Genomic DNA, 144,179 nt, shown 5'->3' on the forward strand with positions numbered 1-144,179 from the left:
CTTACTTTGGGTGCGTGCCACTCATACACAGTAATTCGCTCCGCACGCCCGGAGTGGGGGGGGCCCTTTTTCCCCCTTGGGAGACGACTTCACTCACGCTAATTCCACTCGCTTCCCCCTGTTCCTGGCCGGTTTTCTCGCGAAAAGCCGGAAACGCAGTACTGAGGGGTCCCTCTCACTTCGAAGGTCCGGCTGCCGGCCCGCGTCTCACTCACACACACATGCGCACGTCTCCTGCTCCCGCCACCGGATTTCTCACCTGTCCGGTGCTCCGGTGCTCCTCTGCGTCCCTGTTCCTAAGCCGATCCCTCTGGTCCTGGTAGCCAGCTGTCCTCTGAAGATCCAAGATGGCCAGTCCTGAGTCTTCTTGCGGCGTGGCTATCCCGGACGAGCGCCCCCAGCTGAAATAAACAGGGCCAGGAGACTTCTCCTTTTTAATGCCTTTATTAAAAGTGATCAGCTCAGGATTGGGCGGCTCGACGGGTCTGCAGCATCCGTCGTCTCTCCCAAGGCAACTCAGAGGAGGAGGATATGCACAGCTTTGTCCACCAGGGGCAGAGCTGGGGATCAGATCCTCGTGGAAGCCTTTAGGGCCTGCTGATCCCTTTCAGATGGTGCCCCTCCCACTCAGTTGGCCTGGTCTCACCGCCGGGGTCGTCTCTCATGGTCAGGGCAAGAGGGTCCCAAGGTGTTCCGCATCTCTGCAGGCTTAGCACTCGGCTCCTAACGTCCAGACATCACTCCAGTCTCTCAACTCTTCGGTGGCTTGTTGTTTTTTGGGTTTCCCCGTGGGTTTGGAGTGGGGGGTCCCACAAAGCATTCTGGTCTTGGGAGTCACTTTGCATAACCCCCCCCCCACCCTCTCAGGTGTCTTCACTATTCTGGGAAGGTTCCCACCCTTCACTGTATCAGGAGAAGGGCCATTACCTCGCCCCAGCCAGGGCTTTTATTAATACAAAAACAACCATTAACAACAATGACCCGTAATTACCATAACACAGGCAGCAGCCCAGCAGTAGTGGTAACTTTTTTCTCACAGAAAAAAATCAACTGAATTTTTGTTCATAACAGGAGCTGCTGACCTAGCCGCCATGAACCATGTGTGAGCCATCCATGCGCCAGTTTGGTTTCCACCGGAAGACCCCCCTCCTTTGGCTGTTCTTGCAGCAGACCCTGCCTACGCCCTCTGCTTGGAGGACCAAGCCTTGGCGCAGATCAGTCCCCTCACTCCCCTTCCTTCGACACTTCCATCTTTCCCTGCCTTGGGTCCTATTCCCTTGGTAATGACAGCTCCTGCTGTTTAAGAAAACTTTCTCCCTGAAGAAGAAGCACCTTATCGAAACACAAGAAGCTCAGCCAAAAGACAGGCCTCCCCTGATTGTTCCTCAAAACAAGGGAGAAAGGTTAAAAAGGATAAAGAACAAAAAGAGTGGGATGAAGAGGTTAGTTTATTCCCACTACTAAAAGTTCAAATGGGAGGGGGAGGAATGGGGTTTGTAAATGCCCCTTTGACTTCTTCTGAAGTATTTTTTTTAAAGGGATATTAAAGGATTACAGGAAGATCCCATAGGCACAGCTGAGCAATCAGACCAATTCTTAGGTCCTATCATTTTTACTTGGGAAGAGATGCAATCTATAATAAAAATTGCTTTTCCTCAGGTTGAGAGGCAAATGATCAGGGCTGCTGGAATAAAAATTAGGGAAAGGGAAAACCAGCAGGGCCCCCAGAAGATCAGAAAATGCCAATAGCACCTCCTAATTTGGGTCAAAATGATGAGGAGGGGAGGAAACACATGAATGATTCTCGTAATTTGATAATCAAGGGAATAAAAGAGGTGCCCTCCCCAAAGGCAAAATGCTAAAAAGGCTTTTAAGTGACAGCAGGGGAAAGAAGAAACTCCAACTGAATGGTTAGACAGACTTAAGAGAAATATGAAACAATATTCCAGAATAGACCCTGAGACTATTATGGGACAAGCTCTGTTAAAGATGAATTTTGTCACAAATGCCTGGCCAGATATTAGAAAAAAACCTGAAGACTAGCATGATAGATCACTAGATGATTTATTAAAGGAGGCTCAAAAGATTTATGTCCAGAGAGATGAAGAAAAACCTGAAGTGAAAGCAAAAATTATGGTAACCACTATGTGAGAAAGTAATTTCCAGAGGAATCTAAAACCCCCCAGGCACCACTCCTAGACATGAAGTTCGTAGAGACAGGGGAAAGGAGAAGAACAGAACTCCAGTACAAACCAAATCTCAGGAGCATTCAAGAAATATCTGTTTTACTGCGGGGTCGAAGGACATTATAAAATAAATTGCCCTGATTGGATAAAAGACTTGAAAATCTTCCAAGAGATGGGCCTAGAGGAGGAATAGGGAAGTCATAGGCTCTATTTTCTGGAGGACAAATAGCATCTGGAGCCTGTGATAACTTAAAAAGTGGGTCCCCAAGAAGAAAAATTAGAATCTGTGGTAGAAACAGGGGCAGAAAGCACCTGCCTGTTAAATATTCAAAAAAGTTACAGTGTGAGTAAAGACACTGTAAAGGTAACAGGAGCAAAAAGAGAGAGTTTTACAGTTCCGGTCATTATAGATGTGCTAATTGAAATAAACAGGGCCAGGAGACTTCTTCTCCTTTTTAATGCCTTTATTAAAAGTGATCAGCTCAGGATTGGGCGGCTCGGCGGGTCTGCAGCGTCCCGTCATCTCCCAGGGCGACTCAGAGGAGGAGGATATGCGCAGCTCTGTCCACAAGGGGCAGAGCTGGGGGAATCCAGTCCTCGTGGGAGCCTTTTGGGTGTGGTATTCCCGGCCAGGTGGTTTCTACTTTTGCCGGCTGCCTTAGCAGGCCCTCATCTCCGGGGGCTACTCCCATGGTCAGGGCGAGAGGCTCCGAAGATGTTCCGCATCTCTGCAGGCCCGGCACTCGGCTCCTCACGTCCAGACATCACTCCAGTCTCTCAACTCTTAGGTGGCTCCTTGTTTTGGGGTTTTCTCCGTACAGCGGGGGACCCATGCTGCATTGTGGTCTTGGAGTCACTTTGCATAGCTCCCCTCACCTTCTCAGGTCTCTTCACCCTTCTGGGAAAAGAACACCTTAGCCTCGGGCGAGGCTCTGCTAATACAAAAGGAGCGATTAGCCTCAACGACCCGTGATTACAATAACAAAACATGAAGAACTTGGGCAGCTACAGTGCTCTGGCTGCCTTTTTGTAACTTTTTCTCACAAAAAAAATATTACCCGAATTTTGTTCATAACACTAATTGAGGGAAAAACTAGAATTTGGATGGGAGATGCCTTGTTGGTTCCTGGGGCAGGCATCAGCTTCTTGGGGAGGGACTTGCAGATGCAACTGGAAGTGGGGGTTGTACCAGAAGAGGAGAGAGCTGTGGACTTACTGTTAGAGATAAACTAGTTGTGTGTACACCTAGTGGGGTCCAAAGTGTGTTAAATCAGAGGGAAAAGAAAAAGAGGAAAGAAATAGGAAAAAAAAAAAAAGAAAAAAGAAGAAAAAGAGAGGTTGAAAAGAAGAAGGGTGTTTAACAGACTCTAGAATGTTGGAATGTGGGATAATGATATCTTGGTACTGGAGGAGGACAGGAGTTTGAATACAATTTTTGTATGAAGGGCAGGGAAGTGTCTTAAGACTTGGTTGTTTGGAGGTTGTTCAATGCCAAACTGGGATCCTGGAAGGTTTAGCAGAACAAGCTGTTATGAACAAAAATTCTGCTAATTTTTTTGTGAGAAAAGGTTACCACTGTTGCTGCTGGGGTGCTGCTTGTGTTATGGTAATTACGGGTCGTTGTTGTTAATAGTTGTTTTTGTATCAGTAAAAGCCCTAGCTGGGGCCGAGTTAATAGCCCTTCTCTGAGACAGTGAAGGGTGGAGACCTCCCGAACAGTGAGCAGAAGAGACTTGAGGGGAGGGATATGCAAAATAACTCCAAGGACCAGCATGCCATGAGAAGCTACTGCTTCTAGCTTGCTAAAAAAGACCCCAAAACAATGAGCCACCTAAGAGTTGAGAGATTGGAGTGATGTCTGGACATCAGGAACGGAGTGCTGAGCCTGCAGAGATGCGGAACACCTTCGGAGTCCCTCTCACCCTGAGCATGGGAGTCGTCCCGAAACCGGGAGCGGACGGGAAGGACCGGGGGATAAGGGGTCACCACGCCCTAAAGGCTCCCACAAGGACTGGACCCCCAGCTCTGCCCCTAGTGGACAAAGCTGCGAATATCCTCCTCCTCCTTGTCGCCCTGGGAGACACGACGGGATACTGCAGCCCTGCCGAGCTGCCCAATCCTGAGCTGATCACTTTTAATAAAGGCATTAAAAGGAGAAAAAGTCTTCTTGTCCTGGTTATTTCACAAGCCCTCCTTGAAGGGAAAAGAAAATATGTTGATGGCTTGTCCAGATGCTTACTAAAGAAAAAGAACGTCAGGAGCTCCTGGGTGTTATGAACAAAAATTCAGTTGATTTTTTCTGCGAGAAAAAAGTTACCACTACTGCTGGGCTGCTGCCTGTGTTATGGTAATTACGGGTCATTGTTGTTAATGGTTGTTTTTGTATTAGTAAAAGCCCTGGCTAGGGCGAGGTAATGGCCCTTCTCTGAGACAGTGAAGGGTGGGGACCTTCCCAAACAGTGAGGAGAAGAGACCTAGAGGGGAGGGGTTATGCAAAGTGACTCCAAGATCAGCATGCTTTGTGGGACCCCGACTCCAAACCCACGGAGAAAAACCCAAAAACAACGAGCCAAATAAGAGTTGAGAGACTGCAGTGATGTCTGGATGTGAGGAGCGGAGTACTGGGCCTGCAGAAATGCTGGAAACCTTCATTGTTCGTCACCCTGTCTTTGAGAGCCCCCGGGCCAGGCCTGGGAGGAAGCGAGACTTGGACCGAAGCAGGAAGACCTGTCGGGGACCACCACGCCCTAAAGGCTCCCACGAGGACTGGATCCCCCAGCTCTGCCCCTAGTGGACAGAGCTGTGCATATCCTCCTCCTCTGAGTCGCCCTGGGAGAGACGACGGACACTGCAGACCCGCCGAGCCGCCCAATCCTGAGCTGATCACTTTTAATAAAGGCATTAAAAAGGAGAAGAAGTCTCCTGGCCCTGTTTATTTCACTGGGGATGCCAGGTTAAAGGTTGTCAAGGTTCGGAGGTGTTTGGCTGCTCTCGTGTGAGCAGCAAGGTCTCGAGGGCTGCGGTAGGGGTTGCTGGGGGTTGGGGGCTGGCTCGGTTGTTCCAGGGTCCTGGAGGGCAAGGGATTGCCAGATGCACTTGCCAGCCCGGCGGCAATGCTGGGCGCGGATCGCGCAGGTTTGCTGCCAAGGAGCGGGCTGGCTCAGTGGCGGAGACGCCCGAGGAGGCTCCCAGCCTGCCGAGGTCCCGAGTCTGGAATGGCAGCCTCAGCTCCAGTAGGTGGGTGGAGATAGAGAGAGAGAAAGAGAGAGAGGGAGAGAGAGAGAGAGAGAGAGTGCAAAAGGGAGGTGAGGCACACCCCAAGGGTCCCCGTGCAGGTGGCTGTCTGCGAGTCTCCCCCACTCCCAGAGTGAGATGGGGCTGCTACGGTGCAGTGACGGCACCGGGGGAGGGGCAAGGGACAACGTTGAAAGCGCTGCTGTGAAAAAGGGGGAAAGGGGCCAGCGCTAGAGATAAGGAGGAGGCAGAGATTAAGGTTATCTCTTGCTAATTCGCCAAATCTCGCAAAGTTGGTTTATTTTAAGAGCAAGATTTCTTTTTTCTTTCTATTTGTTTCTTTTCTTTTTTCTTGCTGTTAGGATGGAGGCTTTTGTTCTGAGGAATGGGTCTGTGATGATAAAACAGTTAAATATTGCCCAGAGGGTAAAAAAACAATAGATTAATCTTGTGTTAAAATCGGCCTGGCCTTTCATGTTTAACTAATTGTGGCTCACAAAAAGAAGAATTTGCCTCTGCAGCTGTTAGCACAGCTGTATACAAGAAGAGGCGACTCTGGAAAAAAAGCTTTTTGCTAAACCCAGAAAGTTTTGGGGGATGCTGATGGCAAAAGCTGGTGTAATATTGTCTTCCATTCTTCACTGTCCCTGTGCTATTAAGAGGTCCTTTTCAGGTACTATTGAAGCAGCAATCCGAACCAGGGAAAGAGGGTGGATTCATGCCAGCAGAGTCAAAGGACTTGTGAGGGAACCTGAGGAATAGACTATCACATCTAAATCCAGTGATACCAAATTGACTTTCAAAAGGGGACTGGGTGGTAATGGTTTGGGAAAACACAAATGATCCAAGGAATGTACCAAAAATCACACCCAGTTAGGAAATAAGGCCAAGCTTACATCACTAGTTTCAAGTACTGCCTGAATAAGTCCTGAGATGCCTCTGACACCTCATTGGGGAGGAATACTTCCACTTCAAACATGAGAGATATCAGGAGTGTTTCGGTCAGACAGTTCTCATATTCTGGCCTTAGCCTGTGACTTATACAAAGAAGAGGGGGAATTACAATTTCCATCAGTGCCATACTCTGATTCATCCCAATACTCGACATGCTAGCTGGGTTAAATGTAAGTGTTTAAATTGAGGGAATAATTGGTATTGTAGTTCACAAAATTGATGCTCTCGTTGCAGGAAGTGTCGAGTACTAAATTCATCCCCTATCCAGTTCGAACTCAAAACTGAAATAGTAACTTTGTTTTGTGGATGGAAATTATTAGTGCCTGTTGAATGAGACATACCTGAGGAACCGTGGGAAACCACAGTTAAGGAGTGTCAAAAATGATTGGTCTGGAAATTAGTAAAGAGGAAGTGACAAGGGAAAAAGAGGGCAAGCCTGGATTAACCACTGTACTCGCCACCAAGAAGATCAAATACACCTGCTATGGGTTGCAACCCCATAGGCAGAGGAGGTGGGGATATAAGCCGTACCAGACCTCTGTTACTCCTTTTTCCTTCACTCATTTGTTGTCTTTTCCCTTTCGGGAAGATCATGTCACAAATGCTACAGAAAGGATCACATGGAAAGAAATCAAAGTTTCTCTTTTATTACACACACCCATGTCAACAGCCACTGTTATAACCCATGCAAATTAAGTACCTGTAGGTAAAGTGGGAAAAAATATTGGATTACAAGAAACTCAGGAAAAAGTGGTAATAGACAGGGAATTGAATATCCAAAACAAGAGAGATGGATTTGTTTTACATTTGGTCTTAGGGATATAGTCCAAGATTTGGTAAAAAACAACTAGTAAACAAAAGTTAAAACCAGCACAGCAATCTAACTTTGTATTTGTCATGATTTGATGCTGGCGCAATGTCAGTGCCCCCATGAAAATATAGTCTTCCCAGTGGCTGCTGTGAGATGTGACCAGAAATAGAGCAAAGCAGGCTCCAGCTTAGGAATAAAGGAAAAACTTTATTAGCTTACAATATGTAAAAAGGAACACACACAGAACTCAGAATGAAAACCTTCCAAAACATTCCTCCTCCTCCCCCAATTTCCACCACAGCACAATGCGATAAAACCTTGTATTATCAATCCAGTTACCACCCCTCAGATAATCAACTCTCAGTTCATCAAGGAGAGAGGAGTCCCTCTTGTACCATAGGCGTCCCCAGGAAACACAGCTGAAACCTCTTGTGTTTCCATGTCAAATGTGGCACCACCCAGAGAACATTTGCCCTCGTGATCTCTTCCTTCCATGTCCAGTGCTTTCACCACTGGGCATGGACCAGAACTGCTTCTAGGGTTCCCCTTTTAAGGATGTTTTGCCCAGTTCCAAAAAAGCAACAGTCTCTCACTTTTGGGAGACCAGTCCCCCCCAAATTCACCCCCTGAGGCTGAGGGGTCTCAAGAAGAGAGATCTTCACTGAAGATCAAGGGCACCACCACCCTCCTCACCCATCGTCTCTGTTCACGCCACTCCTTCACATAAGATCACTGCACTCTCTTGGCTCCAAGCCATTGCCTCCCCCTAAATGCAGTCTCTGTGTCACAGGGAAAAAAAATGGTTCTGTCCACGGCTATACAAGAAAAGAGTCCAGCCAAAGGCCACTCCATCATCTCCTCCCACCTAGGATTCTTCCCAACTCTTCTGACATCTTTCACTTGCTCAAACCTTCACCACACTTGCCCATTTCCTTCTATTTCATGTCTGTCTCTCTCCTAGGAGGGTTTAATGTTCCACAAAGTTTTCATTGTCCAAGAAAAGGGTTAAAATCTCGGGCTCTGCCTGCCCAGAACTCCCACGGTGGCCGGGCCCCTTCTCGCTGCACCCTCACCTTCTCCTTCTCAGCCGTGCTGCCAGCACATGGTATCAAATTTCAAGGTGGCACAAGCACAGGCACAGGCTCTCTCCATCTCTCTCTCTCTCTCCTGGGGATGGGGGAGGGCTGCCCGATGCCTCTCAGTGTTCCTCCACCCCTCTGTCCTGCAGGAGCTCCGGCCTACCTCAACCCAGGCCACATGGTTTCCCCTCCCCCACCCAGCCTGTGGCTCGGCAGGGGAGATCAGACCTCTTCAACCAACCGGAACCAAGAGAGAGTTTCCCTGGGAGTTCCCTGCTTTTTAACCCCCTGTGTTCTCAGAGGCATATCCATGTCTTCAGTGGCCACACCAGGTGCCAGTAGTCAAATCTGACCACTGATTGGTTTGACCACAAATTCCTGAAAAACTTACTTCCTTATCAACCCAGGACACTCAACCCAGACCCCAAATTATATGTTGAATCATATTATATGACTCCAAGCAGTTATAGAGATGATAACAAACAAAGCTTCTCAGGCACTGGAATTAATATCAAGTCAGCAAAACTAAACAAAAACTGTAGCGTATCAGAATAGGTTGACTTTAGACTATTTATTGGTTAAAGAAGGGGGTGTTTGTGGAAAGTTTAATATATCCGAATGTTGAAAATAGATGACAAGGGGGATGTCATCCTGGAAAAAGCAACAGATATCAGAAAATGACCCAGGTGCCACTCCAAAATTGGAAAACAATGTTAAAAGCTAGCTGGTGGGCGAATGTATTTGGGATAGGATGGTGGAAGAAATTAGGATTCTTCCTTTTATATGTTACAACTGTTTTGATATTTCTTCCTTATGTAATCTATTTTCTTTTATTACCAGCATAGTCCAAAGAATGCAAGTGGACAAGAAATATTATTCAAGCCAAAAGATTTATAAAGAATAAGAGGGGGGATTTTGGAAGATGCATATTATATGATTGGCCCTTCGCAAATATTAAAATGAATGCTGTATCTGTTATGTTGAAAAGTTATGCTGAATTAATCTCTTTTAAGTAGTGTGGTAAATATAGTTTTCAGGCTGTAGCATAATAATAAAATAGAAACTATGTGATGTAAGATACCTTTTGTAACTAATACATGAATGGAAAAGATAATCAAGAAATTCTTTGCATTATCCTACCTGGATAGAGATAACAGCAACAGACAACAAGATCTAAAGAGAAGAATTATTGCCTCTTTATCAGGAAAGCTCAGACTTCGAGGAACCAAGAAGATTGATTTACAAGATGAGGGGGGGAGCTAAAATTAAGCAGAAACACCCTTGTGTGAAAAGAATGTTTGAATCATGTATGAGATATATGAATATGCAATGGGCTATTGCTTTTAAGGGATAATCCTTTGTTAGCAAGGTGTGCTTTGTGGCAGAGTGCCAGGCACCCGGATGTCTGTAATTCTTTGCTTTTTATTGTCTCTTATTATCCTAATTTTTAAACTATTTTTATTACTATTTTCATTACTATTGAACATCTAAAATTTTAACAAAAATGAATGGCATTTTTCACAGGCCTATAAAAAGGAAGGCAAGACCTGTGCAAAAGTGTGGGTGGAAAAAAAGAAGGGCAAAATTTCTGGCCTTCACATTCTCCCTCGTCCCCCTTTCCCCCACCAGCTGTGAGATACCCTGAGGCCTCTGGGACCTGCTGCTGCCACCTTGGGGAAACTCCTCTCCCCTCCATCCCTATCCAGCATCCTTGGACCAAAGTCACGAGTGAGCTCTGGAGACCCCTTGCTGGAAGTGAAATATTATCATTTATGGCTTAAACATATTTATAAAACATTTTTGTCCATTAAAACTGTATAACAAAAGCTGCAGAGAAGACCACTGCACCCTTAATGGGCCTCCTGACTGAGGCCCTGGACTGTAAGTTGATTTGAGATAAGATAAAGTGGCACTATGGGTTTTGGCTAGTGGAGAAGAATGCTTCCACAGGAGTATTTAAACCCAGCAGCTTCCGGGTGGAGGCCATAGTCCCAGGCAACAGATACTGTTGCCAGGTTTGCTCACTCTCCCCCAACCCAGGGGGAAGGAGGAGAGGTTTTGGGTGTGTGGCATAGGCTCTGGTCAGAGGAAGTGAATGCCCATCCTCCCCTGGGCAGACCAGATCAGCTGTGGGCCCCCCCCACCCTGGGTAAGCCACATCTATGGGACATTCATGCAAGAGGAAGCAAAGGTGGCATCATGGCCCATCAAAGGCCCCCCCGAAGAGGTCCCAAGACCTCGCACCAGGGCACTGCACGTGATGCAAAATGATGCAACTGACCCGGAGCCTTTCAGAGACATTGTCAAAATTGCTGTCCTCAGACCTCCCTCCCCAAACCTGGTCCAATTGTATATTAATCCACTGGACTCTATACTTCATGGAGGGAACTCTCACCACCAGGAAAACTAGATGGAAGGGGAGCAATGAGACCTTGTTGGGATCCAAGGAGGGGTGATAGGTTTCTATTTAATCTGTCTCTGTCGCTCTTCCTGTTTCCCCCCTTGCCCCATCAGGAAAATGAATCCACAAACACCAGAGGTTTATGTCCAAAAAGAAGACAGAGGAGTTCTATAACTTTACTTGAATAAAGGGAGAGACCCATGGGGCATTTCCCATGGGGTCTCTCAAATTGCTAGAAGACTCAGCCTCCTTTTTATCCTAATTTCCTGGCCACATTTCCCTCTCTCTTTCCCCATATGAGAAACAACTGATCACTTTGAAAATTTAAAAAGGTTTATTAAACCTTAACAAAAATACAACAAAGGACTACATAAGGAAAAAGCTGCAGAGCTGGGAACTGCCCCTTGTGCATACCACATGGCCAGTTTGTCTTCAAGATGGATGCTCAGTCTTTTATACCCCTGGGGGTTGCATCAGCCAGCCCTGGCCCCTCCCAAAGTCTGTCAGTCAGCTCTTCTTTGCCATTTATCGGTGGAAACTGGTTTCTTGTAATTTGATTGGAGGTCAGGTGTTGCCATGCCGCACCCCCTAAGCAACAAGCTTTTTTATTCCCAACTGCCCCATGCAAGGGGCACATGTGCATGCCTTCTTTTTACTTGTCCTAGACAATCCCAGCTGTCTGATGGTCACAATACAGGGGGAGAAAAGGGAACTATGGGGAGAACAGAGGAAATCTAAACTACAATAACATAGCTATAAATCACTTAAGCTTTTCTTAATATTCACACAATAGTTATCTTTTAATTGCGAGACCAAATCATCTCATTATCCATCTATAACACACATAGGCTGAGGTACTTGTGAGGTACAGACTTCTCAAATCGCCTAGTACAGACCCCCTTCAAATGTGTAAACCCCCCCCCCCCCCCCCCGCTTTTTTTTTCTTTTTCCTTGTGTCTCTGTTCTTTTTCTCTAAGTCCAGGGATTTAACACAGTCTTGAGTGATTACCAGTCTGTGTCGATTAGTGGAATTGCTATAGGAAGTTATGGTTCCCTCCATTGCTTCTTTCACCTCTCTGTATCTGGTGTTATCTACCAGCAGGCTCACAGTTTGTAAAGACACTTCTTTCTCTTTCTTTCTCTTTCTCTCTTTCTCTTTCTCTTTCTCTTTCTTTCTTTCTTTCTTTCTTTCTTTCTTTCTTTCTTTCTTTCTTTCCTTCTTTCTTTCTTTCTTTCTTTCTTTCTCTTTCTCTCCTTCCTTCCTTCCTTCCTTCCTTCCTTCCTTCCTTCCTTCCTTCCTTCCTTCCTTCCTTCCTTCCTTCCTCTTTGCATCTTTGCCTCTTTTACTGTTAAATAAGACAGATCAATATTTTGGTATTGATATTTAACCTCATTTGGTTTTAATCTTGTTTCAGGGAATATTTTGAACCTCAGGATTTGTAATCCACAGACAGGTCACTTTGCTCCTCTGTGATTAAAGCAGGTCGTAACACTGCCTCCCCTCCCTCTCCCCATTCTGTGGCAGCGAGTGGACCAAGATTCGGCTGTGGGGATCGAGCACCGTGCCTGCATTTCAGAGGATGGGCAACTGCATTCCAGCCAAGCTGCTCCCAAGATTAGAAAAGGCAGAAAGGTGGCAAAGTGTGGTGGTGAACTATCCTATGCTTTTAAAGTAATCTTAGCTTTTTCCAACTTTTCTCTACTTTTCTCTTTCTTTCTCTTTTCCTCTTTTACTGCTAAATAAAATATATCAAATTTTTGGTATCAACATTTAACTTTGCTTAAGTTTTAATCTTGTTTTGGGGAATATTCAAACGTCAGGTTCTTTCCACAATTCATATTAAGTGGATCGTAACAGTAGTCCAACCCCCTTGCCATGAGCAAGGGTATCTTCCACTAGACCAGGTTGCTCAGGGCCCCATGCAACCTAATCTTGAATGTTTCTAGGGATGGGGCATTTACCACCTTATTGGGAAACATGTTCCAATGTCTTAACACTCTCACTGTAAAAATATCTTCCTTCTATCTAGTCGGAATTGACCTTCTTTCAGTTTAAAACCATCCCCCCTTGTCCTCTTACCCTGCTAGAAAGTTTGTCCCCATCTTTCTTATAGGCCCCCTTTAAGTATTGAAAGGCTGCAATAAGGTTTCCCTGGAGCCTTCTCTTTTCCAGGCTAAACAACCCCAACTCTATCAGCCTGTCTCCATAGGACAGGCGTTCCATAACTCTGATCATCTTCATGGCTGTTGGTTTAAGACAATTTGAAGGAGATACCCTCTGGATCGAGTTATTTCCTTTAGGATCCAAATAAACCCTTTGTGACAATAAGAAATGAATACTAATAGATGAAAATGGGAAAAAAATATACAATGGTTTATTAACAAACAGACAGGGGAAAAAAGTAGATAACAGCTAGATATTGAATTGCCAGCTCACCACCCCACTGGTACAAAGAGTCAATATGGCACCGGCTCCCTCTTGGGAGGGAAGGAGCTTTATGGTGTAGTTTCCAGCAGCAGACAAAAAAACCACTTGTGCAGTGTCAACCTCCTTCCCCCAGTAAGGCATAGCAGGCGAAAGCAGCTGGGCTGAGGTCACTCAGTGTCTTCCTCTCCCCGGCTCCAACTGATTAATGGTGGCTTGATCTGAGGACAGCTTTGCTGCAGCTTCTGCCTGCATGATGCCTCCAACTCTCCAAAGAGTGAGAAAGGGAGCCAGCCTGGGGCTGGAGCTGGCTTTTCTTTTTCAAAACCCGGCACGAAAGCCGACTTCCTCTCTTCCCCTCTACCCTTCCCTTAAAGATACAGTAACAAATTTTGGGCCTGGACAATTTGGGACACATTATTATTATAAATCACCCCAAGACAGTGGCCCTCCTCTGGATCTGTTCCAACAGGTCCATGCCTTTCCATGACCATATCAGTCATGAATGCACTCAGCTTTTTCTTCTCAGTCATTCACAGAAGATACCAGGAATTTCTAAACTTGTCTATCAGCACTGCTACTCCATTTCTGTTAATCCAGTTCTTAGGATCACCCAACTCCTCCCGCACAGTTTGTCAGTCCTCCCCAAAATGGTGTCTTTTGCATTCTCATAAAGCATTGTTAGAAAATGTCTACCTTTTGTCCCAAGGTATCACAGACATTTTAAATATGACTACTGAAAAAATGATCCCTGTGGAGGTCCACTAACAAACTATCTCCAGTCCAGCACTTCTTCTGCTACCATACCCTTATTTTTCCCTACAGGTAAACACCTTACAGTTTTCTTTCTAAGGTCTGGTTTCTCCAAACTCACTAATCCAGCTAATCCCTCTCTAAAGCAAGAATAAGGAACACCTATTTAATTCCCTTTTCTAAAAGTTAGGTCTCTTATCAAAGGAATATGCCAAAAATTAATGGCATTGTCTGTCTTTGAAAAACACAAGTTATATTTAAGATCCCAACACTACATCTGTAGCCATTCTTCCATCCAAATATTGTCCTGCTTTTGTCACTTTACTGAGGCTAAAGCACTTTTTCAACTTCAAAATTAAAGGCACAATTTGTTTTCTACCAGTTTAGATCTGGGATGGACTGCATTGACCTCTCATTTTCTTACATCTCAGAAGTGGTAATATCCATTTTTTTTCAGCTGCACACCCCTCCCTGTATGCTGAGCCAAGGTGTGTGGTTGGATGTTGAGAAGCAAAACCAGTGTTTTCCTGAGTCATCTAAGACATTTTTCTTTAAAAATGTCTCCACTGCCCTGCATCTTCCTGTGAGAAATAGCTACTCACTTTTAATAAATTTAGAAAGATTTATTAAACCTTATCAAAAATACAACAGAAGACTGAATAGAGAAAATGCTACGGTTCTGGGAGCAAAGGATTTTCCCCACCATGTGCTTGCCCACACAATGGAGGTTTTGCCTTTTAACCCTTTGCCCCTCCCAAAGTTCTGTCCATCGACTTCTTCTTCGCTGTCCAGTGGTGGAGTTTACTTCCTCAAATCCTGATTGGAGGTCAGATGTCGCCATAGCAACAAGTCGACCCTCCCAAATGTCCCAACCCCGGTGTCTTGGTTTGGAAAGACAGGTGTCTGCTAAGAAAGGCAGGAGCCTCCCCTGAAATGGAAAATCTAACCCTCTCCCTCCAAATTGCTATAAATTTTAAATTAAGGGGCTCTCAGGCAAAAAATATGGGAGCAGGAAACAACAGTTCTTTAACAGGGAGGAAAAAAAAAAAGAAAAAATAAACAATGCAGTAAACCAATACAACACTGACAGAATCAGAAGACAACCTGACGCCCTGTTGGTCAGAGTGCTGGTAGCAGTCCAATCGGAATTGTGGCTGCAGTCCTCCTGGAGTGTCAGGTGTGGTTCTGTTGGAGCAGGGATCCTGTAGAAGGGTGCAGTCTTCCTCTGAAGATCCAGTGGAAGACACAGCTGTTCCTCTGGGAAATCCAGTGGAGAAACTGTGCTGGCGTTCCAGAATCTCAAGATTATATCTGTGTACGAATGCCTGGCTTGTCCCTCTGGGCGGAGCATCTCACAATGGGATGCTAAAGTTCTTATCAGTCATGCAGTGACATTCAGTAGCCTCTTAGCAGATGTCTCCCAGGAGGGAGGAGTGGTTGTGGAAGAGATAAGGAAAACTACCCACTTAACAGAAGACAACTGCCATACATATGGCAAATAGAATACAATTTGCTTGACAATTCAGGACACGTGGCTGTCCCTTGATAACAACGCAAGGGGGTAAAACATAACTATAAATCTATAAAACTTTTCTTAACCTACATGAAATAAACAGGGCCAGGAGACTTCTTCTCCTTTTTAATGCCTTTATTAAAAGTGATCAGCTCAGGATTGGGCAGCTCGGCGGGGCTGCAGTCTCCCGTCGTGTCTCCCAGGGCGACTCAGAGGAGGAGGATATGCCCAGCTTTGTCCACGAGGGGCAAAGCTGGGGATCACGTCCTCGTGGGAGCCTTTAGGGCGTGGTGATCCCATCCGATGTTAGTTTTCCCGGCGCCGTCCTCCTCAGTCTCGGCGCTGGGGACGACTCCCATGATCAGGGCGAGAGGGACTCCGAAGGTGTTCCGAATCTCTGCAGGGTCAGCACTCGGCTCCTCACTTCCAGACATCACTCCAGTCTCTCAACTCTTATTTGGCTCGTTGTTTTTGGGGTTTTCTCAGTACATTTGGAGCCGTAGTCCCCCACAGCATGCTGGTCCTGGAGTTACTTTGCATAACCTCCCCCCCCAGGTCTCTTCTCCTCACTGTTCCGGAAGGTCCCCACCCATTACTGTCTGGGAGAAGGGCCATTACCTCACCCCAGCCAGGGCTTTTACTAATACAAAAACAACCATTAACAACAACGACCCGTAATTACCATAATACAGGCAGCAGCCCAGCAGTAGTGGTAACTTTTTTCTCACAGAAAAAAATCAACTGAATTTTTCTTCATAACACTACATACATGATATTTGTCTGTTAATTGTGAGTCAATCATCGCATTACTCATTTATCACAATCACCCCTTTTCCTTTTGTACAGATTATTTGGCTTAAACAATTCAAATCAATGAGTCATTCTAGCATCTGTTGATGTGGGCAAGGACAGAAGGAATCAAACAGAAAAGAAAAAAATTTCCCTAGACACTTATCCAGAATGAACAAAAGGACATTACAGAGGTCTGGTATGGCTTTTTTCCCCATCTACCTTGCCTATGGGGTTGCTACCCATGGGACGAGTCTCTTAGTAGTGAATACAGAGGCCAACTTGGTCTTTCCCTCCAGTCTCTTATGTATTCAAAGACTATTGGGGAATTACAGAGGTCTGGTATGGCCTTTTGTCCCTACTTTACTATGCCTACGGGGTTTCTACCCACAGCAAGGCTATGGAGTCTTCTTGGTAGCAAACAAAGGGGCCAACCCAGTCTTGCTCTCCTTCCTTTGTCTTATTTTCTTAAGGAAGCTGCCCCATCACCTTTTATGGTCCCTTGTGGACTTCCCTTCAACAAATGCTCGTAATTCTTTCTGATTAAAACATGAAAAAAAACCCAACAGTTCTTGGGCTGGCTGGTGGAAGCTTGACTCTACTTTTTGGTGTTTTTCTGGTTGTCTCTCAGTCTCTGCTTGAGATTCAATCTCTTTTCCCCTGGGCCTGGATGTTACAGTCCATTCTTTGGGTTCTTCTATTGTCACCGACATTTTTTCATAAAAATCCTCTCTTTAGGATTTTTCCTTTTCTGGGAAGCTGAGGCCCCAGAGAAAGAATGTAAACAATGGTTCTCTGCTGCTGTGGAATGCAACAGGTGCAGCTGTGATTGGTCTTCTGTGACTGTTTGGATCTGCTGACCACTCACAGGAGAGTTGTCCTTGTTTTTCTGCTTGGACACAGAACTTTGTTATTGATTCCTATTCTATTCTTAGCTTAGCAGCTTCTGAACTTTTATCTCTATTCCTTTTAGTATAGTCATAATGTATCATATATATCATAATTAATAAATCCAGCCTTCTGATCATGAAGCCAAGATTCTCGTCTATCTCTCTCACCCTGAGGAACCTTTGCAAAGCCATGTAACATTCTATTGGGCCTTTAATTCTGTTGGCATGAGTCCATCCCCGCTCTGTAGTTTGCACGGCCGATTTGGTGGTGAGTAGTACCTGAAAGGGACCTTCCCACTGAGGAGTTAGAGGCTGATCTCTCCATGACTTAATCATCTCTCAGTTCCTGGGATTAATATTATAGATTCTGAAATCCAGGGCTAAGTTATGTCTTAGCCCTTCTAAGGTTTGTGCTATAGACATAACATATTTCTTGGCACTGGTTTCCCCTTCCTCATAGCTGGCAGCCTTCTGGGGTGAGATCAGGAAGGGTAACTCAAGCATCATTTCATAGGGTGACACTCCCAGATCTGACCAGGGTTGGGTTCTAATTCTTAATAAGGCCAAAGGGAGACATTTTATCCATGACATTTGGGTTTCAATCATTAGCTTAACTAGAGCTCTTTTAAGAGTTTGATTCATTTTCTCAACTCGACTGGAACTCTGTGGATGTCGTGGAGTGTGTAACTCCCATTTCACTCTAAATTGAACATGTTATTGGTTCAAACAGTGTAGGTAACATAAATCAGTTAGTCAGAGGATCAGGCTTTTAGGTTGTCAGGAAAATCCCACAAATGACAGAGGTTTATGTCCAAAAAAGAGACAGAGGAGTCCTGCAACTTTATTTGAATAAAGGAAGAGAGTCCACTGGAGCACACTCCCACAGAGTTTTCTCTCTCGAGGTTTAAGAGGGCACAGCCTCCTTTTATCCTAAACTCCCAGCTGCATGCTGCCCTCTTCCTTTCCCCATTGGTTGAGGTACTAGGAAGGTACAGCCTTTCCGAATCGCCTACCACATTTTCCCCCTCAAACCTGTCATTTTACTCCAAAGTTCAGGAGTTCAAGCTTGTGCAGACCCTTGCCTGTTTCAGGAGCCAAGCTGTCTGGGCTCTGTAAAAAACCTGCTGCTTGAAGTTAGTAGAGACATTAAGACACATTTCAAAGATTCTAACACCCATAAGTTTACCCCTCAAATTGTTTGTAAAGACATTAGCTTTCTTCTCAAGGTGGATCTATCTGTTTATCTTCCACTCTGTCCATCTGCTCTCTATGTTAAACAGCCCCAGACAGGTGTGTGAGATCAAAGCTTTTACTGGGATGTGCCTCAGTATCCGCCTGTTTTGACAGGACAAAACCTCTCTGCAAGGATGGGTGCTCCTGCTGCATTGACTTTCTCTCCCCCTAAGAAACCCAAAATGTTATTATATTCCATATCTTTCTGTGCCCAAAATTGTTACTGTCTCTTCTAGGCCTGGTGCCACAGCCATGTTATAGATGAGTAATGTAATAGTTGGCTCTCATAATTGTGAAAAACACGTTCACTCTCCTGTGAAAATTTTAAAAGTTTAATAAAGGACAATAGGAGACAAGGACCATAGAGCAAAGGTTATTACGGCCAGGTGCATCTTGGAACTCAGCCAAGAGCACACTGTTACCTTCAGGGATACCCCTTAAATACCTTTTTCATTACATCAGCTCTTTGAATATTCATAGACCCTTATGCATATCCATAAACTAGTTTACATATTCCAGGAACAATTTTACATGGCCCCTCCTTGGGTTCACCTTTTTAGAGCATGCATGTTTCTTGGCTGTGGTTTTGGCTCCTTCTCTTTATTACTTCCAGTTTGGGCCTTGGTCCATATTTTCTTCAGACGGTGAGTGCTGATAGTTGGCATATCTGTAGCAGGTGTCCTCATCCTATGTTCATTGGATGTTATCCCATCCAACCAGGCATTTTAGCACAAGCATAGCTATTTCACTACCATGTCTAAGCTTAATTAACAGCAGAAATAAAAACTATATCTTTATAACAAAGTTACTTTAATATCACACATATAAAATCCATTTTAATATTTGCGAAAAGCCAATAATATAATTTGATTCTGTAACACAATTAAGAGATAGATATTATGTAGATGTATAGTAATGTTATGGTAATATGTCATCCCATAGTCCGCTCCTACCCCTCCTGTAATAGCTTTAGTAGTCAAGACATTTAGAGGAGGCCAGCTTGTTACCAGGAGGCAGGGCGTAACAACACCTGATCTCCAATCAAGGTGTAAGAAAGTAATCTCCACCAATAGATGGTAGAGAAAGAGTTGACTGACAAAACTTGGTGAGGGGCTAAGGATATAAAAGGCAGAGCAACCATTTTGTAGATGAGCACGTGGCTGATAGTCACAGGGTCTCCCAGTGCTGAAAACTTTTTCCTCATTCAGTCCTTTGTTATAATTTTTGTTAAGGTTTAATAAACCTTTGAAATTTTAAAAGTGAGCAGTAAGCAGTCATTTCTCACAGCTGGAAACAGGCTCAGGAGCTGCCCATGCTTTTTAAGTCGAAGCACGCAAGTATAGTGTTCTTTGTCCTCATGTTGTCTGACTGGGGCAGAGTCTGTCTCTGTTGCTTTTTGGTTTGCTCTCATGTCTCTTGCCTCGCTTGCCTCTTGGTTTTTGCTACAAAGCTGAGGCAGAGTGGGTGGAGGCTTCTCTTTTGGGTTCTCTATTTTTTTTCCTCTTTGGAGGAGATACGTTCAGTGGTCTTGGACTGCCTTGGGGAAAATTTTGGAAATGACTGCCCCCAGCTGCAGCACTGTACCGGGAAAGATCAGAGCAGCTTCACTGTGCAGGCCCCAGCCCGCCATCAACGCCTGGCCAAAGTGAGAAAGCACCGAGTTGCTGCAGCCAACTGCCTGCTGCTCCTGCCAAGGAAAAGGTGAAGTCCCTGCAACATATCATTAGCATACTCATATTTACATAAAGCTGTGTCACATTTATATAACAGTTTTTACCTTTTGTGCATGCCTCAGTTCCTTCTGTGTTCGTCGTCAGTCTTCTGGTGGTCTTTGATGAAGACTTTTGTAGTCTTCCTTGCATTTGAACTTTTTACCTTTGTCTTCAACACATGCTCCGTGCTCTTATTTTTCAGCCTGTTTTTATCTAACTTTGCAGTTTGCAAGTTCTGTTAAAACTTGCTATTTTGCTTTCTTTGCTTGCACATTTACAATATCTTGTTACAATATTACTTGTGGTTCACCTTTTGTTACAGGCTCATCACCTATGTTTCAAATCCTCCCTTTCTTTTTACTTTTGTTAATTCTTTCACATTTTATAATTGGTTCAGATTTTGAAAACATGTCCCTCTTTCCACTCGGTCTCTAAGATTATGATGTTTCCACTGTTCCTATGATGTAATGGTCCTACTACATCTTCAGTACAAACAAGTACTGCACAACACATTCCTATAAGTAAAAGCCCATTTCCTAAAACACTTACAAAAAGTTGTTTGAGCCAATTTAGATTCGGTAGCCAGGAGATTAACAAATTCCTCAATCCACTTTTATCATGTAGTTTTAGATGCAACACCAGGTGTTTCAAAGTAGTGATGCTTTTATGAACTGACTCAGAATGATCACTCAGATTCATGTAATACATACCCTCGAATTCTTCACATCCATGATCTTGAGCCAGTAACAAAAATTCAATAGCTAACCTATTCTGTAAGGTTGCATGTTTTATGGAGTCAGCATCAGTTAAGAGGGCAGAAAGAGTGGTGCCTGTAGCATTTGTCTCTTTCACCAGCCAGCAACCCAATCTGTTCAGTGATTGTAAAATATGGACAGTGTCTACTGGTATTACTATGCGACTAAAAATGCCTCCAGCTGTATTCCAATAATCAACATCTGAATTACAGTTTTCAATAAATTGTTGAACATTTCGTTTGACTTGATGTTTAATTGCAAGCATTGTACGGTTTGGGTAAAATAAGGTTAATTGTTGACTAACCGCTGTCCTGGATATTCCCTTCCAGGCACATTTTGTGCATGTAAGAAATAGATTGGAGGGGAGGCCTATAGGACTTGTACCTGGGGCATCTGGGTTTCTAAGGTCTGATTACACCATAAGGATGCATTGACAAAAATACTTTTAGGGGAGACATCTATTCCTGTATGATTTATATGATGTCCGTATATGAAATTCAAATGAAAGCATAGTGGGGCCTGCAAAATACCTAGTGCATCTAATTCTTGTGGTTCTATAGATAATTCAGGAAAGTTGTTCATGTCACTGAGGTTTGTATACCAAGACTCAGTTTTCCCTGCACTTTGTCACCATGAGCCATTGCACCACCATATGGGTGCCGTAATCCGTGGATCTCTGGGCTTTGTATGGGTCCAATCCGGCTAGCTCGAACCCTTGCCCACATGGACTTGCATGGACTGAAAGTAAGAGACGAGAAGCGCTCTTCTTCCACGTGGGGACGAGTGTCCAGTTTATTGGCTTGGGGTAGGACACTGCTGGCGCGGCAACCACCCAGGTAGAAAAAAGAGACCCACCCACACCTGCAGTAGGGTCTTATACCCGAGGGGATGGGGGGGGGGGGAAAGAGGACCGTGGCCAATGGGATACCATTGGGGAGGGGCGAGGGGAGGGGCCACCCGTGGGGCAGACCACCAGGGGATATGGAAAGGGATGCATGGGGGAGAGACCATGTGATGAGAAAGGGGGAATAATCTACATGACATACCATACTCAGTACAAACTTCCCATCACCCAGTGCAAACAACATCTAAATAAACTATTTAGCGCAATACAACATATGGGTTGGAATATTTGTGGGGCAGTGCAATTTTGCTGTACACTTTTATTATGCAAGGAACCAAAGCACTTCTGACTAATAGGTATTCCTACTAAACATGTACGAAAAGGGTCACTAGGGGTAGACATAGAGATGCACATAGTATCAGTGTGTGTTGCATTGGCAAGTGCAATCCAAATATTTGCCCAATTTAGTTTAAGAAAGGCAACAATGTTACAGCAAAGCAAGATAACTGCAAAGCAAATTGATATTCTCATATTTTATGTGTGAGCTGCAACTTAAGTCAGTTGGTTTATTCTGCCATGGCTGTCCACATTGTTATGGGTGATTTCTTCACTCAGGAATAGTGAATCCCTGTAGGTTTCTGCTTCACTTGGACTGCTGTGAATGTTGCCAACAACACTTGGAAAGGTCCGACCCACTTGTCTTGTAGAGGATGACCTGTAAAATTCTTAACACACACCAAATCACCAGGATCAATAGTATGCAATTTATGGTCAGGTTGCTTGGGTTGATTTTTTAAAACAGTGTTAAAATGGTGATGTATTTGCCTTTTAATTGCTTGTGCATAATTGTACACATATGGGGTGCCGACTTGGACTAAGTTCTCATCATGTGTAGCATTCAGCTCATAGGGTCTACCACAGAGGATTTCAAACAGACTAATTTTCTTTTTTGATCTGGGCTTTGTTCTGATTCGTTTCAAAGTGATAGGTAGGGCTTGATACCACTACAAATTTATCTCTTGACAAATTTTAGCTATCTGTTTTTTGATCATATTATTCCTTTTTTCTACGTGACCACTAGCTTGTGGCCTGTAGGGAGTATGAAGTTACCATTGGATTCCTAGGGCTTTGTTGATGGCTTGAAAAATTTGTGTGCAAAAATGTGTTCCTATATCAGAGTAAATTGTTGCAGACAGGTAGAGAAATTAGAAAAGAAAGGTCTCATAAAATCAGGTCTGCTCTGTTAAATCAATATCTAGCCTGTCATTTCTTTTAAGTGCAGCTAGTGCTTTGCAAGTTCCCATGCGAAAACAATCTTGGTGTGAATAGTTTGTTAACATAACAACCTATTCTTGGGTGAAAAATAAGTGCACCTGCACAGACATTACATCTGTTCCATGAGAACCCACAAAAAAAAAGTAACAACCTGAACCTTAGCACGTACACACAAATCACCTTCTGACCAATAAATGAAGTAGCAAGAAAGCTACCAGACAATAGATGTTGCACATGAGATCTGTGAAAACTCTATAAAATAAGTTATGTGAATAAAGATTTGGCTTTTCCCACATGAAGAAAATGGAGTCTTGCTTGATTTATTCCAATAGGAAATTTCCCTGGGTATAATAAAGCCTCGATTTTAGCCTTATTATTGAGCGATGCAAGGTAGTCCAGATAGCTCAATCCCTCTGGGAGACAGAGTGCCCGAATACCCAGTCAGCTCACAGCCGGCGCCGCAGGATACCAGTAGCGAGCTCAGTGATTGTCAGCTCTTAAGTGATTATAAGCTCTCTTAAGATTTCAGCTCTTTGCTTGCTCTCTAGGGCTCCTTTGGCTGAGGCAAAAGCAGACGCGAGAGAGGAGAAGAAGAGGTCCTGGCGGTTCCACAGCAATGGTTTATTGGGGAGTCTGTGAAGGGTACCAGCGACAGCTCTTCTTCTGTTGAATGGGCTAAACCAGCCCCTTTTTATAGGGTATAGGGGGATCTAAACTTGTCCAATAGTAAGGGTTAGGGAGAATGACCTCTGAGGTTACAAAGATAAGCTATTGGGGCGGGGACTCGGAGACAGGAGCTTGTTTTGCTGTCCCATCATGACTCAGCAGCTCCTACTGTTGAGTCTCAATCCTCCATGGAGCTCTGGCCAGATCCATGGGGTCTGCTACACTTGGGCACTCTGAACCTAGGGATAACTTCATTCAGGAATGCTTTTATCACTTCTCGAGCTTTGTTTGTCCTAAAAGGGAATGCCTCTGGTTGCCCAGAAAAAGTGTCAGTCAATACTAGTATCTGAAACCTTCCTTTCTTGGGAGTTGAGAAAAATCTATTTGCCACGCATTTCTGGGAAAGGTTCCCCTGCTAATAACTCCTTGTTTTAGCCTAACTGTTGCATTTGGATTATTCTTCAAACAAATGTCACATTGTGATGTTATTTCCTTAATAACCTCTGTATTGGTTTGGCACGGCCTGGTTTTTGGCAACAGGGGATCCACAAAGATGGCTCCTGTGAGAAGCTGCTGGAAGCTTCCCACCATGTCCAGCAGAGCCAATGGCTGATGGCTCTAAAGATGGACATGCTGCTGGTGAAAGCTGGGCTGATGAGAGAGGTTGGTAACACCTCTGTGATAATATATTTAAGAAGAAAATCAAAACAAAGTCACAAGGTTTTTGCTCCTAGTCAGAGAAGAGGAGGACATGAGAACATGTGAGGGAAAACAACATGGCGACACCAAGGTCAGTGGAGAAGGAGGGAGAGGAGGTGTTCCAGGTGCCAGAGCTGAGATGCCTCTACAGGCTGTGGTGCTGACCATGGTGAAGCAGACTGTCCCCTTGCAGCCCATGGATCCACAGGACATGCAGAGATCCACCCACAGCCCGTGGGGGAGGTGCCCATGCCAGAATGAGTGGGTCCCTGGAGGAGGCTGTGATCCAGTGTAAGACCTGGCGGAGAGAGGAGGTGCCTGCTTCCAGGCTACAGCAGCCTGTCCATGGAGGACTGCACCCTGTGGAAGGAGAGACCCACGTTGCAGTGGTTTTGAGAGGACCGTCTGCCCATGGGGGGAGTTCACACTGCAGCACGTGCAATATGACTGCTGGTCACGAGAGTGGACCCATGCCAGAAAAGTTCTTCTGTGGGTGGGATCCCATGGTCTCACAGGCAAAGGGCTCTTCTCCCATCCAAGTACTAACTAGGCCCGACCCTGCTTATCTTCTGAGATCAGATGAGATCGGGTGTTTTCAGGGTGATATGGCCAGTGTCAAACCACTACAACCTCAAATAAGTGTGGTCCGGCAACTCGTGCCTTAAGATATTGGTACAGGGGGGTCTAATCCTTATTGAGTTGTCTTATGTTCAGATTTTACATAGTGTCTTAAGGCCTTCTCAGGTATCAGTAAGTGACCTGCTTCTAAGTGTCCCCATCCATTTTCTAAAAGCTTTCCTTTTTTATTTTGAATCCATTTCTAATCTGATGGCTGGTATTCTGCTGGTGGGTTGATGGGCAACCCAGTGGATATCAAAGCAGACACAACTGACAGATTTCATTCAGCTGCCAACTTAGCTTCATAATTTGCAGATTTGTTACCTACCTCTGGGAGGGTGTTACCTCTGGAATGCCCATGACAATGTATAATAGTTACTTGCGGTGGGAGTTTTATTGCTTCAAGGTGTTGGATGACCTCAGCAGCATATTGGACAGTTTTCTTTTGTGCAGTCAGGAATACTCTTTCTTTCCATATAGTTCCATGGGCATGAACAATTCCAAAAGCATATTTAGAATCAGTCCAAATATTAATTTTCCTTCCTTTTGCCAGTTCTAATGCTTGAGTGAGAGATATCAGCTCAGCCTTTTGTGTGGAGGTTCCTGCTGGTAGTGGGTTTGACTTGATTACCTTGGAGACAGTAGTCACAGCATACCCTGCCATTCATTCTCCTTGTCTTACAAAGCTGCTACCATCAGTAAACCAATCCAATGCATCTGATAGGGGTTCTTCTTTTAGGTCAGGGTGGCTAGAGTACACAGCTTCAATGGTTTCTAAGCAATTGTGCACTACAGGCTCAGCCATGGACTTCCCTTGCAGGAAAGAAGCTGGGTTAACAATGTTGGTGACTTGAATTTCAATATAATCTGATTCAGCCAAAATTGTCTGATATTTTTAAAACCTTGAGGAAGAGACTCAGTCATTTCTGTTCTAGGACATTTGATACTGTGTGTGAAACTAGTACAGTCATTTTTTGTCCCAATGTAAATTTTCTGGCTTCTCCAATGTTGAGGATAACTGCTGTGACTGCTCTGAAGCAGGCAGGCTAGCCCTCATGCATGGTAAGCTGTTTAGAAAAATAATCTACCACTCTTTTATACAGGCCCAAATGCTGGGCCAGGACTCCCAACACTATCCCTTGTCGCTCATGAGAAAACAACCAAAAAGATTTACTCATGGTAGAGAGTCCTAGAGCTGGAACTCTCATTAGCTCACACTTCAGGTCCTTGAACACTGTCTCTGAATTAGGAGTCCATATCAGGGAACTACTTCTGTCAGTTGCAACCAGTTCATGTAAAGGTTTTACAATTAATTTATAGTTATAAATTCACAATCAGCACCAACCTTTCATCCCAAGTTCCCTTACAGTCTGTAGTTTAGGCGTCTGGCAAATTTCTTTGTGTGCTGTTCCTAGAGATTGCTGTCCTCTCGAGACTTCGTACCCGAGGTAGGTTACTTGTTGCACAAGTTGAGCTTTCTGTTGAGACACTTGATAACCATTTAATCCAAGAAAATTCAAAAGACTTACTGTCCATTTGAGACAAACTTCAGTAGTTTGGATGGCTATTTATAAATCATCTACTTACTGCAAAAGTATTCCTTCTCCAGGCAGAGACTGCCAGTGCTTCAGTTCTTTAGCCAATTGGTTTCCAAAGATTGTGGGGCTATTTTTAAATTATGGAGGCAACACTGTCCAGGTAAATTGGTTCCTTCTACCTGTACTAGGGTTTTCCCATTCAAAAGCACATATTCTCTGACTTTCTTCTGAAAGTGGTAGGCAGAAGAAGGTGTCCTTAAGATCTGTAACTGAAAATCATACTAATTATTCTCATAATTTTGTTAACAAAGTGTAGGGATTAACAACTACTGGGTGAATACTTTTAGTTATTGAATTAATAGCTGGTAAGTCCTCTACCAGCCTGTAGGTCCCATTAGGCTTTTTTGCTGGTAATATTGGAGTAATGAATTTGGATTCACGTTCCTTCAATCACTCTAAATTAAAAAATTTGTTAACAATGGGTTCTGTTCCCTTTTTGTCTTCTAATCTCAAAGGATATTTTTTCCTAACTACTGGTCTAACTCCTGTCTGTCGTTCCATTTTGATGGGTTCTGCTAACTTTGACCTTCCTGGGGTTTCAGTGTCCCACACTCCTGGGTATACTCAATTTAATATCAGCTCTAAGTGAATGTTACTGTCTGTTGGGGCTGATTCAACTCTTAATCCTAATGCTAAAATTAATTTTTCTTCAGGTACTTTGAATTTTACTTTTCCTTCTTTGAATTCAATGGTTGCTTCTAATTTTTCAATCAAGTCTCTTCCTAATAATGATTTGGGAGAGTTTGGCAAATACAGGAATTGGCAAATTGCCATACTTTTCCCAATTTTCTAATAAAGTGGTTTTAGGGAAAATGCATTTTCTGGTTGGCCTGTAGCTCCTGTTACTTGAATATGTTTTTCACTTCTCGGCATCAGTGTCTGATTCAAAACCAAAAATGTGGCCTCAGTATCAACTAAAAATTCTACTTTGCTGCCATCCCCTAGTTGTATGTTAACCAGCAGGTCCACTAGGTTAAGATCTGCTGGTCCCTGTAACTCACTGCTATCCACTGTGGCAACAACAGTTTCCTGTGTATTGTTCAGTAAATCAGGGCACTGGCATTTCCTATGCCTTTCTTTCTTACAGTAAGCACACTGATTTAGCCTTAGCCTCCCTTGGGATTAATTTGAGCCTTCTCTACTATTTCCACCTCTACCTCTGCCTCTGCCTTGTGCCCAACCACGTCCTCCTTCTTGATGTTGCTTTAATGATGCCACTATAGCCCCTGCGAGTTTTTTTTCTTCTCTTGCTTGTCTAGGTTGTTATATACCCTCCAGGCTTCTCCCATTAATGCCTCCAAGTTTCTATTATCTCTCTTTTAATTTCTGTAGTTTCTGTCTGATATCTGGGCTGGACTGTCTTAGCATCAAGGAGACTAACTGCTGCTTCCCCATTTCTGAAGCAGGAGCAAGGGCTGTAAACTTTCACATTGCCTCTTGGAGCCCATTTACTAAGTCACTAGGAGACTCCTGCTGTCCCTGTTTAACATTATACATTAACGCTCAATTTACTGCTTTCAGAATGGCATTCTCTAATCCAAATTTTGCTAACTCCCGGTATCTGGTTAGTGAGGCATATTCACTTGGATTTTTCGGATCCCACAGAGGATTTGTGGTAGGAAATAGCATGTCCACATTACCCTGTAGGGCTCCACTAGCAATTTGTCTCTGCATGTGAAATACACCAATCACTTGTTTTAATTTTTTAAAAGTTGAATAGCAATAAAATTTATAAAAATAGAGTAATAAGAATTTGGACAATCAGAGTTAGGACAATAAAAAACCCAAAGAAATACAGACAGTCCAGGTGCCTTTCCTAGGGCAAATATGCCCCGAAAAGCACACACCACACATGCTAACAAAGGATTAACTCTTAAAAGCAATAGCCTGTTGCATATTCATATATCTCATACATTATGCATAAATTCTTTTCAAACAAAGAATGTTCTCTGGTTATTGTCAACTTCCCCCCCTTAATTCTGGTGGCTCCTTAAAGACAGGAATGAGTTGAAGGAATGTTGGTCTTCTCCGATAATGAGGCAATATTTCTTCTCTTTGTGAGTTTAGATGTCTTGTTGATGTCATCTCTGTGCGAAGAATTTCTTAATTATCTCATAGCTAGTTAAAAAAGTATATTATGTTATAACCTAAAACTATATTTACCATACTACTTAAAAAAAGAATAATACAGTAATACTAATTAATACAACATAACACATATAATATTCCTGCAAAGAGGCAATCATGTACCATGTACTTTTCACACTGGACATGTGCTTTAACTGTTTTAATCACTAATTCTTTTTCAGTTTCTGTTAATTCCATCAGCAATAAATTGACATCACCCAGTCTGGGTCCTGGTTCTTGACTATCAAATCAAATAATTTTGCCACTTTACTGGGGTCTTCCTTGAAATGTTTAACCTCTTCTCTCCAACTATTCAGATCACTAGTGGAAAAAGGTACTGTTACTCTCATGGCATTTACCACAGGACCTACCACTTGTCTCAAAAGAGCAATAACTGGTAAAACCTTTATAGTCTTGCTTCTCGTGGGAGCTCTTACTGGAGTCCCTGAGCTTGTTCCCTCATCTGGGTCATCTGAGTCATGTCCTTTTTCACTTTCTAATCTACTACCACTAGGTGATAATTGAGGGGCCCTGGGGCTTATCTGATCTCCTGGGGAGATTAGATTGTGACTCTAAAAGATCAACTGCCACTATCTTCTTCTCTATCTCTCAGCTTAAGACATGTCTGACCTAAACTACATGAAGAACAACACCCAAGTTTTCTTTTACCTCCCGTCCTTTTCTAGGGCCAAAACTAAGGGATCTTGTGGGGGTAAATTAGTCCCACATCCTGTCTGCCACTCTGGTTTCTCTCGCAAGGAAAAATCATATCGGCATACATTACCTCATTCCATTTGCCCTCTCTTCTTAAAAATATTAGCTGCAACAAAGTATAATTCAGATTCCCATTTAGGAGCCATTTGTCTTCATCATCCAACCTGTAAAAGGGCCACTGTTGATTGCAATACTTCATCAAATCACTTTTCTTTAAATTGCCTCCAGGGATCCCTCCTAAATCCTTCCAATGAGCCAAAACCCACCCCAATGGACTCTTTTTGACAATCTCCTTACTGTCCGTCCTATCCATTCCTGGTGCTATCCAGATTCCCACACTTTACAGCAAATATTATCACTTGCCCTTCTTTCTTTACTCTTATTTCACAGATACTGCACCAACCACAAATTGGGAATTTTTGGTTTGATCTGCACCAGTATTTGCAGTTACAATGTTGACAAGCAATAAACATGACAGGATCACATGGTCCACTCCTGCACAATCTACACTGTCCTGGTCCACACAACAAACAAGGGAGTGGAGTATGACATGACATGAAATAACAGACAAAACACTTAAGCCAACACACTCCAAGCACCAAAATCAAGGGGACTCCATCCCCTTATGACCACACCAAGATTTCTTGTAACAATCAATCAGGGGACTCCAATCCCTGTGGGGATTCTGATCCCTTATGTATCAATGTCAAGAATTTCACCTGTGATACAGGGCCCTGCAGGGAACATCTCCCACATCTTACAGCTGTTACTTAACCAAGACCAGAAACAAAATTCAAAACAATCAACAAATACTTAAAATTTCCTGCAGCTCATCCTTGTCTACTCCTGCAGAGAGACGGTGAAGTGCAGACTCCCTTCAAGACAATCTCGGGGTGAATCTTGCAGCCAAGCAGAGAGTTCCATCCTGCCGCGGTCACCAAACTGATGCCCAAAACTAGGCAAGAAAATAAAATTCTATAGTCAGATGGCTATAGAGCAGGTATTTGTTTATTCAGTGCCGGAAGTGCAGGGGATCGCTCCACCACAAATACACTCACTCTTCTTTAGTTTACGGTTACATTTTAAAAGTCCTTCTGCACAATGCCACAATTAAAACATATCATTAGCATACTCATATTTGCATAAAGCTGTGTCATGGTTATATAACAGTTTGTTGCTTTTGTGCATGTGGCAGTTCCTTCTGTAGTAGTCGTCAGTCTTCTGGTGGCCCTTGGTAAAGACTTCTATAGTCTTCCTCACATTTGAACTTTTTACCTTTGTCTTCAACACATGCTCCATGCTCTTGTTTTTCAGTCTGTTTTTAGCTAACTTTGCAGTTTGCAAGTTCTGTTAAAACTTGCTATTTTGCTTTCTTTGCTTGCACATTTACAATATCTTGTTACAATATTACTTGTGGTTCACCTTTTGTTACAGGCTCATCACCTAGGTTTCAAAAGGGATTGGCCAAAACTGAAATAACATTTTAAAACCTAAGTAAACCAGAAACCTACACTCCCCAAAACCCGATGACCTTGCTACGAAACCAATAGAGCATTGCTTAGAAAGAAAAGGCTTAAATTATTTTTAACTAGAGATGAATGCAACATTTCACAGTAATATGACACCAGTAGATCAGCATGTACTGCACATGTGTAAGAGACTGCCAATGTGGAAAGTTCACCTAGAGGACAATTGATGAAGACTATGAGACACCCACCAGAGGAAGTAAAGGACCACCAAAAGGATTGTAATAACTGCTAAAGGACTTTAGATGGGAGCAAAGACCATGAAGTAAACTCAGTTTTATCTAGCTATTTTTAAAATAATATGCGTGCTTTATGTTACTGATTTTTGTCTATGTAAGCAATATGCAACAGCATTGTAAATATAACCTGCAAGAACTCATCCAGTAGTTGGAAGTCCTAATGGAAGGAAAATCCCCAGTGCTACTCCTGTGCCACTGATAAAGAATGCCTGCTTAACACTGATCAAATCTCAGTGTTGAGTAATTTCCTTATTTCAAAACAAAGAGGGAGAACTCATTTAAGTGTACCCCTTTGATTGTCTTAAAACAAGACAAATTAGGTGGCATGAGAGAGAAAGTAGAAAAAGAACAATTTTTTCTGGAACATTTGGTATAGAACTCACTGGTCAACATGATGAACAGACTAATCATGGGACTGTGGCACTTAGGGTTGTGTCTCTCTGTATATATGGTACAATTTGCCTGAGATAGGCCTCCTTTTTGGAGCAGGGACAAAACCCAGGATTGTTTTGTTGATAGACAATGCCATACCAATTTATATAAAATTAATAAAAGGATTAATCCAGAAGGTACAAACTTCAATGGATGCAAAAGTGATTTTTGCCTTTTGCTTTTATATATTCCTTATATTCTTCATATATATTTTTTTCTCTGTAGCTTATTATTGTATAACTACACAGATTCATAGCTAGCATTTTACCTATTCTCTTAGACAGACAAAACACCTTCCTAAAGGCCCCAAACCTAATCTTGCTTCCTTTGGGAACTGTTTTGCGGAGATAAACAAAACTCCACAACTTTGTGAAAGTTGTAAAGCCGGTATGTTTATTACAGTGCTGGACACATGTGGGGATCGTTCCCCTTAAAATGACATGTGCACCTCTGGGAACTCCAGATCCCTTTTTATCCCCCTCTCAAATCCATATGCATGCAATTTCACAATAGGTTCATACATATTCATTTTTACAAATTTCACGTGACATTTGCCGCTAATTCTTCTTTATCAGAAAGAATTCTTAGGTCAGGTTGACTTGCTCCCATAGCAGTTTCTCTGTCTCTCTGTCTCTCTGTCTCCCCTCCTTTATCTCTGTCCTTCACTGAGGCAGTTTCTCTGAGCCTAGGCTTTTTACGAGAACAGGCAGTCAGACTAAATAGCTATGTTATCAAACTACAGACTTAACTCAAACATGTACATTTCACCTAAATCAAAATGGATTTCTACTCTGGAAAATTTCTACTCTGTCTCAGAACCAAGGTTAAAAGCTGTCACAGGCATCTTTTCATAAAAATCCTTTCTTTAGGATTTTTCCCCCTTCTGAGAAGCTGAGGCCTCAGCAACAAAATGTAAACAATGGTTATCTGCTGCTGTGGAATGCAACAGGTGGATCCGTGATTGGTCTCGGGTGGATGTTTGGATTTACTGACCACTCATGGCAGAGCTGGGTCTCACTCTCTGCTGAGACACAGCCCTTTGTTATTCATTCCTTTTCTATTCTTAGCTTAGCAAGCTTCTGAGAACTTTTCCTTCTATTCCTTTTAGCATAGTAATAATGTAATATATATCATAAAATAATAAACCAAGCCTTCCGAACATGAGGTCAACATTCTCGCCTCTCTCTTCATCCTGCAACACTTGCAAGCCCTGTGACAAAAAACAGCTTCTTGAAACACTTTATCATAAACAAAGTTCAGCTAGGTCCCGGTTTAGGGCAAATTTGGGAGGAAATGTCCAAAGGGGTTCCTCTAGAAAGCAGACTCAAGTGGCCCCTCCCCCAACTAGTTGGGGAAAACATTCCCTTGGAGAAAAGTGGAGAAAACCTGTTTATTTAACAGGCACAGCATTCACCAGTCCTGTTTTAGCTACCCCAGTCCTTTCCCAGGTGTGGCAATACCTTCTCCCTTCCCCTCCCCTTGTCTCCTGCTAAGTGCTGTCCTTCAAGCTTAACATTCCAGCAAGGGCATCGTGTGATTGGCAGAAGTTCAAAAGATGCTTCTCAGCCCTAGGGTCATTGGCCTGTCTAGGTGTCATTGTCCCCTGAGACTCCTCCCCTCCCACCTGGTTGGTGGCACACCTATCCATTCCCTCCCCCTTCTCCCCGAGCTTAAAAGGACACTGAGACCATGCGGTCGGGATTCTGTTGTAGCTGTTACAAGATTCAGAGATCTATGACCCTGGAATAAAACTCTGGATTAAACCCTACGGAAGATTCCGTCTCCTTTTCCTCTTCACCTCGCCTAAGGCCTTTCCACCAGAGGTAAAACCTGAGTTCCTGCCTGCCTGGACTTGTTCCAAATGACTAGCTGCAATTTCCAGCCAGCCAAAGGTGTCTCTGAGGTGAAATACCACAGCTGCCGCCTTTGGTCCAGCAGCAAGGGTCAGACGAGCCCAGACACGTTCCATCCGGTAATATTGGGATCCTATTCCAATACACCAGCACAAAAAAATTAACAATATTAAACAACAAAACCTCTCGCTGTTCTGAAGAGATGGCAAACTTACAAAGTCCTCCTCGTGGGGGGTGGTTCGGCTTTCTCAGTCTCTTATCAGTTCCTCTGGTGCTGGAATGCAGTGTCCCAGGCCCTGGTGAACCACAGGTGTGAGCTCCTGGTGTTTTTCTGGGTTTTTAGCTGAGAGCAGGTTTGAACAGTACCAAGAAGAAGAAAAACTACTGTCCAGAGAACTCCTCTGCCTCAGCTAGCTAAAAACTAACTAAAAAGCAAAGGAGATCTCTCTCCCACATGTCCATGCTGCAGACAACATTGTCTGTGCGAAGGCTGCGGGGGAGTAAGTGCAGTTTCTGAAAACAAACTGTGCGCTTCTTCTCTCTCCCACTTGGCTCTTGGAACCAGTCTTAAAGGTGCAGAACTTAATATCCAGCATAAACAGAACAGACAATTGGGAATAGAGGCATCATAAAATCACCCCAGGACATACCTAAAGGGAGTGGGTGTCCAAAAAGGGTTAAGCCAGGGAGGAATTATCTTATCACCTGTGTTATGAACAAAACTTTGGTTAATATATTTTTGTGAGAAAAAGTTACAAAAAGGCAGCCAGATCACTGGCCCTCCCAAGTTCTGCGTGTTTTGTTATTGTAATCACGGGTCGTTGAGGCTAATTGCTCCTTTTGTATTAGCAGAGCCTTGCCCGAGGCTTAGTTGTACTTTTCCCAGAATAGTGAAGACACCTGAGAAGGTGGGGGGGGGTTATGCAAAGTGACTCCAAGACAAGCATTCTTTGTGGGACCCCGACTCAAAACCCACGGAGAAAACCCCAAAAACAACGAGCCAAATAAGAGTTGAGAGACTGGAGTGATGTCTGGATGTGAGGAGCGGAGTGCTGGGCCTGCAGACATGCTGGAAACCTTCATTGTTCCTCACCCTGTCTTTGAGAGCCCCCGGGCCAGGTCTGGGAGGACGCGAGACCCGGACCAAAGCAGGAAGATCTGACGGGGACCTGGACCAAAGCAGGAAGATCTGACGGGGACCTCACGCCCTAAAGGCTCCCACGAGGACTGGATCCCCCAGCTCTGTCCCTAGTGGACAGAGCTGTGCATATCCTCCTCCTCTGAGTCGCCCTGGGAGAGATGGTGGGAGACTGCAGCACTGCCGAGCCACCCAATCCTGAGCTGATAACTTTTAATAAAGGCATTAAAAAGGAGAAGAAGTCTCCTGGCCCTGTTTATTTCAGCTGGGGGCGCTCGTCCGGGATAGCCACGCCACAAGAGGACTCAGGACTGGCCATCTTGGATCTTCAGAGGACAGCTGGCTATCAGGACCAGAGGGATCGGCTCAGGAGCAGCGACGCAGAGGAGCACCGGAGCACCGGACTGGTGAGAAATCTGGTGGCGGGAGTGGGAGACGTGCGCATGTGTGTGTGAGCGAGACGAGGCCGGCAGCCGGACCCTCGACCTGAGAGTGGACCCCTTAGTACTGCATTTCCGGCTCTTCGCGAGAAACCTGGCCAGGAACAGGGGGCAGTGCTTGGAATTAGTGTGAGTGAGTCGTCTCCCAAGGGGGAATAAAGGGCCCCCCCCTCCGGGCGTGCGGAGGGAATATTTATATGAGTGGCAAGCACCCAAAGTAAGTCCTGACAGAGGGAAGTCAGGCACTTTTGTGAGTCACGAGAAGGATTCGAGTAAGATTTGTCAGTCCTGAGAAGGATTCCGGTAGCTCATAAGCCCTGCAGGCAAAGTAAGTCCTGACACAGGAGTCAGGCACAAACCCCAGCGAAGGAGGCTGTGGTTTGCTTTTAAGTCCTGATACCGTGAAGCCTAAAAATTGGCAGGTTAGGCAAACTAAAAATCAGGCAGTTGTTTTTCCTGACTGAGGGAGTCAGGCACGACCCGGTTTCTTAAGGCCGAGGCTTCGTGTGTTCAAGTCCCGATAGATGTAAGACCGGATGTTGGGAAGTTGGGCAATCAAGAGATCGGGCAGTTGTTTCAGTATAAAGTCCTGAGCATCAGGCAGAAATTTGAAGTTCGGTGGAGGAGGCTGAAGCTCCTCAAAGAAGGTTTTTTGGAAATTACCTGTCAGTAGAGGCACCTTTGGGACCTTTTTATTGAGACCTGGAAAATGGGAGGGTGTAATAGTAAAAAGACCGGCAAGAGACTGAGGTATATACATCCCAATAGTCCCTTAGGAGAACTGCTAGTAAAATGGGATTCTATAGAGGCCACGGAGGGATTAGATAAAGTGAAAAGGATCCATTATTGTATGGAAGTGTGGCCAGAATTAGAGTTGCAAGGAGGATGGCCTTGGTGTGGGACAAAGGATAAGTGGATGTGCCAACAATAAAATAATTATCTGACAGCTCGAGGCGATACTGATCCTGAGCAATTACTGTATGTATCTTGCTGGTTAAAGAGCGCTATTGGGGATGAAGGGCTGCGAATTTGTAAGGTACAGAAGAAGAAGAAGGAGGGAAATGAAGGAGGGGATGATGGAACTAGTAAAAGATGGGACCCCCTGGATTATTTGCCTCCTTCTGCCTCTCCACTTTATAATCCTCTTCTTCAAGCACCTCAAAGGGCAGGTCCGGTTCTTCCCCCGGATGCCATCTCATTACCACATGCTGCATTCTCCACCCCTTCTCCAGCTCCACTTAATATCCACTCAGGCTCTTCTCCCCCTCCTATTGCTGTCCCTTTACCTCCTCCTAGTTGGGACACAAATGCCTCCTCGCCCGATAAACAGCTATCAGCAAATACACCTGCTGATGGGCAGAAAGTTCAGGGTAACCCAGATATCCCGCAAAGGAGTTTGGCATCTGAAGATGGGCTGTACTGTAGCACCAGATCCAAGACCTCCAAGGCAGAGAGACTCTTTCCCCTCAGAGAGGTTCCTATGGGAGGAGTAGCGGGAGGTGTTGGCTTTGTGAATGCCCCCCTAACTGCTTCTGAGGTGAGAGGACTCAAGAAAGAGTTGGGGCATTTAGTTGAGGACCCAGTGGGCATAGCCAACCAAGTGGATCAATTTCTAGGTCCAAATATCTATACTTGGGGGGAGATGAATTCCATCCTCAGTATATTATTTTCCCCAGAAGAGGTCCAGATGATAAGGGCGGCTGGCATAAGAATTTGGGAGAAAGATAACAGTCCAGGACCCCAGGTGCCAACAGGTGAACAGAAATTGCCAATAACGGATCCCAGCTGGAACCCTAACCAGGAGGAGGGGAGGAAGGTCATGAGGGAATATAGATCTTTGATAATACGGGGGATCAAAGAGTCAGTTCCCAAAGGAACTAACACCCAATTGGCGTTTGAGGGTACACAGGAGAAAGATGAAGCTCCTGCTGCCTGGCTTAACCGCCTAAAGCGGAACTTCCAGTTGTACTCTAGAATAGACCCAGACACCCTAGAAGGTCAAATGCTACTAAAAGTCCAATTTGTTACCAAATCTTGCCCTGATATAAGGAGAAAATTGGAAAATATGGAAGATTGGCAAGAGAAGGACATTAATGAGTTATTAAGAGAGGCATTGACGGTGTATTTAAGGAGGGAGGAAGAAAAAGCAAAGGCCAAGGCTAAGATCATGGTTGCTGTAGCTAGAGAAAGTGCAGGGTGGGCAGGTCCACCACCAGGAGGAGGCAAGGATAGGCCAGTACTGTCAGTTACAAGAGGGATTGAGAGACCTCAAGTCCCTTTGAGAGAACGACATTGCTAGTACTGTGGAGAGCCAGGACACGTCAGGAGGTTTTGTAGAAAGCTCAGTCTCGATGCGGCAATAGCCAGGGAACCAGAGAGTTTAGGGAAGATCCTTAAAGGTGACAATTAGAGGGTCAGGGGCTTTACACTATAGGGGACCCGATGCAACATCTAGAAGAGCCCCTTGGTAAACTTTGAGGTGGGACCCCTAAATGAAGAATTTGAATTTTTGGGTAGATACAGGAGCAGATAAGTCCTGTCTCAACAAAGTACTAAAAAGTATAGTATAGTATTGTGAAAAAACATCTGAAGTTAGACAAAAACAGCTAGGTAGAAAGGATATCCAATAGCACCAAAACTGGCCAGTAAAACTAAACTTGTAATAAGTGATGTGAAAGTAAAAGGTAACTTTTTGTTGTCTTGTGTGTGTGAGAGTGAGTCACAAGCAAAGTCAGCCTCAACTTCCTGGGCAGGTGGGAAGGGGGCAGTGGAAGTGTGTGTGTGTGTGTGTGTGTGTGTGTGTGTGTGTGACCTGCAATACCAGGATACTGTTCCCTGGGCAGGTAGGGGCTGTGCCCAAAGAGTGTTTGTGACCTGCAAACTAGACTAGTGCTCCCCAGATGTGTGAGGGAGCCGTAGCTGTAAGAGCGTGAGTGACACGCAGACAGCCTCACAGGTGAATGTGCACCAGAGGCAACCAGAGCCAGGGCCCTTCCAAGAGGCCCAGAGATACTGAGACCTGTGGGCCAACCCCAAGGTGAGGGGAGCCACAGTGATAATCTAGGAATAATGATCCAGTTTGTGTCTTGAGGGTGTGAAGGATTGTGTGAGAGTGAATATAGACAAATTAGAATAGAGGTAATGTAGATTGTGCATTATAAGCTTTACCAAATCTCCTTAGAGGGAAGTGTATTGTGTAGAAGAATGGTGTAAGAAAAAAAAAATTAAGTGTAAGGGGTTGAAAGAAGTATTTAAGATCTAAGTGAAAGTAAGAAACAGAGGCAAGAGATAAATAGATAAGATCTTGAAAATTAAAACCAGTGAATTAAATACACAGAAAAATAGTGGAATAAAAATACTTTGGGAGTTAAAGTAGCTGAGAAATACAACTCCTTGCAAAATACAGAGTATGTAGAAGTTGATGAGAGAAACATGCAAGCTATGGAAAAAGAGAAATTAACCAATAACATTAAACAGAGAAACTGAGTTTTGATAAAATCATTAAATAGCAGACCATTAATGCCTGTGTTTGAAAGCCCGTTTCAGGTACTCTTCATTACTAATTCGACTGTGCAGACCAAAAGGAAAAGGTTGGACTCACATAACTCTCACCTCCTGGCATTGGACCAGGATTCAACATAGAGTTTTTTTTCCCTCTGGCATTCTGGCATTGGACCGGACTGCACCCCATTCTCATTCTGGCATTGGACCCGACTCCACCCCTTTCTCCTTCTGGCATTGGGCCAGACTCCCAGTTTTTCTTCTCTGGCATTGGGCCAGAGTCCACACCACTCTCATCTCTGGGCACTGGACAAGGATTCATCCACATCACAAGTTAATTCACCTGAGTATACTGTGATAAAAGGACCAAAGGATTTAAAGTTGACTCTCAGAAGGAAGAGTCAAAAAGACTGAACTTTGTGGGAAAAAATTGGTATCAGAGTTCTAATATTGCTTAAAATGTTTCAAGACTGTTCTGTGTAAACTATGTTGGTAAAAAGTTTTAAGACTGTAAATAAGTAATTCTGGTTTAAGTTCCCCAATTTAATTCTAAAGACTCCAGGTTAATCCTCTACAGGACACTCCCCTGGGGGGGAAACCAAAATTGTTAGGGAACAGACCAAGAGAGGTTTAACCAGAGAAGCGGGTAGAAGGGACTCTAAAGAGCTTGGAAGCTTCTTCTCAGTAAAAAATTCCCCTAGAGGCAAGGCCGGGTGGGCAGGCTGTGCAAGATGACCCATACCGGATTCTTGGGAAGGGTAGTACTGATGGCTCTGATTGCTGGTGGTGCTCTGGGAAGCCCAGCTGAGCCGTGCAGTGAATGCCACCAACCCCTCTATGAGGAGGAAGTGAGCTCCTGGTCTAGAGTCCACATCAGCTCTAACCCTGATTGTGTTAACCTCTCCCAATTGGTCCTTTATCAGAAAAATATGAGAGTGTATTGGATAGCACACAATACTGCCACTTTTAGGCAGCCACTCCTAGGAGAGTGCCCTATAGGGGAAGCCTGGTTGTGCTTTGAATGTGATGCTGCTGAAACAAGCTCAGAAGCAGATGTTCCCCAACTGGGGAGAGGAGGTACCCCCCACGAGGTGACCTGTGGTTCTTCCTGTGTTAGTAGGATGAAGGCATGAGAAGACTCTCATCTGAAGAGGAAGAAGAGCAAGTGACGTGCTGAGGAGGCCCCACTGTAGCAGACATAGGCCCTGCAAGGGCCTTGTGGTGAGCAGAGGCCTAAAGATAGGAAATGCCAAGTCATGGTGAATAGCTAGAAGCCCCTCTCTTCTGCCTTTGGACCCCTGCTTATCTCTCTGTAACCCTATAGGTCACTCTCCTTTAATTCCTGCTATTGGACAATTTCTGATCCCCTTGTATCCTATATAATGGGCTGTTTCAGTCTATTCTGATTTGAAGAGCTGTCACTGGAACCTTCACAGACCACCCAATAAAGACATTGCTGTGGAAAGCCAAACAACCTTCTCCTCTCTCCCCTGCGTCTGCCTGCCTGTGGCACCTAGCAAGCTAAGAGTTGAAATCACAATGAGCTGATGATCACTAAAGAGCTTATATCACTTAATCTTGCTAGGGTTGCCAGTGGCTGAGAACTGCTTGGGTATTTAGGCAGTCCGTCCTGTAAGAGGACTGAGCTATCTGGACCCATGCAGCCTGCTGGAGACACCCTGAACCCAGCAGGAGGCTGCATAACCCCACCATATAACCAACTACCAGAAAGTGAGAGGCAATATGCTCTCTTCATTGATGGATTTTCCCATTTTGTAGGGACCATCAGGAAATGGAAAGCGGCTGTATGGAGTCCTATGCTGCAAGTCGCAGAAGCCTTGGAATGACAGGGTGGATCAAGTCAAATTGCAGAGCTGAAAGAAAGGCAGCTGGCTTTAGACATTGTTGAGCAAGAGAAGTGGCCAACACTCTACACTGAATTGTGGATGATAACAAACACTCTGTGGAGGTGGCTGGAAAGACAAAAAAAGACCAATTGGCAGTGCAGGGGAAAACCCATCTGGGCTGCTGAAGAATGGCAGGACATCACTGCCCAGGTAGAGAAAGTAACCGTGAAAATCCATCGTGTGGATGCACATGTGCCTAAGAGCTGGGCTAATGAGGAGCACTGCAACAACTAACAGGTGGGTCGGGCTGCCAAAATCAAGGTTTCACAGGTAGATCTTGACTGGCAACATAAGGGTGAGTTATTTCTAGCTTGGTGGGCCCATGATGCCTCAGGTCATCAGGGAAGAGATGCAACATACTGATGGGCTTATGACTGAGGGGTGGACTTAACCACAGACACTATATCCCAGGTAATCTATGATTGTGAAATGTGTGCTGTAATCAAGCAGGCCAATCAGGTAAAGCCCCTGTGGTATGGGGGGCAGTTGTCTAAATGCAAGTATGGAGAGTCCTGGCAGATTGATTATATCACACTGCTGCAAACCTGCCAAGGTAAGCGCTACGTGTGCACAGTGGTAGAAGCAACCAATGGATGGATGGAGACATGTCCCGTGCCTCACACCACAGCCCAGAACATCCTCTTGGGCCTTGAAAAGCAAGTCCTGTGGCAACATGGCAGCCCTGAAAGAATTAAGTCATACAATGTGGCTCATTTCAAAAATAGCCTCCTAAACACCTGGCCTAGAGAACACAGTATTGAGTGGGTGTATCATATTCCCTATTGCACACTAGCTACTGGGAAAGTCGACTGGTACAATGGACTGTTAAAAGCCATAGTGAAGGCAATGCATGAAGGCACCTTCAAGCAAGGGGATCTGCATTTAGCAAAGGCTACCTGTTTAGTCAACACCAGAGTTTTCACTAACCGAACTGGCCCTGCCCAATCTGAACTACTGAGTACAGCAGATAAAGTTCCCACGGTGCATATGGGAGGTATGTTTGGAAAGACAGTTTGGATAAATCTTGCCTCAAACAAAGGCAAACCTATCCATGGGATTCTTTTTTGCTAAAGGACCTGGTTATACTTGGTGGGTAATGCAGAGGGATGGAAAAACGTGTGTACCTCAGGGGGTTTAAAAGAGCACTGAGCAGGTGAGTTCCTTGTTCTTGTTAGCCATGCAGGCACAGGGCCGGGCTTTCCTCCAGTAAGTGGAGGGGTGATTAAAAGAAGGCTCTAGGGAGCACAACTACCTGGAGCGGAGCGTGCAAACAGGGGTATGGCACAGCAGTTTGCATGGCAGTTCGCGCTGGCAGGGCAAGCAGGCAGGGTTGCGGGTTTTCTCCTGCTAGTGGGGTTTTAAGTTTGTTGTTTGTTGTGGTTTTGTTAGTTGGTTTTTGGGGTTTTTTTCTTAGTAATGGTTTTTACACAATCAAAAACTGCAGTTAGTAAAAGTGTATGTAGCCAAATAGAACCCTCCAAAAAGGATGCGTCTGTCCAGACCACTTCCTGTGAGGAGTGTTTGAGCTTATGAGTAGTACCAGGGAGAGTTGCAGAAGAATCCTGTCTGCAGTGTGAACAGGTGAATGATCTTTTGCAAGTGACTGAACTTAGGGAGGAAGTTAAAAGACTAAGGAGTACTGGGGAAAGTGAAAAGGAAATAGATTGATGGAGTTCTGTGTTGTTATAGAGCATGACACAGTACAAAGTAGCACTACTCCATCAGAAAGGTGCAAGAGAGATTTATTACAGCAACATGTTGCTTTTATACTTTTTCAAGTTATTTACATTCATCCAACATACACATTCACTGCCCATTGGTTATAGGAAAGAAACAAAGTTCTCTGTGGGTGACCAAGGAGCCACATCATTCTGTGAGCCAGCTAGAGTCTGTATCTCTTAACTTTCTCTTCTTCATCACGTCTCCATGGTGACAACCTTGGTATCTTCCTCAGGAGAGATATGGGGCTTTCCTTTATCTTCAGGAGGCCTTTTCTGGCTCACAAGAACAGCACAGAATGTCTCTCCTACAGTTCCACCCTTCCATCCTTGAGGGAGGCCCACCATGAGTCAGAGGACTCCCATGCCTTCCACCATCAAGCAATAGGAGGACACCTGGTGGATGAAGGGGAGTGGAAATGGGTTCCTGCTTGGGGAAGTAATAAAAATTCCTCCCAACCCCCCTCACCTACCCAGATGTCACTTCAGAATAGGTATGAGGCCCTGGATGAGGAGGGTCAGCCAGATGACATAGAAGAAAATTATCTGCCCAGCGAGCCTCCCAATTATGCTTCATCTGTCAGACAGATCACCACCTCTAACATTAAAAAGATAAGAAGGGTAGTGGTAGTAGGTGACTCCCTTCTGAGAAGAACAGAGAGCCCCATATGTCAACCAGACCCATCCCACAGGGAGGTCTGCTGCCTCTATGGGGTCCGGATGTGGGATACTACTGAGACACTCCCTGGGCTGATTTGGCCCTCTGATTATTACCCACTGCTGATACTCCAGGCTGGCAGTGATGAGACTGAAAAGAAGAGCATGAGGGCAATTAAAAGGGACTTTAAGGCACTGGGTCAAGTGGTTGATAGGGCAGGAGAAGAGGCAGTGTTCTGCTCAGTCCCTTTGGTGACAAAGAAAAACAATGAAAGGAATAGGAGAGCCCACATTATCAACAAGTGGCTCAAGGGTTGATGTCATCAGCAGAATTTTGGGTTCTTTGATCATGGAGCCACTTTTATGGCACCTGACCTGCTGGAATGAGGATGGGCTCCATCTCTCTGTTAAGGGCAGAAGGATTTTAGCTCATGAACTGGCAGAACTTGTTGAGAGGGCATTAAACTAGGTTTGAAGGGGGAAGGGGATGTATCTGGGCTCTCTGGAAGCGGGCCCAAGGGAGGTAAGCCTGAGTTAGGGGTGAAATCAGTAGCCCAGCTGAAGTGCGTGTATACCAATGCATGCAGCATGGGTAACAAACAAGAAGAGCTGGAAGCCATGGTGCAACAGGAAAGCTATGATGTAGTTGCCAGCACAGAAACGTGGTGGAACAACTCACATAGCTGGAGTGCTGCACTGGATGGCTACAAGCTCTTCAGAAGAGACAGGAAAGGGGACAGAGGTGGAGGGGTGGCCCTTTATATTAGGGAGGCTTTTGATACCATGAGTATTGAAACTAATGACGATGAAGTTGAATGCCTATGGGTAAGAATTGAAGGGAAGGCCAACAAGGCTGACATCCTACTGGGGGTCTGCTATTGTCCCCCTAACCAAGAAGAAGAGGTGGACAACTTATTCTATAAGCAACTGGAGAATGTTTCAGGATCACCAGCCCTTGTTCTTGTAGGTGACTTTAACCTACCAGACATCTGCTGGGAACTTAATACAAGAGATAAGAGACAGTCCAGGAGGTTCTTAGAGTGTGTGGAGGACAACTTTTTGTCCTAACTGTTGAGTGAGCCCACCAGGGGAGGGACTATGTTAGACCTGTTGTTTGCAAATCGAGATGGGCTGGTGGGAGATGTGGTGGTTGGAGGCTGCTTGGGGCATAGTGATCATGAAATTATAGAGTTCTCGATATTTGGTGAAATCAGGAGGAACATCAATAAGACTACATTAGATTTCCAGAGGGCAGACTTTGGCCTGTTTAGGAGACTTATTCAGAGGGTTCCTTGGGAAGCAGCCCTTAAAAGCAAAGGAGTCCAGGAAAGGTGGGCATGCTTCCAAACAGAGATCTTGAGGACACAGAAACAGACTGTCCCTGTGTGCTGAAAGATGAGCCGACGAGGCAAACATCCAGCTTGGATGGGCAAGGAGGTTTTGGAGGTTTTGGAGGAACTTAGGAATAAAAAGAGGATGTATCATCTTTGGAAGGAGGGTCAGGTCTCTCAGGAAGCATTTAAGAGGGTTGCTAGGGCATGGAGGAAAAAAATTAAAGATGCCAAAGGTCATTTCCAACTTAATTTGGTAACTTTTGTAAAGAATAATAAAAATGTTTTTACATACATATTAACAGCAAAAGGAAGGGTAAGGCCAACCTTTGTTCTCTACTGCATGCAGGAGGGAACTTAGTAACTGCAGATGAGGAGAAGGCAAAAGTGCTTAACACCTTCTTTGCCTCGGTCTTTAGTGAGAAGACGGCTTGTCCTCAGGACAACTGTCCTCCTGGCTTGGTAGATGGTGTCAGGAAGCAGAATGGTCTCCCTGTTATCCAGGAGGAGGCAGTCAGGGTGATGAGGGAGCTGACAGATGAGCTTGTGAAGCCGCTCTCCATCATTTACCAGCAGTCCTGGCTCACTGGTGAAGTTCCAGGTGACTGGAAGCTGGCGAATGTGACGCCCATTCACAAAAAGGGTAGGAAGGAAGATCCTGGTAATTATAGGCCAATTAATCTGGCCTCATTACCTGGTAAGGTTATGGAACAGTTTATATTGAGTGTTATCACACAGCACCTACAGGATGGCCAGGGTATCAGACCCAGCCAGCATGGGTTTAGGAGGGGTAGTTGTGTTTGACCAACATGGTCTCCTTTTATGACCAGGTGACCCACCTGGTAGATGTGGGAAAGGCTGTGAATGTTGTCTTTTTGGACTTCAGCAAGGCCTTTGACACTGTCTCCCACAGCATACTCCTGGAAAAGCTGGCAGGCAATGACTTGGACAGGAGCACTCTTTGCTGGGTTAAGAACTGGCTGAATGGCCGGGCCGAAAGAGTGGTGGTGAACAGTGCTGCATCCAGTTGGCGGCCAGTCACTAGTGGTGTTCCTCAGGGGTCTGTGCTGGGGCCAGTTCTGTTCAATATTTTTATTGATTACATGGATGAGGGTATTGAGTCTTTCATTAGTAAATTTGCAGACCACACTAAGCTGGGAGCGTGTGTCGATCTGTTGGAAGGAAGGAGGGCTTTGCAGAGACCTGGAATGGTTGGATGGATGGGCAGATTCCAATAAGATGAAGTTTAATGCATCCAAGTGTCGAATCTTGCATTTTGGCCACAATAATCCCCTGAAACATTATAGGCTGGGCGCAATATGGCTGGGCAGTGCCCAGGCAGAAAGGGACCTGGGAGTACTGGTCGACAGCTGATTGAACATGAGCCAGCAGTGTGCCCTGGTGGCTAAGAAGGCCAATGGCATCCTGGCCTGTGTCAGGAATAGTGTGGTCAGAGGGACCAAGGAAGTAATTCTTCCCCTGTACTTGGCATTGGTGTGGCCACACCTGGAATACTGTGTCCACTTCTGGACCCCTCAGTTTAGGAAGGACATTGAGAGGCTTGAGCGCATCCAGAGAAGGGCAACGAGGCTGGTGAGGAGCTTGGAACTCAAGCCCTATGAGGAACAACTGAGGGAGCTGGGGTTGTTTAGCCTGGAGAAGAGGAGATTCAGAGATGACCATATCACTCTGTACAACTTCCTGAAAGGTGGTTGTAGTCAGGTGGGGGTTGGTCTCTTTCTCCAGGCAACAACTGACAGAACAAGAGTGTCACAGACATATTTTATGAAAAATCCTTTTGTTAGGATCTTTTTCTCCTGAGAAGCTGAGAGCCCTCAGAAACGAAATGTAAACAATAATTATCTGCTGCTGTGGAATGCAACAGGTGCATCTTTGATTGGTGTCATGTGGTTGTTTTTAATTAATGGCCAATCACAGTCCAGCTGTCTTGGACCATCTAGTCAGTCACAAGATTTTGTTATCATTCCTTTCCTTTCTATTCCTTGCTAGCCTTCTGATGAAATTATTTCTTCTATTCTTTTAGTATAATTTTAATATACAATTTTCTTTTAATATAATATATATCATAAAATAATAAATCAGCCTTCTGAAACATGGAGTCAAGATTCTCGTCTCTTTCCTCATCCTGGGACCCCTGCGAACACCACCACACAAGAGGACACAGTCTTAAACTGTGCCAAGCGAAATATAGGTTGGATATGTGTGGAAACCCAGGGCACTTGGAATATTTGTCTGTCTGCTCTGGGGTGCCCTGACGCCCAGGGGAGCACTGACTTTGACCCTCATTCATGGAGAAAGTTTCCTAGACTTCAAGATAGACTAGAATCCACAAAAGTGTGAAATAGATTATAGAGAGTAGTGTAGGTGTATCATTTGGTGAGAAATTAAGGTTTTGGGATTTTTAGTATGTTGTGGATGGAAGCAAGATGGAGGGCACAGAGTGTCATCCTGGGTTTCTTCTTCATGCTTCTTCTTCCTTCTTCTTTATGGGTTTGGGTGGCATTTTGTAATTGGGCAGAAAAGTCCTCATTGGGGGCTCTTTGTGATCAGTTATTGGGTTAAAAGGGAAAATAATCTAGGGGTAAGTTCTTAATTGGATAGTTAAGTCTTAAAAGACCTTGTAACAAGAGATTGTTAGCCATTTTCTGCCTTCTAATGAAAAACTGCTGAACTCACAGTAGTGAGACTGTTTTACTGATAAGAAATAATAAACACCTGAGTCCGAACATGAATTACTGTCTGAAGTGCCTTCAATCCAGACACAGAGAAACTGACAACTGGTACTGCCACAGATATTAGCAAAAAGTTTTTTATGTGAAGAATGATAAAGTACTGCAATTGTCTGCCTGGGAAGGTGGTAGAGTCACCATCCCTGGATGTGTTTAAAAAAAGATTGGATATGGCACTTAGTGCTATGGTTTAGTTGAGGGGTTAGGGCATGGGTTGGACTGGATGATCCTGAAGGTCTCTTCCAACCTAGTGATTCTGTGATTCTGTGATTTGACTTCTGGTTAGAACAGCCTGTAATGTTGAATTGCATTTGTAACACTGGTTGCTAAATGTCATTGCCATTGCATATTGTAACTGTCATGAACAATGAGAATGTACTGCTCCAGTCGTATCAGTCATGGACCAGATGAACTCAGTCCATATCCTGGGGGATGGTCAATGGCTATTTAAATAATTTTATTTGTATATGTATATTTGTGTACAGCTGAAAGGTATTAATTTGGGTATGAGTCAAATGATATGGAATAAAGGGTGGGTAATGTCCTGGGTAACTGAAAATGTTATTGTATTTCCCATGTATCTGTGCCCAAAATTGTTACTGTCTCTTTAAGTTTCAGTGGCGTGGCTGGAAATGCAATCGCATGGCAGGCCAGGGGTGCTGGTCCCTTTTTTAAAGCCAGCTCCCTCAAACAGACCTCTCTGGCCACATGGCTTTTGCCCAAGGTAGAGGCTCCCTTTTTTTATGTTTTTGTTTCTCTCTTGCCTCTTTGGCTTTTGCTTTTCCCTGTCATTCTTGCCATGAGAGAGCTGAGGCAGAACAGGTGGAGGCTTTTGCTTTGTCTTTCTTTTGGTTTTTTTCTTTTTTTTTTCCCAAGAAGGTGCGTTTCTGAGTCTTGGACTGACTCTGGTCAAATTCTGGGAGTGCCTGTCTGCAGTTGAGCTACTGCACCGAGTGGAGCGGCCCCACTCCAGTCCAAGCTGCCCCAGCCCGTCAACAGCACCCGACCAAAACAAGAAGGCATGGAGTCATCCCAGGTAGATGCCTGCTGCTTCTCATGAGGAAAAGGCAAAGTCCCTTCATGAATTCTAGCCCTTGACTGAGTTCCAGGTGCCGGAGTGTTTCGGCCACCCTTCTCGACAGAGCTGCTGCTGCTGGAGAGATAAGAGGGGTGGAGGGCTGCCACCATCTTTTCCTTTTGTCTTCCCACATGCAGGTATCTGTGAAGGGTGCCATCTGTTACGGATCGAATGGGAGCTTCAGACAAGTCCTGCCTAAGCCTCAGATTTTTTGGCAACCGCCTAAATTTATGTGACCCACACCTAAAATCACTCCACCCCGCAAGTTCTAAGAATGGCAGATTAGGTCTATTATAAAATGAGTTATTTACTGAATAAACCGGAGGCAACAGAAAAAAAGGCTTTAAACAGAGTTACTTACTACACAGTGTGAAAAATGTTTTTATGATTCATGTAAATTGACAATGGAATCAGCAAATGCTTGTATCTGCTGTGTCGAAAATGGATGTGTTCCCTGGGATAACTACAAAGAACAGTTTTGAAACTTTCTGACCTAATAGCCAAATAAAGCATCAAATAGAAGTAGTATAGTAAAGAGATGAGGTAGCAAGATGACTGATGCTTAGAATAAAATAGAGGAAGTTTTGGTAAAGCTAAGGGATATTGCAACAAAGCGACTAAATGCTTATGTATAATAAAAAGCTTGATGCATTTGACAAAAATTATGTGTAAGGCCTCCCTCCAGACAACCACAAGGACAGGAAGCCAATGACCACCTGGAAAGATTATGAAATTGCTGATCCCAGCTTATTGATATTTGCTGATTCAGACTAACCAAGCACATTGGAAAATGCTTTGTAGGCTTAAAAATAGTATATATACTTTGCCGAACTTGTAAGTGGTGTGTGCCGTTAGTGGAGTGGTGACTCCCTGGCCATCCAGCACTGCTTGCTTGCTTTCTTTAAAACAAAAGATATAGAAATAAAATTCAGTTTAACTATTGAAATTTTATATCAACACTATGAACCAGAAAGAACTAGTAGCAGTTACATAAAACTGCACAATATCAAGGTACCTATATTAAAGCTACCAAAGAAATAGTGTTGATTAGGACCCAAATTAATTTACCACTGAATTGATGGTAGTGTACACAGAGTCCTTTCACTCAACTCACGAGAGAGAAACCACAAAGCAGGCATGCCAGCTTTGGGGAGGAAGCCCCACACATTCCCAGGGAATGTGCAGATTTCTGCTTTATGAATGTTTGGTGTTGCTTTTTGCAGCCCTAAACTGGGCAATAAAATAAAACTCTGTAGTCAGATGGCTACAGAGCAGGTATTTGTTTATTCAGCTCTGGGAGGGGGGGGGAATCTTTCTTCCAAAAACTCACTTGATCTTCTTTAGCCTGCAGTTACATTTTAAAAGTCCTTTTGCGCAACGTCACAATTACAACATATCATTAGCATACTCATATTTGCATAAAGCTCTGTCATGGTTTTCCAACTGTTGCTTTTGCGCATGTGTCAGTTCCTTCTGTAGTGGTCCTCAGCCTTCTGGTGGTCTTCTGATGAAGACTTCTGTAGTCTTCCTCACGTTTGAACTTTTTGCCTCTATCTTCAGTGCATGCCTGGTGCTTCTTGTTATTCAGTCTAACTTGGTTTTAGCTAATTTTGCAGTTTGCAAGTTCCATTGAAACTTGCTATCTTGCTCTTGATGGTACTTGTTATCTCACTGGCTTTGCTATCTTGCGCCCTCTGCTATCTTGCTTGCTTTACCTGTACATCTTGTTACAGTATTACTTGTAGTTAACCTTTTGTTACATACCACTTAGGATTCAATCCCTCCTTTCTTTTTGCTTCTGTGAATTCTTGAAAAAAATACCGTGTATTTATTCTCCAGAAATTTGTTCTTATTTCTACTCTATGTCTTAATTTATATCTTTTCCAATCATCATAAGACATTGTGGTTCGCAGACCGCACCACAAAAAACACTGGCTAAATATGCATGTACACAAATTGATTATTCCTAATAACAAGATTCCCATAAATAATTGTTTCAACGAATTTAGATTAGGGAGCCAACACGTCTCCCATAAGTGAATTGACCAAGATGTATCATCCTTTGCTACTTCATGGACTATCTTTGCATGTTGCCAGATTGTATGTATATCTGTTGTTAGTTGCCCTGATTGATCTATGCAAGTACAACAATTGGTATTTATCAATGTACAGACTCCTCCCATTTGTGCTGTGATCATATCTAATACCATATGGTTTTGAAATACTACTTCTTCTCTTAAAGAAATAATTTCTCTTTGCAACCATACAATGGCATCTGCCGTTAAGTTAGCAATTATTTCCATCTCTGCTGAGATGTTCACTATTGCTTTTTCTACTTAGAAAAATTCCTAAAGTTGGGAATAAAGCTCTGACAAAGCTTGGGCAGGCCTGTATTGTATCTAGTCAGAGGATTAGAAGTTATACTCGACTGAATTGGTTTCTTCAAATTCCTCTAGCGATTCTTGTAATTAAACTGGTGTGATTTATAACTTGTATAGGTGGGATGAGATACCCCATAATACACTGACCTGTCCTGTTGGAGAATGGCTTAAAGAAAAAGGCCATGAAGACATACAATTGAGAGAAAAGTAAAAGGTAAAAGTAAAGCAGTTCCTAAAGCAGTTCCCAGGCTCAATTTTATAAATAATAAGGTTCTCAGACAGTCTTCCCATAACAAGCAAAGCACTCTGTCTGGGAAAAGCTGGCTCCCTGGGAACAGATATGGAAGTTTTGGGAAACTCTCATATCACAATGGGAATGTTGGTTCTGTTTTTAATAAACAATTGTAGGTATTGTAAAACAAAAGGAGTGGTTAGAGTTTTCTCTGTTAACCTATCGTGAGCTCAGATTTTGCAATATGCATGAGGTTAATTAACACTGTTATATAAGGTGACTGATTGATCAATAAATTGGAGTTTGATGCATTACCAGGATGGTCGTTCTCCCTTCACTTCAGTACTGTCCAATTTTCAAGTAGTCGCTTAAAGGCTATTCTATTTTCACACAACTACCAAAAGCCATCTGGCAAATCACAGCTAGTTGTGATGCTCATGTTGGAATTGTTAGTATGCCTTGCAAACAAATAGTGAACCTATTTGTTTGCATTGTGTACTACTATTATACAAGGCTTATGGGCTTAATTCAGTCCAATATCTAGAGGGTACCCCTAACAATGGTAAGTGTAATTGTTGTACTTCACCACACAGCCAACAATCTCTTATTCCAGTATGATTAGCTATTGCCTCAAGCAAAGCTACATACTTATTTACATTAAAAGTTGCTACAATCTGCCAAAAAGCAACAAAGCGTTAAAAAGTATTCACAATTTATGTCTGAGTTTCAGCTTCAGTCTATTGTTATCAATGGTTGTTACTGTCCAAGGTGCAACAGGAGATTTCTTCACTCAGGTAATAGTGAATCCAAGTAGGTTTTTTTCTCACACGAATTGCAGTGAAGGTTGTCAGGAGGACTTGGAATTGTCTGTCCCACTTCTCCTGTAGAGGATCACCTGAAAAATTCTTAACATACATCCAGTCACCAGGATCAATTGTGTGCAATTTATGATCTGGTTGTGTAGGTCGGTTTTCAAATACAGTGTTATACTTCTGATGCTATTGAATGTTAATGGTTTTTAAGTATTCATAAATATATTGATTACCAACCTGGGCCAGGTTTTCATCATGAGTGGCATTTAACCCATAAGGTCAACCATACCAAATTCCAAATGGGCTAATCTTTTCTTTTGATCTTGGCTTTACCCTGAATTTGATGAGGGCAATGGGTAATGCCTGGTACCAGTACAAATTTGTCTCTTGACAGATCTTAGCTATTTGTTGTTTAAGCACGTGGTTCATTTTCTCTACTTGACCACTAGCTTGAGGCTTGTAAGGAATATGGAGTTGTCACTCAATTCCCAAGGCCTCGCTGACAGCTTGTACAATTTGTGCACAAAAATGTGATCATCTCTCAGAGGATATTTCCCTAGGTACACCAAAGTTAGGTATGATCTCATTCATCAGTATTTTTATTACTTCTCTAGCTTTATTTGTCCTACAAGGGAACTCTTCTGGCCACCCAGAGAAAATATCAGTAAGTACCAGCAAATATCGAAAAACCCCCCTTTCTTGGGAGTTCAGAAAAGTCTATCTGCCACGAGTCTCCAGGAAAAGCTCTTCTGCTAATAACCCCTTCTTCTAGTTTAACTGTTGTATTTGGATTATTTTTTAAACAAGTGACATTGTGATGTTACTTCACTAACAATGTCTTGCAAGCCTGCGCCTGCAATTCATTCCCTTAAGTATTGATGCAAAGGTTCTGTTCCCCAGTAGGTTTTATCATGTTTAGATTTTACATGATGTCACATTAACTTTTCTGGTATTATTAGTTTACACGTTTTTAATTGTCCTCAACCATTCTCTAAAAGTTTTCCTTTCGTTTCATTAATCCATTTATAATCAGAGGGTTGGTATTTTACAGGCTGCTTAGTTGATACTACAGTAGGTATTAAAGCTGCCACAATTGGTTAATTTCTTTTATCAGCAATTTTAGCTTCATAATCTGCAAATTTGTTACCTGCTTCCAGGAGGGTGTTACCTTTAGAGTGCCCTCAGCAATGTATAATTGTCACTTGCAATGGGAGTTTTATCACCTCGAGGAGCCTGAGGATTTTGGTTCCATATTTTGCAATCTTCTTTTGTGCAGTCAGGAGTTCTCGTTTTTTCTATATAGCCCATGGGCATGAAAAATTCCATAAGCATATTTGGAATCAGTCCAAATATTTGCTTTTTTTCCTTTTGCCGGTTCTAATGCTCGAGTGACAGCTATCAGCTAAGCCTTTTGTGCTGAGGTTCCTGCTGGTAATGATGCCTTGTGAAGGCTGACCTAGAACAGAGACTAGACAGAGCTAAAGAATAAAGTAGGTATTTATTAGAAGACCTCAATGGATACACCTTGGGCAGCACAAGACCCCAGCCAGGGCTACACCCAAGTTGAACCCAAAATAGTCACAAAATGGGCGACCAGTCACAGGGCCTCACACTTTTATAAGTTTTGGTTCATTAGTATATTGGAGTTAATGGCCCAATAATAGCTTTAGCTTACAAAGTCCCATCCTTCTTGTTTTTCTCTCTTCAGTCCACCATTGTTTATGCTCTTGGGTCTGAGATTTGGATTGGTTGTCTTTGCTTCCCAGCTAGAGAAGGAATTGTTTTGTCTACCTTCTCTGTGAAGACAGCTTACTATCCCCTAATATGCAGCAATGCAGCTCAGACCTACACACGAAAATAGTACAGAATCCAAAAAATATAAAACTAAAACCTGAGGCATAACTATTATTATAAAATTCTATTTTTCACACTGGCCATATTATAGCAGGAAAGGACTTTTTTGATTGCTTGATTGCTTGCCTTTTTTTTTTTTTTTTTTTCCCCTCCTGCTTGTGTTTGCCCAAGAGGTTTCAAAACTGTTCTCTCTGATCTGGTAATTGCTGCATAGGCTGTGCCAGCAGGTGGTCGAGGTGGTGCTGGTGACCTCTCCCACTCTGAACCCTATTTTTCTATGACTCCAACACACTCCACACAGGGCTGGGATGGAAACTCCTCCAGAGATGAACTGATGCTGAGAACAACTGCCAGCTGCAGTTTGTCGTGCTGAGAGTGTGACACTGCAACACTGGAAGCATCCCCGTCTGCCAGCTGCCTTTGTGGAGGTGTCATTTCAGACATCCCCATCTCTAAGAAGGCTGAAATCAGACTGTTTTTCCACTGGGCCCTCACTTTCTCCTGATGAGTGCATCTTGGTTTAAGACAATTTAAAGGGTGAACATGCCAAAATGAGTTACCTCCCCTTTTAGTTTTAACCACTCCCTTTCACCAATAAGGAGAGACAAAGGTGAGAAGATATAAGAGAAAAAATAACAGTTTACTAAAAAATGAAGCAGCAACAACCAAGATAACAGTAATAATCACTAGATACAAAGGTTCTGAATCCCATGGACTCCCTGAGAACAAAGAAAAACAAGATGACAGAGAAGCCTCTACTCCAATATGGCGGCCTCCATAGATGACCGGGTGGCCCAGGGGACAAAGATAAGATAGCAGTGAAACCCCCTTCTTCCTACCACATGATGGAGAGAGAGAACAAAGGAAAGAAAATGCCCCAACACAGTAACTGAACCTCTATGATTACAAAACTCCCTCTTCCCCCAAACAACTCTCAGTGAGGAACAAGGACAAAGCAAAAGAAACCTGGAGAAGTATTTCTGTCCAAAACCAGTCAAATACAACCAAGCCATTTACTCCACACCACCTGACAGGAGCTCTTCTGGTGGCAGCAACTCTGTCCACAGTGGCAGCTGCAACTGGAACAGAGGCTGGAACTTGTGGAGAGAGAGTGCTGAATAGCTGTCCTGAATGGCAGCAGTGAAAAAAGGTCCAAAGAAGATGTCCTCCCTGGCTCTTTAGAGGAAATTGCCCCAGCAACTGTGGCCAAAAAGGTGTTATGAAATTCTCCAAAGCTCAGAGATAAACTGATTTGCCGAAGCAAACAAACTCCACAACTTTTGTGAAAGTTGTAAAGCCGGTATGTTTATTACAGCACTGGACACATGTGGGGATTGTTCCCCTTAAAATGTCATGCGTACCTCTGGGAACTCCAGATCTTTTTTTATCTCCTTTTTTAATACGCATGCATGCAATTTCACAATAGGTTCATACATATTCATTCTACTGATTTAATGTGACATTTGCCACTAATGTTTTCTTTATCAGAAAGAATTCCTGGGTCATTCTGCCCTGTTTCCTGCAGTAGCCTCTCCATCTGTTTCAGAGTTCAAGGGGCCCTCCCTTATCTCTGTCCTTCAGTTGAAGCAGTTTCTTAGAGCATAGGCTTTTTGCGAGAACAGGCAGTCCGACTAAACAGCTGTATTTGCAAGCTACAGACTTAATTCAAAGATGTACATTTCACCTAAATCAAAATGGATTTCTACTCTGGAAAATTTCTACTCTGTCTCAAAACAAAGAAAGGCTTCTGTCTCCTGCTGCCTTGACTCAGAGAACCTGCCCCAGTCAACACTCTTGGCAGCCCAGTGAGAATAAAAGAACTTTGTGTGCCTGTTCCTTGCCTCTGAAAGGGACCTCCTGAACTCCCTGCCTCTGTGAATCTGGGGTAAAACACAGTGGTTCTGCTTCCAGCCCCTGGTTTCTAAAGGAATATTAACGCAAACTGCACAGATTGATGCAAAGGAAAAATGGAATACAATACACATTTTTTGTGTCACCCAGGACAGTTTGTCTGATGAACACTTGTTCTGTGCTCCCTTTGCACTGAGGGCAAGCCTGTTGCTGCTTGCCTAAAAGTTCTTGGCACTGATTATAACAGGTGTGAGAAACGATGCTCACTTTTAAAATTTCAAAGGTTTATTAAACCTTAACAAAAATACAACAAAGGACTGAACAAGGAAAAATTAGAGCGCTGGGAGTCTCCGTGACTACCAGCCAAGTGCTTGTTTTCAAAATAGATGCTATGCCTTTTATATCCTTAGCCCCTCCCAAAGTTTTGCCAGTTAACTTCTTCTCTGCCATCCATTGGTGGTGATTACTTTCTTAAATCTTGATTGGAGGTCAAGTGTTGTCATGTTGCACCTCCTAGTAACAAGCCAGCCCTCCCCAAATGCTCTGACTACCAAGGCTATTACAAGGGGGAAGAGAAAGAAGACTATGGGAGGACATATTACAATAATATCACTATACATTTACAAAACTTCTCTTAACACATACATAATATACATATCTTAATTGTGAGAGCCAACTATTACATTCTTCATCAATGAAGCAGAGTGGAAATTTTCCAGGGTAGAAATCCATTTTGATTTAAGTGAAATGTACATTTTTGAGTTGAGTCTGTGGTTAGAAAACATAGCTATTTAGCCCGACTGCCAAGCCTAGGCTCAGAGAAACTACTTCAGCGAAGGACAGAGATAAAGGAGGGGAGACAGAGGGTGATAAAGAGAGACAGAGAGACTGCTGTGAGAGCAGGTCAACCTGACCTAGGAATTCTTTCTGATAAGGAATATCTAGCATTAAATGTCACTCGAAATTCCTAAAAATGAATATGTATGAACCTATTGTGAAATTGTATGCATTTGTATTTGAGAGGGGGATAAAAAGAGACCTGAAGTTCCCAGAGGCACGCATGTCATTTTAGGGGAACGATTCCCACATGCGTCCAGCGCTGTAATAAACATACCAGCTTTACAACTTTCACAAAAGTTGTGGAGTTTTGATTATCTCCACAAAACATCTATAACACAGGTCGCGCTCTTCAGTCTGGAATTCACTGGTGCAATTGCTCGTGTTTTAGCCAGGATGGGGCTTGACATGTGACTGTCCAAGCTCTTCACAGATAAGGCACAAAAAAAGAAATCAAAGACTGCTGAGAAGTTTCTGGCCCTGGAGTTTGCTGTCCATGCTGGACCAAGAGATAGATTTTCCTGAATTGCTACAAAAATCCCAGCACCACCAGCAGTTTCTGAGCTTACTGAGAATCACAAGTTTATTTATTGCTGGAAAGTGGCCTTGAGAAGGATTTCTACTGCTGACTGCTGAGTTTGTTAGGATTTGGGGTTTTTTGCTTGGTTGGACAGAAGATCCAAGAATTTGACCTTAGACTCCCCTCTTCAGCAGACACCAAGCACTGAGCAAAGTCATCCCCACAGACTTGCATGGGACACCATGTTGTTCTGTGGGTTCCTCAATCTCTCCCCACCAAAATAGGGACTTTGCCCTGGATTTGCCAAGATGAAATGTGTGATGTCCACGTATAATTGTTTTAAGTGATCTCTGGATTGTATTGATCATGGATCATTCTGTTGTGCAGCCTTGTTGAAGGCACAAGACCAAGGAAGCAATGCCAGACACCAGACATATCACCAGACACATCACCAAACAGCAAAGCCTGTGTGACTGCCACCCACTAAATTAACTTCTATTCTTCTTCATGACATTGATGACAAAAGATGCACATCTCCAGGGAATGAGCTCTCCATTTTGCCTGACCCATCTGAGAATTATAGAACTCAGAAAGTGTCTTACAATAGGGTCTTCTCAAATAAGAGCCAACTTGGAACTAAAGATTATAAGGAATCAGTCATGAAAGACTGAAGATTTCATCTGGCAGAGCAAAAATGAAGCACATGTTCCCTCCTGGAACAGGCCTCTCATCTCTCATGCACTAATGAGCATGAATTAGTATCACTGTTGCCCGCCTAAAGCATGAAAAGCTATCAAATGAAATACTCTATTTTTTTCAGTCATACCCATACCTTATAAATCACTTTATGTAGGAAACCAACTTTACACGGCACAAAGCTCTACCTATCAGTGAAATTTTGCCCGACTGGTGGGAGGAATGATGCATCTGACTCCACTGATATCAGAAGGCTAATACTTTATTATACTATAGTATTCTATACTATATTACACTACATCTAAACTGAAACTGCACAAACACTCAACAAAATCTTGTGACTGTCTCCTGACTGACAGTCTGGACAGGCGCTTGGCCCTGATAGGCCAAGGAAACAAAACACCATCACTTTGGGTAAACAATCTCTGTATTGCATTCTACTTTGGCACAACACAGGAGCAGCAAATGAGATAAGAATTGTGCTGATCATTCTCTTCTCTGCTTCTCTCACTGCTTCTCTCAGGTTCAGAGAATGTGAATCCCGCATCTATCCATCCAGACGATGTTGTCATTTCCATGGTAACTAAAATACCTCAAAGGCAAAAGAACAGATGGAGACTGGAGAAAAATAATCTAAGGACCAAAAGTGAACATATGCAGTGTAAAAAAAAATAGTAAGCTGTGGCTAGCTGTTACGTTTATTATCACTTGCAAAAGGAAACCTTCATAAACTCAGTAATGCCTCTGCGGTAAGGAGTAGCACAATCAAGTCAGCTGTGTGGCAATACCAATCTCACGGCAGCCCATATTCCCTCTCCCTTTCCCCTACACAAATTTTAAAAAATAATTGTCCTTGCTCTCTTACTGATTTAATTTGATTTAAGGAAAACAGCAGCCAGAACCAGCAGAAAGAATGTAACTGGTCACTTGCTTGACTGCCAATTGCACGTCTTCAAGATCAAAGTCTCCAGGAGGGAGCAAGGAGTATGTGGTTGTCTCTCCCCAACACAGGCTGAAGTATCGAGGGGAGCAAAACTGCACATATACAATGAATCATGATTTTAAAGGGTTAAGATTTTAGCTGAGGGTTAGAACCAATTCATACTGAGGTTAGATACACCAACGATAGGTTAATGATTATTAGATGCTTAAGCTAAAGCTAATTGTTATATTATGAGCTCATTTGTAAAAAGAAGTGGAGCAAGTGAACCATTATAGGAACATATTGAAACCAGTAGAACAATGCCTGGCATATGGACTCCATCAATCCATCATGAAGCAGGGAGCCTTGGATCATACCAGAGGGTCACAGAGACCTGATGAAGACCTTCCTGACTTCATCCCTGGGACCACTGACCCAATTCGAGACCACCGACCCAATTCAAGAGAAGAATTGCGCACGCGTGAAGGACTAATAACCTCATTTTAATACAAAGCGGGGATGGGAGGTGCTGGGCTTATGCATATGTGTGAAAAGTACATATTACATAATTGGCTCTTTGCAGATGTTAAAAAGGAATGCTATATGTGTTATGTTGTATTAATTAGTAGTACTGTATTTTTTTAAGTAGTGTGTTGTCGCTATAGAGCACGACACAGTACAAAAGTACACAACTCCATCAAAAGGGTGCAAGAGAGAAATTTATTAAACCAATGTAGCTTTTATAGTTCTTCCAGATATTTACACCCATCTAACACACATACAGTGCTCATTGACCATAAAAGAGAAACAAAGTTCCCAGCAGGCGACCAGGGAGCCACGTCACTCTGCGAGCCAGCCAGAGTCATATCTCTCAACTTTCTCTCCTTCCTCTGGTCTTCATGGTAATGACCTAGGTGTTCCTTCAGGAGAGATATAGGGCTTCTCCTTATCTTCAGGAGGCCCTGCTAGCTCACAAGGACAGCACAGAATGTCTTTCCCACTGCGTGTAAATACAGCTTTAGGCTATAACATAATGTTAAAATAGAAACTATGTGATGTAAGATACTTTTTTAAAGTAGCTCAAGAAAGGGATGACATAATCAAGAAATTCTTCGCACAGAGATAACAGCAACAAGACAGCAAAATCCGCAAGAGAAGAATTATTGCTTCCTTATCAGAAAAGACCAATTTTCTTCCATCTCCTTCCTGCCTGTGAGGACCCAACAGTATTAAGGGGGAGAAGTTGACAATAACCAGAGAACACCCTTTGTTTGAAAAGAATTTATGCATCATGTATGAGATATATGAATATGTAACAGGCTATTGCTATTAAGGGTTAATCCTTTGTTAGCGGGTGTGCTTTTCGAGGCTTAATTGCCCTAGGAAAGCATCCGGACATCTGCATTTCTTTGCTTTTTATTGTCCTCTATTGTCCTAACTCTGATTGTCCAAATTCTTATTGCTCTAATTTTTATAACTATTAAACTTTTAAAATTTTAAAACAAGTGATTGGCGTTTTTCACAATATGTATTATTTTGGGAAATAAACAGAAGGCAAAAATCCTTGTGCAGTGCGGTCATGCATTTCGGGGATGACTCCCCCATGCCGCCTGCTGGTGTAATAAACATATCACTTTTTAACTTTGACTAGTTAGAGAGTCTTTGTCCATGATTTTCGGTTTTACCAATTCACAACCTGTAGCCCACTACATCCCACTCATGTGTATTCTAGCTCCCATACTTTGGATTTATATGCAGCATTATATGAATGTCTTGGTTTGAGACAACTTAGGAGGAAACACCCAGAAAGGAAAGTCTCCTCTGGAAATGGCAGGTTTTGGCAGTCCTTCTCCCACCGGTTTGAAAGGAATTTCTTGGAGTAAAGTGAAAAATAAAGTTTATTTTACAGAGTGCATGCATGTGGGATTTCAGGGCTGTTCAGATGGTCTGGGGAAAAGCCCAAAGATGGCCTTGGGCCCCCGGGTTCGAAAGGACGAGAGGAAGCTTCAGATTTGTTCTTGGTCTTGGTGTTTATTAATTGCTTATCTAAAAGATTTTCTCTTGGCCTGACAGAGTTCTGCTCAGCAGTCAGCCATGGGCACACACTGAAAGCCCCTGGGGCGGTCACCTATCTTTATACCCGGAGTTACGTATACAATATTTATCATTTTTCTCCAATACCCTCTACCCTTATTAACCAGTGTTCCCCTAGTAAGGTCCAATCCTGGAGTGCCAACATCACCACAGAAGATGGAGGCCCAGAGGAAGAAGAAGAAGGAGAAGGGCACGCCCCAATCCCTCCATCTTGCCTCTCTAGACCCCCCTGTACAGGGATCTTAAACCCTGTATCTCACACTCCAATTAACTTGTCCCTTCACCATTCACCCCAGTGAAATCCTCCCGTCCTCATACTGATGTCATCTCCCATGTGGGATCAAAGTCCAGCCACCAGACATCTCTGGCAGCATTCCAGGACTCCCGAGCCCCCCAGGGGGGGTCTTGCTCACCCTGCACCCCAGTTCTGAGAGACTGAGATCCCACATCTCCCCCTTCTGTTTGCACCAAAAGACCTTTTTTTGCTTTTATGTGAAAACCCCCCAAAGTCCTCAGTTTCTTTTCATTTCTCTTCTGGGTCGTTTTTCGCAGCCCGAGTCTCGACTTCTGTCTGAGTACTCGTCTCTCTGCTTCTTGGATCAGCATTCTCGTGTTCTCGCGTTCGGAATGGCTTCACGTGCCGCGCTGACACCCACTTCAGACCTCGATCTGTGGAGATACAAGCAAAACCCTTTCCCCAAATGATTAGTTTGAAAGGACCCTCTATTTAACCTGTTTCTGGGTTTCTGATCAAAACCAAAGGATTTTCCCTTAGCTTTGCCTATGTGTTGTTTGAACATTTTTGAGCCTCCCAAAAGATGGGTATTTCGTGACATCAGCTTGCCACAACTGAAGACTTTGCAGCCCCCGCGGATTGATGGCCCCGGTAGAAGAAGGTGGCTGCACAAGCTGACAGTCTGGATAAGCACTAATGATCTCCCTCGCATCTGTAGCACTGTCCTCCTTGGGGGTTGTTCTCTTCCTGCATTGCCGCGAGAATTTTGTTGATATTTTCGTCCTGTTGATGAAGTAATTTCTCGAACATCTTCTCCAATGTCTTGTCCTCTGATTGCCCTTCTGAGCGTCCCTTTAGCTGTTTCTCCCATTCCTCTTTTAATTCATCCTTTACAATCGCTGCGACGTGCTGAGGCGTCCCCACCTTGCTGCATGCCTCCACCATCTCTGCCAAGGATGGCCGTCCTGGCATGGTGCTAATCACCCGTTGACAATCCGGGTTGGCATTGCCGAAAGCTAAATTCTCCAAGAGAGGCCTCTTCACTTCTTCTGTTGTCACCTGTCGATCCACGGCTTGCGTGAGTCGGTCGATGAATGACATGAATGGCTCTGTGGGACCTTGCCTGATGCAAGAGAACGGGACATCCGGAGCTCCTGTCGGCGTAATTTGCATGATTGCCAATCGCGCTGCTTCTTTGATGTCGCTTAACACTCTCCGTGGAAGCTGCGCTGCTTGTTCCCCTGGATTGTCATCTGGAGGATCCCCTGCTAATTGCCCTTCTGTGAGGTTCGCATTCGGCCCACCTTGGTATCTGTTCCGCAACTCAGCAAGATATTTTCTCCACCTTTTTTCCCAGACAAGACTCTGTGTGTCAGTGAGGATCATTGCCACAATACTTCGAATGTCATATGGTGTGAGATCATACATAGAGAATGTCCCTCTTAATAGCTGTTTGAAGTATTGTGAGTTCAGCCCAAAAGTCTGAGCTGCCTTCCCTAAGTCTTTGAGTGTCTCATGACCCATCCTTTCCCACCTTGGATTCTGTCCCTGGGCATCATATGTCACTGGCATTGTCAAATCCCCTGATCCCGGGAATAAATGCTTTTCCTTTTCCAATGCTTCTCTGATTTGCCTCCAATCCATTGTCTTCACCGGCTCTTGAAACCCCTCTTCATCAGATTCCATTGGGATTTGCATGAATAATGGTGTTGTAGATGTCATCGGTGATTCATAGTGTCTCATTTTTCGCCTTGAGGTTTTTGGCCTTGCTCCTAAATCCGAAAAGGAAACTCGAGGATCCTGTTGATATTTCTTCTTTACTGCATCGAATGAATGCAAGAAGCTTTTTGCTGCTTCTGCTGCTGATAGCATCCATGTTGGGACACCTTCCGATGCTGTGATCCTTATGACATCTTCCCCTTGTAGCTGTTCTTCATCTGAGCTTTCATCATCTTCATGAAATCCCGAAGTGGATGGATAATCCCTTTGTCGTGTTAACATTGTTTTCTTCGAGGTGCTTTTCTTTTTATATATTGTTGGAAAAAATTGCTGCATTGTTGCAGTCTCGCCACGAGATGGCGCTGTGGCTTCGCCGAGCCGACCCGGCATGTCGTGCACTTCTGCCCTCCTGCCACTAGGTGGCGCTGTCACCGGCCTCCCTGGCTCGGATGACGGTGCAATCTCGACTACCCTACTTCCTCTTCCGGCTCGGCGTCTCCCATGAAGGGAAGGAACTGAAACTCCGAGGCTCGGGACCAAAGGCGCCAGATCTGGAGACGGAGTGGAGCCCTGGGACGTAGAATCCCTAGCACGGCCCCTCCTCACCCGCGACGTCACAGGGGACCGGGCTCGGGCCCGCCCGCGTCTTACTCTCTGCGCGTGCGTGCTCTCTGAGCTACTTCCGGTGTCCCCCAAGGTAACGTCATCATCGTCTCCCCCCTGTTTCACCTCCGAGGTTCCCGCCCCTCGGTCTGTCCCGGAATCCGACCCCTCCTCCTCTGACGTTGTGTTCGCCTCCCCCGCCGGCCCCCCGGCTCTACCCGGCGATTCGAGCTGACCGTCGCACCGGCTCTGACGTCACACCCGCGCGCCTCCTGCGTCCCGCCGCGGCGGCCCTCCGAGGCTGCAAATTTTCCCTCAGCCCGCCTTCCGCGTTCGCGTGTGAGTCTACACCCCGGTTTTTGCGAGTTTCGCCCTCCGCGCGCGTTTCCTCATCCTCACCCGCGCTGCTCGCGTTTGCCGCCGCCGCCGCGTCGCCGCTTTCACCGCGAACAGGCCCCCCCCCCGATCCTTTATCTTCCTGCTCCCCCCCTTCTGCTCCTGACTCCTCCACACTCTCTGGAGTTTCAGGACGCCCTTGGGGTTTGTTGCATTTTTTGATCGGGGGTTTTAATATTTTTTCCTGCTCTCTTTTTTCGAGAGCCCTTTCCCCCTGGCCTTTCAAAGCCAGAGCAATTTTTTTCCCGGAGCTCTGCCGCTCCGCCCCCTCCTCTGAGGGTGCCGCAGCTTCTCGCTGCTTTTCCAGTTTTTTAGACTGGACTGAAATACCTTGTAACATGATTCTTGCCGGCGAGAGTAGCTTTAACGCTGTCTCATCTTTTTTTGTTGCTAAAATATATAAATGCCTATTAATCTCTTGCCAAAACCCGACTTCGAACAAAAGATATGTTTCTGCAAGTGGGTAATTGAGCCTTGCCCATAATAACAGCTGTTTTAATTCTTTCTTTGGGATCCCTTCTGTATATAATTCTGCTACACTTTGTAAGGTGGATAAGATTTCCCGTTGTTCTTGGGAGAGTGATGCCCCCATAGTATTATTTTGGCCTTCTTACCGAATCTGTCGCCAGCGTGGTCTGGAGGCCCTTGTTCTCCGTCCAGCAGATTACGAGGGATGGATCAGAGGCGCCTTTCTGGTCCCAGTCCAGGCCGCTCTGCTACGAGCTGTCTTCAGCAGAAGCTGAGAGATGGGATTTCTCAGTGACTGCTGATTTTTGCAGCTTCTCCCGGCCGGTTTTTTCTTTTTCTTCTTTCTTTCTTCAGGCTTCCCTCCTCTGGAGTTATCAGTGCTGTTCTCTTGGCTCTTCAGCTCTTCAGGGCTTTCCCCCCCCCGAAAGGTTTGGTGGGAGATAGCCCGCACAGCGGACGCCAATTGTGGGATTTCAGGGCTGTTCAGATGGTCTGGGGAAAAGCCCAAAGATGGCCTTGGGCCCCCGGGTTCGAAAGGACGAGAGGAAGCTTCAGATTTGTTCTTGGTCTTGGTGTTTATTAATTGCTTATCTAAAAGATTTTCTCTTGGCCTGACAGAGTTCTGCTCAGCAGTCAGCCATGGGCACACACTGAAAGCCCCTGGGGCGGTCACCTATCTTTATACCCGGAGTTACGTATACAATATTTATCATTTTTCTCCAATACCCTCTACCCTTATTAACCAGTGTTCCCCTAGTAAGGTCCAATCCTGGAGTGCCAACATCACCACAGAAGATGGAGGCCCAGAGGAAGAAGAAGAAGGAGAAGGGCACGCCCCAATCCCTCCATCTTGCCTCTCTAGACCCCCCTGTACAGGGATCTTAAACCCTGTATCTCACACTCCAATTAACTTGTCCCTTCACCATTCACCCCAGTGAAATCCTCCCGTCCTCATACTGATGTCATCTCCCATGTGGGATCAAAGTCCAGCCACCAGACATCTCTGGCAGCATTCCAGGACTCCCGAGCCCCCCAGGGGGGGTCTTGCTCACCCTGCACCCCAGTTCTGAGAGACTGAGATCCCACACATGCAGGCACAGAGAAAAAAAAATAATAACTGCTAATATTTAAACCTTCTCGCTGGAGAGAAAGCTGGTGGATTTTAGAGTCCTGCTTGGCTTCTCTTGAGTTCTGGAGCAGGGATGCGATATCCCAGGGCCTCCCTGCTGGCTCCTGGCATCGTTCTGGTGTTCAGACCGGAGCAAAGCTGAACAGTCCCAGAAGAAGAAGCCACATGTAAGATTGAACTGAGGGGCGGTTTGGGTCCAATCTGGCTAGCTATGGACCTTAGCCCTTACAGTCTCACATAGAACAAAAGCAAAAGACAGAGGCGCTCTTTTCCTATCGGAAACAAAGTCCTATTTTATTTCCTAGATAGGAGTCACAAGGTGGTCCAGATGACTTCCCAGGTGAAAAAGAGGGCGGGGGTCTCCTCCCGGGGAATTTTAACCTAGGGGAAGGGGGGCGGAGGAAGGGGGCCACAGTCAATGGGATACAAGTGAGGAAGGGCGAGGAGAGGGGCAAACCAGGAAGAGACCACTAACACTGAGGCTTAGGGGGAGAAGGGGAAGAACATGTGATATGATAAGATAGAAATCATGTGAACTGTGCAAATTATTGAACACCCAGTGCGAAACAACTAAATAACAATTTAGTGCAATACAACACCTCCCCCTTTTCTGTTAAAAAAAAATTAAAGGAAAAGCGTTGGCCTATTTCTGATACAGATTATGAATTGGTACACCACTTATGATTTGCGGGCCTGTCAGTTTGCTTTAGGTCCACACGCTCTGTGCCGTTGACTTCTGAGGTAGTGGAGATTAAACCGTTGATAGCTTTTAAAAATATGCGACGTAGAATTCCTAATGCTAACATGATTAGAAAAAAAAACAACAAAAAACAACAGAATTGTCCTAATTATAGAAGCCCACCACTCCAAGTGTTCCCAGTCTTTAAACAGTCTGTGGAACCAGTCCTCGGATTCCTGCTTGACTTGTCCGATCAGGCTTTTCATTTCTAGGAGGGCTAAGTGGGCGTTGGGTGCTTTCAATGTTAATTTCAAGCAGCAAAGTCCTTCAAATTCCTGGCACTCATGTCCATGCAGCAGCAGGAGGAAATCTATGGCCACACAATTTTGGAGTGTGGCCTGTCTGGTAATTTCCTCGTCCTCTAGGAGGGAGCTAATGGCCGTGGATGTCAAGTTTGCTTTTTTGACTCCACCGCACTCTAGATGGCCCAATTCACCTAGAGCTTTGGCTGCTGCGACCCATGGATAGAACAGGGATACAGCGATTTGCTTTGGCTTTGCCCAATGAAAAATTTCTGCATCACAATTTGGGTCTAAATCGTCAATGATTCTCTTCTGAATTTTGCTGACCAAATTGTTTTTTCAAGTCCATTTGCCAATCGTGGTTTGGTTGAGTGTCAACAGGGACAACCGCCTGATGGTACATGGCCCTCCTAAAAGCAGAGAAGGGATTCCTGCCCATGCCCTAATCCCCACAAATTAAAAGCAAACCTTTAGGGAGGCTTTTGGGATGTGAATGGTATGGCTTATCTGCTGTGACACGGCTTAAAACCTTACACCACCTTCTGGCAGTGAACTCTTCTCAATACTGTAGTATGTTGTTAAAAGGTTTGGTGTTGGAAAGTGGGGTAAAGACAAAGTGTACGCAGTATGGTGCAGGAGAGGAACCCAATGGCTCTAACTCTTGGGGTTCCTGAGCAGCTCTGGGTAACTTTAGCAGCCACTCCTCTATGGGGTTCCTAATCATTACAGCCTGCCACTGACTGTTATTGTGTGGTTGTGTGATTTGGGACTTGGGTCAGGCATAGGTGTGTCAAACTTGGCTGTAATCTCTCCAGCTTGCAATGGAATCCCTACCAGGCAGGTAGACATAGGATCTCTCGCTGCTGCAGTGGACAGGCATATATTTTCTTGTTGGAGTGTCCGTGCCAGGGTCACCCAGATGTTTTGGGGTGACTGTGGGGAAATCCATGCTGCTGTCAGACTGCTCAGCACTAACAGGATGACAATTCGAACAGGGCTCATCGTGAGGTTAGGTGGGAGGTAGCTTTTCTTCTCTGAAAGGAAAACCAAACATTTTTAAAACACATTAAAATTCAGGGTTCTGCCGGAATGTAGCTAATTCTTTTAGTAAGATTCTTCCTCCTCTTTCTGGCGGTGTCTTCTCTTTGAGGCGACGGCTGCTTGCTTCTCATCCCCGTCTGCTGGAGCTGGATTTTTGGGGATGAAAGGTTTTACCCACTTTTGGGGTATCCATCACGGGCCTGTGGAGGTGGATACACACACATAGCCATGCTCCCAGGGGATGAGCTCATAAGGACCCTTGGTGTCCCAAGTTTCTGGGTCCTTAATGAGAACTGGTGGATGCCGTGACAACTTATACCGATTGTTACTATGGAAATGCTGTACTACCGGAGGACTCATGTTTTCAAAAGAACAATTCAAAAAATTGATGGTAAACAGGGTTTTGCAGATCTTTTTTTGCGGTGTCATCCATGCTGCTGAACTGCTCTGCCTAGTCAGGACTTGCTTGAACGTATGGTGGGCATGCTCAATCACAGCTTGACCCCCCTCCCCCCCCTTCACTGCTGGACAAACTCTAGAAACTCCTTGGAGGCATATGCTAGGCCATTGTCAGTCTTAATCTCCCTAGGGATCCCCAACACTGAAAAGGCTTGCACCAGGTGTTGTTTGGCATGCACAGACCTTTCCCCTGCATGGGCAGAGGCATAAACCACATCTGAATATGTGTCTATACTGACATGTACATATTTTAGGCAACCAAAACTGGGAATGTGTGTGATGTCTGTCTGCCACACTGCAGCTCCCAAGGCCTCAGGGGTTAACCCCAACACCCAGTGATGGCATGGCCTGGAGATGGAAATTGGGACAGGTGGCCACAATGGCTCAAGCCTGACTCCATATTAGTTGGAACTGACGGATCAGACCTGGCACATTTTGATGGTATTGCTGATGACTTAGCTTTGCTTGTTGGAAGATGTCCAGAAGGCGTGCCCTTTCTGCTGGGGTGGCAAGGGAATTGGCTTTATGAATACCTTCTGCAATCTCGCTTGGCAAATCAGTATGCGACCTCATGTGCATCACATAGAATGGATGCTCCCTCTACCAAACTAAATAAATTAGTTTTGAGAGCAACCTGAAGATATGTTCGTTCTTAATATCTTTGAGAACTGCCTGCTCCACCCTGGACACTACTCCCACCACATAGGCTGAATTGGTGACCAAATTAATTGGCTCTGAGAACTTCTCAAAGGCTCTCACAACTGCAGCCAGTTCAGCGACCTGGAGCGACCCCTCCACAAACTCAACATCAGCTTCCCATGCTGAGTCTGGGGATTTCTCCAAGTCATCACCGACTTGTGGGATGCCCTGGACGCGTCAGTGAACACTGTAAGAGCCTTGAGTGGCCTACGATTCCTTTTCTCAGGACTAATAAGGTGGAATTCCTCATTAAACAGCTTGTGTGATGGGGTGTGGACTGCTATCTGTCCACTGAAGCTGTCCAGAGATAGGTGGAGACTGGAATTGCTCTGGAGCAGGTGCTCGAACATCTCTTTGGTCAACCTCTCAGGAGAGTTCCTTTTCTCCTTAGAAAGTTTGACCAGGAGGCGAATACACTGAAAGTCACAACCAGCCAGCTCCTGCAACCTCACCCTGGCCTTCCAGATCAGCTGAGCTATCAGTTCCTGTGGCTGTGTGATGGTTTTGGATCGCTGGTGGGAGAGGAAAACCCACTCTATGATTAAGAGTGAATCTTTCTGCCCTTCGATCCACTGGAAAATCAACCCATGTAGATGTGGTAACTTTCCCAAAACAATGAATTTGAAAGGCAGCTTGGGATGATAATGATGAGCTTGCCTCTCAGCCAAAGCCTTCTGCACCTTTTGGATGGTGGTTTTTGCTTCTGGAGTCAGTTCCCTTGGAGAAGCTAGCTCTGTCTCCCCTTTCAATAAATTGAGGAGGGGAGCTAGGTCCTCGTTGGAGAGACCTAGCCAAGGCCTGACCCAGTTCAAAGACCCACACAGGGAATGGAGATCTGCAAGGGTTTTGGGATCACTCTTAATTTCCAATTTCTGCAGAACAACGGTCTGCACAGTGATCTCCAAGCTCAGATACTTCCAAGATGGCATCCTCTGAACCTTGTCTTCCTGCAGTTGGAATTCAGCAAAAGTTAAAACTTTACCACTTGGTCAAGTGTGTCTTGGAGTATTATGTCATTGGGGGCCCACACAAGCACATCATCCATGTAGTGTAGGATGATTGCCTCATTTTTCTGGGTGCGCACTGGGGACAGCAATGAAGCCACGTACCACTGGCAGATGGATGGATTGCACTTCATTTCGTGAGGAAATATTCTCCACTGGTAGCGCTTCATTGGGGCTTATTGATAGATGGTTGGAACTGAGAAGGCAAACCATGGTGCGTCTTCTGGGTGCAGGGGAATATGGAAGAAACAGTCCTTGATGTCCAGGACAGACAATTGCCAATTTTGTAGAAGCATTGTTGGGGAGGGCATCCCTGGTTGGAGTGACCCCATGTCCTCAATTATCTTGTTTATTTCTCTTAAATCATAGAAGAGCTGCCACTTATCCTTTCCTGGCTTTTTTATTACAAAGACCAGGGAATTCCAAGGGCTGGTTGTCTCTTCAGTGTGACCTTTAGCCAATTGCTCCTCTACGAGTTCCTCGAGCACCTACAGCTTTTTCTTGCTGAGTGGCCACTGATTTACCCAGACTGGATTATCATCCAGCCATGTTAACTTGTGGGCAGGGTGCTCCACAGCGGCTGCTTCTAAAGATCCTGGGGTGTCTTAGGGTTGACCAATTTCACCCCCCACTGGGACATGGTGTCTCTCCCCCACAAGGGAGCTTTGTAATCGGTGACAAATGGATGGACACTGGCCAATTTTCCTTCCAGCCCCTCAATTTGTGTGACACTTTTTGATATCTTTGCCAGTGTGACTCCTCCTACACCTTGGATTTTGCCAGCCACGGGTTGCAGCTCCCAATGTGACAGTCACATCCTTTCAGGTATGATTGTCACATTTGCCCCTGGGTCAAGCAATCTTTCCACAAGGAGATGATCTGCTCCACGCATTAGGTTGCACCCCATAATAAGTTTGTCCTCGCCAACCACTTCTGCCCAGTAGATGCCTGGTGCTTTGTCATCTACTGAGATTTTTGCTGGAACAGGAATGGCCTGGCGATGATTCGCCCCTTGGACAAATAGAAGGGTGCTTGTGGACAGCACACCAGGAGAATGAGGTTAGGTATGTCTCCCTTGATGGTCATGGGAGCCACCTCAATCTCCATGGGTGTGTGTGTGGTGTCTCCAATAAGAAAGTACTCACTGTCCAATCCTGTGCAATCTACTGCCAAGTCCTGTGAGTCCTCTGGCAGGTCCACTCCAATGACTGTCCACCAGGTAGACCTGATAACAAAAGCTTTGGGGGTCACAAGCTTGAAACACTTGTGAGGCTGCCATATTTTGTCCTGTAAACATTTCTTTTGCTGTCTCGCACCCTGCCTCCCTTCCTCTCCCTTTTCTGTTTTGAGGGAGGTTTTCCCCTTGGGGAAGCCTGCTGCATTGATGTCATGGTGTGGTGCGGGCTTGCGTTCGTGTCCTAGTTTTTTTGTTTGATGGTTTTCTTCCTCTGTTGCTGGCTTTGGGGGCAGTCTAGGGCAAAGTGTCCTGTCTTATTGCATTGGAAGCAGATGACATGTTGAAGCTGCTCCGGTGACATCTGTTGCCTCCTCACTCCTGGAGATACAGTTGCCACAGTCCCTGAGTTTGTTGACCTTGCCCACACCTCCTGTGCGGCAAACAGTTCCGCCTTCCTAGCACATGCCTTGATCATCTGTGCCAGTGTAGGTGGAGTGTCGAGAGGCAGTCCCAGGAGCACCCTGCTGCAGACCGCATTGGCATTTCTCTGTGCCATCTTTTTAACTATCTCCACCTATGTCCTGGGGTCTTGAACTTGTCTCTCAACTTGTGCACAAAGCCAGTTGACAAACTGCAAGAAACTCTCTGAAGGAGACTGTTGAATATTAAGGTAACTACCCCTAGCTTCAACAGTTGGCAACTGGTTAAAAGTCTTTTCTGCAGCTTTTGAGATCTTATCTAGAATGAATTTTGATAACATCCGAGCTTGGTCCTCAGGCTTAGCCCACTACTCCCCCTCTCTGCATAGATGTTCATAAGTGATGTCATTATCTTCTAAATATTTGTCGCCCTGTGTGCTTTGCTTAAGTTCCTTCAGGAGTCCCCTCAGGGATCTCTTCCAGGAGCTTTCCCATAGATAAAACTGTGATTAGGTAAACAGGCACTGGAAAAAATCTAGGAGGTCAGTAGGAACAAATTCAAGGGATGTTAATGTGGCTCTCATCATGCTTCTAAAAATTTCACTGCTCCTGCCGAACTCTTAACTGACTTTGACACAACTCTCTCTTTGTTTGGTAGGAGAAGGGCTGATAGTTTCTAGGTCCGCTTCTACCATTAGTATATTGGACAGGGGCCACTGAGGGAATTGCTTCCTCCCCCCGGTTTTGATCCTCAGGGTTTTCCCTTTCAGCCCCACCCCTGTGGGACCCGGCAGGGGGACTGCCCTCTCCCCCAGTCCTACCCCCATGGGAATGAAGCCATTCATTACAATGAACAGTAGTTTCTGAGGAATAAAAGAATTAAAAGATCTGAGGAATAAAAGAATTAAAAGACACTCTATCAAGGGAAACACAGAAGTTAATAAATAACCTAAAATACATTGTTTGGGAAAACTTTGATTAGATAAGTTAATAAATAATCTAAAATACACTCACAAAAGAAACTTTGGAATAAGAATATTTGAAGAAGCAAAAGTAGAAGCCAAAAAGTTACGGTGACCTGCCAAGCTGTCAGAATCAAGCCAAGTGCAACAGTGATTTCTGCCAAGTCATGGAAAAACACGCCAAGGATGACAGGAAGATGCCCAAATTAGGAGAAGCTTAAAATTTAACTAAGGAAGACCAAGAGTTCCCGGAAGACTCCGCCTATATTCCTACCTGCCTATGAATATGCATGTAATAAATGATGTAATTCTTGTTCAAAAATTGTATAAAAACCTGCTTTTGCTGTACCTAATTCAGAAATCCACTTGGTGATTTCTCCAACGCGTTGTCAATAAATACCTCCTGCCTATAGACCTCAAATCTAGTCTCTGGGCAGCTTATTATCGCCTTTTGGGGCAAAATTCGGCATCATTTTTGGCGACCGCGGCAGGACAGAAAGGGTCCTCCCGAGCCTTGGCTCGGGGGACCGGGATCTCTTCAGGGCCCTTGACGGAATTCTGTCAGAGGGGATCCCCATCCCCCAGCCAACGCGCAACGGTGGACAAGAACTTTCTGCATCTCCTGCTCCAAATTAAGAGGTATTTATCTTTGCTTAAGGGTTTTATGGTAAAGCGCTTTTATCGGGAAACGAGGGTCAGACGTGACCGCTCGAAGGGAAGCCGGGGGACGCCCTGGTAAAGAATCCCAGTTGTGTTAGAGGTACGGTAATAGTAACGCAGGTTAGAGTCCTGCTGTGAGGAATATTTGTTTTTCGTAACGCAGGTTAGAGTCCTGCTGAAAGGAGTATTTGTTTTTCGTTTATCTTGGTATCTTTGGAAAGAATATTTGTTTTTCGTTTATCTTGGTATCTTTGGTTTGTTCTTATTATGTGGGAAACCGTTTTAACACTGTGTTTAATGTTATAATACTGTGAATTAAGGGTCAAGAACTGAAATTGTTCTCTTAGACCGGAAGAGAGGTCGGTCAGTTTGTGGTATTTTTGTGTCTGCTCTATGTGTCTGTTGCAAAATCTTACAGGAGGCGTCTTGTCACTCTTCATGTAATAGACGCACGTCTCAATCCCGGGAAGAAATTTGTCACCCCCTGCAATTGTTACGGTGCTTTGCGATTGCATGAATCTGGCAAACCGGTATCTCACGGTCTGTAGGCGACCTCTCGTGACCCTACCTGGTAAACAATCCGTTCTGATATAGACCATAAGGTAGGAACTATTTCATAAAGGTGTGTGGGTGAGAGTGAATGAGACGCAGCATCGCTGCGAAGCGAGAGGGAGTCCCACTCCGCATTTCCTGTTCTTCGCGAGAAGCCAGGTCGGAAACGGACAAAGCGATTGGAAATTGTGTGTGTGAAGTGTTAAAATCAATTGGCATACAGTATTTGCGAAAAAGAGGCTGTTCCGGTTAAACAGAAAACGCAGACACAGGAAATAGCAATGGGAGGTCAACAGAGTAAGGACGTAAATATGAAAACCCCCTTAGGATGTATCCTAAAACACTGGAAGGACTTGGGAGGGATTCCGGGGGGAAACATAAGTAAAAAGACACTCCTTAAATATTGCACACAGTGGTGGCCATTGTATAAGTTAGATGACGATGAGAAATGGCCACCGGAGGGAACAACTAATTATAACACTATTTTACAACTGATGCTTTTCCTCCGTCGACTTAATAAATGGGATGAAGTGATGTATGCTGACATGTTCTTTACCCTAAGAAATAAACCAGAGTGGCAAAAAGAATGTGGGGTAAATGTAGCACCTCAGGACCCCCTAGTACTAGCTCTAGAAAAAGATAAGAAAGGTTCAAAGCCTAAAGAACGTTGCTGTGATGCATGTAGCATTGGGGAACAATGCCTTAAGCTAACGAGAAGGGATAGTGGAAAGGAGAGCGAAATAAGCCTGTGGGAATATCATCCATTCGCCCCAGGACGGGAAGGGCCTCTACCCAGGCCAAAAGAGGAACAAGGGGACCCTAGCCCATTAAAGGAGCTGGAACGATGGTGGAAATCTAAGTTTGGGCGCAGCCCTCAGAAGCTAGACAACAGTTGGCAAGAAGGTAGCCCATCAAAATCGGGGAACTACAGGGATGCTGACAGCCCACCTAGACTAGAAGTTGAGAGGGAAGAAGCCAGTCCACATGGAGCTGAGAGCCGAGGGGAGACACGCAGCCTGCCCGAACTAAGTCCATGTAGGGCTAGTAGCACACCTAAGAATGGAAGTTTAAGGAAATCAGGTACCTGTAGAATGGAAACTAGCACACCGAGGACTAGAGACAAAAGTAGCTCACTGGGAGGCGATGTCTCTGAGTTGAAATATAGTGAGAAGAATGACAATGAGGCATGCGAAAGAGAGACAGAGAACAACTCACAGAAGCTGAATATAGTAATCCAGATAGAGGATAAGAGAGACGGAAGGGGAATGGAAGATGAGGAAGACAGTAACCCGGAACAGGACAGGCGTCGGCAGATGCGGGAAGAAAGGCGACAGATGCAGAGCGAGAGGCGGTTGGACTGTGTAAACCATGCTAGGGGAGTAGTAGGAAAAGAGTTGACAGAAATTGAAAGTGAAGATGAAGAACAGGGAAAGGGAAAGAGAAAAGAGAAGAGAAAGAATAGGGAAGACACTGAGGCACAGGAAGAAGATCCCGGGGAGGGGATCAGTCACTCGTATTATACCAGATCTGTGGCACGGAGGGAAGCGAAGCAAAGAGAGGAAGGTAACCATACGATAGCTCCTCTCCGACAAATTATGCCAATGGTAGGGGAAAGGACTAGGGTAAAGGTGCCGTTCTCCACGAGTGACTTGAACAATTGGAGGGATGAGGCAAGGAACTTCAGGAGGAATCCAGAGGGAGTAGCGAAGAGGTTTGAGTTAATGGCGAAGAATTTAGATATTGATTGGGAAGATATAGAGGTGATGCTGTCAGAATTGACAGATACAGAAAGGGAACTCGTATTGGAAACAGGGAAACGACATGCTCAAGTATTATCAGGGAGACTAGAAGATAATTTCCCCAGCAGTAAACCAGAATGGGACCCGGGCAACGAAGAGCATTATCGGCGGCTGGTGCAGTATAGAAAACTGATAGCGATGGGCTTGCGTAATGCGATCCCTAAAGCTATCAATTGGTCGATGCTATATGACATCAGGCAGGGAAAGGATGAGACCCCATCAGAGTTTTTGGATAGACTTAGGGCAGCCATGAGACAGTATACACCCCTGGACCCAGCAACGGAAGAAGGGAAACAACACCTGTTAGGATTAATGATGGGGCAGAGCAATCCAGACATCAGGAAGAAATTACAAAAGCTTGAGCATCCAGCAAATAAAAACCTGGAGGCATTGCTGAATGAGGCATGGAAGGTGTATAATAATAGGGAAATAGAGGAAAAGAAAAAGGAAGATAAGAGGCTAGCTCGAATAGTGGCTGTAGCAATAGGAGCTCAAAATACAAACCATTTGGGGCCTAACACCAGGGGTAGGGGTAGAGGCTACCCAGTGAGAGGGGGAGGGAGGTTCCAACCCCACCCAGTTAGAATAGGGCCAAACCAGTGTGCTTATTGCTTCCAAACGGGACACTGGAAACATGAGTGCCCTCAATTAAGAGAAAGATCAATGGACACTACTACTATCGCACATCAGGGCAGTGAATGAGGGGGACCGGTGGGCCGTACCCTAGCAGACCCACTGGTTAAAATGGAGCTAGGGGAAGGTAAAAAGGAATTGGATTTTTTGATTGATACAGGAGCAACATTTTCGGTTTTAAATCAGGAATTGGTACCTAAGAGTGATGAATTTGTACAAGTTGTGGGAGCAACAGGCCAACCAGAAAAAGCTTACTTTTTGAAACCCATTAAATACAAAATTGGGAAACAAATGGGAATTCACCAGTTTTTGTATTTGCCAAATTCACCAAAGCCCCTACTAGGAAGAGACTTACTGGAGAACTTGGGAGCCATAATAAAATTCAACAAAGACAAATTGGAATTTCAAGTAAGTGAAGAGCAACTGATTACAGCCTTAAGCCTAACAATCAGTTGTATAGAACCGAAGCCTGAAGGCCACAATATTGAGCGTATCCTGAGTAAAACATATCCATTAGTATGGGCTACCGATATACCTGGGAGATCGAAACAAGCAACACCTATCGTTATTGAACTTATACCTGGAGCGAGGCCGGTAGTTAGGAAACAATACCCACTGAGGTTAGAAGATAGAAAGGGAATTGAGCCCATAATCAAAAGGTTTTTAGAATTAGGTTTATTGATAGAATGTGAATCAGATTTTAACACCCCAATTCTGCCAGTAAAGAAACCTAATGGAGCTTATAGATTAGTCCAGGACCTGAGGGCAGTAAATGAGATAACCAAGACGCTACATCCGGTAGTTGCTAACCCTTACACACTCTTAACTAAATTAAAAGATAATTTGACATGGTTCACAGTGTTAGATTTAAAAGATGCATTCTTCTGCCTTCCTTTAGCTCCGGAGAGCCAAAAGATCTTTGCGTTTGAATGGGAATCTGTAGATAGGGGAAGAAAAGCCCAACTCACCTGGACGGTGTTGCCACAAGGATACAAAAACAGCCCTACAATTTTTGGGAATCAGTTAGCCAAAGAATTAGAACAGTGGGAAAGGCCGCTGGGAGATGGTACTCTTTTGCAATATGTAGACGACCTCCTAATAGCAACAGAAACAGAAGAAGAATGCATTGAATGGACTATTTCCCTGTTAAACTTTCTGGGTTTAAGTGGATATCGAGTTTCTCAACAGAAAGCACAGCTGGTGCAAGAAGAAGTGGTGTATCTGGGATATGAAGTTTCCAGAGGACAGCGATCCCTGGGAGCAGCCAGGAAAGAAGCCATCTGCCAAATGCCTAGACCAGAGACGGTGAGAGATTTGCGCGCTTTCCTGGGGATGACCGGTTGGTGTCGGCTATGGATCTATCAATACGGAATACTCGCCAAACCACTCTATGATTTACTGAAGGAAAGTAAGGGTATTCTAGTTTGGACCCCCGAGGCAAAGGGAGCCTATAAGAGACTGAAACAGGAACTCATGAGAGCACCAGCCTTGGGTCTCCCAGACGTGACAAAACCATTCTGGCTGTTTTCTCATGAGCGACAAGGAATGGCCCTAGGAGTCCTAGCACAACAGTTAGGACCACATAAAAGGGCTGTGGCCTACTTCTCCAAACAGTTGGATGAAGTGAGTAAAGGATGGCCTGGCTGCCTGAGAGCAGTGGCCGCAGTGATAATCAACATTGAAGAGGCCAGAAAGCTCACGCTGGGCCAGAAAATGACTGTGTTAGTGGCTCACACTGTGTCTGCTGTGTTAGAGCAGAAAGGGAATCACTGGCTGTCACCTTCCAGATTCCTAAAGTATCAAGCTATCTTGGCTGAGTCAGATGATGTTACTATTCAGGTAACTAACGTTGTGAACCCAGCTTCATTCCTAGAAGGAAAGACCTCAGCAGAACCCATCGAGCACGATTGCCTGGAAACAATCGAAGCCGTTTATTCCAGTCGCCCGGATCTCAAGGAAGAGCCATTCGAAGATGCAGATGATTGGTTCTCGGATGGTAGCAGCTTCGTAAAACAAGGAATAAGAATGGCTGGTTATGCAGTAACTACCACAGAAAAGGTAATCGAGTCAAACCCTTTGCCTGCAGGGACCTCAGCCCAGAAGGCAGAATTGATAGCTCTGACTCGAGCCCTGGAATTGGCAGAGAACATGCGAATAAATATTTGGACAGACTCTAAGTATGCCTTCTCCGTTGTTCACGCTCATGGAGCCATCTGGAAAGAAAGAGGACTGTTGACTACTCAAGGGAAAACAGTCAAACATGCAGAGGAGATTCTACGATTGCTAGAAGCAGTCCAACTCCCAGCACAAGTGGCCATAATGCATTGTAAAGGACATCTAAAAGGTAACACTATTCCAGAAGTTGGGAATAGAAAGGCAGATGCAGAAGCTAAATTAGCTGCTGCAAGGACCGGAAAGGCAAATATAACAGCTCTGATACCAGGGGAGCTGGATGTAAACCTCCAACCAAACTATCAGGAATCAGATCATAGATGGATTCAAAGAAATAAAGGTAAACTGTTAGACAGTGGATGGGGACGATTAGAGACAGGACAGTTGGTAATACCAGGGAACCTAATGTGGCAGGTTGTAAAGACGGAGCATGAAAAGGCCCATTGGGGTCTAGATCCGCTTTACCAATATTTGCAAGCCAGGATAGCAGGACCGAAATTATTTACCACTATAAAGCACGTCACATCCCAGTGCGAGCGGTGTCTGAAAAACAACCCGAATACGGGAACCAAGGTACACCAAGGAGCCATAAATCGAGGTAAATTCCCAGGTGAAGTATGGCAAATTGATTTTTCTGAACTCCCAAGAAAAGGGGGGTTTCGGTATTTGTTGGTATTAACTGATACATTTTCTGGGTGGCCTGAAGCATTCCCTTGCAGGACAAATAAGGAAAGAGAAGTGACTAAAGTGCTGTTGAATGAAATTATTCCACGGTTTGGGGTACCAAAAAGCATTTCTTCGGATAGGGGTACACATTTCTGCGCAAAAGTGGTAAGAGCAATAAGCAAAGCATTACAAATCAAATGGCAATTACACACGCCTTACCGCCCACAGGCCAGTGGGCAAGTGGAAAAGATGAATCATCTCATCAAACAGCAAATTGCCAAAATATGCCAGGAGACTAATTTGCAGTGGTATCAAGCTTTGCCTATTGCTCTGCTTAGGCTGAGAGTCAAACCAAGATCAAAAGAAAAGTTAAGCCCATTTGAAATTTTGTATGGTAGACCTTATGCTATGCAAGCGATAAATGGAGACGCTATAGACCAAATCGGTAATCAGTACATTTATGATTATGTAATTATGGTGGGGAAACAGTTCGATAAGAATGCTACTGTGGTGATAGAGCACCAGCCTAAACAACCTGATTGCAAATTGCATCCGTTTAATCCCGGTGATTGGGTGTATGTTAAGAATCTTTTAGGAAAACCCCTACAAGAAAAGTGGGAGGGACCTTTCCAAGTGCTGCTGACTACCTTCACCGCGGTTCGGATCAAGGAGCGACCTACGTGGATCCATTACTCACGGGTCAAGAAAGCTCCGGGGAATAAACAAGAGGAGCAGACACCATGATCCTGACTTCACCTCAGACCCTCCTGATCATTGGACTGATAAGTATTCTTCCCCAAGACTCCGCCTCAATAGACCCATGGTCTAATGCACACCAGTGTATCCACCCGGAATTGGAAACGGAATCGAAGGGACCCTATTTTGAGGTATATGCCTTACGTAACCAACAGCCATACGCGAGTGGAGTATGGAATCAGCCTTCCATGGTAGCATACAAGGGAGACCAAATCCAAATTGGGTGTCGAGAACTTGACCCAGTAGAAGGAAAAACAAGGCGGCTAGTATTAACAATTCAACCCTTGATAGCAGCCTCTGAAAATAACCTAATTACCTATAGTCCAGTGAAAATGGGCAAGCCCACTGTCTGGATCCAACAGAAGGGCCCAATTTCATGTCAGTGGAGTGATCTCAGGGAAGATCCACTCGGAACACAAACACAACCCCAAAACTCGGTAATCTATACAGAAGATTCGCTTGGGGAACTACATCCTCGAAACATAACCCTCGACCCCCACCCTCTTCTCTCCCCTGCAGGAAAGATCGTGGTTTCTAGTGGTCCTGAGGAAGGGAGAGCGCAGTGTGAGATGGCCTTTAGATTAGACCAGTCGGTGACGTTCACATGCGAAAGGGAGCTGAAAATGCTAGAGCGGGGTTTTGGCTTCCCTAGGCGTGCTGTCCAATATAAGGTGGCATTACCGGGAGACATGATCCTATTGTATCCAGACCTAGACCTGCCCCAAGAAATCACTCCACCGGTGGAATGTAAAGCAGTACACAACCTAACCTTTATAGGGCCTCAGGTGATTAGAAGATCTAATGAACAAAAATTATTGTTAGACCCCACTTATTCTCTGAAAAAGGTGCAGATGAACGTTCACACCGATATTACGTATTTACAGAAGGACTGCCAACCATTTATACAGCAAAGCCTAAAGGGATGGAATGCATGGCTAGCAGCAAGGTCTCATCACAGAAGAGCACAACGAGATCTAAGTGGGTGGATTGGTACAGGATTTGGTATATTAAATACGATAGACCAAGAGGTTTTAGTGAACAAATTAAGTACCGTCACGTCAAACTTAGGAAAGCTTAAAGTGCCCCTCAGTTCATCCATACTTACATTAGCAGAAACACAATCGTTAGTAGTAAAATTGCTAACCATGGTAGCAAACCACACTGCAGAGGACTTTGTGAAATTCGCTGACTATACAGGAGAACTTAGCAAGGAAATAGCACTAGCTATCCAATGCCCTCAGACGCAACAATGGGTACAATCAGTAGCGGCAGGAATAATGAGAGAAGGAACGGCAGGTATATTACCTCAAGAAATCAGAGAAACAATATTAAAAGACAATCATACTACACAATTTGAAAAAGACCACCAAGCCTGGTGGCAATTAGTAAATTTCACTTATGACTCTCAACAAGAACACATTGAAGCCTATGTCCTCACCATTAGTGCGGCAGAGGAAAGAGCTATCTTTCCTATCCTCACTCTAGGGACAATACATCAAGATATCATTGTTAAGCCAATAGACCATAATGTCTGGGCCAGTTATGATAATTCCAAAAATAGATGGCAATCGGTTAGTATAGATGCATGCATTCCTAGAGGACAATTAGGCTATATCTGCGAAAACGCTGTAGTAGAAGCAGAAGATTTATGCTTAGATGCCGAGAATAGTATATGTACTTTTGAAATGCTTCCGCATAATAGAACACAATCACAAGTATACTATATAGGGAATGGGTGCGCTTGCGTGAGGACAGCTTGTGACAACATCACTATAGATAATTGCCAAGAAGAGACTAATAACACTAACTTCTGTGTATGCAACTTCACCAAGATAGTAGGTTGTGACTTTCATTATACTGTCCCAATAACGACTCAACAGCTAATTAACGCAGATTTCAACCTATATCAAGGGATACCGAAATTACAAATAGGGATGGATGTCAAAGTTCTTAAAGCAATGCTTGCACATCCTAAAATAGAGAAATTGGTGCGAAAGGTGAATCAAACAACTAAACGAATGGTATGGCAGGTAGAACATAATTCAGAAAAAATAAAGGATGTCCTGACCGAAGTAGAACAAGTAGGCCAGCATCATTGGTGGGATATCTTCACAGGATACTCCCCAACAGCTACACAGGTCTTTAACTACCTGGTGCACCCAATGCTAATAGTAGTTGTAGTTCTGTTACTATTAACTCTCACAAATATTTGTATGTGGTGGAGACTAAGAATCATAATGAAAAGGACCCAAATGATTTGGGCTATGGTACGAGCGTACCAGCGCCCTATAGGATTAGAATTTGACGAAAGAATTCGTAAGTTATAAGAAAAGGGGGGAATGAAGCCATTCATTACAATGAACAGTAGTTTCCGAGGAATAAAAGAATTAAAAGATCTGAGGAATAAAAGAATTAAAAGACACTCTATCAAGGGAAACACAGAAGTTAATAAATAACCTAAAATACATTGTTTGGGAAAACTTTGATTAGATAAGTTAATAAATAATCTAAAATACACTCACAAAAGAAACTTTGGAATAAGAATATTTGAAGAAGCAAAAGTAGAAGCCAAAAAGTTACGGTGACCTGCCAAGCTGTCAGAATCAAGCCAAGTGCAACAGTGATTTCTGCCAAGTCATGGAAAAACACGCCAAGGATGACAGGAAGATGCCCAAATTAGGAGAAGCTTAAAATTTAACTAAGGAAGACCAAGAGTTCCCGGAAGACTCCGCCTATATTCCTACCTGCCTATGAATATGCATGTAATAAATGATGTAATTCTTGTTCAAAAATTGTATAAAAACCTGCTTTTGCTGTACCTAATTCAGAAATCCACTTGGTGATTTCTCCAACGCGTTGTCAATAAATACCTCCTGCCTATAGACCTCAAATCTAGTCTCTGGGCAGCTTATTATCGCCTTTTGGGGCAAAATTCGGCATCAGGAACTCAGCAAGGGACCAGCCCCACCCCAACCTCACCCCCTTGGGAATCAGGAAGGGGACTACCCCCCATCTCTGTCCCACCCCCACGGGGAGCGGGATGGGGGCCACCCCTTCCCTCAGCCCCACCCCCGTGGCAGTCGGACAGGGGCCCACCCCCTCCCCCAGTCCCTCCCTCTTGGGACTTGGGCAGGGGGGCATGGGAAACAGGAACAGGCAGGGGGGCGGGGCTTTGTGTGGAGGTGGAGCAACTGTGAGATCCAGGGGTGGGGTTGGGGGATGACATCATGGAGAGCAGGAACATGGAGGGAGGGGGAGGAATGTCCAAGGGAAGGAAGGGATTGTGGGACCGAAAGGGTTTGGGGGAGGAGACAGGGGGGCGAAAGGGATTATGGGAAGAAGAAGGGTGTTCAGGAGGTCTCGCCACATGGTCGCCGCCATCTTGGCCTCCGAGCACATGGCCAGCACCATCTTGGAGGTCGACCATGCGGTCATTGCCATTTTGGGGATATGAGGGATCAGCATGTGAAATCAGGGAAACAGCAACTGGGTTAAAGGGGTGCAGGGAAGGTGCTCTGTCAGCCAGCGCACAGCTGCCAGAACCAGGATACTGAGAGGGAGGCGGGAGGCCAGGGAAACAGTGGCTATGCCAGGTACCCTGCGATTCTCGGGGTGCCTTGCACATCCCTCTCAGCTCAGGAGCTGAGGGTTTGGGAGCAGGAGTAGGGGGAGCCATGGGAGGGGAGGTTTGCTGAGGCTGTTGTTATGAACAAAAATTCTGTCAATTTTTTTTTTGAAGAAAAGGTTACAAAAATCAGCCAGATCACTGTTGCTGTTGGAGTTCTGCCTGTTTTGGTATTGTAATCACGGGTCTTTATGGCTAATTGCTCCTTTTGTATTAGCAGAGCCTTGCCAGAGGCTAAGTTGTGCTGTTCCCCAAATAGTGAAGAGACGTGGGGGGGGGGGGGGGGGGGGGCATGCAAAGTGACTCCAAGACCAGCTATGCTGTGTGCTGTGGCGGGCTACTGCTCCAAATGTACTGAGAAAACCCCAAAATGAGCTAACTAAGAGTTGAGAGATTGGAGTGATGCCTGGACGTGAAGAACAGAGTGCTGAGCCTGCAGAGATGCTGAACACCTTCATAGTCCCTCTCACCCTGAGCATGGGAGTCGTCCCGAAACCGGGAGTGGACAGGGCGAAGTGGCGAAGAACAACATCTGAAGGGGTCACCACGCCCTAAAGGCTCCCAGGAGGACTGGACCCCCAGCTCTGCCCCTAGTGGAGAAAGCTGGGCATATCCTCCTCCTCTGAGTCGCCCTGGGAGAGACGATGGCAGACTGCAGACCCGTTGAGCTGCCCAATGCTGAGCTGATCATTTTTAATAAAGGCATCAAAATGAGAAAAAGTCTCCTGCCCTGTTTATTTCAGCTGGGGCGCTCGTCCAGGATAGCTATGCTGGAAGAGGACACCAGGACTGGCCATCTTGGACCTCCAGGAGAGCTGGCTATCAGGACCAGAGAGATTGGCTCAGGACCAGCAACGCAGAGGAGCACAGGAGCACCGGACTAGTGAGAAATCCGGTGGCGGGAGTGGGAGACGAGCGCGTGTGTGTGTGTGAGACAAGGCCGGCAGCCGGACCCTAGACCTGAAAGTGGAACCCCTCAGAACCGCGTTTTCGGACTTCCGCCAGGAAGCCAGACAGGAACAGGGGGAAGTGCGTGGAATTAGTGTGAGTGAGTCATTTCCTAATGGGGGAAAAAAAGGGCCCCACCCCTTCAGGCGTGCAGAGGGAATAGTTGTATGAGTGGCACCCACCCACAAAAGTCCTGACAGAGTGAAGTCAGGCAGATTGTAAGTCCCGAGAAGGATTCGGGTAAGCTCACAAGCCCTGCAGGCAAAGTAAGTCCTGACAAAGGGGTCAGGCACAAATCCCAGCGAAGGAGGCTGCGGTTTGTTTTTAAGTCCTGATAGCGTGAAGCCTAAAATTTGGCAGGTTAGGCAAACTAAAAATCAGGCAGTTGTTTTTCTTGACAGCAGGAGTCAGGCACGACCCGGCCTCTTACGCCGAGGTTTCGTGTGTTCAAGTCCCGAGAGATGTAAGACCTGACGTTGGGAAAGTTGGGCAATCAAGAGATCGGGCAGTTGTTTCAGTATAAAGTCCTAAGCATCAGGCAAAAATCTGAAGTTCGGTGGAGGAGGCTGAAGCTCCTCAAAAAGGATTTTTCTGGAAATTACCTGTCAGTAGAGGCACCTTTGATATTTTTTACTGTTGAGACCTGAAAAATGGGAGGGTGTAATAGCAAAAAGACCAGCAAGAGACTGAGGAATATACCTCCCAATAGTCCCTGAGGAGAACTGTTAGAGAAATGGGATTCTATAGAGGCCACTGAGGGATTAGATAAAGTGAAAATGATCCACTACTGCGTAGAAGTCTGGATGGAATTAGAGGTGCAAGGAGGATGGCCTTGGTGTGGGACAAGGGACAAGTGGATGTGCCAACAACTAAATCATTATCTGACAGCTTGAGGAGATACTGATCCTGAGCAATTACTGTATGTAGCTTGGTGGTTAAAGAACACTATTGGGGACGAAGGGGTGCAAATTTGTAAGGTACAGAAGAAGAAAGAGGGGAATGAATGAGGGGATGATTGAATTAGTAAAAGATGGGACCCTCTGGATTATTTGCCTCCTTCTGCCCCTCCACCTTATAATCCTCTTCCTCAAGCACCTCAAATGGCAGGTTCGGTTCTTGCCCCGGCTGCCATCTCATTACCACCTGCTCAAATTCCTCCCTCTACCTCTTCAGCTTCCCCTATGATAAACGCAGTATCTCCCCCAGTAACCACTCCCTCACCACCCCCTTCGACTCCTCCAGTTCCTTCTGCATCACCACAAGTGCCTACTCCACCTGGTGCATTCTCCACCCCTTCTCCAGCTCCACTTAATATTCACTCAGGCTCTTCTCCCCCTCCTATTGCTGTCCCTTTACCTCCTCCCAGTTGGGACACAAATGCCTCCTTGCCCAGCAAACAGCTATCACCAAATACACCTGCTGATGTGCAGAAAGTTCAGGATAACCCAGATACCCCTCAAACTAGTAGTTTGGCCTCTGAAGATGGGCCGTACTGTAGTACCAGATCCAGGACCTCCAAGGCAGAGAGACTCTTTCCCCTCAGAGAAGTTCCTATTGGAGGAGTAGCGGGAGGTGTTGGCTTTGTGAATGCTCCCCTAACTGCTTCTGAGGTGAGAGGATTCAAGAAAGACTTAGGGCATTTAGTCGAGGACCCAGTGGGCATAGCAAACCAAGTGGATCAATTTCTAGGTCCAAATATCTACACTTGGGGTGAGATGGATTCCATCCTAAATATATTATTTTCCCCAGAAGACGTCCGGATGATTAGAGCAGCTAGCATAAGTATTTGGGAGAAAGATAACAGTCCAGGACCCCAGGTGCCAACAGGTGAACAAAAATTGCCACTAAAAGATCCCAGCTGGAACCCTAATCAGGAGGAGGGGAGGAAGGCCATGATGGAATATAGGTCTTTGATAATACCGGGGATCAAAGAGTCAGTTCCCAAAGGAACTAACACCCAATTGGCATTTGAGGGTATACAAGAGAAGGATGAAGCTCCTGCTGCTTGGCTTGGCCGCCTAAAGCGGAACTTCCAGTTGTACTCTAGAATAGACCCAGACACCCCAGAAGGACAAATGCTACAAAAAGTCCAATTTGTTACCAAATCTTGGCCAGATGTACGGAGAAAACTGGAAAAGATTGAAGATTGGCAAGAAAAGGATATTAATGAGTTGTTAAGAGAGGCCTTGAAGGTGCATGTAAGGAGGGAGGAAGAAAAAGCAAGGGCCAAGGCTAAGATCATGGTTGCTGTAGCTAGAGAAACTGTGGGGTGGGCGGGTCCACCACCAGGAGGAGGCAAGGATAGGCCAGTACTGTCAGGTACAAGAGGGATGGAGAGACCTCAAGTCCCTTTGAGAGAACGACATTGCTATTACTGTGGAGAGGCAGGACACGTCAGGAGTTTTTGTAGAAAGCTCAGTCTCGATTAGGCAATAGCCAGGGAACAAGATAATTTAGGGAAGATCCTTAGCGATGACGATTAGAGGGTCAGGGGCTTTACACTTAAGAAGACCCGATGCAACATCTGGAAGGGCCCTTGGTAAACTTTGAGGTGGGACCCCTAAATTAAGTATTAGAATTTTTTAGTAGATACAGGAGCAGATAAGTCCTGTCTCAACAAAGTACTAAAAAGTATAGTGAAAGAACATCTGAAGTTCGACAAAAACAGCTAGGTGGAAAGCATTTCCAATAGCACCAAACTGGCCAGTAACACTAAACTTATAATAAGTGATGTGAAAGTAAAAGGTACCTTATTTGTTGTCTTGTTGTGTGTGTGAGAGTGAGTCACAAGCAAAGGCAGCCTCAACTCCCCAGGCAGGCGGGAGGGGGGGCAGTGGAAGTGTGTGTGTGACCTGCAAACCAGACTAGTGTTCCCCAGATGTGTGAGGGAGCCGTAGCTGTAAGAGCGTGAGTGACATGCAGACAGCCTCACAGGTGAATGTGCACCAGAGGCAACCAGAGCCAGGGCCCTTCCAAGAGGCCCAGAGATACTGAGACCTGTGGGCCAACCCCAAGGTGAGGGGAGCCACAGGGACCCGTGATTTTCTAGCAATAATGATCCAGTTTGTGTCTTGAGGATGTGAAGGAATGTGTGAAATTCAATGAGAAATAAGAGAGTAAATGTAGACGAATTAGAATAGAGGTAATGTGTACTGTGCATTATAAGCGTTACCACATCTCCTTGGAGAGAAGTGTACATTGTGTACAAGAATAGTTTGAGAAAAAAAAAAATTAAGTGTAAGGGGTTGAAAGAAAAGTAGTATTTAAGCTGTAAGTGAAAGTAAGAAACAGAAGCAAGAGATAAATAAGATCTTGAAAATAGAACAGAAAACCAGAAAATTAAATACACAGAAAAATAGGAGAATAAAAGCACTTTGAGTGTTAAGTTAGCTAACAGAAATACAAGTCCTTGCAAAATACAGAATATGCAGAAGTTGATGAGAGAAACATGCAAGCTATGGAAAAAGAGAAATTAACCAATAACATTAAACAGAGAAACTGAGTTTTGATAGAATCATAAAATAGCAGACCATTAATGCCTTTATTTGAAAGCCTGTTTCAGGTACTCTTCATTACTGATTCCACTGTGCAGACCAAAAGAAAAAGGTTGGACCCACATCACTCTCACCCCCTGGCATTGGACCAGGATTCCCTCTGGCATTCTGGCATTGGACTGGACTCCACCCCATTCTTCCTCTGGCATTGGACCGGACTGCACCCCATTCTCCTTCTGGCACTGGGCCAGACTCCCAATTTTTCCCTCTGGCATTGGGCCAGAGTCCACACCACTCTCATCTCTGGGCACTGGACAAGATTCATCCACTTCACAAGTTAATTCACCTGAGTAAACTGTGATTTAAAGTTGACTCTCAGAAGGAAGAGCCAAAAAGACTGAACTGTATGGGAAAATAATTGGTATCAGAGCTCTAACATTGCTTAAAATGTTTCAAGACAGTTCTGTGTAAACTATGTTGGTAAAAAGTTTAAGACTGCAAATAAGTAATTCTGGTTAAGTTCCCCAATTTAATTCTAAAGACTCCAGGTTAATCCTCTACATAGCACTCCCCTAGGAGAAACCAAAATTGTTAGGGAACAGACCAAGAGAGGTTTAACCAGAGAAGCGGGTAGAAGGGACTCTAAAGAGCTTGGTAGCTTCTTCTCAGTAAAATTCCCCAAGAGGCAAGGCCGGGTGGGCAGGCTGTTCAAGATGACCCATTCCGGATTCTTGGGAATGGTAGTACTGATGGCTCTAATTGCTGGTGGTGCTCTGGGGAGCCCAGGAGAGCTGGGCAGTGAGTGCAACCAACCCCTCTGTGAGGAGGAAGAAGTGAGCTCCTTGTCGAGAGTCCACATCAATTCTAACCCTGATTGTGTTAACCTCTCCCAATTGGTCCTTTATCAGAAAAATAAGAGAGTGTATCGGATAGCCCAGAATACTGCCACTTTTAGGCAGCCACTCCTGGGAGAGTGCCCTATAGGAGAAGCCTAGTTGTGCTTTGAATGTGATGCTGCTGAAACAAGCTCAGTAGATGTAGTAAAAAAAAAAAAAGAAGTGGTAAAAACAGTAAGAAAGATGGTTTGTAACAAGTATTTAGCAGTAAAGTATTCAGCTACCAAGTGGTTCCCAAAAGAGCCAAACAAATTAGAGTCTGTTGAGAAAAGAGAAACAGACATGTGTACCCACTATGAAGTATATGAATGTTATCAGTGGACTGAAAAAGGGATAAACCCCTTTTGGAAAATGAAAGAACTGTGTAAATATAACAAATGCCCAACAGAAACTGATAACACATTTCGGGAGAGCTCTAAACACCTGGTTTTGATCTGTAGTACTACAGCATACACTAAATTGTCAGGACACTGGTCTGGCAGCTACACAGGTAGAATAATAAAACCAGCTTTCTTCTCATTACCCAAAGAAACTGGATCAAGTTTAGGAGTTCCTATATACAATGATTTAGGAGAAACCAAACAGAAGAAGCAAAGTGCAATAGAAATTGAGAAAATCCAAAATTGTAAAAGCCAAGTTCAGACTCCAATATTTATGTTAAACAGAGTCATAAGGCTCCAGGCAGTATTAAAAGTAAAGAATGCAATTATTAGAAGCATTTCAAATGAAATAAAAAGATTAGCATGTGCAAATAATCAAGAACAAACTCCTACACTTGATTCCAGTTGGTGGGAGAACCTAGAGATTTTCAAAAAGGATGTATGGGAAAAAGTAGTTTTTCTTACTGTGTGTATACTTGGAGGATTGCTCTTTTTACTATGCTTATTTATCTGTTTCATTAAAATAGTAGTATTTGCCGTGCAGACCAACCTAAAGAAACCAAGGAAAGTAACAAAGTTAAGTAACCGTGATTACCAAAGTGCTCAAGAAATTTATACTCAATACAAAAAAATTAAATATGAAGCTCATGAGTCAAAAATTGTAAGTTGATGCGAGCTTAAAATTTAAGCTCGATCAAAGAAAAAGAGGGGGGACTGTTATGAACAAAAATTCTGCCAATTTTTTTGTGAAGAAAAGGTTACAAAAATCGCAGAGCCTTGCCAGAGGCTAAGTTGTGCTGTTCCCCAAATAGTGAAGAGACGTGGGGGGTGGGGGGGGGGGGCATGCAAAGTGACTCCAAGACCAGCATGCTGTGGCGGGCTACTGCTCCAAATGTACTGAGAAAACCCCAAAACAACGAGCCAACTAAGAGTTGAGAGATTGGAGTGATGTCTGGACGTGAAGAACAGAGTGCTGAGCCTGCAGAGATGCTGAACACCTTCATAGTCCCTCTCACCCTGAGCATGGGAGTCGTCCCGAAACCAGGAGCGGACAGGGCGAAGTGGCGAAGAACAAAATCTGAAGGGGTCACCACGCCCTAAAGGTTCCCAGGAGGACTGGACCCCCAGCTCTGCCCCTAGTGGACAAAGCTGCGCATATCCTCCTCCTCCTCTGAGTCGCCCTGGGAGAGATTATGACAGCAGACTGCAGACCCGTCAAGCTGCCCAATCCTGAGCTGATTGCTTTTATTAAAGGCATCAAAATGAGAAAAAGTCTCCTGCCCTGTGTATATCAGCTGTCCTTTCAAATCCCTCTTAAGCACTTCATTCCGGATCACAATGAACACAGGGAGAAATTGAGACACTATTCTGTCTCCCTATTCTGCCTTTGGTGTATGCAACGCTCCAATTTTGTCCCAGGCAAAGACAGAATTAACATTCTGCTGGGTAAACTGAGGGAAATGAAAAGATATCCAGCAAACAAACCATTTCAAAACTCTTTTGGAAACCTTAGCATTTCCACTACTTAGGGTATCTCTAACTTGGATATAAATGCCTCTCTGGGTTGCAGAAAGCTTTGCACCCATCCTGATTCTTATAAATGATCAACCAGAAAGCCAAATTAATAAATGCGAAAGATTTTATTTTCATGACCAAAATACAGTCCTCAAAAACCCACAGCCAAAGAGACGGCATCAAGCCCGGGATTGGGGCTGGGTGAACCTATATCCGACCTCTATCGCATCGGATATCCCTCTGTTCATGAATGCTGTTTCCAGCGGGGCTGTTTTATACAGTTTTTTCTGCCTGAGGCAGAGGTGCCCTGATTTCTTTTGTAACCCTGCATGTGTATGAAGTTTTCTTTCACTGTGCAGGGCTGGACAATTGCTGTTTCCTCAGTAGTGGTGGGCACTGATCATGTCAGGGGAAGTCGTGTACTCAGATGTATGTTCCTTGGCAATTGCGATTATCTTGATTGATGGTGTCTATCAAGTGATGATCATCCTTGGGTGTTCCCTGATGGTTCTGGAGGAAGCCTATCTCCATGCCAGCCACATTCTTTCACTAGTAAACGAGGCATTGTTCTCCTGCTGCCACCAGGAGTTTCATAATTCCATTGTGGTAATCTGTCTCCAGGTTGCTTGTGGTCAGAGGCTTGTTGGATGTTAAATTCCTTTTACCATGTTTATTTTATACATTTTTCCGTTAAGCATGAATTACTTTACATTATATATTACACTGATGTTATTTGCTTTCTGCAAAGCATTATCTACCTTCCTTACAACAAGTACAAACAGAAAACTGAAAGTACTCTGTCCACAACCAATCTCGGAAAGAGTCTGCGGTGTCCCCTCCTCCCCGCTCTGAGGCAAGAGGTGAAACCATGTGTGTGGCAAACCGTGCGGCTTTTAAAATGGCCACCGCCAGATGTCGCGTTGCTCTTGGCCACGCGGACGCTGCTCGGCAAAAACATGAGCCGCAGCTTCTGCATGCTGCAGCCACGCCACTGTGCCGCAGTAAATTGCTACGCACACTGGTGCTCTGCTGCTGCTGCCGCTGCACTGTGGGAAACTGCTACGCTGCCGCTGCCCCGACCCACATGGCCCGGAGCAACTACACCTCTTGGACCATGGGAACCAGTGCCACGTGAACCCGTAAAAAGCCACTGGACACACAAACCCCCTCCTCACGGGGCTGGACCTTTCCCGTGCACTGGGAACTAACCCCCACCCCTGGGGGTCACTCCAGGGTCCCCCTATGACTCGCGGGGTGTTGGGGAAGATGAAACAGGAAAGCCTTATAAATATGATTGTCTGCCAAAAGATTTTGAGAATATATAAACTATAAGCGAGATTGAAATGAAGCAAGCTTTGAGATACCTTACTTAGTGAACAACTGGAAAACAATGGTGTGGCCGGCTGAAGGTAATCCCCTTTTGATGAAACAATACCCTCTGCTTGCAGACAGGTCCAAGGGTCAGAGCAGACCCTACTAGCTTGGCAGAAGGGGTCCAAAGAGTAGTTTTTAGGGTTTAAAATGTAACACAGTATGCTAATGTCATGATTCTTATAGGCTGTATGTAAATGCTATAGGATTTGTATCTTGTACTAGACTGGTTAGTGAGAGTTAGAATATTCAACACAGAAGAAGATTTATTGTATTCTAACGGGAACTTTGCTCTCGTACCCCTTTTACTTGCTTATGCTTTTGCTCTCTTACCCGTTTATGCTCTTACCCTCTCATCCTCTTTACCCCTCTCTTTTCTCAGGCCTGCTCCGAGATGTGGCTGGCAGCTCTCAGCAGGGCCCTGCACCCATGCCGTTTGCAATAAACCGCAAGTTCCATGACCTGGCTTCACAGATCTCTCGTCTCCGTCCGTCCTGACCATCCTACCCCCCGACGCTCCTACAGCGGGGTATACTCACCCCTTTTTGGGGACTTGGGTTGGCTGGAACGATGTAAGGAAGTCTTCTCTCCTGAGACCGGTTCGCTCAGGGCTGGAATGAATTGTGGGTCCCACCCTCATGACTCTCCGCCGTCCAAAAAGCAACAAAGAACCCCAAGGTAACTGACAGTCCTAAAAGCTAACGTAATCCACACGTGGATTACCAGCTGCTGCGTGGTGTCTCAGACCTTGTGGGAGACGAACCCACATGGCTGCCAGCTGTAAAGATGGTTGATTTCTCCGGGATGTTCAGGTTTGATCCGACTAGCTCTGGACCCCGGCCCCTTGCAGCCTTTATATAGGACAAAAGCAAAAGATGGAAGTGGTCTTTTCTTCTTGGAAACAAAGTCCTATTTTATTTCCTAGATAGGAGTCACAAGGCAGTCAAGATGACTTCCCAGGTGAAAAAGAGGGCGAGGGTCTCCTCCCAGGGTATTTTAAGCTCAGGGGAAGGGGGGGCTGAGGAAGGGGGCCACAGCCAATGGGATACAAGTGAGGAGGGGTGAGGGGAGGGACAAACCAGGAAGAGACCACTAACACTGAGGCTTAGGGGGGGAAGGGGAAGACCATGTGATATGATAGGATAGAAATCATGTGAACACTGCAAATTACCAAACAGCCAGTGCAAAACAACTAAATAACTATTTAGTGCAATACAACAGTCAAGAGTCCCAGGAAAAACTTCTTGCCTCATCTCATGAAAAGAAGCTAGCTAAAAGCAAAATAATTTTACTCTCCCTCTCTCTGCTGAGAAAAAAATGAGGGAGTGAGTGGCAGAGTATCTGGGTTTGAACACAGACCACTGAAAGAATTTCCCCAGCTTCCTCCCCCCTCCCGAACCTAGCTTAAAGTTACAGGACCCATGTCTAGACATAAAGTAGACGATGAGGGATACAGTATCATAAAGTTACCCGAAGGCAATTAAAGACATGTTGGCAACTTCTCAGTAATTCGGAACATCTTTGAAATTGAGTTAATATTAATGACACAATCTTTGCTTGACTTCCTCTGGAATTATGGGATTGTTGTCAGTCAGAAGGGAAACTTGCAATTTACATAGGACAATTTATTCTATGTCAGCCTTCTAGTACTCTGAGCAAGGCAAGTGTAATTTGGGAACAGCTGTGATGAAGAGAAAAAAAAGAAAAAATCTTATATTTTTAGCTTGGTCTCAATAGAAGTTTTTGCTCTATATTATATAATGTATTTGAGATGCAGAGTTTTCTCAAAGTGAAAAAGGTAAAAATTTATCCTGTTACCTAAACTCTGCAGCTTAACCTGGACAGAGCTGGTTTTAAATTTCATGGTGAGGAAAAGTCATCTATCGTAGATGAGCGACCCCCATCTGGGGAATAATGTGCTCTGACTCCATGATTTCAGAAGACTGAGCAAATGCTTTATTAAGCTATATTATATTACACTAATACTATACTATATGTCATGGTTTGATGCTGGCACAATGCCAGTGCCCCCATAAAAATATATTCTCCCCAGTGGCTGCTGTGAGATAGGACCAGAAATAGAGCAAAGCAGCCTCCAACTTAGAAATACAGGAAAAAAATTTTGTTAACTTACAATATGTAAAAGAAAGACACAGAACTCAGAATTAAAATCTTCCAAAACATTCATCCTTCCCCCACCAAATTTCCAACACAGCACAGTGAGACAAAACTTTGGATTATCAATCTAGTTACCACTCCTTGGATCATCAACTCTCAGTCCATCACCACCCTTTAGATAATCAATTCTCAGTTCCTCAAGGAGAGAGGAGTCCCTCTTGTACCATAGGCTTCCCCTGCAAACACAGTTGAAACCTCATGTGTTTCTATGTCACACATGGCACCTCCCAGAGAACATTTACCATTGTGACCTCTTCTTTCCATGTCCAGCGCTCTTAGCACTGCACATGGACCAGAGCTGCTTCTAGGGTTTTCCTTTTAAGGATGCTTTGCCCAGTTCCAAAAAAGCAACAGTCTCTCACTTTCGGGACACCAGTCCCCCCAGATTCACCCCCTGGGGCCGAGGGGTCTCGACAACAGAGATCTTCTTCACTGAAGATCAAGGGCACCACCACCCTCCTCACCCATCATCTGTTCACTAACTCCTTCACATAACATCACCGCACTCTCTTGGGTCCAAGCCATTGACTCCCCCTAAATGCAGTCTCTGTGTCACAGGAAAAGAAAATGGTTCTGTCCATGGCTATACAAGAAAAGTCCAGCCAAAGGCCACTCCATCATCTCCTCCCACCTAGGATTCTTCTCAACTCTCCTGATGTCTTTCACTTGCTCAAACCTTCACCACCCTCCCCATGTCCTTCCATTCATGTTTGTCTCTCTCCTAGGAGGGTTTAATGTTCCACAAAGTTTTCATTGTCCAAGAAAAGGGTTAAAATCTCAGGCTCCACCTGCCCAGAACTCCCATGGACGTCTGGGCACCTTCTCGTACCTCCCCTTCTCCTTCCCGGCCGGCCGTGCTCCCAGCACAAGATATCAAATTTCAAGGTGGCACAAGCACAGGCACAGGCTTGCTCTCACTCTCTCTCCCTCCCGACTGGAGCTGCCCCATGCCTCTCAGTGTTCCTCCACCCTTCCATCCTGCAGGGGCCTTCACCTCCCTTCTCTGTCCAAGGCTCCGGCCTACCTCACCCCGGCCACATGGCTTCCCCTCCCCGACCCAGCCCGCAGCTGGGCAGGGGAGGTCTGACCTCTCTCACGGACGGGGACCAAGAGAAAGTTCCCCTGGGAGTTCTCTGCTTTTAACCTGTATTCTCAAAGGCATATCCATGTCCTCAGTGGCCACACCAGGTGCCAATATTCAAATTTCAGCACTGATTGGTTTGACCACAACCTCCCAAAAACCTTACTTCCTTTTCAAACCAGGACACTATAATAAAGAGATACTATACTATACTAAAGAGATACTAAAGAAAAACTCGTGACTGTCTCGAGACAGCCACGACACAGCTTTTTTTCAGTTGGTCAATCAGTCCAAACAACCATCTTCTTCAGTAAACAATCTCCATAACACATTCCACATATGTCAAACAACAGGACCAGCAAATAGAGATAAGAATTGTTTTTTCCTTGTTCTCTGAGGTTTCTCACTGCCTTTCCTGAGGAGAAATCCTTGGGAAAGTTGTGCCTGCTGTTCTCTGTGAAGAGAGTTGCAGCTACACTCATCTGTGAGCTGGGTGAGAAGAGCCTAGGGAGTGAGGAATGTGAATTCAAGCCTTCCTGCCCAAGGCTGATTGTGACCCCATGTAAATATATATTTGTTTTATGTTTCATCTCCTTGTCTGTAAAATAGGAGCACTGGAGTCCTTTAGAGCCCTGCAGATTGTGAGTATAAATGTTTTTCAAGGAGACTATGAGCTGCTCAGATCCTGCTGTAATCAAGGGGCAAATTATCATCTAAGGCAGCTGCATTTTCAGACAACTTTTTATTGATGCTTACTTTTTACCACCCATGCTGTTAGTCCCCATTTCACTTCTAATGAACAACAGGACTGTACAAGTCTCTCATAATCACACTTGCTGCTGCATGAGCACAGTGTTGTGCAGCTGGAGGAAAAAATGCTTCATCAGTTGATACTTTAAAATATAACCAAAAGAAAAAAGAACAAAACAACATAATTCCATATTTGTGTGTTAAAATTCTTCAAACACAAGCAATGCATTTGGTGATTTCTTTCTGACTTTGCTCTCTTTTCTTTACCAAGATTTAAATATATTTATATAAAATCTTTACTCTTTTAATCCCTTTCTCAACCCAGGCACTGCAGGAACTGCTCACAGCCATGTATGTGACCTGCCAGCAGAGGGCAATGCTTCATGGCTATTCAACCAAAACCACCTAAAACTTCACAAACTGAAAAGGTTGTTAGGGAAAAGGGCAAGAAAAAGATGCTGTGGTGCAAGAGGCAAGGGAGTACTATAGCCATGTGGCAAAACCGACACGTCAGCTCCATGCACCTGCATAGTTTTTGGTTTCTAAAGAAACTGTTAAAAGAAAACATTGATAAATGACTGAAGTGTGAATTAAAAAGTTGCACTGCACATTCCCTGGAACACAGAGAATCAGCTGTCGATTTTGCAGACCTGGCATTTCTTGTCTGATTTTCCCTCAGGTTGGGGAGCACAGGGTCACTCAGGCTGTCACTCCCTGTGAATCAGGGAATCTCTGCACCACCCAATGCCAAGGCTGACTGTCACCATGGGGGTGTCAGGGAATGATAATTGTTGCGGTGTGTCTTAAGCTTCCGGGTCCCTTCCCCAGGTGTGCCAATATACCTCTCTCCCTTCCCCCTTGCCCCCATGCTGAGTGAGTCCTGTCAATCAGGCTTAACATTCCAGCAAGGCGTCGTATGGTTGGTCAAGTTCAAAGGATGCCCCTCAGGCCCAGGGGTCATTGGCCTGTCTGGGTGTCATCTTCCCCTGAGACCCTGCCCCTCTCACCTGGTTGGGTGGCTCACCTGTACCTCCCCTCCCCCTGTCCCTGAGCTTAAAAAGGGAATCAGACCATGCGGCCGCGATTCTGTTGGAGCAGTTGCCCACGTTCAGACCTCTGTAACCATGGAATAAACCTCTGGATTTAAACCCTCCAGCAGAATCCTCTCCTTTTTCTCTTCACCATCGCCAGAAGCTCCCCTCCTGAGGTAAACAGAGTTCCTAACAAGCCTGGACTTGTTCAGTGCCCAGCTGCAACCTCCAGCAAGCCAAGGTATCTCTGGGGTGATTACACCACAGTTGCTGCCTTTGGCCCAGCAGCGAGGGTCAGACTGGCCCAGGCACCATCTAACTGGTAATATTGGGATTCATATTCCAATAGATAATGAATGGAGAAAAGGGAGAAAAGGCAGAATTAGGTATGCCAAGGCTCTGCTGTAGACCTGGCATTGATAAATATAATCTGCTTTCTACTGTGTGCACTACTGCTTATTGTGGTAGATGCTCAAGCATCTCACAAAGCACATTGACCAATCTGATGCTATCAACTACCTGATGCTTATTTTTTTCCCTCCAAACAATTTCTGAGGCCAATCTCAGTTCACCTGTGAGATGCACCCTCTGACTGCTGACATTATCTTATGGTCTGTGTTTCCTACTGTGTGACTGGCCCAAGGAAATCATACAGAGCAAAGGAAGAAGATATTTTCATATTCTATGAAGGTTATTGTTACGGGTATTTTTGTGAGTACACTTAAAATTTTATTAAAGCCAAGGCCCTTTCTGTGCTTTTTCATGAGAAATAAAAAATTGTTATGCTCTCCATGGGACTGAAAGCATACTTGAACAAGAGAAATCAAGTATTTCTGATCTAATTAAAGTTATCAGAAGCCCAATAAAATACAGTGGCAGACTCATCCAAGAACAGTCAACTGTGTCATACTTGTCTCTAGGCTGTCAGGGTCATAAGTGCTTAAGCTTGGCTTAGGCTAAGAACAGTTTTATTTAATTCAGTTAAATTTTGTTTCCAGAAAGGAATCCCAGGCTAAATCCAAAATTGCAGCAGGGCAATATACAATATCCAGCCCCAAAGCGGACCCCAAAGCTATGAGGACAGATCTAGAAATTTGTTGGATTTACAGTGCGTAGGGATCACTTAAACTGCTATGTGGGAAATGCTGAAGGGAGAAATGGTCCCAGCCCTGTTCCTTTGAGAAGTTAGGTACCTAACTCTGGTCCCTTGATACCATGCAATTTTCTTGCCTACAAGCATTTTTTCCACCTGGAATCAAATCTGTTTCTGATAGCTAAACATAATTTTTCAACACTTGCCCTCCAAATAATTTTCTCCAGCCCTTAGTAATTTTTTGTGGCTCTTTTCTGTACTCTCTCCAATTTTTTCACCATATGTTTTAAAATGCGGCTGTCAGACCCATAAATAGCCACTCGAGTTCAACCTTACTAGTGCTATACAACACCTGGCTGCAGACCCAAGACTCACATCAGCCCTTTCAGATGTGAGGGTCCAACTCAAAGCTGGCACTGCAGTGTTTGTCCAGCTTTTTGTTCTGTGTTTGCAAGAAGCATCTTCTTGTAAGAAGCATCTTAGTACATTAAAATGCATTTTGTTTGTCCAAGACAGCTGGTGCAGTTTATGTCAGGTTGCCCTGGACTTTCATTCTTTGCTATTTCACCAACCATAATGTAATTTACAAATGCCATCAGGAGTAGTTTTATATTTACTTTCAAATCACTGATGAATACCATAAGGGAAAACTCTAGCAACACCCCTCTGACCATAATTCTGCATTGACAATTGCTTTCAGATATCTGTCGGTTAGGCAGTTCTTAAATAATTTCATATCTGCTCCTCTCCTAAATCCAGTTTCTTTTGCTTGGCTAAAACATATCTTTGAGGAGGTCATCCAGTCTCCAACCTGAAAATGTAATGAGATGGTGATTTTTACTAATCCATCTATTAAGTTTCTGGAATGATTAACCATTATGAACCATGTACATCTTCATTGCAATGTGATCATTGCTCTGAATTCTACATCTAGTTATCAATTCCTGTTGTGACTCTCCCAACTAGATTAAACAATTCTTTATACATGGAATTCCCAAGTAGATACTGTATTTCCATTCACTCCCTATCCTAAATTATGTAGCTTTCAATTGCCTTCTACCAGTCCTGTGCTTCACTGACTGATGTTATATTTCTGCTAATGTGTTGTATGCATTGTGCTTCTTATTCACGTTACTGCTCTATATTAGTTTATAAAGCCTTAGACATATGTAAGTACATCTATTCAGGGCTATATGTACATATATATGCAAAATTGTAATCATTATGAAAACCTTGATGGAAATCCACACCATCATAGGTCAACAAAGCATATGAGAATGCAGGATAGGTTTTGATGCTTATTAGTAATTAGATTCTTGGAAATTATTTATGAGAAAAAAAATTGTGCACTTTCAAGATCGGTTACTTGTTTGCTTGGGAAAGACTGCAAAATATAACCACAATTGTAAGAGCAGTGACATACTGATGGATGTTAAAAGAGCTAATGGAGTCAGTCATTCAAAGGTTTTCAAAAAGACTTGGATGCCTGAACAGCCTGAGCAAAGGGCAGGTTCTGGTCTTCTGCTGGTGTGTCAGCAAGTGCTGCATCACTGAACCCCACAACTTTTGTATGCTGCCTGATTAAAGAGAAATGTTTAGTCACTGGCTCCTGTCTCAGTTTGAAAGACAGGTGTCTGCCAAGGAAGGTGGGAACCTCCCTTGAAATGGAGAATATGACCCCCTTCCCTACAAATTATTATAACTTTGATATTAGGTGCTTTCAGGCAAACATACAGGGAAAGGAATAACAGTTCTTTACTAGTATATGTATAACAAGACAAACAAACAGCAACAATGGCAGCAACAATAAGCAAAACCAGAAACCTGGTAACAGCCTTCTCTCAGCTGCCAGGGACTTTCCCCTTTGGTGTAGTTTCGATCTCAGACAGCAGGGGCGCTGTTGGCTCCCATGCCAGGCAGGGCAGATGTGATGATTCCCCCATGGCTGCAGGAGGCGCTGTGAAGCAAGCTCAGCCGTTTCTCTGCATGTGATTAATGGTGGACACAGCCAGCAGAAGGGGTGGAAAAGGCGCTTCCTTTACAAACCCCCAGGGGCAGTCAGTCTCAGTGGGCCTCTGGATAGTGAAAGGAGCTGAATCAGTGAGAGGAATGACGGATTTGTCTTTACAAACAAGCTGTGGGTCTGCTGGTAGATAAAACTAGCACTGGGAGATAAAAGAAACAATGGGAAGGATTCCACTGACTGATGAATGGAAAAAGATATTTGCTTTTACAAATAAACTGAGTTTGCTAATAAATGAAATTGGATATTGAAAGATGAAAGAAACAATGGGGAAAACCCCTAAATTCCATAAGAATTAAAAATTAAAAAGGAGGGTTACATATTAGAGGGAAATCTCTGATATTAGGCATTTTGGAAAGTTTGTACCTCTCAAGTACCGCAGCTAATGGGGAAAGAGAGAAGGGAAATGCAACCAGGAAATTAGGATAAAAAGGAGGCTGTGTCCTCCAAAAATTTGAGAAATCTCATGGGAATGCCCCATGGCCTCTCCCTCTGTTTGAATAAAGTAAAAGGACTCTTCTGTCTCCTTTTCGGACATAAACCCCTGATGTTTGTAGATTAATTTTCCTAACAACTGGGGGCTCTTGTCCGGGATCTTTCCACCGTCCAGGGTGGAGGGCAGCGAGTGGAGCTGGAGGTGCGCCTCACCCAGTTTGGGTGATCAGCTCCCCTCGGTGGTGGCTGGCTCCGGGTGATTGATTGGGTTCCCGAGACTGTCCAGGACACAGATGAGTGGCAGACCAGGGGTTTCTGTGTAGAGTCCATAGGGAAGGAACACTGAAAATCTCACCGATTAGTAAAACAGGATCTTTGGGAAGCAAACTTGGGAGGGCACCCATGGAGGGTAGCACAGGTAAAACAATGCACCCATGGATGGTTGCAGGGGTAAAGCTGGGAAGGGGCCTCGGCAAAAAGGATGACGATCCCATAATACCCCTGGAGAGTCCCTTGGAAAGAATGCTGAGGTCTTGGAACAGATTATACCTTCACCCAAAAGGAACTGTGGAGACCATGGTAAAATATTGTTATTTTATGTGGCCAGAGTATGAGTTGCCAAAGGGGCTTATATGGCCACCTTATGGAACAGATAGAATTAATTTGTGTCATATTTTGTGAAGATATTTAGAGGAGAATTGAAAAGGATGGATTGAAAGGGAATGTGGATTGATATGGATCAGACAAGCAACAGGAGAAATCTATGTGTTAAGAAAAATGGGAGAAGAGGTAAAAGAGGAGGAATAGGAAAACGGTGAGGATTGGGATGTTTTTCAGTGCCTTCCTCCATCTTGTCCTGCAGTGCTGCCATCTGATCCAGGGCCAGCTGCAGGTCCCTTGTATCTTCAACTTGCAGAGTAAGGGGATCAGGGAAATGCTGCTCCTACAGCCCCACCTGAGAATAATGACAGTGTGGGGGAAGGGGAGCAGCATATCTGTAGGTGCGTCTCTGTGGGAGTGTCTGTAGGAGAGACGGGGGTCACCCACGGTCGGGACGGACGGAGACGAGAGATCTCTGCAACCAAGTCGTGAAACTATCGGTTTATTACAAAGGGTGTGGGTGCAGGGCCCTGTTGCGAGCTGCCAGCCGCAGCTCGGAGCAGGGCCGAGACAAGACAGGCTTAAAGAGTAAGAGAGTCAACGGCAAAGGTTTAAGAGCGGAGAGCATGTAGAAAGGAGGGGGTGAAGAAGTGCAGAGGTGAGCGCGAAAAGAGAAGAGGAAGAGGAAGAGCAGAGGAAGAGCAGTGGAAGAGAGAGGAAAGAGGGAGGAAAGAGAAGTGGAAGAGAGCGAAGTTCCCGTTACAATACAATAAATCATCTACAGGGTTGAATATTCAGATTCTCATCAACCAATCTACTACAGCATGCATATCCTATAACATTTCCATATAACCTATAAGAACCACTGCATTACCATACTGTGTTACATTTTAAACCCTAAATCTTACTCTTTGGGCCCTATCTGCCAAGCTGCAGGGTCTTCTCTGACCCTGGGACCTGCCTGCTTACAGAGGGTATTGTTTCATCAAGAGGGGATTACCTTCGGCTGGCCACACCATTGTTTTCCAGTTGTTCAGTAACTAAGGGATCTCAAAACTTGCTTTCATTTCAATCTCGCTTATAGTTTCTATATTCTCAAAATCTTTTGCCAGGCAATCATATTTATAAGGCTTTCCTGTTCCATCCTCCCCAACACATATCCTATCTCCCCCTATAGCTAGAAGAGGAACTCAGTTTAGGACATCAGAAGCCCTCCAGACCCAAGAGACAGGGGTACACCAGACGCCACTCCGCCAAGTTCCTTTGGGGAGTCAAGGGGGAGGGTTTGGGTTTGTAATTGTACCACTTACTACCCAGGATATAAGAGGGTTGAAAAAAGAATTATCTCCATATTTGGATGATCCCATACGGGTGAAGGGAAAAGATAGAGGAATATTTGGGAAATGCAGATAATACATGGAAGGACTGGGATTTTCTTTTGGGGATTTTGTTTGGGTCATCAGAGAAACGAATGATTTTGCAGAAAGTTAGGCAGCTGTGGGAGGATGAACATCCACAAATGGAGGGGGGGGGGGGAGACGGGGGCCTGGACCTAATGTACCTACAGTGGATGATGCCATCCCCCAGGCTGACCCCCAGTGGCACCCAAATAACCAGGCCAGTCTGGCTTGCCTCCACGATTACCGTGCTTATTTGATTAGGGCAATTAAATCAGCTGCTCCCAGAACTAACAACATAGCTAAGGCTATGTCGATAGAACAGGAGAAACATGAAAGCCCTTCTCATTGGTTGGAAAGGATTAGGGATGCCTTGTGAAAGCATGGGGGGATGGCACCTGAAGGGCCAGCCTTTGACACATTGCTGAAGATACAATTTGTTACTAAGGCCTAGCATGATATAAGGAAAGGAGTACAGAAAGATGAAGAGTGGCAAAAAAAGCCTCTGGAGGAATTGGTCAGAACAACTCAGCAGATATATGTAAGAAGAGATGAGGAAAAGGTTAAAGCTAAGGCAAAGATGAGGGCAGAATTTTTGCAGCCCCGGAGAAATAAACCACAGGGTCCAAGGGGTCCCCTGGGACAGAGGGGATGGGGTTGGCCACAAGGAAGAGGAAGAGGCATTCCCTCCTTGGATGGGGAAAGACAACCCAAATAGCGGTTGGGGAGAAACCAGTGCGCTGTCTGCCAGGCAGAAGGGCATTGTAAAAGGGAGTGACTGCAGAGACAGCTGGACCCTCAGGAGGAGGAAGTCCAGAGAATAATGGAAATGGATTGTTAGGGGTGTCAGGGGCTCCCATTATATCAAGGACCCACCACTCTGGAGCCCTTGATAACTTTTAAGGTCGGTCCAGATCGAGGGAAGGTGTGTTTTCTGGTAGACACAGGGGCCTCTCGATCCATCTTGAATTTTATACCTAAGGGGGGGGGGAAATTGTCAAAAAGATAATTGCCTATTCAAAGAGTGAGTGGGAGAGATGAACAAGTGCATTTCATTCAACCCCTATTAATAGATGTGGGAGACGGGTTTGAAATGCATGAATTCCTGTTGGTTCCTAATTGTGATTTTAATTTACTGGGAAGGGATTTGATGGCTAAAGTGGGAATGCAAATTAGTATTGTAAAAATTGACACAGAGTCCAACACTGTGATATCTTTGTGTAAAATGTCTGAGAAGGCTTATGCTGAAATAAATCCGGAAGTGTGGGCAGCCCCAGGGAAATATGGAAAACTAGACATAGACCCTCTCCAAATTACTTTGAAACAACCAGGATGAGTGGTGTCTAAAAAGCAATACCCTCTTTCAAGGGAAGGAAAGAACAGGTTACAGCCTGTCGTTGAGTCCCTGCTAAAGGCAGGTCTCTTGGAGCCATGTATGTCTCCCTGTAACACCCCATCCTGCCAGTTAAGAAACCAGATAGAACCTACAGAATGGTGCAGGACTTAAGAATAAAAAATGAAATTGTCAAACCAAGGCATCCCACGGTTCTGGATCCCTATACAATCCTGAACCAGATCCCTTCTTCACATCACTATTATTCAGTACTAGATCTGAAGGATGCTTTCTGGGGGTATCTGATTACCGAAGATAATAAACAGTATTTTGCCTTTGAGTAGGAACAGGAGGAAGGAGGGAAAATGGTAAAACAACAATTGACATGAACAGTCCTCCCACAGGGATATACAGAGTCAGCGGTTTTGTTTGGGCAAGCTTTGCAGAAAATATTGAGAGTTTACTCCACCCTCAGGAATTAGGTTGTTGCAGTATGTGGATGATTTGCTTTCATCAGGGTGTGAAAAACACCATTCACTTGTGTTAAAATTTTAGAAGTTTAATATTAATAAAATAGTAATAAAAATAGTAATAAAAATTAGAACAGTAAGAATTTGGACAATCAAAGTTAGGACAATAAAAGACAACAAAAAGCAAAGAATTACAGATGTCCGGGTGCTTTTTGCACTCTGCCACAAAAGCACGATTTCCTAACAAAGGATTAACCCTTAAAAGCAATAGCCTATTGCATATACATATATCTCATACATGATTCAAACATTCTTTTCAAACTGGGGTGTTTCTGCTTAACTTCAGCTTCCCCCCCTCATCTTGTAAATCAATCTTCTTTGGTTCCTCAGAGTCTGGGACTTCCCAATAAGGAGGCAATAATTCTTTTCTCAGAATCCTGTTGTATCTCCATCCAGAGAGGATAATGAGAAGAATTTCTTGGTTATCTTTTCCATTCCTTGGGTCAGTTAAAAAAAGTATCTTACATCACATAGTTTCTATTTTAATATAATGCTATAGCCTGAAAACTATATTTACCACACTACTTAAAAAATATTAATACAGCATAACTTTCCAACATAACACATATAGTATTCATTTTAATATTTGCGAAGAGCCAGTAATATAATATGCATGTTTCACAGTTTTTAAAGTATTTTTGGAACAAATATTTCAAAGATATGGGATTGTGGAAACAATAGACTCAGGTAGGGGAACTCATTTTACAGGAAAAATTATTCAAGGAGTTATGACTGCTTTAGGGATACAATGGAACATCCATACCCCCTTGCACTCCCAGATTTTGGACTGGGTTGAAAGCATGAATACAGAAATAAAGAAACACCTCCTGAAGCTGGTGAAAGAAACTAAGATGCTGTGGGTACAGCTCTTGCCACTGGCTTTGGCAAAAATAAGGGCCAGACTCAGGGGAAATATTAAATTATCTCCCTTTGAATTGATGTTTGGAATACATTATCCTTGTAATTCTCAGCCTAGTGGGAGAGTAGAGATAAGTGATGTATATTTGAAACAATATGTGGCCTGGATACTGTCTCTTGTGAAATCTTTTCCACAGGAAGCTCAGCTGGCACAGACTCTGCCTTTGGACGTTGTTGTTCACAACATCCAGCCAGGAGACTGGATCCTAGTTAAGGAGTGGAAAGAAGTACCCCTGGTGGTAAAGCAGTGTGGACCTTTCCAAGTGTTACTGACCACAGAAACAGCCGTCAAGACAGCTGAACATGGGTGGACTCATCACACTCGGGTCAAGGTCTCTGAGGCCCTGGAGATTTGGACATCTCAGCTGGAAGAGAAGGATGGGAAGCTGCTACTGACACTCTGCAGGAGTGGACTGGAGCAGCAGCCAGTGCGTCGACATCAGGGGAAGCCCTGTGTGCCTACCCAGAGACTGCCCGCTGAAACAGTTTGTGTGGGCATCCCTTCTCTCAGATCTCCAGTCATTGGGGACCAATCCTCGCTGTCATTGTTTTCTTTATGTTAAGCTATTTTATACTATTAAACTTCTAAAACCATAAAACAAGTAAATGGTGTTTTTCACAATTGGTGCAGTGACACAGATAAAACTCCTCACTGTCGAAACCTCGGAGGATTCCGAGTGAGGGAGGCATGCCCTGTCAAGTTTGGCAGCCTTGCTCTGTTTCTTCTGGCATGGTCGGCAGATGCAGGTTCCTACCTGGTGGACAAAAAGAGACAATAAAACAAAGAAAAGGAAAAAGGTTCCCTAAAACTGCAGTAATTGGCCTCCTAAGACTAAGTGTACAGGAGAACCCAGAAAGGAAAAAAGATTGTAAGCACTTTTCGGGGGCAGGGGAGGGGGGCAGATATGGGAGGGATTGTGAGAAGTGTGAGTGGGTTGTGGGCTAACTACTCCAGACCCTGCGAAGTGATCATAGAGATTCTGAGTGCTGTGATTCTGTCATTTCATGAGAAATGCAGCCAGGGAGGAAACAAAATGAATGAAAAAGGAGTGAGAGAGACCACCAGGGTGACTTGGACAGGGTCCCTCGGAGGAAGGGAACAGAGGAGTTTCCTAGCACAATCCTCTAGGAAACAGGAAAAAAGGGAGGGGCTCCTAGAAATTTTGCCAGGTTGAGGATCTAAACTGTGCAATAGACTAGGCAGTGCCAAACTCAAGAGCATCTAGGCTTAAAAGCTGCTAGACTGAGAGTAGCAAACTCAAGAGCACCTAAGTTTAAAAGCTGCTAGGTTGTGAGTATACACACTAGAGACTCGGGGATGTGGGATCCAAAGCACCTTGAAATGGCCAATAACATCTGAGATTTTAACAAGTGATTTGAAAGTAAAAGGTACCTTACTGTTGTCTTGTTGTATGTGAGAGTGAGTGAGTGAGTGAGTGAGTGAGTGAGTGAGAAATAAAAGCGAGTAAATGTAGATGAATGAAAGTATACATAATGTAGAGTGTTTATTTTAAGCTTCACTTTATCTCCTTGGAGATATTGTATTGAATTGCATTGTGAGAGAAAGGGGTTTTTGTGTTGTGGGAAGAAGGTGGTATTCAGGTTGTTAGAGAAAGTGGGAAACAAAAGCACGGGACACATAGATAAGATCTTGAAAAATTGGGCAGAAAACCAGTAAGTTTGGTACAGGGGAAAAAAAGGGAATAAAAGGGTATGAGCAGAGATACCCCAAGATAGCCCTCTGGGAGTTATGTTAGCTAACTGTGATAAAAATCCTTGTACGAGGAGAAAGGACAATTAAAGACGATCCAATTTTGTATGATAGAATGGGCAAAGAAGAAAATAAGACCTGACCATGTTTACTGGCCTAGATACAGCTCTTTTGAAGCTTGGATTTGTCAGGCTCTGAATTTATTTGTAAATTCAAAAGAACCGTTTAATCCAGAAGAAAGAGAATATGCCGCATGCTGGACTGGAGATTGTAGGAGAATAAAAATCTTTAAAATATCAGAAGCCCCCGAGACAAAGCAAGAAAAGAAAAAGGGGAATGAAAAGGGCTAGGAACAAGAGGAAATAAAAAGGAAAAATTTGGATCCTTTACAAGTATTGCCTCCTCTGTTCCCACTTGTTCCCCCACCATTCGCAGCTGCACCACTCACCCCAGCCCCCGTCCCGGCCCCGGCACAGCCGCTTGTGGCTATACCACTTGATCCAGCCCCTGTGCCGGCTCTGGCCCCGCTGGTGAATTTGTCTGCCCCAGTTCCAGCTGCCTGGCCCGTGGCTGCTCCTCCGGCCATGCTTGTGCCGAATGCACTGGGCACCACCACTGCTGCTGCCCTCACCCCGCTTCCACTGGAAGACCATCCTCCTTTGGCAGTTCCAGCAGCAGACCCCGCCTACACCCTCCCCTTAAAGGACCAAGCCTCAGCACAGATCCCTCCCCTCATCCCTATTCCTGTCCTAAGTCCCGTTCCCTTGGTAATGACAGCTCCTGCTGTTCAAGAAAACTTTCTTGTTATGAACAAAAATTCTGCTAATTTTTTTGTGAGAAAAGGTTACAAAAATCAGCCAGATCACTGTTGCTGCTGAAGTTCTGCTTGTTTTGTTATTGTAATCACGGGTCGTGTTGGCTAATCGCTCCTTTTGTATTAGCAGAGCCTTGCCCAAGGCTAAGTTGTACTTTTCCCCAAAAAAGTGAAGAGACCTGAGGGGGGCTATGCAAAATAACTCCAGGACCAGCATGCCATGAGAAGCTACGGCTTCTAGCTTGTTAAAAAAGACCCCCAAACAACAAGCCAACTAAGAGTTGAGAGATTGGAGTGATGTCTGGACGTCAGGAACGGAGTGCTGAGTCTGCAGAGATGCTGAACACCTTCATAGTCCCTCTCACCCTGAGCGCGGGAGAAGGAAAAGAACAGAACTCCAGTACAAACCAAATCTCGGGAGCATTCCAGAAATATCTGTTTTTACTGAGGGGTCGAAGGACATTATAGAAGAAATTCCCCTTGTGGAGGTACCAGTCATAGGTTTTCCTGGGTCTGGATTGAAGGCACTTGAGATGGTAGTTCATGTTCGGACTCAAGTTTTTATTATTTCTTAGCAGTAAAACAGTCTCCTTACTGTGAGTTCAGCAGCTTTTCATTAGAAGGCACAAAATGGCTAATAATCTCTTGTTACAAGGTCTTTTAAGAGTAAACTATCCAATCAAGAGCTGACACCTAGATTATTTTCCCTTTTAACCCAATAACTGATCACAAAGAGCCCCCAATGCAGGCTCAATTACAAAGTGTCACCCAAACCCAAGAAGAAGGAAGAAGAAGCATGAAGAAGAAACCCAGGAAGACACTCTGTGACCTTCATCTTGCTTCCATCCACAACATACTAAAAATCCCAAAACCTAAATTTCTCACCAAGTGATACACCTACACTACTCTCTATAATCTATTTCACACTTTTGTGGATTCTAGTCTATCTTGAAGTCTAGGAAACTTTCTCCATGAATGAGGGTCAAAGTCAGTGCTCCCCTGGGCGTCAGGGCACCCCAGAAGAGACAGACAAATATTCCCAGTGCCCTGGGTTTCCATATGCCCTGATCGGATAAAAGATCTGAAAATCTTCAGAGAGATGGGCACACAGGAGGAATAGGGAAGTCATAGGCTCTATTTTCTGTGGGACAAATACCATTCCGAGCCTGTGATAACTTTACAAGTGTGTCTCCAAGAAGAAAAATTAGAATTTGTGGCAGACATGGGAAGAAAGAACCTACCTATTAAATATTCCAAAAGATTATAATGTAAGTAAAGACACTGTAAAGGTAAAAGGAGAGAGTTTTACAGCTCCTGTCATTAAAGATGTAGTATCTGAGGGAGAAACTCAAATTTAGATAGGAGATGTCTTGTTAGTTCCTGGGGCAGGCATCAGCTTGTTAGAGAAAGACTTGCAGATGCAACTGAGTGTCAAGTACTTGAAGAGGAGAGCTGTGGACTTACTTTTAGAGGTAAACTAGATGTGTATACACCTCGTGTGGTCCGAGGTGTGTTGAATCAGAGAAAAGAGGAAAAGATAGGGAAAAGAAAAGAAAGTGAGAAGGGAAAGAATAGAGAAGTTGAAGAAGGGGAAGGGGTGTTTGGAAGACTGGGATGTTGGAATGTGGAGCGATGATGTCTTGGTGCTGGAGGAGGACAGGAGTTGGAATGCAGTTTCTGTATGAAGGGCAGGGAAGTGTCTTCACACATAGTTGTTTATAAGTTATTCAATGCCAAACTGGGATCCAGGAAGGTTTAGCAGAACAGGCTCTCCTTGAAGGGAAAAGAGGATATGTTAAATGTTATGAGCAAAAATTCAGTTGATTTTTTTCTGTGAGAAAAAAAGTTACCACTACTGCTGGGCTGCTGCCTGTATTATGGTAATTGTGGGTCGTTGTTGTTAATAGTTGTTTTTGTATTAGTAAAAACCCCGGCTGGGGCAAGGTAATGGCCCTTCTCCGAGACAGTAATGGGTGAGGACCTTCCCGAACAGTTAGGAGAAGAGACCTGGGGGGGGGGGTTATGCAAAGTGACTCCAGGACCAGCATGCTGTGGGGGACCCCAACTCAAAACGCACGGAGAAAACCCCAAAAACAACGAGCCAAATAAGAGTTGAGAGATTGGAGTGATGTCTGGACGTGAGGAGCTGAGTGCTGAGCCTGCAGAGATGCTGAACACCTTTGGAGCCCCTCTCGCCCTGACCATGGGAGTCGTCCCGAAACCGGGAGCGGGCAGGAAGGAACAGAGAAAACTAACATCGGATGGGATCACCACCCCCTAAAGGCTCCCACGAGGACGTGATCCCCAGCTCTGTCCCTAGTGGACAAAGCGGTGCATATCCTCCTCCTCTGATTTGCCCTGGGAGAGACGACGGGAGACTGCAGCCCCGCCGAGCTGCCCAATCCTGAGCTGATCACTTTTAATAAAGGCATTAAAAAGGAGAAGTCTCCTGGCCCTGTTTATTTCAGCTGGGGGCGCTCGTCCGGGATAGCCACTCCAGAAGAGGACTCAGGACTGGCCATCTTGGACCTCCAGGACAGCTGGCTACCAGGACCAGAGGGATCGGCTCAGGAGCAGCGACGCAGAGGAGCACCAGAGCACCGGACTGGTGAGAAATCCGGTGGCGGAAGTGGGAGACGTGCGCATGTGTGTGTGAGTGAGACGAGGGCCGGCAGCCGGACCCTCGACCTGAGAGTGGACCCCTTAGTACCGCGTTTCCGAGCTTTCGCGAGAAAGACGGCCGGGAACATGGGGAAGTGCTTGGAATTAGTGTGAGTGAGTCGTCTCCTAAGGGGGAAAAAGGGGCCCCCCCATCCGGGCGTGAGGAGGGAATAGTTGTATGAGTGGCATGCCAAAGGGAAGTCAGGCAGATTTGTAAGTCCCGAGAAGGATTCGGGTAGGATTTGTAAATCTCAAGGAGAATTCGAGTAAGATTTTTAAGTCCCCAGTAGGATTCGGGTAACATTTGTAAGTCACGAGAAGGATTAGGGTAGCTCACACGCCCTGCAGGCAAAGTAAGTCCTGACAAAGGAGTCAGGCACAAACCCCAGTGAAGGAGGCTGTGGTTTGCTTTTAAATCCTGATACGGTGAAGCCTAAAAATTGGTGGGTTAGGCAAACCAGAAACCAGGCAGTTGTTTTTCCTGACAGAGGGAGTTAGGCACGACCCGGATTCTTACGCCGAGGCTTCGTGTGTTCAAGTCCCGAGAGATGTAAGACCTGACGCTGGGAAAGTTGGGCAATCAAGAGATCGGGCAGTTGTTTCAGTATAAAGTCCTGAGCATCAGGCAGAAATTTGAAGTTCAGTGGAGGAGGCTGAAGCTCCTCAAACAAGGTTTTTTTGAAATTCCCGGTCAGTAGAGGCACCTTTGGGATTTTTTGTTGCTATTGAGACCTGAAAAATGGGAGGGTGTAATAGTAAAAAGACTAGCAAGACACTGAGGTATATACATCCCAATAGTCCCTTAGGAGAACTGTTAGTAAAATGGGATTCTATAGAGGCCATGGAGGGATTAGATAAAGTGAAAATGATCCATTAGTGTATGGAAGTGTGGCCGGAATTAGAGGTGCAAAGAGAATAGCCTTAATGTAAAACAAAAGATAAGTGGATGCGCCAACAACTAAATAACTATCTGTCAGCTCGAAGCGATACTGATCCTGAGCAATTACTGTATGTATCTTGCTGGGTAAAGAGCGCAGTTGAGGATGAAGGGCTGCAAATTTGTAAGGTACAGAGGAAGAAAGAGGGAAATGAAGGAGGGGATGATAGGACTAGTAAAAGATGGGACCCCCTGGATTATTTGCCTCCTTCTGCCCCTCCACTTTATAATCCTCTTCTTCAAGCACCTCAAATGGCAGGTCCGGTTCTTCCCCCCGCTGCCATCTCATTACCACCTGCTCACATTCCTCCTTCTACCTCTTCAGCTTCCGCTATGATAAACCCAGTATCTCCCCCAGTAACCACTCCCTCACAACCCCCTCCAGCTCCTCCAGTTCCTTCTGCATCATCACAAGCGCCTACTCCACCTGCTGCATTCTCCACCCCTTCTCCAGCTCCGCTTAATATCCACTCAGGCTCTTCTCCCCCTCCTATTGCTGTCCCTTTACCTTTTCCTAGTTGGGACACAAATGCCTCCTCGCCCGATAAACAGCTATCAGCAAATACACCTGCTGATGGGCAGAACGTTCAGCGTAACCCAGATATCCCTCAAAGTAGTTTGGCATCTGGAGATGGGCCGTACTGTAGCACCAGATACAAGACCTCCAAGGCGGAGAAACTCTTTCCCCTCAGAGAGGTTCCTATGGGAGGAGTAGCCGGAGGTGTTGGCTTTGTGCACGCTCCCCTAACTCCTTCTGAAGTGAGAAGATTCAAGAAAGAGTTGAGGCATTTAGTTGAAGACCCAGTGGGCATAGCAAACCAAGTGGATCAATTTCTAGGTCCAAATATCTACACTTGGGGGGAGATGAATTCCATCCTTAGTATATTATTTTCCCCAGAAGTGGTCCAGATGATAAGGGCTGCTGGCATAAGAATTTAGGAGAAAGATAACAGTCCAGGACCCCAGGTGCCATCAAGTGAACAGAAATTGCCACTAACGGATCCCAGCTGGAACCCTAACCAGGAGGAGGGGAGGAAGGCCATGAGGGAATATAGGTCTTTGATAATACGGGAGATCAAAGAGTCAGTTCCCAAAGGAACTAACACCCAATTGGCATTTGAGGGTACACAGGAGAAGGATGAAGCTCCTGCTGCCTGGCTTAACAGCCTAAAGCAGAACTTCCAGTTGTACTCTAGAATAGACCCTGACACCCTAGAAGGTCAAATGCTACAAAAAGTCCAATTTGTTACCAAATCTTGCCCTGATATAAGGAGAAAACTGGAAAAGATGGAAGATTGGCAAGAGAAGGACATAAATGAGTTATTAAGAGAGGCATTGAAGGTGTATTTAAGGAGGGAGGAAGATAAAGCAAGGGCCAAGGCTAAGATCATAGTTGCTGTAGCTAGAGAAAGTGCAGGGTGGGCGGGTCCACCACCAGGAGGAGGCAAAGATAGGTCAGTACTGTAAGGTGCAAGAAGGATAGAGAGACCTCCAAGGCCCTTTGAGACAACGACATTGCTCTTACTGTAGAAAGGCAGGACACGTAAGGAGGTTTTGTAAAAAGCTTAGTTTCGTTGCGGCAATAGCCAGGGAACAAGATAATTTAGAGAAGATCCTTAAAGGTGACGATTAGAGGGTCAGAGGCTTTACACTTTAGAAGACCCGATGCAACATCTAGAAGACCCCTTGGTAAACTTTGAAGTGGGACCCCTAAATGAAGAATTTGAAATTTTGGTTGATACAGGAGCAGATAAGTCCTGTCTCAACGAAGTACTAAAAAGTATAAAGAAGTATTTAGGCTCTAAGTGAAAGTAAGAATCAGAAGGAAGAGATAAATAGATAAGATCTTGAAAAATAGAACAGAAAACCAGTGAATTAAATACACAGAAAAATAGGAGAATAAAAGTACTTTAGGAGTTAAAGTAGCTGAGAAATACAACTCCTTGCAAAATACAGAGTATGTAGAAGTTGATGAGAGAAACATGCAAGCTATGGAAAAAGAGAAATTAACCAATAACATTAAACAGAGAAACTGAGTTTTGATAAAATCATTAAATAGCAGACCATTAATGCCTGTGTTTGAAAGCCCGTTTCAGGTACTCTTCATTACTAATTCGACTGTGCAGACCAAAAGAAAAAGGTTAGACTCACATCACTCTCACCCCCTGGCATTGGACCAGGATTCAACATCAGTTTTTTTTTCCCTCTGGCATTCTGGCATTGGACCAGACTGCACCCCATTCTCCCTCTGGCATTGGGCCAGAGTCCACACCACTCACCTCTGGGCATTGGATAAGGATTCATCCACATCACAAGTGAATTTACCTGAGTATTCTGTGATTTAAAGTTGACTCTCAGAAGGAAGAGTCAAAAAGGCTGAACTGTGTGGGAAAAAAATTGGTATCAAGAGTTCTAACATTGCTTAAAATTTTTCAAGACTGTTCTGTGTAAACTATGTTAGTAAAAAGTTTAAGACTGTGAATAAGTAATTCTGGTTAAGTTCCCCAATTTAATTCTAAAGACTCCAGGTTAATCCTCTACAGAGCACTCCCCTGGGGGAAACCAAAATTGTTAGGGAACAGACCAAGAGAGGTTTAACCAGAGAAGCAGGTGGAAGGGACTCTAATGAGCTTGGAAGCTTCTTCTCAGTGAAATTCCCCAAGAGGCAAGGCCGGGTGGGCAGGCTGTTCAAGATGACCCATACCGGACTCTTTGGAAGGGCAGTAATGATTGCTCTGATTGCTGGTGGTGCTCTGGGGAGCCCATCAGAGACGTGCAGTGAATGCTACCAACCCCGCTATGAAGAGGAAGAAGTGAGCTCCTTGTCGAGAGTCCACATAAATTCTAACCCTGATTGAGTTAACCTCTTCCAATTGGTCCTTTATCAGAAAAATAAGAGAATGTATTGGATAGCATACAATACTGCCACTTTTAGGCAGCCACTCCTAAGAGAGTGCCCTATAGGGGAAGCCTGGTTGTGTTTTGAATGTGATGCTGCTGAAAAAAGCTCAGCAGATCTAGTAAAAAGAAAAGAAATGGTGAAAATGGTAAGAACAATTGTTTGTAACAAGTATTTAGCAGTGGAGTATTCAGTCACCCAGTGGATCCCAAGAGATCTAACAAATTAGAGTCTGTTGAGAAAAAAGAAAGAGACAAGTGTACTCACCATGAAGTTTATGAATGTTATGAGTGTACTGAAAAAGAGATAAATCCCTTTTGGAACACATTTCAGGGGAGCTCTCAACCCCTAGGTTTGATCTCTGATACCACAACACACACCAAATTGTCAGGAGACTGGTCGCAGCTGCATTGCTAGAGTGATAAAACCAATTTCCTTCTTATTACCCAAAGAAACTGGATCAAGTTTGGGAATTCCTATATATAATGATTTGGGAGAAATTAAACAGAACAGGCAAAGTGAAATAGAAATTGAGAAAATCCAAAATTGTAAAAGCCAAGTTCGGATCCCAATATCTATTTTAAACAAAGTCATTCGGCTCCAGGCAGTATTAAAAATAAGGAATTCAATTATTAAGAACATTTCAAATGAAATAAATGATTAGCATGTGTAAATAATGGAGATCAAACTCCTACACTTGATCCCAGTGGGTGGGAGAACCTGGAGATTTTCAGAAAAGATGTATGGGAAAAGGTAGTTTTTCTCACTGTGTGTATACTTGGAAGATTGCACTTTTTACTATGCTTATTTATCTGTTTCAGTAAAATAGTATTTGCCGTGCAGACCAACCTGAAGAAACCAAGGGAAGTTACAAGGTTAAGTAACCATGATTAACAAAGTGCACAAGAAATTTATAGTCGATTCAAAACAAAAAAATTGTAAGTTGATGAGAGCTTAAAATTTAAGCTCGATCAAAGAAAAAGAGGGGGGACTGTTATGAACAAAAATTCTGTTGATTTTTTTCTGTGAGAAAGAAGGTTACTAGTACTGCTGGGCTGCTGCTTGTGTTATGGTAATTACGGGTCGTTGTTGTTAATGGTTGTTTTTCTATTAGTAAAAACCCTGGCTGGGGCGAGGTAACGGCCCTTCTCTGAGACAGTAATGGGTGGGGAACTTCCCGAACAGTGAGGAGAAGAGACCTGGGGGGAGGGGTTATGCAAAGTGACTCCAGGACCAGCATGCTGTGGGGGACCCCAACTCAAAATGCACGGAGAAAACCCCAAAAACAACGAGCCAAATAAGAGTTGAGAGACTGATGTCTGGACGTGAGGAGCCGAGTGCTGAGCCTGCAGAGATGCTGAACACCTTTGGAGCCCCTCTCGCCCTGACCATGGGAGTCGTCCCAAAACCGGGAGCGGGCAGGAAGGAACAGAGAAAACTAACATCGGATGGGATCACCACGCCCTAAAGGCTCCCACGAGGATCTGATCCCCAGCTCTGCCCCTAGTGGACAAAGCGGTGCATATCCTCCTCCTCTGAGTTGCCCTGGGAGAGACGACGGGAGACTGCAGCCCCGCCGAGCTGCCCAATCCTGAGCTGATCACTTTTAATAAAGGCATTAAAAAGGAGAAGAAGTCTCCTGGCCCTGTTTATTTCATTGACTAAGGAAAAAGAATGTCAGGAACACCTGGGGACACAGGGTAGGGGATTGTCAAAGTTGGGAGGTGTTTGGCTGCTCTCGTAGGAGCAGCGGTGAAATAAACAGGACAGGAGACTTTTTCTCCTTTTAATGTCTTTATTAAAAGTGATCAGCTCAAGGTTGGGAAGCTCGAGGGGTCCGCGGCTTCTCTCTTGACACTCCCAGGGTGATTCGGAGGAGGAGGAATGTGCAGCTTCGTCCACTAAGGGGCAGAGCTGGGGGTCCCCTCCTCACAAGAGCAGTGGGCGTAGCAGGTATTTCCCTTCTTCCGAGGGACTCCAGGCTCGCCCTCTTGGTTCCAGCTGAGGTCTTTGCTCAGGGCGAGGGGCAACAAAGGTTCTCAGCATCACTGCAGGCTTGGTACTTTGTTCCTCACATCCAGACATCACTCTAATCTCTTAATTCTGTATTGGCTCGTTGTTTTTGGGGTCTTTTCGGTAAGTTTGGTGGGGTATTTTCCCATGACATGCTGGTCTCAAGGCTATTTTGCATGCCCTCTGATGCCCTCTCCCCCTCCATGTCCCCTCCTGTGACTCTCCTGGGAGGACTATCAATTTAGCCCCAGGCAGGGCTATACCGATACAAAAGGAGCAATTAACTTAAACGACCGGTGATTACAATAACAGACAGGTAGAACTTCACCTTGGCAGCAACTAGTGTAACTGGTTCTGAAATAAACAGGGCAAGGAGATTTCTTCTCCTTTTTAATGCCTTTATTATAAGTGATCAGCTCAGGATTGGGCAGCTCGGCGGGGCTGCAGCTTCCCGTCGTCTCTCCCAGGATGACTCAGAGGAGGAGGATATGCGCAGCTTTGTCCTCTAGGGGCAAAGCTGGGGATCAGTCCTTGTGGGAGCCTTTAGGCAGTGGTAATCCCATCCCATCTTGAATTGGTCTCAGTCTCGCCTCCTCCCAGACCCGGCCCCGGGGGTCTCGAACACAGGGTGAGGAACAACGAAGGTTTTCAGCATATCTGCAGGCCCAGCACTCCCCTCCTCATGTCCAGACATCACTCCAATCTCTCAACTCTTAGGTGGCTCGTTGTTTTTGGGGTTCTTCCCGTACGTTTGGAGTAGGGGTCCCACACAGCATGCTGGTCCTTGGAGTTATTTTGCATATCCCTCCCCTCAAGTCTCTTCTGCTCACTGTTCGGGAGGTCTCCACCCTTCACTGTCTCAGAGAAGGGCCATTAACTCGCCCCAGCTAGGGCTTTTACTGATACAAAATCAACTATTAACAACAAGGACCCGTAATTACCATAACACAAACAGCACCCCAGCAGCGACAGTGGTAACCTTTTTCTCAGAGAAAAAAATCAACATAATTTTTGTTCATAACAGGTTCTGCAACCCTTTTTTTCCCAAAAAAATTTTGCAGGTTTTTTTTTATTTATAACAGCGAGGTCTCGGGGACTGCAACAGGGGCAGATTCATGTGGGTGACCCAGCACGACACCTTCCAGTGTTCACCCACCTGGTGGAGGCGGCACAGGGAGCGGTTTGCATAGGGCACCACTAGGGTTTGGGGGCTGGCTTGGTTGTGCCAGGGTCCTGGATGGTGTAGTGTTGCCAGATGTACTCGCCGGCCCGGCGGCGGTGATGGGCACAGGTTTGCTGCCCAGGAGCGGTCTGGCTTAGTGGTGGAGCCGCCAGGGGTGGCTACCAGCCTGCTGGGGTCCTGAGTCCAGGATGGCAGCCTTGGCCCCAGCAAGTGGGTCAAGGGAGCGAGAGAAAGGAAAAAGAGAGAAGGTGAAAGAGAGGGCGATAGGGAGCCGCGACATGCCCCCAGGGTCCCTGCACTGGTAGCTGTCTGTGAGTTCCTGCTTCTGCTAGGGCCGGGTCCGCCCTTGCCTGCCGGGGCCGCTGCAGTACAGTGGTGGCAGTGGGGGAGGGGCAAGAGATGACGTTGAAAACGTTGCTGTAAAAAGAGGAAGAGGGGCCAGTGCTAGAGATAAGATCAAGGCAGAGATAGCCTTACTCTATCGCTGGCTCTCCAAACCTCACAAAGTTGTTAAGTTGTTTATTTTTAAAGCAAGATTTCTTTTTTCTTTCTGTTTGTTTATTTTCGTTTTTTTACCCCGGCTGTTAGATGAGGGGCCTTTTGTTCTGAGGAATAGGTTTGTGATACTAAAACAGTTAAATGTTGCCCAAAGAGTAAAAATCAATAGATGTGATTCATCTCGTGTTAAAATAGGCTTGCTCTTTCTTGTTTAACTAATTGCGGCCCACAAAAAGAAGAATTTTCCTCTGCAATTGTTCACACAGCTGGATACAAGAAGAGGCGGCTGTGGAAAAAGCTCTTTGCTAAACCCAGAAAGTTTTGAGGAAAGCTGATGTAGCATTGTCTTAATTTTGTCACTGTCCCTGTGCTATTAAGAAGTCCTTTTCAGGTACTACTGAAGCAGCAAACCGAACCAGGGAAAGAGGGTGAATTCATGCCAGCAGAATCAAAGGACTTGTGAAGGAACCAGAGGAATGGACTATGACATCTAAACAGGGTGATACCAATTTGACTTTTGTGGAAAACACCATTCACTTGTGTTAAAATTGTAGACGGTTAATAGTACTGAAAATAATAATAAAAATAGTAATAAAAATTAGGACAATAAGAATTTGGACAATCAAAGTTAGGACAACAAAAGACCATAAAAAGTAAATAATTGCGGACATCTGGGTGCTTTGCTCTGTGTCCTAGGCTACAATATAAAGATGTATTCTATTCCCATCCTCAAGAGCTGTTGAAACCAGGAAGGGCATGGTTTTTCCCTATATCCTGTTAATGGGCCCATCAATGCCTTGCCACATAACTCAGAGATAACTCCCTCCAGGAGCCATTTCTGTTTAATGGACCCACCGCATGACTCATAGAATGATATCAGCCCATTGTGAAATGCTCCATCCCGGGGGGAGGAGCTAAGCATCCCCACCTGGATATACTGTGGGGTCTGGGACAGAACAAGTTGCCCTTGCACACTGGTTTCTAGAGGACAAGAGCTACTAGATCATTTCTATGGGATCACCACTTCAATAAGACCATTTCATCTGGACTGCTACCACCACCCTAACTAGTAGGGTGTCAGGTTGTATTCTGACTCTGTCAGTGGTTTTTCTTTTGAATTATTGCATGTATTTTGGTTTTTTCCCTTTTCCTAATAAATTATATTTCTGACTTGGGAGTCTTTCATTGGTTTTGCTTTCAAACCAGAACACTCTTCCACAAAGCATGCATTGCTAACAAAGGATTAACCCTTAAAAGCAGTATATATGATTCAAACATTCCTTTCAAACTAAGGGTGCTTCTGTTTAATGTCAGCTTCCTCCTCCATCTTGTAAATCAACTTTCTAGGTTACTCAAAGTTTGAGTTTTCCTGATAAGGTGGCAATAATTCTTTTGTGATATTGGTATCTTGTTGCTGTTATCTCTATCCAGTTAGGATAATGAGAAGAATTTTTTGGTTATCTTTTCCATTCCTTGAGTCAGTTGCAAAAGGCATCTTACATCACATAGTTTCTATTTTAATATTATGTTATAGCTTAAAAATTATGTTTATCACACTATTTAAAAGACATTAATATAGCACTACTTAAAAGAGATTAATACAACATAACTTTCCAACATAACACATATAGTATTCATTTTAATATTTGCAAAGAGCCAATCTGGTTCTACAAATTGCAGCTTCCCTATTGATACCTTTAATCCTTTTTCCCCGAGAAAATTCAAAAGTTTTATAGTAGCCTCTCCAACTTCAGCTTCCCCAGATAGTAAAAGATAGTTTCTATTGGCCTTCGTTACTGGGAGAATAGGGGTATTATGAGAAGACATATAAAGTTCTAATGTCTCAACTTTTACAAGTTCTTTTATTACCGGCTTCAAGTTTTCCCGTCCTTCTAAAGATATGGCGTCCTGACTTACACGTATGGGACAATCTTCTCTCAATTGTAACCCTTATGGGGTCAATATCTATTCCTCCCCTATTTCCTTCCCCAGCCCAAACTTCCTTGTTAATTTTTCTTCATCCTCTTGGCCTAATTTTAAAACTCTAGCTGTCATTTTCCTGTCTTCTGGTATAACCCCTATTCCTAATTTCACTTGTAAGTCTCTTCCCAACAGGTTGTTATCTGCCACAGGCTCTAATAAGACATCCTCCATCTAAATTTTAGTTTCTCCTTCAATTACCACATCTTTTAATGACAGGAACTGCAAAACTCTTTCCTTTTGTTCCTGTTACTTTTACAGTGCCTTTGCTTACACTATAACTTTTTGGAATATTTAACAGGCATGTTCTTTCTGTCCCTGTCTACTACAAATTCTAATTCTAATTTTTCTTCTTGGGGACTCTAAAGTTATCACAGGCTCCCAATAGTGTTTGTCCCTAAAAAAAATAGAGCTTATAACTTCTCTATTTCCCATGTGCGCCCATCTCTCGGAAGATGTTTAGATCTTTTACCTGATTAGTGCAATTTCTTTTATAATGTCCTAAGTTTGTCTAACTATTCAGTTGGAGTTTCTTTTTTCTCTCTTAAAAGCTGTCCCTTAAAAACCGGTTTTTTTTTGCATTTTGCCTTTGATATGCTGCCTCATTTATTCCCTTGATTATGAAATTAAGAAAATTATTCATATGTTTCCTCCCCTCCTCATAATTTTGACCCCAATCAGTAGGTGCCATTGCCATTTTCTAATCTCTGGGAGTCCTGCTGGTTTTCCCTTAGTGTCGGAGGAAGGGAGGTGAGGGGAGGGATCCGCACTGAGCCTTATCCCTCCAAGGTACATGCGGTGTCCGCTGCCGGAACCGCCAGAGGGGGATCTTTCGGTGAAGATCGAGTCGGAGAGTGGGTAGCCCCCACATGGCTCATGGCAGCTGAGCCAGCAGCTCCCTGCAGAGACAAAGCAGGCGGGAGACCCCGGCAGTAGTGGCGGCGCCCAGCGCAGTCGGCACGAGCAGGGCAGCCGGGGATTGGGCAGTGGGGGAAGCGGTCAGGGATGGGACGGCTGGGACCGACAGGACCCCTGGCTCGGTCGGGGTGATGGTCATAGACCATGCAACAGGAGGGACCCTAGACATGGCCGTTAGGGCGGCCGCGGACCAGGCGGCTGGGACCGGGGTAGACAAATTCACCGATGGGGCCGAGGCTGGGGTATGGGCAGGGGCAGGCGGAGCTGTTGAGAGCAGCGAGCCCGCACTTGGGACGGGAACCTGGGCAGGTGGAGCTGAAGCAGGCAGCGATCCGAGACCCAGGACAGGCGCCTCAGTCATGAACGGAGGGGGCAAGACCTGCAAAGGATCCCACTATTTTCCCGTTTCTCCCTCTTTTACCCCTCCCTTTCCTTTCCCCTTTTCCTTTTCTTGTTTTGTCTCGGGGGTTTCTGATACTTTAAAGATTTTTATTCTCCTAAAATTTCCTGTCCAACATACGGCATATTTTCTCTGAAAAACGCCAATCACTTGTTTTTAAAATTTTTAAAAGTTTAATAGTAATAAAATAGTTATAAAAATAATAGCACAATTAGAGTAATAACAATTTGGACAAATTGAATTAAGACAATATGAGACAATAAAAAACAAAGAGTTACGGACGTCCGGGTACCTTTTCTGGGCATCACGAGCCCGAAAAAGGACACCCGTTAACAAAGGATTAACCCTTAAGAACAATAGCCCGTTGCATATTCATACACTTCATACATGATGCATAAACTCCATTCAAACACAGGATTCTGTCTGGTCAGTGTCAGCTTCTTCCTTCTAATCCTAACAGTGCCTCCAAGGCGGGAAGAAGTTAGTTTCTTCTGATAAGAAGGCAATAAATTCCCTTTCTCTGAAAGATTTAGGTGTCCTGTGGCTGCTATCTCGCTGCAAGCCCTTTCTGTTAAACAAAGCATCTTACATAGCATAGTTTCTATTTTAACAATTTTTATAACTTAAAACTATATTTAACACAGTATTTAAGAAAATTAATACAGCATTGCTTTCTAACACAACACATATAATATTCATTTTAATATTTGCGAAAAGCCAATCATAAAATACATGCATTTTTCACATTTGCTTTCTTCTGGATTAAATGCTTTTTTACAAATAAATCCAGAGCCTAACAAATCTAAACTTCTGCTTGGATACTTTGAAATGGTCGATGAGCTAACTCACGACTGCCTAATGTTGTTTTTCTCATCATCTTTTTATTTATCCTTTGACAAGTTATACATCTTTCAGTTACTTGCTTTGCTACTCCAAAAATCCCAATGCACCCATAGTCCCTTAAAAAATGATCACACAAAGCCTGAGTACCCCAGTGGGTTTTCTGATGCATGTCTTCTAATATCTTCCTAGTAAGCATTTTATTAAGTAATTGTCTTCCATCAGGAAGTTTCCATTTCCATTAATTATTTTTTCTCTGCTTCCCTAAACCTTGGAATTTCCAATTTTTCCTCATTTGGAGATAATATTACCATAACGCTTTCAGCTCCATTTTCTGCTGCATCCTTAGCTTCCCGATCTGCGAAATTATTTCCTCTTATTTCTGGGATCTTTCCCTTTTGGTGTCCCTTAATATGTACTATAGTTATCTCTTTTAGGTAATTTTAATGCCTCTAAAACCTCTAAAATGAGTCCTTCATGTACTCATCCCTCTCCTCTTGAATTAAGTAATCTTCTTCCTTTCTAATTTTTTTAGACGTATGTACTACTCTAAAGGCATACTTTGAATCAGTATATATAGTTCCTTTCTTTTGTGCAAAATAGTCTAGTGTTCTTTTTAAACTATATAATTCACAAGTTTGGGCTTATTAGTTTAAGGTTAATTTCCCTTTTTCCATAATTTGCATGTATTTCCCATCAACTACCACATACCCTGTCTTTTCTCCTTTTGCAAGGAGTTGGATCTCTGTTAGCTAACATAACTCCCAAAGGGCTATCTTGGGATATCTCTGCTGTTATGATTTTATTCCCTCTTTTTTCCTGTATCCAACTGTTGGAGAATTTTGCTCAGACATGGCTTGAAGGAAAAAAGGCCATGAAAATATGCAGCTGGTTGAAAAGTGAGAGGCAGCTGTAAGCAGCAAAGTTCTCAGGCACATTCCTGTAAACAGCAAAGTTCTCAGGCTTTTTTTTTAATAACAAGTAAATACCTTGTCCTTGGATAGTGATGGGAAAGCAGGATGACAATCATGGAGACCTTGAGAACAGTTAATAACAGGATGAGAAAAACAAGTTTTGGTCTCAATAACAAAGCACAGGTATTGAAAACAAAAGGAGGGGTTGGTGTGTAATCTGTAGCCAATGATGAGCTCGGGTTTTGCAATATGTATGAACTTAATTAACACGGTTATAAAAATGTGCATGTTGGATCAATAAATCGGAGTTCGATGCTGATCAATTAGGAGGGGTCGGCTCCCTTCGCTTCCTCATCCAAATCACGGGTTTTCTGTCCAATTTTTAAGGATCTTATCTATTCATCCCCTGCCTCTGTTTCTCACTTTCACTAACAGCCTAAATGCCACTTTTCTTTCAACTACAAACACAAAAAATAAAAAAATAATTTTTCTCACACTGCTTTCCAATACAATACACCTCCCTCCAAGGAGATATAGTGAAGCTTAAAATACCCAGTCTACATTACATATACATTCCTTCGTCTACATTCACTCCCTTTTATTTCTCATTCACTTCCATACATTCTTTCACACCCTCAGGACACGAAATGGATCTCTGTCGCCAGAGAATCGCGCCAGAGAATCACGGGTCCCTGTGGCCTCCCCTCACCTTGGGGTTGGCCTCTGGGTTTCAGTATCACCGGGCCTCCGGGAAGGGCCCTGATTTTGGTTGCCTCTGGTGCCAGTTCACCTGTGAGGCTGTCTGCGTGTTGTCTCGATCCATCCTAGTTGAAATAAATAGGGCCAGGAGACTTTCTCTCCTTTAAATGCCTTTATTAAAAGTGATCAGCTCAGGATTGGGCAGCTCGGTGGGGCTGCAGTCTCCCGTCGTCTCTCCCAGGGCAAATCAGAGGAGGAGGATATGCGCAGCTTTGTCCACTAGGGGCAAAGCTGAGGATCAGGTCCTTGTGGGAGCCTTTTAGGGCGTGGTGATCCCGTCCGATGTTACTTTTCCCGGCGCCGTCTCCCTCAGTCTCGGCGCTGGGGACGACTCCCATGGTCAGGGCGAGAGGGGCTCCGAAGGTGTTCAGCATCTCTGCAGGCTCAGCACTCGGCTCCTCACGTCCAGACATCACTCCAGTCTCTCAACTCTTAGGTGGCTCGTTGTTTTTGGGGTTTTCCCAGTACGTTTGGAGCCGTAGTCCCCCACAGCATGCTGGTCCTGGAGTCACTTTGCATAACCCCCCCCCCCCCCCCCCCAGGTCTCTTCTCCTCACTGTTCGGGAAGGTCCCCACCCATTACTGTCTCGGAGAAGGGCCATTACCTCTCCCCAGCCAGGGCTTTTACTAATACAAAACCAACCATTAACAACAACGACCCGTAATTACCATAATACAGGCAGCAGCCCAGCAGTAGTGGTAACTTTTTTTCTCACAGAAAAAAATCAACTGAATTTTTGTTCATAACACTAGTAACGGGTAACGCAGTGATTTTAAGGTGCAAAATAAACACCACAGGCACAGGGGATTTGCAGTAATAAATCAACAAATGCCATTTTATTGAAACAGAACAGAAACGCGTTGGTGTTGGGGGATTCGGGGAAAGAAGGAGAAGACAAGGAAAGGAGGGAGGAGAAGGGGGGATGGGTTATAGCTACCGCAACGAGGTGCTGCGTTATTCTCCGAAGGTCCAGCCGTCGAATCTCACCAGGCCACCTCCGGGGAGATCTCAAAATCTCTAGCTAACTCAGAGGTTTTTATTATTGAAAATTGTGAGGGCGGGGAAACAGACACAATAGGGAATAGATGTAACAGGTAGTCCATGTTCTCAGCAGTAAATAAGAGCCATTGTTTTCATGGTCCATTGGTCTCAACCTGCAGGCAAACATCTCGCTTTGGTCAGCTTGCCTTCCCCCAGACACCTCCCCCGGGTTGGGGATTTCCAGTCATGTCTCAGTCCTTGATAGAGAGGCTTTTTACATCTCAGTCTGTCTGTCACGGTGGTTGTAAACCAGGTGAGGGTCTTCTGTGGGGGACCACCCGAAACTCAGGAGAACTCCAGCCAGGCTGAGAGGTGGGACAGTTTCCAAGGCTATTGAAAGGGAAATAGGGCATGGTGCCCCTTCTTCTTCATACAGCAAACACACCTGTGACAACAATAACTTAACACTGTCCTTTCATGTCTCAGGGCCTTTGGCGTGTGACATTCTCCTTCAGAGCCAGAGATTTAAGACAGGAGGGTCTTCTCTTCAGTGGTCCCCCAATGACAATTGTGAGGCAGATGAGGGAAAATTCGGACAGACTCTCACACGTGTCACTCACACTCTTTAGCCACAGCCCTCTTCACACGCCCAGGGGAACAATGGCATGTTTGTGGGTCACATACACCTTTTTCCACAGCCCCCCCCTTCCCACCCGCCTGGGAAATTGAGGCTGATTTTGTGTTTGACTCACTCTCACACACACAACAAGACAACAATAAGGTACCATTTACTTTCAAATCACCTAATACAATTTTAGGTGTTACTGGCCAGTCCCAGTGCTCTTGGATATCCTTCAATCCAGCTGTGTGGTACAACCGCAGATGCACTTGGGCATTTTTTTATCCCTCAATCCAGCTGTGTTGTCCAGCCCTGGATGCTCTTGGGCATATCCACAAACTGGCAGAATTTTGCTCAACTCTGGATGGTCTTGTAATGTTATTCCCTCAACCCAGCAGATTTTAATTCTGGATGCTCTTGGACACTCTTATACCTCAGTCCAGCAGAATTTTTAGGGGTCCCTTCCTTTTGTTCCCTTTCCTAGTTGATTGGGCTAGGAAACTCCTCTGCTCCCGTCCTCCGAGGAGTCCAACCCTGTTGGGGAGGATGGAACAGGAAACCCTTATAAATATGATTGCCTGGCAAAAGATTTTGAGAATATAGAAACTATAAGCGAGATTGAAATGAAAGCAAGTTTTGAGATCCCTTAGTTACTGAACAACTGGAAAACAATGGTGTGGCCAGCCGAAGGTAATCCCCTCTTGATGAAACAATACCCTCCGCAAGCAGGCAGGTCCCAGGGTCAGAGAAGACCCTGCAGCTTGGCAGATAGGGCCCAAAGAGTAAGATTTAGGGTTTAAAATGTAACATAGTATGGTAATGTAGTGATTCTTATAGGTTGTATGGAAATGTTATAGGATATGCATGCTGTAGTAGATTGGTTGATGAGAATCTGAATATTCAACACTGAAGATGATTTATTGTATTGTAACAGGAACTTCGCTCTCTTCTGTCTCTTTCTCGGCTGTTTTGAAGGCCTGGAAAGGCTCGGGGAGGCCTTGGGCAGCCCGCACTCCAAAGGACGAAGAGAGTCTTCAGGTTTTTTTTCTCGGTCTTCAGTGTTTATTAGTTTTTATCTACAAGATTTTCTCTCGGCCCGACAGAGGTCTGCACAGCACGTCAGCCATGGACACACTTATCTTTATACCCTAAACTACGTATAAGATATTTACCTATTTTCCCCAATGCTTTTCACCCTTATTGATAGGTGCACTTTTAGTAAGGACCAATCCCAAAGTGCCACCACCACCACAGAAGATGGAGGCCAAGAAGAAGAAGAAGAAGAACAGGACACGCCCCAATTCCTCCATCTTACTTCTTTAGACTCCCCTGTACCAAAATTCTAAAACCTGTGTTTCACACTCTAATTAACCTATCCTTTCACCATTTATCCCAGTGAGATCCTCCCATCCTCATACAGGTGTCATCTCCTTTGCAGGATCAAAGTCCAGCCACCAGACACTGCTGGCAACATTCCAGGACCTCTGAGCCCCCCAAGGGTGGTCTCGGTGACTCTGCACCTCAGTCCTGAGGAGCTGAGATCCCACTTCTTCCACTTCTCTTCTTCCTCCGCTCTTCCTCTTCCTCTTCTCTTCTCTTTTCGCGCTCACCTCTGCACTTCTTCACCCCCTCCTTTCTACATGCTCTCCGCTCTTAAACCTTTAACTCTCTTACACTTTAAGCCTCCCTTCTCTCTGCCCTGCTCCGAGCTGTGGCTGGCAGCTCGCAACAGGGCCCTGCACCCATGCCCTTTGTAATAAACCGATAGTTTCACGACTTGGCTGCAGAGATCTCTCGTCTCCATCCGTCCCGACCGTGTGTGACCCCCGTCACTCCTACAGAGTCTCCCACAGACTCTCCTACAGATGTTCTTACACAACCCCTCCCTGAGACCCAGTCCCAGTTACCCTGGGGGATTCTCTCACTCTTTTTATCTCTCGCTTTGTCTCTTTACTGGCTATTTTTCTGGCGAAAAGACGGAAACTCAGCATTGGAAACCCTGCACTCAGGTAGCAGGTCTGGGATAACCAGCTCATCTCTCATTCACACACACATTCATCCCCCAATACCTGCCCCCCCTGAAAAGTACTTACAAATCCTTTTTTCCTTTTTGGGTTCTTCATGCACACTACTAGTCTTAGGGGGCCAATTACTGCTGTTTCAGGGAGCCTTTTTCCCTTTGTGTTATCGCCTCCTTTTGTCCACTGATCGTAACCTGCGTCTGTCGGTCACAGTAGGGGAAACAGAGCAAGGCTGCCAAATCGAGCAGGGCGCACCTTCCTCACCCTGACTCTCTTAAAGCACGGGCAACAAGGTGTTAGTAACCATCCTCTGCTACCATAATTGTGAAAAATGTCAAATCACTTGGTTTTAGAATTTTATAAGTTTAATAGTAATAAAATGGTTATAAAAATAGTAACATAATTAGAGTAATAAAAAATTGGACAATTAAGATTTAGGACAATACGAGACAATAAAAACAAAGAGTTAACGGGCAGTCCGGGTACCTCTTTCTGGGCAAAATAAGCCCCAAAAAGGACACCCGTTAACAAAGGATTAACCTTTAAAAGCAATAGCCTGTTGCATATTCATACACCTCATACATGATGCATCAATTCCATTCAAACACAGGATTCTGTCTGGTCGGTGTCAACTTCTTCCTCTGAATCCTGATGGTGTCTTCAGAGCTGAGCGAGGCGGGAAGAACTCGATAAGAGAGGAATAATTCTTTTTCTCTGAAAGATTTAGGTGTCCTGTGGCTCCTATCTCAGTACAAGTTCTCTCTTAAAAAAGTATCTTACATAGCATAGTTTATATTTTAACATTATGTTATAATATAAAACTATATTTGATACACCACTTAAAAAAATAATTCAGCATAACTTTCTATCATGGCACATATAATATTCATTTTAATATTTGCAAAAAACCAATCATATAATACTAATTTTTCACAATTTGGATCTTCCCAAACCATTACCACCCATTCCCCGTTTGAAAGTGTGAAAAATGCATATTATATGACTGGCTTGTTGCAAATATTACAATGAATATTATATGTGTCATGTTAGAAAGTTATGCTGTATTAATCTCTTTTAATTAGTGCTGTAATAATCCCTTATGTAGTGTGTTAAATATAGTTTTTAAGCTATAACATAGTATTAATATAGAAACTATGTGATGTAAGATACTTTTCGTAGAATTCAAAGAATGTTTGAATCATGTATGAGATATATGAATATGCAATAGGCTACTGTTTTTAAGAGTTAATCCTTTGTTAGCAAAGTGTGCTTTTGTGGTACAGTGCAAAGCACCCCGACATCGGTAATTCTTTGCTTTTTATTGTCTTTTATTGTCCTAGCTTTGATTGTCCAAATTCTTATTGTTCTAATTTTTATTACTATTTTATTACTATTAAACTTCTAAAATTATAAAACGAGTGAATGGTGTTTTTCACATTCATCAAGGGGAAGTACTTCACTCTGCACCTTGGGATGGGGCGACCCTGGATGTATGAACATGTCTTGGGATAATTTTATGATGATTAGTCTATTCCCTGATTGTCTATTTCATGCCTAAATATGGTCGCTGTAGCTTTAAGGTGGGTCAGGGGAGTGGGGAGGCTGGGGGCTCTTTGGCGGGCTTTTTCAAAGCCTCACTCCTGAAGCATCTGGTGTGCCGTGTGGTCTGTTTGTTTTGCTTGGCAAGTGAAACGAAGAGAGACTCTAAAACTCAAAGACAAAATTAGTTTTAAAGTAGGTATGTTTTTATTCAGCTGGATACATGCAGGATATCTCCACAAAACCATGCATGCTCCCTGTTCACTCATGTTTTCTTTTATCCCCTAGCATGTTGCATATGCATCAAGTTTCACAATAGATCATTTTCTGGCTCCCCTCCCTCTCCACTTCGTATGCTAATCATCTTATCAGTCCTTTGTGCCTGCGCAGTTGTCTGTGGTGGTTGTCTCTGGGGTCTCGGGGGTTGTAGGGGATAAAGTAAAGTTGTCTTCCTCAGGGTTGACTTTCTGACCCCTCTCCCTTGTGCACGCTTACTGATCTTTTGGACACCATCCAAGGCAGGAGTCCAGATTCATCTGGTTTCCGGGGCCCAAGGAGCCTCGTTATCTCACTATTTTTGCATACTGTATCCTGTTCTTGATAAACATCCTTCCCCTTATCAGGCATCCTTGCATTCTTTTTTGCTGTTTTGCACAAAGTCCTTTCCTTTACAATGCAATCAAGGATGCAGCAAATATTATGCAATGTCCATCATTTATGTGCCTATTCTTAATCCATACCTTCTAATTTCTGTGATTAATATATATCCTCTAGTTTCTGACCCCATGTTTCAGCTACTGTCAGGAAAATCCACAAACGCCAGAGGTTTATGTACAAAAAGCAGATGACTCCTCCAACTTTATTCGAATAAAGGGAGAGTCCACTGGGGTACATGCCCTCACGGTTTTCTCTCTTGAGGTTTCAGGGGGAAGCAGCCTCCCTTTTATCCTAAACTCCCAGTTGCATGTTGCTGTCTTCCTTTCCCCATTGGCTGAGGTACTAGGAAGGTACAGGCTTCCCAAACCGCCTACCTCATATTCCCCCCTTGAACCTGTCATTTTGCCCCAAAGTTCAGAAGTTCAGTCTTGTGCAAACCCTTGTCTGTTTCAGGAGCCAAGCTGTCTGGGCTCTGAAACGAACCTGTTGCCCAAAGTCAGTAGAAACATTAAGACCCATTTCAAAGACGTTCAAACCCATACCTTCACCCATCAAATTATTTTAAATGCATTAGCACACATCTTTCCTCTCACTAGCTTGGTTTTTTTCTTTTTTGTTTTTGTTCTGACAGTTCAGTATCTCACATTTACCTTTTTTCCCATGCTGTATGTGCACTCTGTCAATAAACAGTTGGGGTGTTTTTTGCACTTTCATCTACTTGTATTAATTTCTTATTGAATTGTTGGAACACTTTTTTTTTTCGGAAAACACTCATTCCAGAGTGTTTTTCTCCTAAACTTGTCTTGAAACCAAGACAGTACAGACTGGGGAAAGAGATGCTGGAAAGCAGTGCTGCGGAAAGGAACCTGGGGATCTTGGTCAATGGAAAGCTGAATTTGAGCCAGCAGTGCCCTGGCAGACAGGACGGCCAACAGTGTCCTGGGGTCCATCAGGCACAGCATGCCAGCTGGGCAAGGGAGGCGATTGTCCCATTCTACTCTGCACTGGTGCAGCCTCAACCTGAATATTGTCTGTGGTTTTGTGCACCAAAATTGTGAAAAATGCTGATCACTTGTTTTAAAATTTTAAAAGTTTAATAGTAATAAAACAGTTATAAAAATAGTAATAAAAATTACAGCAATAAGAATTTGGACAATCAGAGTTAGGACAATAAAGGACAATAAAAGCAAAGAATTATAGACACCTGGGTGCGTTCTGCCAAGCAAAAGAACACATCTTGCTAACAAAGGATTAACCCTTAAAAGCAATAGCCTGTTGCATATTCATATGTCTCATACATGATGCAAACATTCCTTTCAAACTAGGGATTTTTCTATTTATTGTAAACTTCCCCTCCTCATCTTGTCAATCAATTGCCTTGGTGTCCACGAAGTCTGGCTTTTCCCAATAAGGAGGTGTGAAAAATGCATATTATATAATTGGCTTTTAGCAAATATTAAAATTAATATTATATGTGTTATGCTAGAAAGTTATGCTGCATTAATTCTCTTAAGTAGTGTGTTAAATATAGTTTTAGGTTATAACATAATGTTAAAATAGAAACTATGCTATGTAAGATACTGTTTAACTAGCTCAAGAAATAGATGAGATATTCAAGAAATTCTTCGCACAGAGATAACAGCAACAAGCCCCAAGAAAAGAAATATTGCCTCCTTATCAGAAAAGACAAACTTTCTTCCACCTCCTTTTCGTCTTTGAGGCACCAACAGGATTAAGGAGGAGAAGTTGACTATTGTGGTGATGTTCGCAGGGGTTCCAGGATGAGGGAAGAGACGAGAATGTTGACTCTGTGTCTCAGAAGGCTTGATTTATTATTTTATGATACACATTGTAATGGGTTAAAACTTTAAGTTCGTTCATCAAAGCTGACAAAGTTATTCCAGTAAGACTGTTGCACCACATCCATTTGTTTGCCTAGTAAATTTCCAGACTTAAAAAGATAAGGAAGGTGAAACCAAAGACAATGGGTTTCACAACATTTGTTTATCTGCTTAGTAAACTGTTGACATGGGTGGTGGGCCTGCTATGATTGATAGCACAGTATTTGCTTATCCGCTCAGTAAATTTAGGATTCCAGGAACTCAGTAGATTGAGCTTAAAATTCCAAGAATCAGACAAACCTACCAAATAAGGAAAAATACCGGCCTTCATCTTCAGACCACCGGGAGGCGGACTACAACCACCTAGCAACAGGAGGAGCATACGCAGAGTACTACCTTGAAGACACGTCAACCAAAAACAGGACTATATACAAACCCTGCGAAACACCAGAAGGGTGTGGGCCGTTGGTGGAGCGGTGACTCCGCGGCCACACCCAGCGCTCCCGGGTGGGTGCAAGTCTTTTGTTGGTTTCACCCAGCGCTGACTTTACCTATTATCGCTTGCTCTATCATTTAATAAATTACATTTTATTTGGACTTAGTAGTCGGTGATTGATTCCCCACCGCAACCTATAACATATATTATATTAAAATTACACTAAAAGAATAGAAGAAAGGATTTCATCAGAAGGCTAGCTAAGAACAGAAAAGGAATGATAACAAAAGCTTATGACTGACCGAGACAATCTGAGACAACTGGACTGTGATTGGCCGTTAATTAGAAACAACCTGTCGTGGTTTGAGAGGAAGTAAGTTTTCTGGGATATGAAGTGGTCAGGCCAATAGGTGTTAAGATTCGAATATTGACACCTGGTGTGGCCACTGGGGACATTGGATACACCTCTGAGAACACAGGGGTTAAAAAGCAGAGCACTCCTAGGGGAAGCCCTCTTGGGTTCCTGTGAGGAAACAGTTTGGATCTCTCCCCGGTCCAGCTGCTGTCGGCTGGGCAGGGGAGGGGAAGCCATGCGGCCGGGTGAGGTAGGCCTGGCCCCGAGGATGGAAGGGTGGAAGAGTGGAAGAGCACCAAGAGGCATTGGGCAGCCCCCCCCCCCCCACCCCTTCCTCCTCCCAGGAGACAGACAGAGAGAGCCTGTGCCTCCTTGAAATCTGATATCATGTGCTGGCAGCACAGCCCGGCTTTTAACCCTTTTTGGACAATGAAAACTTTGCAGAACATTAACCTTTCCTAGAAGAGAGATATAGATGAAATGGAAGAAGGAGATGTGCAAGTGTGAAGGTCTGGGTAAGTAAAAGATGCGGAAGAGTAGAGAAGAATCTTAGGTGGGAAGAGATGATGGAGTGGCTTTTGCTGGACTCTTCTTGTTATAGCCATGGACAGAACCATGTTCCTTGTGACACAGAGACTGCATCCAGGGGGAGGCAATGGCTCAGAGCCAAGAGGGTTCAGTGTTGAGACGCCTCTGCCCCAGGGGGTGAAATTTGGAGGGGACAGGTGTCCCAAAGGTGAGACTGTGCTCTTTTTGGAACAGGACAAAGCATCCTTAAAAGGATGACCCTAGAAGCAGCTCTGGTCCATGTGCAGTGGTGAGAGCACTGGATATGGAAGGAAGAGGTCATGATGGCAGATGTTCTCCGGGTGGTGCCACGAGTGGCATGGAAACACATGAGGTTTCAATGGTGTTTCCTGGGGAAGCCTATAGCACAAGACGGACTCCTCTCGTCTTGATGAAATGAGAATTGATTCTCTAAAGAGTGGTGATGGACCGAGAGTTGGTGATTTGGGGGATGGATGTATTGGAAATTTGGTGGGGGGAGGAGGAAATGTTTTTGGAAGCTTTTCATTTTCCCAGTGTGTTTCCTTTTACTTAGAGTTGTCGTTTAGTTAATAAAGTTTTTCTTCTCTTTATTTCTAGGTGGGGGCCTGCTTTGCTTATTCCTGGTCACATCTCACAGCAGATACCAGGGAGAGTGTATTCTCATGGGGGCACTGGCATTGCACCAGCGTCAAACCATGACACAAGCACGTGAGACCAATCATAGATCCACCTGTTGCATTCCACAGCAGCAGATTATTATTGTTTACATTTTGTTTCTGAGGCCTCTCAGCTTCTCAGGAGAAAAAATCCTAAGGAAAGGATTTTTCATAAAACATGTCTTTGACAGACAATAACCAGAGAACACCCTTTGTTTGAAAAGAATTTATGCATCGTGTATAAGATATATGAATATGCAACAGGCTGTTGCTTTTAAGAGTTAATCCTTTGTTAGCGAGCCATTCTTTTTTGAGGAAAGCATCTGAAAGTTCATAATTCTTTGCTTTTATTTTCCTTTATTGTCCTATCTCTCATTGTCCAAATTCTTATTGCTCTAATTTGTAATACTATTTTTATAACCATTTTATTACTATTAAGCTTTTAAAATTTTAAAACAAGTGATTGGCATTTTTCACAGGAGGCAATAATTCTTCTCTTGGGGATTTTGGTGTCTTGTTGCTGTTATCTCTATGTGAAGAATTTCTTGATTATCTTATCCATTTTTTGAGCTAGTTACAAAAAGTATCTTACATCCCACAGTTTTTATTTTAATATTGTGCTATAGCCTAAAAACTATATTTACCACACTACTTAAAAGAGATTAGTACAGGATAACTTTCTAACATAACACATATAGTATTCATTTTAATATTTTCAAAGAGCCAATCATATAATATGCATTTTTCGCTACAATGTAAGAAAGACGTTAAGCTATTAGAGATTGTGCAAAGGAGGACAAAAAAGATGGTGAGGGGCCTTGAGGGTAACTGTATGAGCAACAGCTGACGTCACTTGGTCTAGAGAAGAGGAGACTGAGGGGACACCTCACTGCAGTCTGAAACTTCCTTGTTGTCTTAGGTTACAATGTAAGATGTAACCAAAAGTATGTATTCTACTACCATCTTCATTGATGCCTGGAGAGGCTACCTAAAACAGATGCTAGAAAGAGTTAAAAGATTAAAGTAGGTATTTATTGAAAAGCCTTCAAAGGCTACACCTTGGGCAGTGCAGGAGTCTCACAGAGACTATACCCAAGATGGACAACTGTCACAGGTTTTTCGGAGAGATATAAGTTCGATCTATTTGCATATCAGATGTAATTGTCCAATTACAGCTTCAGGTAATGGATTCCCATTCCCCCAGTTTGCTCCCCCTACTTCACTGTTATTTACATTTTTCAGGGCCTGAGAAAGCAAGGCGGCCTTGGGTTTTAGGCCTGTTGCTGTATTTGTTGCGGTTTGTTTGTGGACCACGGGGAGTCCCTGGGGAGCCCGCTAAGCTGCATGTCCACTGGTAGCAGCAGGCAGGCAAAGAGACTCCACACAGCTTCTGAGGGTGCTAATTAGATGAGGGTTTATTGGGGATCTCACCCCCGGGAGCAGCATGGTTTCTGAGGGAGAAGGGGGGAAGGAGGAGGGAGGGAGAGCCTAAGGAGAAAAGGATAGAGAGAGGGGCTGGTCTCCCTCGCACAGCTTAACAGGGAGATTCAAAGTGGGCATGGAATAAGACTTGGGCCAATGGGATTACAGATACATGATACTTCAGGGGAGGATCACAGGCTTGGAATAAACCATAGATTTTTGAGGGGTGAGATGGAGCATACCATTTAAATAAAATGTAACACCACACAGGCCTAGAGACAAATTGTTTTCTTTGAATAAAATGGGAAAACAGTGCATGACAGGCTATGAAGTTTCAGAGTTAAATGCTAAAGCAGTACTGATTTGAAAAATATAAAAGCTAAAACTTCAGGCATCATCATAAGCTATTAAAAACAGTTGGGGCAGTATTCTTTATCTCTTCCATGACACATCCCTGATGACTCCCTCTGGAGGCTATCTTCTGCCAAAGGGCCGTCGAGTCTCACTGCATGACACTGATAAATTACATCATCCCATTGTGACATGCTGTCCTGGTTCAGAGCAAATTTGGGAGAGAATCCCAAAGGGGCTCGGGTAGGAAAGCAGATCAAATCGGCCCCTCCACCAGACCGGTCTGGGAGAAACTACCTCCTTGGAGAAAGGTGGAAAAAACCTGTTTATTAAACAATAAAACCTAAACAATATTAAGCAATAAAACCCCTTGCCGCTTCAAAAGAGATGACAAACTGAGAAAACCCCGCCCTCGGGTTGCAGCTGAGCTCACTCAGTCTCTGACCAGTCTGTCCGGTGCTGGAAATGTCGTAGGCCAGGCCCGGCCCGGTGGGCCACAGGTGCAGCTGCCGGTGCTCCCCTGAGTGTTCAGTCCAGAGCAGGTTTCAAGAGGTCCAAAGAAAAGGGAAAAAAAACAGAGTCCAGGGAACTTTTTTTGCCTCAGCTAGCTAAACTAACTAAAAGCAAAAAAGAGCACTGTCCCGCTGTCTGTCCATCCGCAGACAACACAGTCAGGAATCGGAATGTGTAGGAGGAGTGCAGTGTCTGAAAAATACTGCCGCTTCTTCTCTCCCCCCCTTCACTCTCTGGAACACATCTTAAAGGTGCAAAACTTATTATTCAACATAAACAGAACGAGACGACAGGGGATAAAAGCATCATATAGACAACCCAGGACATTCCACCCCTTATCCCCATATCGTCTGCTTGCTACTAAAACTAATATAAATTCTAACTCTACAAACACACACAATATACATCCAATAAACAGCTATACACAGACAATGGTAATAGCATTCAGCAAGCAGTGATATTTACACATAGGTCTCACCCAACAATCAGATCTCCCTGAGGTACACATCGTGTTCTTCCATCTTTTTGCATTATCCACCATGTGCAACCTGGTCCCTGAGCAAAATCAACCCCACGAATGGGTTTGTCTGTGTTTGAGGCAGAATTAATCCAGACTGTCTTCCCCAACAAACCTCTGACATGTACCCCTGGGACTTTGTCTCCATCTACTCTAGGCAAAGGCTCAGACTGGGCAGGGCCCACTCGGTTAGTAGAGCCTCGGGTGTTAACTAACCAGGTGGCTTTTGCCAGATGCTGCTCCCAGTTCTTGAAAGATCCCCCACCTAATGCTTTCAATGTGGTTTTTAACAGTCCATTGTACTTTTCCACTTTGCCTGCAGCTGGTGCATGGTAGGGAATATGGTACACCCACTCAACGCCATGTTCCCTAGCCCAGGTGTTGATAAGGCTGTTCTTGAAATGAGTCCCGTTGTGTGACTCGATCCTCTCAGGGGTACCATGTCTCCACAGGACTTGCTTCTCGAGGCCCAGGATGGTGTTCCGGGCCGTAGCATGAGGCACAGGGTAGGTTTCCAACCATCCCGTGGTGACTTCTACCATTGTGAGCACGTAGGGCTTGCCTTGGCGTGTCTGGGGCAGTGTGATGTAGTCAGTCTGCCAGGCCTCCCCATACTTGTACTTGGACCACCACCCACAGTACCACAGGGGCTTCACTCGCTTGGCCTGCTTGATGGCAGCACATGTCTCACAGTCATGGATAACCTGAGAAATACTGCCCATGGTTAAATCCACCCCTCGGTCTCGTGCCCACTTATAGGTGGCATCCCTGCCCTGATGGTCTGAGGCATCATGGGCCCATCGAGCTAGGAATAACTCTCCTTTATGCTGCCAATCTATCTTTGACACCTCTGTCTTTGCAGCCTGGTCTACTTGCTCATTGTTCTGGTGCTCCTCATTCGCTCTACTCTTTGGGACATGAGCATCCACATGGCGGATCTTCACAGGCAGCTTCCCTACCCTGGTAGCAATGTCTTTCCACTCATCAGCAGCCCAAATTGGTTTTCCTCTATGCTGCCAGTTAGCCTCTTTCCACCTCTCCAGCCATCCCCACAGAGCATTGGCTACCATCCATGAATCAGTATAAAGGTAGAGCTTTGGCCACTTCTCTCTCTCAGCAATGTCCAGGGCCAGTTAAACAGCTTTGAGTTCAGCCAGTTGACTTGATCCACCTTCTCCTTCAGTGGCCTCTGCGACATGTCTTGTGGGGCTCCATACGGCTGCTTTCCACTTCCGGTTCATTCCCACAATGCAGCACGAACCATCAGTAAAGAGAGCGTATCGTGTATCTTCTGCTGACAGCTGGTTGTATGGTGGAGCTTCTTCAGCCCGTGTTACTTCTTGCTCCCCTTCATCAGCGAGACCAAAGTTTTCACCTTCCGGCCAGTTCGTAATTATTTCCAGAATCCCAGGGTGGTTCAGTTTTCCAATACGGGCGCGCTGTGTGATAACAGCAATCCATTTGCTCCATGTAGCACTGGTGGTATGGTGCGTAGAGGGAACCTTTGCTTTGAACATCTACCCCATTACTGGTAGTGGGGGTGCCAGGAGGAGTTGTGCTTCAGTGCCTATTACCTCCGAGGCAGCCTGGACTCCTTCATAGGCAGCCAAGATTTCTTTCTCTGTTGGAGTATAGTTGGCCTCAGACCCTCTGTAGCTTCCACTCCAAAATCCTAGTGGTCGGCCTCAAATCTCCCCAGGCACCTTCTGCCAAAGGCTCCAGGACAAGTCATGGTTCCTGGCTGCAGAGTAGAGAATGTTTTTCACCTCTGGTCCTATCCTGACTGGGCCAAGGGCTACCTCATGAGCAATCTCCTGCTTAATCTGAGCAAAGGCTTGTTGCTGCTCAGGACCCCAGTGGAAAGTGTTCTTCTTACGGGTGACCAGGTAGTGAGGGCTCATGATCTGACTGTGCTCAGGAATATGCATCCTCCAAAAACCTATGGCGCCTAGGAAAGCTTGTGTTTCTTTCTTGCTGGATGGTGGAGACATTGCTGTGATCTTGTTGATGACATTGGTGGGACTCTGATGTCATCGGTCTTGCCACTTCACTCCCAGAAACTGGATCTCTTGAGCAGGTCCCTTGGCTTTGCTCTTCTTGATGGCTAAGTCAGCTTTTAGGAGAATTTGGATCATTTTCTCCCCTTTCTCAAACACTTCTGCTGCTGTCTTCCTCCACACAATGATGTCATCAATATATTGCAGATGTTCTGGAGCCTCACCCTTTTCCAGTGCAGCCTGCATCAGTCCATGGCAGATAGTAGGACTGTGCTTCCACCCATGAGGCAGTCAGTTCCAGGTGTACTGCACGCCTCTCCAGGTGAAGGCAAACTGAGGCCTGCATTCTGCTGCCAGAGGAATGGAGAAAAATGCATTGGCAATGTCTATAGTGGCATACCACCTCGCTGCCTTGGACTCCAGCTTGTACTGGAGTTCCAGCATGTCCGGCACAGCAGCACTCAGTGGTGGAGTCACTTCATTCAATGCACGATAGTCCACAGTCAATCTCCATTCTCTTTCAGATTTACGCACAGGCCAAATGGGGCTGTTGAAGGGTGAGTGGGTCTTGCTGACCACCCCTTGGCTCTCCAGCTCACGGATCATTTTGTGGATGGGGATCACAGCATCTCTATTCGTTCGGTACTGTTGGCGGTGCACTGTTGAGGTGGCAATTGGCACTCGTTGTTCTTCCACCTTCAGGAGTCCTACTGCAGATGGGTTTTCTGACAGTCCAGGCAAGCTGTTCAACTGCTTGACACCCTCTGTGTCTACAGCAGCTATTCCAAATGCCCATCTGAGTCCCTTTGGGTCTTTGAAATACCCACTTCGGAGGAAGTCTATGCCTAAAATGCATGGAGCCTCTGGGCCAGTCACAATAGGGTGTTTCTTCGACTCATTTCCAGTCAGGCTCACATCAGCTTCCACCAAAGTAAAATCCTGTGAACCCCCTGTCACACCAGCAATAGAAACAGACTCTGTCCCCACGTCTCAATGGGATTAATGTACATTGTGCACCAGTGTCAACCAAAGCTCTGTATTCTTGTAGTTCAGATTTGCCAGACCAACGAATCCCCACAGTGCAAAAAACACGGTTTTCCCTAGCCTCTACCTGGCTAGAGGCAGGGCCCCTCTAAGCCTGGTTATCCTTCTTTCCCTGGACATATGCCTTGAAGGGTCCTTCAAGGGAATGAAGGATATTGTCATTATCATCATATATGACAGTTCAGTTACTGGCCACTGGAGTTGCTTCCCTTTTGGAACTTCCTCTCTGAGTTTTCAGTTCATGCACCTGTTGTGCCAGAGCAGCAGTAGGTTTTCTATGCCATCTCCCCAATGTTTTCTCCTCAATCACGCAGGTAGAACCACAGCTCAGTTTGTGGGGTGTACCTTCTCTCGCCATCTGGGGAACTTCTGCGTTGGGTACCAGAACCTCTGATCTGTACTGCTGAGATTTGGAGAAAGCCCTCTTTAATCTCCTCCCTTAGTTTCTTGTGAATCTCTTCCATCTTGCCTTCTAATTTCTGCAGACATGTTTCTACCACTGCAGTTCTGGCATGTGTTGGGACATGTACAGCATCTGCATATGCTCGGAGCTTCTTTGCCATATCCAGCACAGTGTCCTCACCATCATCCCGCTTCATTATTGCTAAAGCAGAAGTGTAGTCTCGTGGCCCAAGTCGTACAAGTTTTCTCCACATCACAGATGTGCATGGTACCAAGTCTGGATTTACAGTGTTTACATCATCTGAGAAGACAATCTCTGCCACTGCCATTTCCCTCAAGTGTTGAATCCCTTGTTCTATGGTTTTCCAGTGGGTTTGCTGCATACAGAGATAATCTGCATACAGGTATCTTTGTGCTACACTTCCTAGGACCCGTGCCCAGAGGCTGTAAGGGTTAGCCTCCCTCATCATTCCTTGGTCGATGACAGGATCATGTGGCAAGGATCCCAAATGCCTGGCTTCAGTGCCATCCAGAATTGTAGCCTCACCTGCAGCATCCCAAAGACAGACTAGCAAACTAATTATGGATTCATCAGGTCTTCAAGTGTAATCCTTCCTTAGGCCACGAAGGTCCTTCAGGGAATAAGACTCAATATTGGCTTCTGATGCTGTGTCAGTTGCATTAACTTTGGCTTTGGTATCAGTTGGTGTTGAGAGTCCTTCCCCTGAATCATCATCGTCAGTCACTGGCCAATTGGTTTTTCTCATGTGCTTTTTTCCTGCAGCAACTGCCAGTGGCTTAGACTCACTGTCTGGTATAGCTGCTGGCTTTGAGCCTGGGGTGTTGGCTGTAGCCTGAGTGACTGTGGGGGCTGCTTTATCTCCCTGCCCCCTTGCCTCTGTCTGCTACCCTACAGTATCCAACAGAGTGCGATAAGCATAGGCTAGGGCCCAGCTTATTGTAATGAGCCTTTTCTCTTTAAAATCGTCATGGCACTTCTTTTTTAGGTATTTCCCCACCTCAGCTGGGTTCTGAATTTGTTCCTGTGGAAAATCCCAGTCTACAGGGTCAGAAAATTCCTTCAGGGTTTGGCCTATATTTTCCCATTCTCCACACCACTCAGGATTTTTCATGCCTGCATCTGCTTCTGGGTCAAGGGTCTCACCAACTCCTCTGGATATCTCAGCCCTCATTCTAGAGAAGCTGCAGACCATATAGAGGAAGCTTACCAGATTAAATACCAGAAAGATGGTCTCTTTAACATTCAGGGGAAACTGAACATTCTCAAAAAGTGACATAACAGATTCAAAGGAGAAGAAGGAAAGGAAAGGCTGGAAAGCCTCATTCCCTGCTCCTCCTCTAACAAACTGGGTGCAATTACTAATAAATTCCCAAAACATACTACTGGAACTGGGATGCAGGGTAGGACGAAGAAACTATAAACCATAAATATCATAAACAGACGTCAGTATCTTTGCAAACGCCCTATAAATCATCATCACCAAGGCCAGCACAACAGCTATTCCAATCTGTGTCCCACTACCGTAAAAATCGCATGTTATGGACAATAATCCTAGTGACCAGAAAGGTATTGAAACCTCAAAAAGGTCTAGAGACCAAAACCACATGAAGGCCTCCACCCCAAGAGACATTACGAATTCAAGCAACATGGCTACTGACTGCTTTAACTCACTAGAGAGCGAGCACAACCAACATACAATCAATGGAGCTTTTTTCCACCTCTCGTGCCCCACTTTGGGCGCCAAGAGATGTATTTATCCTGGTTCAGAGCAAATTCGGGAGAGAATCCCAAAGGGGCTCCGGTGGGAAAGCAGATTAAATAGGCCCCTCCGCCCTACCAGTCCGGGAGAAACTACCTCCTTGGAGAAAGGTGGAAAAAACTTGTTTATTAAACAATAAAACCTAAACAATATTAAACAATAAAACCCCTTGCCGCTTCAAAAGAGATGACAAACTGAGAAAACCCCGTCCTCGGGTTGCAGCTGAGCTCACTCAGTCTCTGACCAGTCTGTCCGGTGCTGGAAATGTCGTAGGCCAGGCCCGGCCCGGTGGGCCACAGGTGCAGCTGCCAGTGCTCCCCTGGGTGTTCAGTCCAGAGCGGGTTTCAAGAGGTCCAAAGAAAAGGGAAAAACAAACCAGAGTCCAGGGAACTTTTTTTGCCTCAGCTAGCTAAACTAACTAAAAGCAAAAAAGAGCTCTGTCCCGCTGTCTCTCCCCTCGACCATGGAATTTCGGGAGTTAGAGCTAGATCCTGAAATAGAAACAGCACAAAAAAGAAAGTGGAAAGGAGTTATTACTAAAGCAATAATTGAGGAGACATTCTCCCCTAGACTGTAGAAGTCTTCCCTGTGGTAACCCAAGCCACAGGGCAAGGATGGGAGCCATTTGATTGGAAGATATTAAAAAAATTGAAAAGCGCCATTGCACAATATTGCTTGAAATCTCAATTAGCACAATCGTTATTGCAATTCATTTTTACAGCAGATACCTTTATTCCAGCTGATGTTCAAACTCTGGTTAGATTAATTATGCCCCCTCATCAGCAGATTCAGTTTTATAAGAACTGGGAAGGCACATGTAAAAAAGAGGAAGCAAGACCTCGGGCTCAGGGGACCCATTGTTTGGAATTACAGCACAACAGTTATTAGAAGAAGGTCCCTGGTCCACAGCAACTGCCCAAGCCCGAAGTATCAATGAAATTTTGCATTTAAGCAAACAACTTGCATACAACTCAATCCTTGCATTGTCTGATGGGCTGCATACTCAGGCTTTTACACAGATACGTCAAGGGGGAAATGAAGACTGATAAATTCATAGACCGCTTGCATAGAGCTACTTATGATCACCCCAACCTGGATCCGGAAACAAAGCAGAAGCTGTTTAAGATGCTTGCCTTTGACAATGCTAACGATAAGGCTCAGCAGATTTTAGGCACGTTGCAAAAGGGAGCAGAAGTTGTTGACATGCTAGAATTAATGACTAGAACCACAGAGAGACAAAAGGCTGCCTATGTGGCTGCTGCAGTACAAGGCGCCGTAAAGCCACTACTTTCAAAATTAGAAAAGAAGGCAGAAGGGAAAAATGTCAAATGTTTTCGGTATGGGAAGGTCAGACATGTACGGAGTCAATGATCTGTGCCAATAAAGAAATTTCGCTCCATCTGCAAGAAGGATAATCCCCATGCGAGAGTCTGTAGGTTTCAGGGAAACGGACCACGGACCGCGACCCCACGCGTGAAGACGCAAGCTCAGGGAGCTGCATGGGTTGCTCAACCCCCTCCGGAGGACTTTACTCACTCCAATCCGCAACTCCTGGAAGCTCCACAATGGACATGGAAACCACAGTAGATATTACCATCACTGACTCTGCAGTACATCTGGTAGAGACCAATGTAAAGGGACCTCTGGGGGATGGGCTTAGTGCTTTCCTGTTAGGAAGATCATCTGCTAGCAAAAGGGGACTGGATGTAATTCCTGGGGTTATTGATGCAGACTATCAAGGGGTTATCAAAATTATGATTAGGACATTTTTCCCTCCTGTATCTATCCCTAAAGGACCACAGATTGCCCAACTTGTTCTTTTTAAGTCTTGTGTTCCCTGTACAGGATTGAAGGAGTGGGGAACAGGCAGTTTTGGTTGCACAGGTGTTGCAGTGTGAGCCTATTTCCTGTTTTACTTCCCAGTCCCTTCCCAGGTGTGGCAATACCTCTCCCTTCCCCCCTCCCCCTTGCCCCCTTGCTGAGTGAGTTCTGTCAGTCAGTCTTAACATTCCAGCAAGGCCGTTTTGTGGTTGGTCAAGTTCAGAAGATGCCCCTCAGGCCTGTGGTCATTGGCCTGTCTATGTGTCCCTCATTCCCTGAGACCCTCCTCCTCCCACCTGGTTGGTGGTCATCTGTCCCTTCCCCTCCCCCTGTCCCTGGGCTTAAATTGAGCCAGGACCATGCAGTCTGTATTCTGTTGGAGCTGTTACCAAGATTCAGATGTCTGTGACCATGGTGTGGAGAGCTTTGTTCAGACATGGCTTATAGAAAAAGGCCATGATCATATACAGCTGGTTAAAAAGTAAAAGGCAGCTGTAAGCAGCAAGTTCTCAGGCTTTTTCCTTAAAAACAATAAACACCGTGTCCTTGGCTAAGTGATGAGAAAAACATGGTGGAAAACATGGAGTCCTTGAAGGGTGCTCAATAACAAGTCAACAGCAGGATGAGAAAAACAAGTATTAGCCTCGACAAGAAAACCACAGGTATTAGCAACAAAGGAGGGGTTGGCGTGTAATCTGTAACCAATGATGAGCTCGGGTTTTGCAATATGTATGAGCTTAATTAACACTACTATAAAAGTGTGTAAGCTGGATCAATAAATCTGAGATTGATGCTCATCAATTGGATGTGTGCTCGTTCTCCCTTCACTTTCATCAAATGGTGAACCCCGATCGTGATCCTGCGACACACCACGGAGGAGTGAAGAACTGGGTCAGGTCCTGAGAAGCAGCCGGGACAGCAGAAAAGCGCGGAGAAAAAAAAAGCAGAGAAAAAAGAAGCTGAGACGCTCCGTGCTCTGGGTGATCGTAAAGGCGAGCCGGGCCGAGACGTGCTGCTGCGACCTTGAGGAGCTGCAAAAGCGCTTACGATTTAGGTATGGAGAGGAGAGCAGCATATGATTTATTTACTGCATTTTTACAAAAACGGCAGGTAAAGGGAATAGATTTGCAAAAGGATTTACCAGGGCTTTTGATTTATGGCTATGCTAGGGGAGTTTTTATTAATCCCCATACGGTTCACGAGTTAACGGAGTGGCGTAAATTCGGTGATTTATTGTGGGAGGCTACTTTAGAGGACGATAAAACTGCCAAGAAGTTGGGTAAATTATGGAGGGTGGTTCACAATGAATTATTGCAGTACCAGGCCGAGAGAAAGGCTGCTGAGCAGGTAACAGCTGCAAATGGCCGTAATAAAGATTACGATCAGGAGACGGGAACACCACTCGCTCCTGCAATGAGGACGGTTTTCTTGCCTGCTTCGCCGTCCTCCTCTGCTTAAGCAAGCCAGGGTATAGAGCGCGCTTCTGAGGCTTCCGCACCCCCTGAACAACAGGAGCCGTGGCCAAGACCATGCAATAAGCTCCTGAAAATCAATGAGCCGATCCCTGGGGCGGAAAACGACCTAGCGGAGGCTATTGCGAGGGAACGGAGAGTGGCGTGGGCTGCGCTTGCAAGAGAAGCTATGGAAAAGGGGGATGAGGAAGTTATCAGCGCTGCTACCCAGCTGGCTTGTCCTGTTGTATTCAATCCGCAGGAGGGAGGGGGCATGCAGGCTACTATTACAGCTCTTGATTGGAAATTGCTGTCTCAGCTGAAGTCTACTGTTAGTCAATTTGGAGTGAAAAGTGAGCCAGCCAAACAAATGTTAGACTATATTTTTGATACCAGTCTTATTTTGGTGAATGATTGTCGCGGGATAGCTAAATTGATCTTTACTCAACATCAGCAGTTGTTATTTAATGCTCATTGGCAAGGGCTTGTGAATGAATGCGTAGCGGTACAGAGGCAGCAGGGAGA

Source organism: Melozone crissalis, unplaced genomic scaffold, assembly GCF_028551555.1.
Source record: "Melozone crissalis strain CALT ecotype California unplaced genomic scaffold, PUWL_Pcris_2 ptg000035l_1, whole genome shotgun sequence".
NCBI lineage: Eukaryota > Metazoa > Chordata > Aves > Passeriformes > Passerellidae > Melozone > Melozone crissalis.